The sequence below is a fragment of the Phyllostomus hastatus genome, unplaced genomic scaffold (assembly GCF_019186645.2).
Source record: "Phyllostomus hastatus isolate PE091 unplaced genomic scaffold, TTU_PhHast_1.1 phas_contig_210, whole genome shotgun sequence".
Classification (NCBI taxonomy): domain Eukaryota; kingdom Metazoa; phylum Chordata; class Mammalia; order Chiroptera; family Phyllostomidae; genus Phyllostomus; species Phyllostomus hastatus.
Window position 1 is genome coordinate 33293140 of NW_025333737.1, and position 142711 is coordinate 33435850.

At 48.4% G+C, this 142711-nt stretch overlaps 4 protein-coding genes, 1 long non-coding RNA gene and 1 other non-coding gene across 10 annotated transcripts in view; 3 read left to right on the top strand and 3 right to left on the bottom strand.

Moving 5' to 3' along the window:
* Positions 1 to 1910: 1910 nt before the first annotated feature.
* On the bottom strand, positions 1911 to 101269 carry AP2B1 (adaptor related protein complex 2 subunit beta 1). 4 transcript variants are annotated; one of them, XM_045836333.1, is made up of 22 exons: positions 101133 to 101269; positions 95706 to 95768; positions 89594 to 89699; positions 84904 to 85039; positions 83027 to 83272; positions 70259 to 70449; positions 68021 to 68242; positions 67400 to 67520; positions 67178 to 67273; positions 60642 to 60757; positions 57503 to 57668; positions 55165 to 55263; positions 50925 to 51184; positions 44843 to 45035; positions 34607 to 34648; positions 33648 to 33794; positions 32604 to 32749; positions 28707 to 28836; positions 13293 to 13377; positions 12321 to 12407; positions 7592 to 7746; positions 1911 to 2364 (listed from the first exon to the last, which is right to left on the bottom strand). In XM_045836333.1, the coding sequence occupies exons 2-22, from the start codon at positions 95740 to 95742 to the stop codon at positions 2290 to 2292; spliced, it is 2856 nt and encodes a 951-aa protein (XP_045692289.1). In that variant the 5' UTR covers positions 95743 to 95768; positions 101133 to 101269; the 3' UTR covers positions 1911 to 2289. The 4 variants fall into 4 exon arrangements, with proteins under 4 accessions (XP_045692289.1, XP_045692291.1, XP_045692290.1 ...); XM_045836335.1 differs by lacking the exon at positions 101133 to 101269 and adding an exon at positions 100870 to 100888; XM_045836334.1 differs by lacking the exon at positions 101133 to 101269 and adding an exon at positions 100544 to 100562.
* Positions 101270 to 104781: 3512 nt separating this feature from the next.
* Positions 104782 to 108363, top strand: PEX12 (peroxisomal biogenesis factor 12). The gene is made up of 3 exons (XM_045836650.1): positions 104782 to 105478; positions 105773 to 106326; positions 107134 to 108363. Exons 1-3 carry the CDS (start codon positions 105353 to 105355, stop codon positions 107531 to 107533), a joined length of 1080 nt encoding a protein of 359 aa, XP_045692606.1. The 5' UTR covers positions 104782 to 105352; the 3' UTR covers positions 107534 to 108363.
* Positions 108364 to 109221: 858 nt separating this feature from the next.
* On the bottom strand, positions 109222 to 111660 carry LOC123817466. 2 transcript variants are annotated; one of them, XR_006785428.1, is made up of 3 exons: positions 111258 to 111660; positions 109629 to 109721; positions 109222 to 109447 (listed from the first exon to the last, which is right to left on the bottom strand). It is a non-coding gene; the product is annotated as an uncharacterized LOC123817466 (long non-coding RNA). The 2 variants fall into 2 exon arrangements; XR_006785427.1 differs by lacking the exon at positions 109629 to 109721.
* LOC123817781 lies at positions 109566 to 109660 on the bottom strand. Its single transcript, XR_006785496.1, has one exon. It is a non-coding gene; the product is annotated as a Z30 small nucleolar RNA (small nucleolar RNA).
* A 7497-nt stretch (positions 111661 to 119157) lies between the features above and the next one.
* Positions 119158 to 127197, top strand: LOC123817425 (protein SLFN14-like). Its single transcript, XM_045837116.1, has 4 exons — positions 119158 to 120217; positions 121726 to 121854; positions 122779 to 123499; positions 125561 to 127197. Exons 1-4 carry the CDS (start codon positions 119158 to 119160, stop codon positions 126393 to 126395), a joined length of 2745 nt encoding a protein of 914 aa, XP_045693072.1. The 3' UTR covers positions 126396 to 127197.
* Positions 127198 to 132462: 5265 nt separating this feature from the next.
* LOC123817205 overlaps positions 132463 to 142711 on the top strand; it is a 42662-nt gene continuing 32413 nt past the window's right edge. Inside the window, exons 1-3 of the mRNA XM_045836756.1 lie at positions 132463 to 132527; positions 133633 to 133808; positions 140579 to 141639. Of these exons, the coding sequence (XP_045692712.1) occupies positions 140586 to 141639 (1054 nt within the window). The 5' untranslated portion in view covers positions 132463 to 132527; positions 133633 to 133808; positions 140579 to 140585. The remainder of the gene's footprint in view (positions 132528 to 133632; positions 133809 to 140578; positions 141640 to 142711) is intronic.

Consider the following 142711-nt stretch of genomic DNA (forward strand, 5'->3'; position numbering starts at 1 on the left):
GGGAGCAGAGGTTCGGCATCAGCTCCGCCTGGTCCGCTGAGAAAGGCAATTGTTACCATCGCTGCTGGGGGCCCTGAGAGAAGCTTCGCTCAGGGTGGAGGGACATCTCGTGACACGAAACTGCTTTCTGTCTGCGCCCCCTGACGCACACCCCTTCTGCCACTGGACTGTGCTTTAGGGTGAGACGTGTTTGTGGTGCGGCCCTCCACTGCGTGTACCCAACTGCCTCTCTGAGTCCCCAAGCAGGGACCTCACCAACCTGCTCTCCCACCCCCCACACAGTGCTGCACCACTTCCTGTTCCCCTGGGCCCTGCGGCGTGGGGACATAGTTTCGGGGTGTAGTTCCCTCCCCTCACCCTCCTAATCCCGCCCTCGGAGGTTCTCCAGGTTTAAGAAACTGCTTTGGAGGCCCTGGCCGGAGTCCTGCAGCAGCGCGAGGGGGCCCGCCCCGACACAGCAGGACCGGCGGCCCCGGCTCGTTTCTGCGTCTGCTCCTCCAGGACCCACTCTGGGTGCGGCCTGTGGACCCCAGGGGTCTATGGCTGGAGTGGGGGCGCTGAGAGGCAGTCCTGGTCGTGGGCCCGGGACCCCGGGCACCAGGCCACATGACGAGTGCCCGCAGATGGCCTGGCGAGCACTGCGCGGCGGGTCGCTGCTCCGGGCACGAGGTGCTCGCTGACAAATCACACCCGACCTGTTAAGCGAGGGGATTACACGTCTCCCCGTCTTTGGAGAAACGACTAGAATTTCTTCACCTTCTGGGATGGTCTCAGCTGCTCTGGAGCCTAAAGAACTCGCGTGAAGAGCAGACTGGTGAGCGGCAGCAACAGCGGGGGGGCTGGGACACCGCTGAGCCCCTCACCTCTGTGCCCGCCCCAGTGGCCTCGAAACTACGGCGCCAGGACCACAGGGGAGACCAGTAGCTGCTCCTTCATCTGGCGGCTGGGTGCACCTTCCAGGGATGGAAAAGACACTCTGCTGCCACCCGAGGCCGACGAGTGCAGGGCCGAAGCCCGTGGGAGCAGGAGGAGCAGCACGTAAAGGAGCGGCGCGGAGAGGGCGAGGGGAGGGCATCGAGGGAGAAGTCAACGAGACGCTGCTGCAGGGAGAACGCCGCTGGGCCTCCGCTGTGACAGCCTTCTGCCTTTCACCCGCTTCCTTTGTTAGGGAAACAGAGTTGGATACGCTACTACTTAAAGTCTGTTTCAACTGCAAAAGTATGTTTTTTAGGTCTGAATTGGACCAGACAATGAACTAAACACGGGGCAGAGAGGTGGGGGAAGGCATTTTGTTTCCCGTTCCCCAGCTCTACTCAGAATCCTTCCTAGGCCCTGGCTGGTGTGGCTCAATGGATTGAGCACTGGCCTGCGAACCAAAGGGTTTGCAGGTTCGATTCCCAGTCAGGGCACATGCCTGGGTTGCAGGCCAGGTCCCCGGTAGGGGGTGTTTAAGAGGCAACCACACATTGATGTTTCTCTCTCTCTCTCTCTCTCTCTCTATCTCTCTCTCTCTCCCTTCCCGTCTTAAAAACATAAAAAATATCTTAAAAAAAATCCTTCATAGTGTTATTAATAGGTCAGACGAGGGGAAAGGAACGTGGTAGGTCCTAATTTCTCTTGAGCCTTGGTCCTGGCCGGTCCTTTCCTGCGCTCAGAACTGCATTTGAGGAGGACCACCAGCCCGACTGCGGAGCCGTCAAATGCGGTGATAACACAGGGCAGGGGAATCACCAGAGAAAAATCTGGAGAGAGAAGAAAAAGCGAAAATCCAAACGGCCAGGGACAAGGCCGCCCCAGACAAACCCCACTGGGGCGGGCAGGCGGCCGGCAGCCACTGCTCCCACGCTCTCCGGCGACGGCCATGCCGTGCCCTCCGTTTCTCACAGGCACAAAGATACAGGACGATTGAGTGCAGTTTGTTTCAGCGACACTTATCCTTACTTTAATATTTTTTGTCTTTTTCTGCTTTTGAAACGAGCTCTCAATTACAAAATATCAAACTACACTCAAAAACGTTAGCCGCTACTGCGGCAGGGGGCCCCCGGGTCAGGGCAGGCGGCGGCAGGGGGCGAGGGGGGAGCGCCCGGAGCGGCGGCTAACCACCGCTCCCAGGGGGCGGACACTGCCCAACAGGGCGTGCCCTGACTTAGCACAGGTTACACTAGTCACTACCGTGGGGGGCGGCCCGGTGTGTCCGGGCTCAGACTCTACGCGACAACACACTTGCTTCCAGTTGAGAGTCCGCGGCCGGCGCCGGTCGCGGGCGGCCGGAGGGCGCCGGGCAGGCCGTCAGTTCTTCAGAATGCTGTCGTAGACCTGGTAGATGTACTGGGAGACCTCGGGAGCTCGGCACTTCAGCGACAGCTGTCGGGAGGAAAGGAGCAGCGAGGTGACCACGGGGACCGGCGTTAACTCGGACGGCAGCCCACCCTCAGCTCAGGGAAACCGCTTTCCGACGAGGGGGGAAGCTTCTCGCCGGAGCAGTCGAGAAGGGAGCCAAAGGAAGAGACCCCGCCGGCAGACACGGTGGGCCTAGCGCTGCCCTGTGCCCACCCCACCCCACCCCCACCCCACCCCGTGTGGGTCTGCGAGGCTGGGAAGCGCTCCCCACCTCCCCACCGGAAACACCGCAGTCCCCGGCTTCACCGAGCGGCCGAGGGATGGATCACTCCCGAGGAAAAGGCGGGGCCAGACCCTGTGCTCGCCGGTGGCCACTCCACCTGCCGCCCCGGTTCTCAGTCCAGCGACAGGGGTGCTGGCCTCGGTGCCGGCACAGGAGGACGCACGGTCACGCACAACAAACTGCGGGCCAGGCGGGCCCCAGGCGCTGGTTCTCCCCGTGTCGCAGCGTGGGGTGGGGGGGGGCGCGCGCTCAGTGACGGGATGGCAGCGCGTGCCCACAGCCTCGCCTTTTACGTGCCGCCCCTTTTAGAGGGCGAAGCAGGTACTCCGAGACCGCTCCCCTTCGCTACCACCTCCGCCTCTGGTTTAGTAACAACGATCCCATTAAAATCAAAGTATTAAAAAGATTTCAGTGCTGCACAGAGAGTCTTACTTCACTGGTCAACCAGCATAACACTGAAGCCCAGACGTGAACTCAGACGTGTCGGGTCAGGCAGAGCACCAATGACGCGACAGCGGGAGGATGCGGGCTGCACGTGGGGCCAGGAAGCGTCACCCCTGCTTCCCGTGCAGCTGACGCCACGGCTCCCACCTGTTCCGGCAGACCAAGCGAAGTTGTCTTCGATACTTACTTACAGCACCACGAGATTTTACATCATTTTGCTCCTTTATTTTGTTTTTAGAGACTCAGGATGAATGAACATAGTACAAAAGGTGAGAGTATTTTTTGGCAAAAATGCGGAGATGATACTGGTCAACCCTGAACTTACTGAGAAAGAAAAAACCAACCCCACACCCTGAAAACCTCAAGCGACATCCTGCCTGCACCGCCCATGGTGCTGCTGCTGCTGCTGCGGGACAGCGTGCCGTGCAGGGAGAGGGGCATGGCCGCAGCCGCCCTGCGGACAGTGCGATCGGGGGTGTGGCCAGTTTTGAGCAGTTTCATCAGGAGAGAATCCAAGTGAACGGAAAAGCCGGGAATCTCAGATGGAGGAGTTGTAACCATTGAAAGAAGCAAGAGCAAGATCACTGTCACTTTTTTCTCTTCCTTCAAATCGAAGAGAACGTTTACTCAGGAAGTCACAGAGGCAGGGGAGGGGAGCCCTCTGGGCTCCGTGGGCTCAGGACACAAGTTACGGGGGCGGAAGAGACGCGCCGGAAGGAAACAGGCGCCAAGACCCCTGCAGCCTCTGAGGTGCCCCTCCCCGAAAGGCACCAGAGACGTCTCACCAGAAAACGCCCGAAGAAGAACCTGCGTGACCGGCTGCGCACGGCTGCCAGCAGCAGCGAGAATCACAAACTGTGTTCCTTGCAGGTTGACCCGGATGAAGGAGAGGAGGAATATGAGGATTAAAACTTACCTGGCACATTTTGTATGAATTCTTGAATAAAATTTGGGAACGGACAAAAACATCTTAAAAGTGAAATTAAAAAAATGCAAAAGACGAAGAGAACATCGAAAGAGGCTCTACTCATCAACGGCTTTTCCGTGCGGTCTCTGAGGCATTTATCCCTAAAACCGTTCCCCAGGAAGACTCCTCTGATGAACACGACAGCAACAGCTCGTCTGAGACTGCAAACACGACGGGCAACAGCCCCCTGCCCTGCTGCGGTCCGAGTCGCAGCTCACGGGCAGCCTTGGCCTTTCGGACTCCCTCCCCGCGGACTCCCTCCCCGCGGGCGGTTCTGCTCCTCTTGCCCGACAACGCCCCCACCCCGGCTTCTCCCGGTCAGGCGGCCTTGGGAAGACTCTCCTGGGACAATGTGTGGGTGCAGAAGAGGAGCAGGAGAGGCAGCTAAGCCAAGTAAGAGCGGACTCAAGGAGCGAACTCCCAGACCGAAGAGGGGGCGGCTCGTCTCCCCCGAAACACTGCCCAGCGTTTGTCTGCACGTTTGTGACAGCACTGGAAGTCCGACCAGTCGGAGATGCGTTTGTTGGTTCGTGACTAGTAAGGAAATGCTGCCTGCTTCAACAAAAGCCCAAACCTGGGCCTTGAGAAAAAGATTTTCCTAAGCTTGGAAGTAAAAAAGAAACATACATATAAAGAACAAAGAAGCAAAATAATCTGACTTATAAAGTATCTAAGGAAAAACAGAGCTCACCAGGGTTTTAACATCTGAACTGTGACACATCTTTAAAAAAATTTTAAATTAATTTACGTATTTTGAGAGAGAGAGAGAGAACACTGATTTGTTGTTCCGAGTATTGATGCATTCATTGGTTGATTCTTGTATGTGCCCTGACCAGGAACTGATCTCACAACCGTGGCGTTATCGGGACAATGCTCTCATCAACTGCGCTACCCGGCCGGGGCACCAAACTGTGACACATCTTCAAAACCAACTGCTCCGGAATGCCACCGCCCAGACCCACCAAGAGAAGAGTCGCCTCTCCTGCCTGGGTGAGCCAGGAGCTCACACACCCGCTTCTGCTGTGCAGCCTGGGACACACATTTCTTCGCCTGGAACAAGTCACCTTTTCCAGGTGTGATGCAACTACTTCAAGAGAGATGGCATTATCTTTACAGCATAAACGTGCCTTCTATCATATACACATAAAAATATGCATATATTATTCACACATATGTATATATAATAGAAAGTATGTTTATCCTATGTGCTAGAATATATATTAAGTCCTCACCCAAGGATATGCTTATTAATTTTAAAGAGAGATGATGAGGGGGGTGATGAGAGAGAGAAACACTGATCAGTTGGATGAAATCAGCAACCAGATGTGTGTCCTACCGGGAACCGAATCTGAAGCCTTTTGGTGTACCGGACGCCACTGCAACCAACTGGGCCGCCTGGCCAGGGCTAAACACACCTCCTCAATGAAACACAGTAAAAGGACGGGGTTGGGGTAAGAAGAGACGAAGGGACCACCGGTCCCTGTGCACCCGCACTGGCCCAGATTTCCTTCTTCCGTCACGCCCAGCTGAGATCGGATCTACCACCACAACGGGGAGTCAGGGCGATGCAGGGAAGGAAACGGATCGGAACGATGCCGAAGTCTGAGCAGCATTCGGGGAATGGGCCGGGCCCATGTCCGACTGCAAGGGAAAATGCAGACGGTTTCAGGGGCAGTAAGAACCTAGTCACCAGATGGGGAGAAGACGGGACAGGGGCAAGGAAGCACAGGCAAACTCACCACACACGAGTTCAGAAGAGGAAGGGGTGGCCGTGGGCACAAACCACAGGACCCCACGGGAACGTCTCCCGCACCTCCACGTGGGCCGCTGACTGTCGCACAAAGGTGAACATTCTACAGCACTCGGGGGGGGGGGGGGGAGCGGGCTGATGAGCTGCTGTGTGCATGTGCACAAACACCATGCACAGCGCCGCACACTCAACCACCACGGAGGGATATGACGACCGGTGAGACCTAGTGAGGCCTACCTACAGTTCTGTTAGTGCCGTCGTATCAAGACCGACTTCCTGTGTGGAAACGCTCAGTGGGCAGGTAAGACGCTAGCCCCGGGGCAACGGGGCAAGAGGCACGTGGGAATGCTGCGCACCACTAAAGAAACGTTTTGCAAGTGAAATGATCTCAAATGAAGAAGTTACACCTTTTAAAAAAAAATTCTAACAAGCTATGTTTCGGACAGTGATGCCAAGAGATTCTTCTCAAAAGTGTCATCATCCTTGTAACGAACAGAAAGAACGAGGTGGGAAAGCGTCAAGAGACACCTGAACCCTGAGCACAGCCCACCTGCCGACGAAGCACACGGTCCTGAACAAGTTGCCGACCACCCTCAGCCCTGGGCCCCTCACCTGTGGACCCGGGTAACTGCGCTGCTGTGACCTGAGATGGAAGACCGGACCCAGAAAAAGGATGGCCCAGAACAAAACAAACACACAGGGACTGGTGGTGGTGGGGTGGGGGGGCTGTTCACTTTCTGGGGGGAGCGTGAGGCTCCCCAGCTCACAGATGCTCGGGCAGAAACACAGCTGGACGGGACCCAGCAGCTCACACACGCTCGCCTGGGCCCTTCAGGGCAGGGGCACACCAGGGGTTTGCAGCTCTGGGTGGTTCGATCACCCTGGTGTGTGCTCAGGAAAACGGACTTGGCTGCTAAAATGAAGGGATGGGGTCACCCTTGAATCAGCTGAATGACTAAAAAGCTTCCTTAATCTCCTGACTATTCAGCTTCTTCAGAATTATTCAGTATTGAATCTTGTATCTATCCCTTTCCTGTCTCCCCCTTCTGGACAGCCCACAAAAACTTCAGACGTAACAAAAGAGTTAGAATATCTCCCCTAGCCCAGGTGGTTTTTCTTTTCTTCACGAGACGCAGATGACAAGCCACCTCCTACTGGGAGATCACGTGTGACAAGAGCAGACAGATGCCAAGTGGCCAGGGTACACGTCTCTGTTGCTCGACAAGGCGATTTGCTCCTGTCTTAGAAACACTGCCAGAATGGAAGCCTCAGCCCACTGTGGCACTGAGGAAGTCCCCCAAACCCCAGCCCCCCGCAGGCTGCCGGCGGCTCGCTCCAAGTCTCCTGTCTCGGCTTTCACAACAGGCGTTCGGACGGGCGGCGCCGCAGAAGGGCCCCGGTGTTCACACCCCTGCTGCCGTGGGACACGAGGGCCGGGGGCAGGGAAGGGGCCGCCCAGGGCGAGCCGTGCAGACAGCCTGCGAGCAGCCGGCCGCGGTGCCCGGGCACAGAGGGGGAAAGTACGAAGCGACACTGAGGAGTCGCCGAGTTTTGAGAGCGACTGTGCATCCTGGCGGGAGTCTGAGGCGCCCCACACGGCCAGAGGCACCATGCCCGCTGGACGGGGCAGCAGCCACAGAGCGACCTCCCCCAGAGGCACGGCACCCGAGGACTGCGACACTGACCGCTTGCCCAGACCCCTGGGGTCCGAGGTGCACCCTCCAGGTCCTCCCAGGGCGCCCAGAACACACGAAGGGTCCTCACCCCCCTCCCCGAGCCCGTCTCGCCCGCTCTGAGAAGGCCTTACCGTGTAGTTGGGGTTTCCTGGCTGGATGCGCAGCTCAGCCAAGATCCAAATGCCGTTGGTGAGCTTCAGAGACTGGTACAGCATGTCCTGCCCCTCCACGTTCCGCTTGGCAATAGTGTAAACGTTGTTGTTTTGCAGCTTGCTGGAAACAGTGTCTAGAAACACAGATTCGAAATATCACACAGACGCTTCCTCCCTTCCGCCGGCCCAGGGGCCACGTGGGCTGCAACCCCGACACCACCGCTCCACGCACACACTGCAGGGAGCCCTGCTCCCCGGCGGCAAAGGGCAAGGAAGAGGCTCCCGAAGCGCCTGCCCGTCACACTCTGCCACAGAAAACAGAGGGAGGCGCAACCGGCGTGGGCACCGCCGCGATGCCCGAAGGAGCCGGCTGTCTCACGCCGGGAGCCGGACGGGCGGAGCACACTCTGCGGAGGGCAGAGGCAGAGCGGGTGCGCGGGGGAGCCGCAGGGACGCTCAGACGGACGGCCCACTCCACCGCACCGCTGCCGGGGTCGGAAAACGGCAGAGGTACAGAAATCCCGCAAGTCAAATTTATCCCCTTGGGCGTTTCAGATTTCTGCTTTTAAAGCAGGTAAATGATTACTAAAGCCCGCACCGAATACCGTGTCTTCAAATTAATCACGAAAGGCCGAAACGGCACAAAGATGGTCACTACGAGGCCCCGTAACCCCAGGGGCTGCTGCTGGTTACAGTGGAGACCCTCCTTGTGACCCCGGCGTCAGAGACACGACATTCTCGAGTTAAAGGTCACGTCTCTCCCCTGGCTGTCTCACTGCTACCGAGAGACGCTGAAGCACCGAGGAGAAACCTTCACGGGGCGATGAACACTGCTTCTTGGGTGACGGTGCATCATGTTCATTTCCAATGGGAACTCACACCTCTCGGGCCACCCTCAGGAACCAGACTCTCCCCACGGAGACGCCCGTCACAGTCCACTGTGCTCTCTGGGAACAGGGTGCCCGCCCGCCGGGACAGTAAGCTCTCCGGGCACGGGGACCCGGACATCTTCCACCGCTGGGCTCCCACGGTGCCTGGGACACCGTGGGCGCCGGCTAGCAGTACCTGTGGCCGAGCCTCTGACTGGGGTGTGGCAGACGCCGAGGTGGCGTAGGGCCACAGGCACTAAACACCGTCTACTTAGATTCTGGAGGGAGTTCTCGCCCTGACATCTTCTCCCAAGTTCACACCAGTGAACGCTCAGAGGCGGCGGCACTGAGGTCCACTCGTTCACCATCTGCGCTGCGCTCAGTCGCCACCTAACTCTCCGTCTTTTGATCCCGAAGGCCGGCACTGGTAATGAATCGGAGGCGCAGTTGTGACCCAAGAACCGGCTCTCTCCGGAGACAAAGGGGCATCTTACGGTGGGTACCAGTCACATGCGGCACGTGGGCTCGCAGGCCGGCACTCGAGGCAGTGGCCGCACCGGCCAGGGCAGGCCCGTGCAGAGCCGCAGGAGGGGGCCTCAGTGTGCTGTTCCTGTGCCTCCCGAGGAGCCGGGCAGCCCCAGCTGTCACCTTGGTTCTCAGAATGAAGCGCTTCTGCGGCCCAGACTGGGTTATCGGGCAACATCGCCAGCTGGAGTCTGGCTAATGCTGTTCCCCGCTTTTAAAATTGAATCCGTCAGGGTGACCCTGGCTAATGCAACCATACAGGTCTCGGGCGCACAGTTCTGTGACCCACCGCTGGGCACTGTGTTGCGTGCTCACCCCCCAAGCCCAGTCCCCTTCCTCCCCGGCCCCCACCTCTCGGCAGGGCCGTCCTCAGCACACGGGGCTGCTTCAAGCCGGAAAGCCACTCCCAACTGCCCAGGCTCTGCCCAATCGTGGACATGGGAGACCCGCAGCGGGAGCCTTTCCTGAAGAGCCCCCTTGTTGCGCAGGCACAAACGTGTCCTGGTCGCACCTATGCCAAGGCCCAGACTCCTAAAGACACCTCAGGCCTGAGCACCTGTGTCAGAGATGACCGGCACCACAAACGCCACTGCCGCGTGCACCTCTCTGGTGAGATCGGGTGAACCAGCGAGGCTTGGGAAGAGTTTCTTTTTAGAAGGAAGTGGAAGAGAAAAGTAAAAGCTCAGTTCTGGGCTGTTACGTCCTGCAAGCCTGTAACTCCCCACTGCCCTCAGAGTGTTGCTGCCATCTGTCAAACGTCTACTCCGGCACCGAAGAGCTATTTAAAGTGCTGGTGCCATTGTGATTAGGGCAGATCAGCAGGAAAGGGTGGTATTTTTAGCTCTCGGCTAGACACAGGGTGTTGAATCAGAAAGCACTAAACCTGGAAATGTTCGTGTTAACAGAGCCTTCGAGAACGGGAGGAAATGTAAAGGCCAGGGCACTCCACGTCTTGGGGTGAAGGTGGAAGAACAGGGTCAGCTGCGGGAAGCGGTCTTGCAAGGCTGGCCGTGAAAACGACGGCCGCGGGCTCCTGGGGAGCACGGAGCAGAGGTTCCTCCCGCTGCTCTACGGGCTGTGCGACCACAGGGCCGAGTCCCGTTGAAAAACCCAGGCCTCGGCACCGGGAGCACCCCCAGCAGGGAGAGACCGGCGTGACGCCCCAGCAGAACTGATCAAAACGGAATCTGCCCCGAAAAACCGTCCAGCCACCTCAGAGGACACGGCCCCACTGGGAGGCCGGCCAGACACCTTGGCAGGACGACAAACGCACAGCCAGGTGCAGCAGCAGGCTCGGAGCCCCGTCCGGATGCGGGGGGAGCTCTTCCTTTATTTTGGCAGGCCCTTCTGCAGACCTCAATTACCCACACTCCTTTAGATGAGAGAGAGAGAGAGAGAGAGAGAGAGAGAGAAGGAGGGAGGGAGGGAGAGAGAGAGAGAGAGAGAGAGAGAGAGAGAGAGAGAGAGAAGGAAAGCATGTCTCTTCCACGCAGGATGTCAGAAACCGAACCTTCTCTCCAATTAGTCTGGCCTTCCACGGTGTCTCTGTGGGCCAGCATTTCCCGGACTGTGTTCGAGGAACGCTCGTGCCCCGAAAGACGGCAACAACTAGCGCCCTGTACTTCTGGACCCCGGTCCTCGCTGGCCTGGGCAGGCCTCCTGGCCGCTGGCCGCCTCAGTTTTCCCCGTGCTAACATGCAACGGCAGCTTCGAGGAGAGGCACACCACGCTCCGTACTTTTCAACTTTAATTGACCACCGAACCCATTTTTTAAAAAAGAACAAGCTGTTCTCAGAAGCCTAATGTATGAAATGAAATGTTGCCACAGGACCAACTATCACAAGGGCAGCTGTCTCGAGGGGCCCGGTCTTCTCCAAGCTGGGGACGGAGGCTGCTCCTGTTAACAGGACCCGCGCTGGCCCCACCAGCGGCAGCCCCCGGGGACCTGCCCGCTCCCTGAAGAAGAGCTAGTTGCACCGCGGAAGCTATGACCCCCCGCACCCTCAGATGAGGCGTGTGCTCACCGACCAGTGCGCCGCAGACGGGGCGCAGGTAATGCTGTCATCTATCTACCTAGAGCACAGCACAAAAAGCAGTTCCATTTGAGCATGTTTGCTTTTTTTTTTTTTAAGGAAAAATAGCAAAGAAGTCCAGTTTTGTTTAGTAAACACATAACCAGGCATGGTGAGAAACCTGGAACAAGAATGTTAGAAAGAAGGCGTATGTGTAACATACGTGGTATGTGGTGATCCTGAGGGAGGTCAACTAATAGTTATCACACCAGAAACTACAGACGACTCCTCTTCCCGAACACCTCTCCTAGGGCTTGGGAGAAGGCCCGTAAGAAAAGACTCGTCGGAGCAGCGGGTGGCTACATCACGAGCCCCAGAGGACTAAAGGGAGGAGGAGTCACTCAGAGCGAGGACACGGTGGCCCCTCTCCCCCTGCGCACCCGCGCACCGCCTGTCTCTCCGCGCTGCGCTCCGGCCAGGATGGTGACGGCCCAGCCACACATGGACGGCATCGGGGGACCACTGACACACGGCGGGGGCAGTGACAGAGAAGTGGAGAGAGAGAGAGGGTGGACCGAGCACCAGTGCTCGCTTTCATGCCAGCTTGAAGCCTGCTAACAGCCCAGAGAGAAGAGGCACAGACAGACGGACAGACAGATGCAGACCGGCACAGAGGCCGACTCTGAACAGGGCAGGGCCCCTTCCCCTCCCGAGAAACAAACGTGCCCGAGAAACGCAGCCCTGGGGACGGACAGCTGCTGCTGCGTCTCCTCCTGCTGACCCCTCGGTGCCCGAGGGTAGCGACAGAGACAGCTGCCAGAGGGTCTGGGGCTTTTACCGGTGATGAGAAAGGTACCGTGCCCAGCACTGACAAGGAGGCGAGAAGGGAAAAGGTTACCAACCAGTCCTCAGTCAACGACGATGCATTCTTATCTCGTAACAGCACAAGGTTTTAAATAAAGACATCACAGTCACTTCTCCCAGATGCCGAAGGCAGATATAAAAGGAAAAACAGTCATATCCTTAAATGCCACTTCGATTAGCTGGCGCTCATTAGGGTGTTCGGGTGAAGTGACTCACGCGCGAGCAGCCTGGGAAGACCGGGCCGTGCGAGCTTGTTCCTTAAATCTGTTGGCTGAGAAGGAATCTGGTCCCCACGTCCAACACCCCCAGTTTTTAAAGAAAAATTTGCAAAATAACGTATCTACCGCAGATGCAAAGAGAAGAGGTAAATAAAGACAAAGATTCCAACGATCCCATCTGGTTGCTGAGTTAAAGAGGAAACGCAGAGTCGTTACTCACCGGCGTTTAGGTGACACTCCTTGATCTGAAACTGAAGCTCGTTCTCATTGGGGATGTCCTTCCACGTGGCGAGGAAGACCTGGCGCTCTGCGGGGGAAACGGGGGAGGAGGGGTGTGCGCAACCCGCCACGCTCCGGTTTCTGGCCCCGCGCCCCCTCTCCTTGGGGCACTGCTCTCACAAGAGCAGGACGGCCACGCCGAGGGGCCCCACTGCGGGCCAGGGAGTCCCCCAGCAGCAGCAGCAGCAGCACCGGGACACACGGAAAAGGGTTCAGACTGAGGGTTCAGTTCTAGCTCTGGTCCGGAGACTCTGGGTAAGCCCGTGACCTTTCTGACCCTTGATTCTACTGTGTACGATCACGTCCGTGCTGCTTGCCCGAGGAGCCGCAGTAAGAACCAAACCAGTTAGGTTTCCACACGGTTTAGTATGTACCACTATGCGTGAGTTTTGTTAGTCGGTGGTTTGTAAGTAAGGTAAGAGGAAAGTGTCAACACCAACCACACGGGGAGCCAGGTGGCTTATTACAAGTGACTCTAATGATAACGAAAAAGTGCGAGACAGTGAGAGTCACCAAACTGTGACGGGGACACCGGGAGCACACGTTGCCAGTGGAGCTGAGAGCCTCGCTCAGCGCCGGACGGCCGTGGACCTGCAGCCCGCGGGAGATGCGGCGGCATCCGCACAGGGCGACAGAGCAGGCGCGCCTGTGCCTTGTGAGCCGGCAGTGTGTGTGCTGGCGGGGGGCGGGGCTCCCCAGAAAACGGGCACTGGGACTCGGACACCAGCAGCACGATAAGACCACTGTGAGTCAGGAGCATAAACAATCAGTAAAACCGCCAGAGCTTCGGGATAACAGCCTTACCCACCCCATTCTCCAAAACCTCAAAATAACTCGGACTCCTAGCTACGTCCTGCCCGGCCTTCGGAGGAAGGGCACAGGTATGTTCGGCGGGATGGAAGGACGGACTTACCCATTTTGCCGTCTTCTACAAAAAGCACGTTGAGTGGGATGAGGCAGCTGAAGTAGAAGACATCGATGTTGTTTTTCACAGCCACCTGCCGGGAGAGAGCACGGGGACGTCAGAACACCGGAGGAGGCTAGGTGAGAGGAAAACAACAGCCGTGTGTCTGCAAATGTATCGCCCGGTGTCCGTCCTCCTCTGCAGAGCAGGACTCCCCAGCGGGGACACAGCAGCTCGGCATTCCGCTGCCGGAGTGCCGCGCCGGCCCGCCACCTCTCTCCAGGAGGAGCGAGTTCAAGACCCAGGCCCGCACCCAGAGTATTCTACTCAGTTATTTTTTGTTTCTGTGGTTATTAATAGCAGCTACTGCTACCCCTTACTAAGTCCCTGCTAATGACACGATTTCTAATCCTCATTATTACCCTCCCAAATGAGGTAGGCGGCACGGCCTCCCCGTTGACCGACAAGGAGCCGAGGTTCGGAGACACGCAGGGTCACGCTGCTGGCCACAGAAGCGCCAGAAGCAAATGCAATTTGACCCCAAAACCTGACTTTTCCCCTCTCCACAGTGGCTGATCATACTGCCCCTTATCTTTTTTCAGATGCTGGTTTTAAGTTGTTTCTTTAATAAAACCGAACTCCGTAAGTGCTGTGGCTGGCAACAGCCTGTGGGTCACGCACGCTGGCAAGTCTGGCGGCTGCGAGAAGGAAAGGCCTCGCGGCCGGCCGAGAACAAGCGTTCTTCTCACCACACGCGCTTCTGGTTTCGGGGGGCTGCGAGTCTACCACGGCCCACTCGATTCCGAGCATGCTGTGCGCAGGTGTAGAAACCCTCCAGTGTGCGTTTCTGCTCAGGGGCAACACCGACGGGCGTGCATGCTCAGCGACGGGCAGACTCCACGGAGGCAGCATCGAAGACCTGCGCGCTGTGGGAAGGGGGGGCGGGGGGACTGCTCGCCCACCGCCGCCCACGGGCTCCTGTCACCAGTGGCCCTCCTACCGATGCTTGCGGCGCGGCAGGAGGACACTTCTATGGGCAAGTCCTAGACGCAGCAACCGTGCCTCCTTCTCTTTCATTCGGTTTGGAGAACCCTTTTGGGGGGACAAATGCCCGCACTTCGACAGCATTACCTATCTCTTCATCAAAAACTTGGTTATCCAAGCACCCTCTTTCCGAAGAACTTGCAGTTCTTTTACATTCATTATCAACTCATCTTCCCTGCCTCACACAGTACCTGTGTTTCCTCCTCCACAGTCTGGCTGCGTCTACTTGACTGACAGTCTCTCTGTTCTCTCTGCCGGAGGAATCCATCAGATTGCTTTCCTTGAACTTGTGATTTTAACCTTTCAATTAGCAACCTCCCGGGAGTTTCTGACCTGCATCACATAAGCTGATGCCCACAATGCTGAGAAAGCAGGGTTCTCCAAAAGCTGGATAGCAGTGAATGCAAACAGAGAAACTAACCTCAGGAAAAGGGGCTTTGGACATTTCAGACGTGCTAGCCCACCGCTTCAGAAGAATTACACCCGCACGGGCTTCTGGGGAAGAGGCACCATCTGACCGGTGCGGTACTCAGCAGTGAGAGAGGGAGAACTCATTTCAAAGGAGGGCACCGGAGGACAGAGGAGTGCCAGGTCTGTGAAGGGCACTCAGAAGCGAAAGCCAGGGTGGAGTGGGTGAGACGGCGCGGTTACATCAAGGTCTTACGCGAAATGCAAGTTGATTGTCTACACTCGCTTGGAATATGAAGCTGCCATATTTCATCAAAATTAATGTTTATACTGTGTCCTAACCAGTGGAGATATAAAGAATACAGAAAATACGACCCTTGCCCCCAGGGATAAACTTGTATCTCCTGTTCTTCCGAGGGACTCCTCATTCCAGCTGGAGCTCCTCCACAGTGAACTGACTCCCAAAGCTCCTCTAGGTCAGTCACCCTTCTGCCTCGGGGACCTTTCTCACACACGGGCGAAGCCGTGGACCCTCGTTCCGGAAAACGCACGAGCAGCACTTTGGCACACAGTTTCAGGGCGTTCAGGACACGTGGGACACGGTCTCTGGACTGTGTGCCAGAGCAGTTCCAGGAGCTGGACACCCAGGGCAGCAGGACACAGCGGTCTGGAACATGGACTTGGGACCAGACCACACAATCTGACTTCAAGTCCCGACTCGGCCCCTGACTCAGCCGCGAGACCCTGGGCACGGAGTGGGCAGCCCAGTTCCCCGTCTGCGGAAGGGAGACGCAGCGGCACCGGACGCAGGGGTCGCTGCAGGACGACAGGGCTCATCTCCGCAGAGCTCTCAGAGGGACGATGCCTGGCGCGAAATGCGTGCTCCCTCTTCCTTCGCCACCTCCGGCTTTGCCCCCCCCCTTTCTCTGACCTTCTCATAATGAAGGGTAACCACGTGAGACTCACCTGAGGTCTGAACACACGCTCAAAGGTAGCGCCACTAACCACGCTACAAGATCAGGAAGAGACAGACAGGCTTCCTAGCCAACGGTGAGCCTGATGGTTCTTTTTGCTCCGAGCTTCCGGTGAGACACTCTCTCTGGACAGGCCGGCAGCACAGAGGCCACTCCTTGGGAGGAGGTGTTTCCCCTCTTTCTCAAGAGCTTCTCCGAGCCCGCACTGGGCAGCTCCCAGGCTCTCGCTCTTGACTGGGCTGCATTCGTTCCAAGAGTACACGGTCCTCTCCTCTCGGACCTGGCTCCTGCCTACCTCGCCAGCCCATGTCCTTACCTTCGACCACATCAAAATTACTTCTCGTTCCCCAAACACGGACACTCACAACTCTGCTTTCGTTCACCTGCTGTTCTACTTAGTACAGTCTTCTCCTGAAGCTTCAGCTGTCTGGAAAACATCTAAGGAACCTGAAGACTCCGTTCAAGCCCGAGAGTTCTCAGGACAGCGCTCAGCCTTCCGCCGAGCCCCCGGTGCACGCGCACCTACGACAGCTTATAAAGCGCCGGTCCGCGTCAGCCGCGCCCTCAACACAGCAGCCCCAGGGGCAGAGGCTCTCACCTTCCACCAGCACACCAGTGGCTCAGTGAGCACTTGTTGCGTGAAATTACGGGGAAGGTATCAAGCAAATGGAATGAAACATGGTTTCTCATCCTCTTTTCTACCTCTACATCATTCATACAGACAAGATAATCCCATTAGTACCATCTCTCATTGCATAAACTGATCCTCAGTGAGGCGGGGTGGGGGGAGGGGATGATATGTGGGCTCTTTCAGGTTCGCATCATTGAGCTAAAATAACATCTATACACAAAGGGAGAATAACACAGGTGTTGGATCACAGCCCAAAGAATACCAGGTTCTCCAAGGATATGCCATTACTCCTGGGGGCAGGGAGGCATAAAAGGACCAGGGGAAAAACACGGCACGAAGCCAGTTCAATTCCCACCCAGATGGCAGGTGCTTTTAAATAAAAGTGAGCCAACCCTGAGAACATGACACTGATTGCCTCAGAAGTAAGAGTGAGTCCCCCGCTTTTTGCAATTCACTATCTCAACAGGTGCAGAACAGGAAGACATAATCCAGACAAGCTGGAGAACTGTTTGCAAGTGATTTAACATCAGTATCTAGCCCGCCTATGGGAAATCAATGATCACAGAAGTAGACCAACTGTCTACGAAGTATCTGTACTCGGGTAACATCTCAAGTGAAAATGGCCAAAAATATCGGTTTCTGATCTCTCCTCCTCGTCCTTAAAAGAACCTAACGTCCTTCCAAACTCAGTAAAGAGGATGCTGCAAGGCCTTTTAATGGTCTCTCTGCCTCTGCCCTTGTCTCCCCACCCCCAGTGCCTAGCCTCTGCAGCCTGTTCTCGACACAGCAGCCAGAGCGAACGTGAAATGTAGGTCAGCTCAAATACCTCTCTGCTCAAACCTCCCATGACTTCCCACTTCACTCAGAATAAGGACCGGAGTTACAACTGCCTGTGGCCCGATGCCGATTACCTCGCCGGTGTCACGTGTCACGTGCTCCCGCTGTCCTGCTAGCTCCGCAGCAGCCAGCCACCAGCCGCAGGAGCCCGTGGCTGCACCCCCTGCGCGCACCAGCCGGCACACCAGCCCGATTCCTCTCCCGCAGCTCTTCTGCGCTTGCTGTTCCTCTGCCTGGAATTCTCTCCCTTCAGTAATAGGCACGGCTCGCCACCCCCAGCCTCTTCTGGGTCTTTGCTCTTATCACACGTTCTCTTTTCAGGCAGATCTCCACGACCCGCACACTCACACTCACTGGGGCCTCGGCTCCATTCTCCCCCACTGCCCTCCTCTGACACCCGGTGTCACTGGCCTGTGGGTTTACCGCCTTTCCCCAGGCCTCGGGCCCCAGCTCTCCCGTCCACACCGGCCTCGGTAGCCGGCACAGAGCTAAGTGCTCAGCAAGCCTGACGACTGAGAGATATGCTACTACACGTCCCTCACAACCGTTCAGGGTTAGAGAACACACAAACTTGGTGTGCAGTTTCCAGAAGAACGGCACTTCCCAAGTTGTTTCCAGTCCACTTCCCTCAACAGAAGGGGAAGCATGGACACACGTCCTGGGGTGAGGGCAGGAGGAAGGGGCAAGGTGAGGACTGTAAAACCAGCAGCCCACCCTAAGAACAATGTTTTCAAGCTGCAAGCGGTTCCGTAACACGTCTGTGTGTTTCGGTGTGAAGATGTGCCGCTCCCTGCACCGCTGAGTGAAACCGATGGCCCGGAAAAACCCGCCCCGTGTGCACGTCAGCGGCAAGCGCTCCCGCGGTGTGCGTGGCCCCGGACGGCCACGGCCGCACGGCGGCTCTTCCGGTTCAGGCAGCGGGCTGGAACCGGCATGAAAAATAGAGCAGAAAACGTCACAGCGCACCTCACGGAGGGGAAGTCATGTTTCCTAAAAGTGTTTCCATTTTATGTACGTGTTACATGTGTGCATACACTATGTAAAATGTATTTTCACTGTAAGCTGTAGTCAAAAAAGCATGAAAGCCGTAATGCCCAGACACTGAATTAAAGGCCAGCAGTGAGGGAACAGGCTCCGGGAGCCCAGGGACCGAACGCGAGGCTGCGCTGCTGCTGCCTCGGGGGCCTGGGCGGGTCACAGATGGCGCCGGGGAGCGGTTACCTAACCCTCTGTGCTGTCACAGGCAGCGTGTGGCCGCAACAATACCGGCCTGCCTCTTGGGGACATCACTAGGAGCCACAAATAGAAATGATTCCGAGGCACTTGGAAAACACAAAGGGAGGCTATAAATGTTTAATAATAATAATACTAATTTCTAAAAGTCACTTTCAGTGGCTGCTGGGGACAGAGCAGCCTGTCAGCTTCAGCCTGTAACCTGCAATTAGCTCCTTCCCCAGCACGGGAGCCTGCTGCAGCAGCTGCAGCCCGTGCGCGGTGGCGCAGCTGGGGGCGAGCAGCCACGCCAGTATTCCAGCCCCGTCCCGGGCGCCATAAAGACGTGCTCGATGGACTCGGTGTGCACTCTGGTGAATGAACGCAGCCTCCCGCCGCACCTCTCGCCACAGACGGCCGCGGGAGGGCCTGCCGCCGGAAAGCCAAGGCGAGCGGCACGCAGCCCCCCTCTGAGGATGTATCATCTGTTTTCCCATGACGTCACTTGTGACCTTTCCAAGCCTCTGAAGAGTATTTTTTGCTTTTATCCCTCCTCCCTGTTTAGCTTTTGGGAAAATTATTTGCGGGCTGGTCCAAGCTGAGACCGGGCAGTGACGCCGACCGTCTCCGTTTCTCTGAAATGATGATTCGGGTGCGTTTCGGGCACCGCGCCATCTAGTCCACGGATCCTGGAGCAGCGGCTCTGAGTGACAGGTCTTTAATGGCACTGACTCCAACTGTGTGACACGTGTCGTCTGAGCCTCAGCAGAAGTGGCTCTCCCCGCTGGCTGCTGGAGCTCATCTTCCTGTAGGCCTGTGTTTCCAGTCAGTGCCCAGAGGACCTGCCACCGGTAGGTCAGGCACACCCCCATCCCAAAGCCGTGCGAAGACCAGCGGGGACGCGGGGCGGCCCAGGCGGAGTGAGGGGTGGGGTGGCCAAAGTCCATGGGGCAAGGCAGGGCCAGATCCCACAGGGCTCTGCAGACTTCTGCTAGAACTCGGGTTTTTCTGCGCAGAAAAATACTAGTACGAGCTCTTCTGGACTGGTGATGTCAGCGGGAGTGTACCAGAGCGGCAGCACCACGAGAACGAGGCCGCGGTGTGCCTCACGAGGAGCCCGAGTCAAGGGAGAGGGACGCTAAGATGCACTGCACCTGTTCCTGCTCCGGGAGGCTTCCTCATCTTAGAAAGTTTTATGTGTTAGGTGAAATAAACCAGAAACTTACAGCAAATGTACAGGTGACCTCTTTCTGCCGGCAGAGAACCCACCTGCCATACGCACTACACAGACCACTCTTTCGGTCTGTAATTTTCACTACAGGTCCACCTGACTGGTTTTCCAGCCCCACGAGCCTTGTCTCAGACAGAAACTTGTCTGTAAAGCCCCAGAATCTATAGATAGACTTTAAAGACATTTTAGTCCAACGTAAATGAACTTCCTGCCAGTGTTAGGAATGTAAAACGAGCCACCCTTGGGTGTAAATCATTAGTGTTCATCACACAGACGCCGAGTCTCCCATCACTGCTCACACATGGTCGGCTGCAGCAGAAACAGGGTTTGAAACAAACACTGGGAGTCGCCTCTTCCGCCCGTGCGAGTTTACATTCTTTATGTCTGCACGATCATGGCTCACAGTTCAAGTTTCACTTTCGAGATGCATGGACCTCGGTTACACGAAGCCTGTGCATAACCCCTGCATAAACCTTCTCTGTAAAGCAAGTCCCCCCGCCCCCCCGCCCCCGAGCGGAACGCTGCAGCACAGCACAAGCGAGAACGGGCACGCAGGGAAGGGCACGGTGGGCTGGGCTGTGATCCGGCTCTGGAAGGCCCGGCGAGTTCCCTTAAACCCCGACTCCCATGTGCACTAAGGCTCGTCTCGTCCCCTACTACATAAAGACCACACGGTTAAACCCATTTTCCAATCATCTGTCAAACCAGAAACACAAAACTGATTCCATTTCCATCACGAACTCCTAGCTCACTATCATGATACAAAGTTGGCTGGGACTTTTACGGACGCGAACCACAAGCCACCTTCATTGCTGCTTTGGCACTACCGACTCCCAGCACCGGCTTCCGCCCTCACAGGCCCCCCTGATGCACCAGCTCCCAGGGCTGGGTGTTGTGAGAACGGGTGTCTGGGCTTCAGGAGCAACCTCCTCTTCTCACCGAGGCCGGGTTTATGCTCCCCCGACCACCTCTGCTCATGAGAACACAGGCCTCTGGTCTACTGCAGAGCCTACCATCTATGCGGCCATCCAAGCAAGGCCCTTGCTCACAGGCACAGTTGTAAAAGTGCCCCAGGAGCAAGGGGAGTGCTGGATATATTGAGATAGAAGATACTGCCCAGTAGAATCCTGTTACCTTGACAAAAAGGATAAGGATGGCCCCCAGAAAGACCCACCTAGTAAGAATGGGAAAATGTATGTAAGATGCTCTAGTTCTCAGACAAAGTTCAAGGACATGTTTAACGTCCTGATATGACACAACAAACATGTAAAACTTGTAGTAATCACAGAAAGTAATTTTCTCTTTTCTTTTCTTGGGCAGTAAAATGTTTTCACCTTTCAGAACCAAGACTCCACTGCCCACCGACTGCTAATGGAGTATTTCGGGCTCCGTCCTGTCCACAGGGGCACTTTTCAGCCCCGGGTCTACCCATCTGACCCACGGATCCCTCAGCTCCCGTGCGACCCACCACTTCGAGGACTCAACGTCTCTCCCGGCAGCACGTGGCCCTGTAAAAGCCACCAGAGTGCGCAGTCCTCACCCATGAACTCGAAAGGCCAGAGGCGGCTTTCCTACGAACCTGTCTGCCCTGCACGAGACTTGAGAAAAGCCAGCGAAGGCCAGGCCGGTTTGCCCCACTCGATGGAAGCTGCCGAAACAGCCTTCCGCTGGGAAGCCTTTTCTGGTTTTTCTGGCACGAGAGCTGGGGCTGAGGGCGTTCTGAGTGTGAACGGATGCTCGTGAGACTCGAAACAACAGGGGCAGGAGCCACCTGCACTGACTTCCGCACAGGCTGCGACCGCACTGCGGGAAGGACAGGGACAGGATTTTCTCAGGGCCGCACGCACACTGGAGGGGAAAAAAGACAAACGTTTTGGCTGACAAAAACCCTACAGATGAATAAATAGGATTGTTATAAGGCTGTGTCCTCTGCAGCTGGCATCGTCGACACTTTCTGACCTGGTCATCCAAAGATTAAATTGATAATACTGCTTTGTTTTAGAAGAGATGTGCAAAGAAAAAAACCAAGAGACATTATTTCTTTTCCCTAATTAACACTTATTCTCTTATTAAACAACACTTACGGGGAGCTTAAAGGCCACAGATGGGTAGATTGCCTTGGCCAATGGTTGGAGCACTGTCCCGTAACTGAGGGCTGTGGGTTCGATTCCCGGTCAGGATGTGTGCAAACCCTGGTCCCGGCCTGTGTGGGAGGCAACTGATCGATGCTTCTCTGTCGCATCAATACCTCCCCCCCGTCTCTAAAAAGCAATGTAAAAATCTCCTTGGGTGATGGGGGAAAAAATAAAGGTGATAGGTAGATAAGACAAAAACTATATATAGAAAAGGATCAATTTTTTTTTTAAATGTGCTGGTTTTGGGTGCACAGCACAGCGGTTAGACAACCATATATTTTGCGTAGCGTTCCCCTCCAGGTTTCCATGCCCTAGCTGGCACCACACGTGGTTATCACAGTACTACTGGTTGTATCCCCCACGCTTTATTTACAACCCGGGACTGCTCTGCAGCTACCAATCCCTACTTCTCAATCCCTTCGCCCCTTCGCCCCTCTCGCCCGGGGCCCACCCTCCCTGCCCCACCGGCAACCACCAGCTCTCTGTGTCTGTGAGGCTGCTTCCGCTTGTTTGTTTGTGTTGTTCTTCAGATTCCACGTGTAATCAGTTGTCTTCCTCCGACTGACTGATTTCACTGAGCATAACACCCTCTAGGTGAAAAGGACCAAGTCTCTACCCACAGATTCACCTCTATGCCTCCTAATTGTAAAGTAACACGGAGGGAAAGAAGGAATTTTTATGAAGGTGCTATCAGACTTTCAGGTAAAAACAGCACACTGAAAATCACATTTAATTTTTCTTTCTCCTGGAGGAAATTCTGCTGTAAGTGAAGAGAAAGATTTAAAGGTATACATTCATAAAAACAGAGAAGAAAAAATTATGACAGCAACAAAACGTTGCCTGCTGCGGAACAGATGGGTCAGCGATAACACCACCGAATTCTCAGAGGTTCGAGCCTGACGGCACCTCTGAAACTGCAGGAGGGAGAGGGCGCCATGGGAACCAGGGTTAAGATGCTGTTGCAGAACCAGATCCCTGCCACATTCTAAGCTACCTTAGTCCCTTGGTCCACATAAAACTGAAGACTCGTTCTTTTAGAGAAGATCAAGTAGATGGTGCTTTGAAGGGCACGCCGGATGCCGCTGCAGGGTGGCCGATTAAGTGAATTATGCACACTGAGTGCTAGACTCTTCAGCCCTTCTTCCCAACTTGGCTCCTAGGAGACTGGCAGGCAGAAAGCCTTTACTAGACAGGAGAGTGAAAGACAATTTTTGGAAGAATTAAGCAATTCAAAAAGGACATACTGACAGAGAATTCCAGCTGCTCTCAGTGACAGGCTAACTGGGACTCCTTCCTGTCCTGGGCCTCATGGATAAAAGAACTGACAGACCTGGCTGCTGTGGCTCAGTGGACTGAGTGCTGGCCTGTGAACCGAAGGGTCACCGGTTCAATTCCCAGTCACAGCACATGCCTGGGTTACAGGCCAGGTCCCTGGCAGGGGGCTCACAAGAGGCAAGCACATACTGATGTTTCTGTTTCTCCCTCTCTTCACCCCCTTCCTCTAAAAATAAATAGAAAAAAATCCAGAGCTGAAGAGAGCATCCAGGTAGAACACAGACTTTCCCGACAGACATCCACAACACCGTTTCCAGGGCCTGCTTGAGATAATGCTACTGGTTACATTTCCCAGTGTCGGCAAGGATACCGTTCGGCCCAAGGGCCCAAGAGCCGGCCAGAGGAGGAGGGCGGGCTGTAAAACAGGATTCTCCAGCTGCCCTCCTCCTAAGCAAACAGATGGGGAATTTTCGCAGAGAACCAAATGGAAATCCTAGAACTGAACAGTGCAATACCCGACATGGAAGCTATGCTGCACTGAGCAGAAGGCTGGAGTGTACAGAAGAACCAGTGGACTCGGGGACAGACCAACGGAAGCCGTCCGATCCGAAGGCCAGGAAGAGCGAGAAGAGCAGCCCCGGTGACCGGGCGAGCAGTACCCAACGGTGCAACACACTCCATAACTGGAGTTATGAAAGGCAAGAAGAGAGATAACTGGGCAGGAAAAAATTTAAAGAGATAACGGCAAAACTTTTCCAAATTTGGGGGAACTGTCACTTTACAGACCCAAGAAGCCCAATGAACCCTAAGCCAGATAAATACAAGCAAAACCCTCAGGTACACAGTAACCCAGCTACTGAAAACCAACAGTGAAGAGTGTTTGTAAAGGGGCTTACGAGCTATCAGCCCATCCTAACGCGCACGTGCCCTTTACCGATTCGAACCAACAGTAACAACGAACACACAGTTTAAGGTACCAAGATAAACTTTAACGCTGGATATTTGATGTTAAATATTCTTGTTAACTGTTTAATGTACAGTAGTTACTTTTTTGTAGGTTTGTTTTTTAAAAGACATATTTTAAAGACATATATTTAAAAATGAAATACATGTCAAGATCTGTTTCAAAATAATACAGAGTGGGGGTGCAGACGAAACAACGCTGACCACAGAGTGGTAATTACTGACACAGGGTGACGGGCACACAGAGACTCACTGCGTTGTTCTGTTTGTTTCTGTAATATGAAAAACTTCCCACAAAAAGCTTTTAGAAAGCAGGGCAAAAGGAGAAAGAGATGGAAAGAGGGGGGAAAAAAGGGTACAGGAGTGTGAACGCCCAACTAGCAAGACTCCCAGTGCACGAGAGAAATAAAGGGAGACCTACAAAGAGGTGTTGAAAGGATCCCCGGAACGGAAGGCCACCAGCTCCCACCCTGAAGGAGCCCACTGAGCACCCGGCGGAGCAAGTGACGAGACTCGCACGGAAGCACCCTGCCAGGAGGCCTCCGCACCCCTGGGCGACAACGGGAGGGCCGGCGGTACCAGCTTTCACTCAGGGAGAGCACCACACAGAAAAAATGGCTCAGACTAGAAGAAAAATAATTTCTAACTTAGAATATTACATGGAAACCATGAAATGAGTATGAAGATAAAGAAGACATTTTAGAACACGTGAAGTCTCAAAAACTTGATTACCTGCACACCTATTCTCAGGAAGCAACGGGAGGGTGTTTTTCGTCAAGACGAGGGAGTAAACCAAGGAGGAAAGACACAGCTGGAGACTGAGCCTGGAAGAGGTGCGGGGACGGACCCCCAGAGAGGTGGCGAAGGGAGAGCCCGGGACGACAGCTGCTCCAGGAAATCAGTGCAGACGGGAGCAGGTCAAGGGGCCACGGAGGAGGTGCCAAGAAAGGACAACTGACGGACACTTCAGAGGGTCTGACCGCAATGGAATCTGGACTTAATTATAGCTAAAAACACAGAAAATTAGGCAAAGAGAGGCAGGTATTAACTAGTAAATATTCAATTACTCACAAAAAGTTTCACAAAGGAAAATAATCATACTTCACTACGTACAGCTCAGCTCTTAAGAGTATATAGTCATAACAATATAACCATCGAACGCCGATTCAGGCGGATTCTAAGCAGCTGCATCAGGAAAGAGGGTAGGACACAGCCGTGCGAACGGTGGCCGTGAGCAGGGAGATGCAGAGGAACACCCAAGACGGCAAAACACAAGCACGGGATTTAGAGAGAGAGGTGGTATCAAACATACCAACCGAAGGCGGCGAGAGGCCGACCGTGTGGGGGGGAGAGAGGTGGGACTGGGTTTTCCTTAAGTATACAACCAGCCGACTCTTTACCTGTTCTCATAGCCCTGGTAAAACTAAAACTCGAGAGCCAGGGGCTATGAATGTCCTCCTGAGAGTTCACAGCCTGGGCAGGGGAGGCGAGGGATTAAGGAGCACCAGTGGGCCGTCAGGACACAGCCACGGAGAAGCGCTGTGCCACCCAGGGGACGCCATCAGTGACGCCGCAGCGACTGTGCACGCTGCCAGGTGGCACTCGACTCTTCAGGGGATCACCTCAAAAATTACGTCTGAGCGCCGTGCTGTCAGATGACACCCAACAGCAACTAACAGTAACACAGCCCGTGGGAAAGGAGGCGGACGGCTGCGCGAAGACCGGACGAACGCAGGCTGGCCGTCAGTCCACCGTCTCTCGTGTGGACACTGACTCGAAGGGGCAGCCACCCAACAGGCGGACGTGCACTTAGGAAAAGTTTCTAAGCAACTAGCACAGTTAGAATGAAAAAAGAAAAAAAATGAGAATATTGGAGTCAGAGGAAACTCTAAATTTAGAGATAATTCAAAAAAGGGTTCTGTTTCATTTACACAGAAGTAATCAATTCCCTCTTTTAAGAAATATAGCTGTATGATATAAAGTCAAAAGGAGCTCCCGATGGGGCAAGCTAAGCTTTACTTCGTGTAACATTTACGACTTGCATTCACAAAACCTGTTCTCACCACACGGGCATGGGAGCAGCGCCTTTCCACCCTGTCAGTGGCGTCTGCAACAGACCGGAAGCCAGGAAGCAGCCCAACGGGCACCCGAATGCAACGTGTCTGTTCCATTCCAGCTCCGACAGGGAGTCTGACGTCCTTGCCCTTACACACTGATGTGGAATTAGCCAAAACACACAGCGCATTCAGAATTTCATTTCCTCAACCCTGGATATTTTCCCTCCACGAGCTCTTACACATTATATCCAAATACAATGTCTAAATGCCAATCGATCTCGATCAGGCTTCATCTGGGTCTAACGTCTGATTCTTTTCGTTCACACAAGACAGCGGCCGAACGGGAGCCGAAGTCGGAAGTGACCCACCACCACCCTGTGCTCGACGCCGGCGTCAGCTTCCATCAGCCGACACGAGACAGGGCTGCTCACGGGAAAAAGGGCTCTCTGAGTTTTTGCTGATCTTCACCTCTGGGAAATGCCAGTTAAAGCCGTAATTACAACAACCCTTAAAGAAGGGAACCCGTGAGCCAGCAGTTGGCTACAGACGGAAAATTTTTCCTAGAGAAGCTGAGATGCTTTATTACATTTCACTTTGATGGCAAATGTTTAAGTTTGCTTTTTATAATGGCAGGTCTGTAAAAACAAAAACTTTTAAGGGAGGAATTTGGACCATAAGATTCAATGTCTATCATTAAGGTTTCTACTCGAGATGTTCGCTTCATTGAATATGAAATGGAAATACAAAAAGGAAATCAAAAGGATATTCATTTATTTACTGTTTCTTTTGTTTTTAAAGATTTTACTTATTTATTTTTAGAGAAAGGGGAAGGGAAGGAGAGAGGGAGAGAAACATCAATGTGTGGTTGCCTCTTGCGTGCCCCCTACTGGGGACCTGGCCTGCATCCCAGGCACATACCCTGACTGGGAATTGAACCAGCAATCCTTTGGTTTGCAGGCCAGCACTCAATCCACTGAGCCACACCAGCTACGGCCGTTTCTTTTATTAAGAGCAGAAAATTTGCCCTGGTTTCTGCGACCCGAATTCCCTTTCCCATTCCTGAAGTAAAGCGCTCCAGCACTCCTGCTGCCTGTCCTCAAATACTGGGACTGAGGCTCTCCGGCCACCAGGAGGCCCCACTCCAGTAAAAGGGAGCAGATGCAGATCTGGGTCAGTGACTTCCTTCTGGGTCCGGTGCTGGAAAAGCCCCTCAACGCCTTACTCCAGTCCTAGTGACGGCCAATTCCTGCTGCACGGCGACTGTATTCTTCTGGCCTGAACCACACGAGACTGCAACTCCGCATCTGCCCGCTAGACCACCGCAGCCTTCACTGAAAGGAGGCCGTCACCCCCCGCGGCAGCAAGGCACTCCACAGCCCGGCTGTCAAACCACCGCGAAACGCGGTTTTTAACCCCCAGCAACGTGACTGCGGGCGGCTCCCCACCAGCACTCGAACCTCACACTGCATTTCCGGGACAGTGAGCCACGGAACCCCACCTGTCTCCACGGGAAGGTGAAGGGTTGGTGCTTTTCTTTAGTCGTTTGAAAACGCACTTCATAGTCCCACTCAGACTGCCTTCCTGTGTCTGCAGACGGTCCCTCCCAGCGCCGCCGCTTTCAGCCGGCCCGAGAGACAGCGGGGCAGGATGGCAGCCACCACAGGCTCAGACAATTGATAAAAAATCCCAATATACAGCCTTAAAATAGAATGTGGACCTAAATACACAGAAGCACCCCCCCAAGGTTTGCAACAAAAATTAGTAGGGATGGAGTTAATGGTTCTGGTGGAGTGGGGGACCCGAGAGCCCCATCGGTGCTTGCGAGGCGGCAGAACTCAGAGCACCACAGCCACCCTGCAGGAGCTCCGGCGCCGGCCGACCGACATCTAACGAACCCGTGGGCCTCCCTCGGCCGCCGAAGGATGGCGTGGCAGCAATCAACCAAAAACAAGAACCACAGGCCCCGCCCCTCCCCCCACTGGATTTGAGCGGTCTTCCTTTTCCACAGTGGTAAACGTTCTAGATACACCTTGTAGACCGCAAAGTACTGCAAAGGAAGCGCCCAGAGACACTGTATCTCAAGATACTGTAAATGACACCGATGTCTCAGGTTTCCGTCCACCTGAAGTAAGTTGTGCCACCGCCACCCCTCCCACCCCCCCACCCCCCGACTTCCAGGGCTCCAGTCCGTGTTAACACCCTTCAGGAGCTCCCTGCTCTGTCCTCATTCTGAAAAATACAGAACTTTCACGGTTAAGAGGCTCTCGGGGACCTGACCAAGTTCTGAGCGCCTCGAAGATTCTGCCGCACGCACCACGGACACGCGCTAAGGGGGGCACTCGAACCCGGCCGTGCGTCCGCAGGCCAGCTCCACGTGGGCCTCTGCTGAGGCCTGTTTCCGCGTAAGTGACGTTCGAGTTACTATGTACGTTTTAGGGAGAAAAAGTCTGTAAGAAAGACTTAAGAAGTTTCTAGATGTCTGAGTAAAAGAACGAATAACTTTCTACGTCAGTGCATGACTTAAAGAAACACATAAAGCACTTCCCCACAGAATCATTGTAAATCCAAGTCCACGACCAAATCGAACACGTTTCATACGTAAACACCGTCACACCGGCGAGATGCCAGCTCGCCCCGGGAGCGGGCGGACGCTCACCTGCAGGTTGTTCAGAGGCTCCATCTTCATGACGGGGCCCAGGGTGTTGAGGGGCAGGGAGACGTCAATGCTCTGGTTCGGCATCAGGGGCGTGTGGATGGCCAGAGGGGTGCTGGGGATGACGCCGAAGCTGCAAGAGAGGACGGCCGGGTTCTGCAGGTTAATCAGGAGGCAGCGGGCTGCCCGCACGGAAGCACTGCGGGGCTCCGGCGGCTTTTACCCCACTCGAAGGAAACACAACTTTGTGCTAATATTAAACGAAGCAACAGAAGGACCTAAGGTGCTCCACTGTGATTACCTGTAACAGTGCTGACAACACAACTTCTGTTGTCCATTAAACAAATCTGAGGAAGGAGAAATAAGCACAGAATCACTTCGCTAGTGCTCTGATTCTAGAAGTTTCTTATGTTTATCACACCAGGAGGGACAGACAGGGTACGTATCTTAATACTCTCAGTACAGCCAAAAGTGACTGATCGGCTTCAACATTCCAAATGACCAGGACGGGCTGCAGGCCCCAGTCTGGTCCCTCGCTAGGCCTGGGGCAGACTGTGAGTACAGTGCCCATCAGTCTGACCGCTCAGCAAGGACCGTCTAACGACACAAGAATAGCGAGGGTTTCTGGTCAGGATGGCGGCACAGACAGACATGGCTCGCCTCTTCACACAACCACATCAAAGCCACAACTAGCCTTGGCCGATGAGGCTCAGTGGACTGGGTGTGGGTCTGCGAACCAGGGGGTTGCCGGTTCGATTCCTGGTCGGGGCACAGGCCTGAGTTGTGGACCAGGTTCCCAGTGGGGGTCTCACTTGAGAGGCAACCACACATGATGTTTCCGTCCCTCTCTTCCTCCCTAAAAATAAATAAATAACCCTAACCCTCTCTAAAAATAAATAAATAAAACCTTTAGAAAAAAATTATAACTGAAAAATAGAACCACCCTCACTCAGAACCATCAGAAACTGAGCTGAATGGAAGTCTGACGACTACAGAATTAAAGAAACCACATCCACCCAGACTGGTAGGAGGGGCAGAGACAGGGAATGGGCTAGTCTCTCACCATGTGTGGCAGGTAAAAATTCAGGAGGGATATCTCGGGAGCGAGGAGTCCCAGCCTCATACCAGCCCCCCAGCCCAGGGTTCCCATGCCAGGGAGATAAGCCCCTACAACCTCTGACTTCAAAAACCAGTGGGGATTGAGTGGGTGGAAGAAACTTCCGGAGCCTCAAGCGGTTCCTCTTAAAGAACCCACCTACTCAGCCATGCAGACTCCCCCCGTCGGGGCTCCAGCACTGGGGCACGGCTTGAAAGGCACCGGTGGTGCACAGGGAGAGGCTGCGGGGTCTGGCAGCAAGGCGGGCAGAGGCCACTGCCCCTGTGCTAAGCGCCCCCCAGGGCTGCAAGGTGATGCCATCAACCTGGCCGACACTGTTTGACCCCCCTAGGAGATGTAGTCATATCTTACATTACAGAAACTTAAGAATAAATTTCAGGGATGGAGCAGGAAGGAGAAGCAGATCTACAGGTGTAAAAAATACGCAAATGAATGCAAATTAAGAGTTTATATAGGTAGTATCTCTTTCAAGAGTCATAGACGGCAGAAGAAACATTCTCCTTTTCCTAGAAAAACTACACTTCAGGGCACCAAAGTGTAATGATGAAACAATCCCACAAACACACGTCGCTCGTTCTGACCCAACATCCGCAAGCGAGAACCATTCTGCTCTTCTGATCCTGCTCTTCTGATCCTGCTCTCCTGATCCTGCTCTCCTGGCCGACGAGCTCCAGCAGGAGTCACTGCTGGCACAGAGACTGGGCAGCGGCTTGGTGCCGAATCTTCCCATTGCTCCCCTTGGAAGGGATGCAAAGGAAACAAAGGAGGGAAAAGCTCCCTATAAATCAACAGCCCTCCTCCTGCACAACCACAAGTCAGAGAAAACCTGCAGGCTCCATGCGACACTGAGGTGCGGCTGCAGCCGCGGGACCAGCAGGGCGGCGAGAGGAGCTCTGCAGGTGCGGCTGGGGGCCCCAGGGTTCCTGGGGACACTGGGGGCGGCAGCCCAGAGACCGACAGTGAATCTCCACTCTCAGAAGGGAAGCCCATTCCTCATGCAAAGCGCTGTGAGCAGGACTGAGACGGGACAGGGGACAACACAGAGGTGATGCGAGGAAAGAAGGTGGAAAGTCCCTGGGGGGCCTGGAGGTGACAGCAGCTCAGAAAGCGCCACCTCCCAAAGGGGAAGCACACGCCCCGGAGGCAGGGCTGTGCCTCTCCCACAAGCACTCTCCGGGGGGCCCACAAGATCGTCAGCATCGGGGATGCCTCAGGAACTCTGGGCAGCCGGGCAACACAATCAAATCACTTCCATGGAGGGCAAGGATCGGGCTGGCAGCTGACTTTTCCACGAGAACATCCCATGACAAAAGAGGCTGGAGTACAAAGCGAGTGTGAGTGAGTCCAGGATTTTCACACAGAAAGGTACAGCTGTGGACCCGCGGGGATGCCAGGGTTACTGCCACCTGGCCCTGTGCGGGCCGGTCCTCAAACCCCTTCTGAGCACCTGGTAGAAGACACCCCTGTGATGACAGTGGGAAGGAACTACAAAAGGACTGGAAATAGGCAAAAAATGCAAGACAAATGAAAGGTTCAAGAACAAAATGTAGAAATGAAACAATTTACAACAAGGAGAGAAAGAGGGGGCAGGTGGGCCCCCTCCGCCGGTGATGGGACCCCCATCACCGGAGGTCAAAGACGACAAAGCAGGCACAGAAGTGAGAGCACACTCAGGAGCGCCATGAAGAGGTAAATGCAGAGACAGACGGTGCTGGTAACACTAGGTAACAGGGGAGAAGAGAAGATACACATTACATCGGGAAACCGACAGACTGTCTACTCAAAGCAGGGACTGTGAGAATTTCATGAAGGAAAAACTGTAACTGTCCGAACAAACAAACAATACAAACTTTTCCAAGTGCTAAAAACACAACAGAAAGCAAAGACTAACACACGGAGGTGTGAAGGGGGTCGCGCAGGCTGCCTTAACCACAAAGCGTCTCCCCGACGGCTCTGGCCTGTCACGTGGCAGCTCCCTTCAAAGTGGCTGGAAATTTCACTGGTGACAGAAGAAAACACAGATTTTCTAGATACTTCAGGGATTTCTAACGTGCCAAACTTTCAAATCCAGTTATTTTCAAATGATTACCGATAAATACGACAGTCACCAATGTAAGTTGTTACTGACAAACCTTTTTAAATCTGTTTCAGGGTCCCGTGACTACTTTGCTAGAACGAGTTGGAGTTAGCTCGTACCCACGAACAGAAGAACCTGCCGTCAAAGTCTACGAGTCAGAAGTCTCGATGAGTGACAGCCAGTGACGTCTCGGAACTACAGGACGCCAACGCCTCGCTTCCTCCAGGTCCCTCACTGAAGCAGAGAGCTCGCGGCCAAAAGCAGGCTGGCAGCCTCCACTCGCTCCCTCAGCCCGCCAGGTGCACTGGCCGGCTTCTATGCTCATGCCATCAACCAGAGGCTGTTCATTCTTCCCACCAAAACGAGAGCGCCGGACACACATTTGTTTTTGACTCGTCCAGTCTCGGTGCCTCAGAATGTCTGGCACACAGATGCTGAACAATTACTTGTTGAATGAGTAAACAGACTGCAATTTAAGAAAGTTTGAAATGAACCGTTTCAGTAAAAACACTCTGGCCCTAGGACCTTTTAAGAAGGCATCAAGTTAAGGTCTCCCCATTCCACCGGAGTGAGCCCCCCAGGCTGCAGCCGACAACGGACGGGGCGCGCGGGAGCTGGCACCCCCCCGCTGCTGACGGGACGCTCTCTGGTCGGGCACACGGCACACGGCGAGGTCTCGGACCTGGCCGGGGACCCAGCTTCTCACCTGTTCTTGTTGAACTGGATAGCGAAGTCGGTCATGTGCTGCAGCGCTTTGTTGGTGAAGCTCATCTCCATGTAGATGTGCCCCTGGCGGTGGGTGAACGTCCCGGAGATCTCCAGGCCTTTGGCCTTCACCGCGGGCAGCCACACCTGGAACGCAGCGCAGAGCCCGATGGAACCAGACAAGGCGCACCGCGATGCCCGTTGTTTGTGAATAAAGATGAAATTACAATTTCAGTTCCTTAAGGCAATTATGGTGATTCTGTTAGCAGCTTTGGTGAAAGGCTTAAAAGGGAAGAAACTGAATTTACTAATGAAAATGCAGGCCTGTAGTCTTTGAGGGCTTTTTTACCAATGTAAAACTATAGTCAATAATCTCCTCAAGGGCAAGGGCTATGTCTTAGGTATACTTTTAACTCTCCCTACCGTTTCCACGAAATGGTGAATAAGCAGCACTCGGTGTTGCTTAAATAGTCTCACTACCCACTTTGTCTACACAACTCACCCTTCACCCACCCGGCCCCGAAGCACAGCAAACCCGCTGCAGTTCGCCCCTCGGAACCCCTTGTGAGCACCACCGCCGGCAGGGCTGGGGCTGACACAGCGCCGGGCCCTGACCTGGACGCTGCGCCGCCTGGGGCGGGCACCCCCGAGTCCTCGTGCGGCACCCCCGGAAAGGGGCACGGAGGGAGCGAGAGTGAGAATGCCCCTTCTCTAGCCGCACCTCCTCTCGCTTCTGCACTGAGCGTCAGATTTACACTCGACCGACTTCAGCGCTGACAGACTGGACAGTGTTTCTCAACACGAGAACAAAATGCGAACCCTCGGTTCGGTACTGCCCGTCCTGAGTCTCACCGTAAAAACGGCTAACAGAGATGGCGCAGCGCTTCCTACCGCTGTGCTGGAGGACACCTTTGGTCTGCCTCGGAACCCTCCCCCCCCAACGAGGGGTCAGACCTCGAGTCTGTGATCGGTGAAAGCACCACACACGCACAAGAGGCTAAGTAATCTGGGTCCCGCCCGTGGAGAAAGAGCTGCCCCTACTCACAGCCTTCGGAGCCACGTGTCCACCGGGCGCCATGCCCATCCCCGTGGAGAGCTCGAACAGGTCGTTCAGGCCGCTGCTGACCACGGCGGGGGTGGGGGAGGGCGCGAAGGCCGCGGGCACCGAGGAGGGGATGAAGGACTGTCCCACCTGCGGGAAGAGTGGGGTGGGGGAGTCAGGGGGAAGAGATGAACAGTCCCCAGAATAGGTACACATATTTCAGAAATACTGATAAACCAATGAGAACACACCATAAGTACACTCCTGTAGGCACTGAATTAGTGTATTTGTCCTTTTAATCATCATTGACACTAAAATACCTACGCACTACGTCCAAGTTCTATCAAGAGAGTAATCAGTAGGATTAGGAACACAGTGATCCAAGGTGTTTAATTTGTTTCCAATTTTAGCTTCCATGATTCTGTGCAAAAGGCCTGCGAGCACCCGAGGACCGGAAGTGCGTGTCCACGGCCCGAGGAGAGGCCTCCCCAGCAGCAGCCCCTCCCCCCTCAGCCCAGGCCCTCTCCCGTCTGGGCGTGAACACCTCGCAGGAAACTCTCCTGGGGAGAGGGACAGCACCCCCCCACCCCGGACTCACTCACAAGGGGAGTCTCACTCTGGGTCCAGCCACTGGCTCTGCAAGTTTTCTAGGTGACGCCCGAGAACACAAGCGTCCTCCAGTCACGATGGGAGGTTCCCTTCAGCTCGTCAGTGTCAGGAAAACTAAGCTCGCTGTGCACACCCGAGCGCCAGTCCCTACAGATGCCCCTGCACCGCACGTGGTGCGGGACCCCGGAGGTTCCGAGCAGCCCCACGCTGCTCTCTACTCTCCATCACTGCTCTAGCCGTGTCTGGTGGGCAGCGCCGCAGGCGGCAGCGGCGGCTAGTCTGAGAGTGTGCGCACAGGAGAGGCATCAAACAGGGCGGCGCATCCCGTGGGGAAGAAAACGGATGGCACTTACTGCCGGACTTCCTCCAATGCCCCCGCCAAGGTCACTGCCAAGCTGAAAGAGAGAAAGGAGAGAGAGGAGAGAGAGATAGAGTTCATTTAACTAAGTACTGGGTGCCCACACAGAATCTGTAAATTGCTCTACCAAGTTGCTGGGAATGCATGCTATTCAACTTGTCTCCCAAAGCTGAAAGAAATCCTAGCCTGCAAAGAAACGTTTCCTACGGGAACCGAGTAGTGGCAGTGATGGTGTGTGGGCGTTTCGAGAGAACCTGGAGCGAAGGTGGAGCCGGGACACCTCAGGGATGCTTCAATCCGATCTTTCCACTGGGGTGCACAGGCACAAACCCAAACAGAATTTATAATTTTTCATATTCCAAGAAGCTCTACCTTCAAGCTGTTGTATGTTGCATATGTTTTATTTCTCTAAAAGAAAATGTAAGGGAGAAAAAAGAAAAGCAAAGAAAACTAAAATGCACTTTGACCTACAAAATCTGCTGTCCCACTGAGAAGGAGGGAACCAAACCAGCATTGAGTTACAATTTTAAGCTTCAAAAGTTACAGTAGAATGAGAGTGATTTTCAGAGTTTAGAACTCTCCTAAGAAAGCACACAGCTGGGACAGGAAGACATCCTACCTGGGGGGTTGGGGGAGGTGGGGGAAGGCGGGCGATGCTTTAAATCTCTTTCGCAGTCCACACTACCGAGGAGAAATACTGTGATTTGTTTGGAGCAGATCACTTTAAAGGACGCTAACTACTGGAGAACCGGCCTAGTCTAGGATGAGCCAGGTGACGGGAGAGGAGCTCTGCAGGCTGCGCCTTTGCTCCCCCTAGGGCTCTTCATGCGCCACGCGCCCTGAAGGTCAGTCTCCTGAAGTCAGTCTTCCCGGAGAAAAGCACCCCAGGAGAACTGGAGCTGAAACTAGCCGGCCGTGAGGAAGTGGGAAACACACACACACACACACACACACACACACACACAATTGATGGTGCTGTTTAAAAAGCAAAAAAACACCCCTTTTTGCTATAGTTTCAACTCTGCTTCCTCCTTAGTTCTCAACATGCATCTAAAATTCCTCTTCTAACCACCAAATTCTTGTATCTGCTGACAAAACAGCGTCCCCTCTGCTGTCTGTCCCTTAGCGGTGGACACTTGGACGTCTTTGTGCTGTGGTCATGCTGAAAACAAAACTGTGCTCTTCAGGGTTTGGGGAAGAGGGCTTATCTTCTCAGTGAACAGACACAGAAAACGAGGAGGCCAGAACCTAACAATAACCTACACTGAAAAATACTAAGACCTGACAAAATCCTGTTTCCACCACGACAGGAAACCACCCCAGGCAGGTGCTTCTAACTGGCATTAATAAGCGTGTTCTGCACTACGCCACAGAGTCCGCCAAACCTCTCCAGAAGCTGGCTCCTGGAGACTCCTTCACGGTTAGACCTGGGACAAAAATCACATGCATACACAAATAAAAGGGTCATCACAAATAACAATGTGAGTAACTGGAAGAGTGTAAAGGCAAAACAAGGAATCACACACCTGCTCTCTCCCTGGCTCTACGACCACGGCACACACCTACAACGCGCTGTCTCGAAAGCACGAACCACCCCCCCCCCCACACGAGCGCTGACACAGTGCTTCCCGGGGCACAGGGCACTACTGGAAACGCAATGAGGGGCGCACATGCATGAATAAAGCCCAGGCTCTGCCCACGGGCTGGAGAAACCAAACACAAATGCAAGGCCATGCAGAATATACTACAGCAAAGGAGGAGGGCTGCGAAGGGACGAGCCTCCGTCTGGCTCAAGGTAATGAACGGACGCTTCAAAAAGGCGGCAGCATGGGATTACAAAAAGCAAAAATGGGGTTATTTCTCAAGTAGCATGAACAAAGGCTAAAAAAAAAAAATTCCCACAAATAGCCCTGGCTGATGTAGCTCAGTGGAATGAGTGCTGGCCTGTGAATCAAAGGGTCACTGGTTCTGTTCCCAGTCAGGGCACATGCCTGGGTTGCGGGCCAGGTCTCCAGTTGGGGGCACATGAGAGGCAACCACACATTGATGTTTCTTTCCCTCTCTTTCTTTCTCCCTTCCCCTCTGTTTAAAAATAAATAAAATCTTAAAAAAAAAAAGAAAAAACAAAACAAGTAAAAGCACAATCAAGGAGGAGTGTAGTTCAATTAAACCGGAGCACAGGATTGCTGTGTGGAGGGGTGGGGGGAGGGAAAGTCGTAGCAAATGAGGTTGCAAAGGCAGGCTGGTTATGGGATGTCTTCAGTTTTTAATTTTTCCTTCACACAAACCCGGATGTGTCTTAGATTAAAATTCAAGCTTTCTAAGAGTACTAATACCTACTTCAGTTGTGTTTCACTAACTATGGTTTTCAACTTTATATACACAACACAACCAAACACCTGTGCTTTTTTCGGGAGTGGATGGGGGGGTAGTTAGGAATTAAAAAAACAGTGACACCCAAGTCTTGCCCCAGGGACAGTGGTTGTGCTGCTCTAGGTGCCACCTGGGCATCAAAACTCTGAAAAGCTCCCAGAGTCCTCCTCATGCACAGACAAGGCTGAAAACAGTACCTTAGAGAACAAGCTATTATTCCAACTCCAGATTCGTCTGTCCAGAAGTGACTCTGGAGCTGACTCTTAAATAAAAATGAAGGGAGGCCCTGGCGGGCGTGGCTCAGCGGAAGAAGTGCCAGCCTGCGAACTGAAAGGTCACCCATTTGGGGTGTGTGCGAGGCAGCCGATCAATGCATCTCCCACATATCAATGTTTCTCTCCCTCTCTTTCTCCCCTTCCTTTCTTTCTCTCTAGAAATAAAGAAATAAAACCTTTTTTAAAAAATGAAGTTAGAACTTGAGGAGGAAGAAAGACCCTTTCTAAGGAAGAGGAGGATGCAGAATGTCTCACTGATCTGGCTTCAGGGCTTCAGGGTGGGCTCACTCCTTCCGCATGCCCACGAGCACGGCCCTCCTTTTTGGCGGGGCTGGGCCCCCCACCCAGACTGGAGAGGGGCAGAGCTGTGATCACGGGCCTGGCTGGCACTCACTGGCAAGAAAGGAAAATCACGCTGGAAGTGAAAGAGCAGTTTCTCTCAAATATGTTAAATTCAATAAAAGATCTTGAGAAAAGGCCCTCACTGGTGGTGTTGAGGCCAAAAGAAATGAAGCCCAATTATAGCCCTTATTTTCTCAGTTATCACTCTTACTATCTGTGAGAATTATGTGAACATTCTCCTGGCGGGGGAAGGTCTGAATGCACTCTCCCCCGCTACATGCCGCTCGTCCATTTAATTTAAAGCCGAGGGAGAAACTAAAAAGAAATCCTGGTACTCATTATGTTCTGTACAGCAGCTACAACTCCGCTAGAATCAGGAGCTCTGACCTTGCAAGACACGCTGTGTCCAGAGAGCAAAGGGACAGGAACACTTCAGTGTTTTCTAACTAGCGGAACTGAAGGTTCTGCAGCACTGTTCCTCCTGACCGAGAAAGAGTCTGAGGAAGGTCGTTATCCTCCCCTCTGCAAACACGACAGAGACGGCATCACTCACGGTGATGGCATGGCTGGCTGACAGAGAGATGTCAGCTAGGATTGAGAGCCAATTACCCAGCGAGTGGCTTCTCCTAATCTCCCGTGACAAGCACAATGATGCAGATATTAATCAGGGGGAAAAAGGAAAAGAAAAACTAGAAAGCTGAACAAAACCCAGGAAAATTTCATGTGACCTGAACCAGCTATTATTAACCACTTCTGTTGGTCACTGGTACCACCTGGGGTCCAACGAGGCTAATCCATTTGGCGACACTCAGTGAGGCAGTGCACGACATCAGTCCCTCTGGGGTTTGTGAGCACGCAGTGCTGCTACCCAGCGAGCCGGTGCGAGATGGGTGCAGGGGTGGGTGGGCGGGGCACGGCTTCACGCCCAACCTCAGCATCTGGATACCGTGTTTAAGGGTCTTTCAAGGCTGTGCACTTCCCACGGCCCCCGCTGCCTTGCTCAGACTCCCACGTTCTCTATGAAGGAAATACATCAACTCCGGGCCGACTAAACTGGGATAGAAGATGATGGAAGGCAAAGTGCCAATTTCAGGAAAAGAATGTTTCATGTGCTGACAACCGAGTTTCCCTGAAGATCTGCAGCTGATAACCAAGCCCAAAGTTTCTGCCAGGAGAGCAGACTTCAGCTCCCAGTCTACACCACAGCAGCCGGGGTCATTATGTGGCGCTGAGATCAACATTCACATCTGGCTGCTTCACCATGTCCGAGCGAGTGCTGAACGGGGCCCCGCGCTGAGCTACACGGCAGGTGTCCTCGCAACAACACCGCTTTGGTGTCCTTGCACTATTTTCCACATGAACGACGTATGCTGGCCGCCCCCCGTATACCGTTTGTCAGCTGCCTCCCCCACTTAGAGCAAAAGCTGTGAGGACTCATCACAACTATATTCCCAGGACACAGAATAGAGCCTGACACAGAACATTTATTGAATAAATGACTGATCTCCTATCCATATAAATAGGTCTATTGGCAACACTACTCTTAGGTAGATAACTTTGAAATGAATTATTCTACCGGAGAAAACAGACAGAAGGCCGACAAAAGTGTTCCATCAACTGGTGTGGAGCGTCATATCTGCAACGACCTTTCCGACACAATGAATAGAACCAACGCAGGGGAAAGGACACCCCTCCCAGGTCAAAGCCCTTTCTGGGGAAGAAATGTATCATCTGAGTTGTTTCAACAGCCAGTTTTCAGCAGAGGAATGCCCTGCACATTATTTATTTGCCCTGAAAGTACTGGTGCTTTCTATCACAACTCATCACCACACAGGTAGGAAGATGTGATTTCGTGGCTCTACTCTAAAGAGGGTTAAGATGCTGCAAGACAGATAATATGAACTTGCCTAGTCCCTCTTTCTATGGATAAACACCCTTACACAGTCCTCCTCCAGCTTCCACGTGCCTCCTGGTGTCACGCTCACACCCAGGACACCTGGGAGGCAAGGCACAGTGGTCTAGGGCAAACCAACCTTGTGTTTTGTATTAAACACCCAGGCAATTTCATATTCTAAGCCTTAATACATCAGTGTTTAGTCTGTTTACACTACTCACCATCAAGTAAGACGGCACTGAGAGATAATGAGCCAAACTTATTCTGCAGCTTCAAACACACCCTGCCCCGCACTGTGTGCCCCAGAGACTGGGTAGCCCAGGGAGACTGGACTCTATTTCAGGAGATGACAGTAACAAATAAACTGGAGGAATCACAGCATAGTGGAAGGCGTATGGACTCTGAAGTTCTGAAAAAGTCCTGAATTCAAATTCTAACTCTCATGACTTAACTTGCTACGCAGTCTTGAGTTCTCTGTAAAATGAGGCCCAATACCAATTACTCTGCAGGGTCATTCTGAGGATCAGAAATTATAAAAGTTCTGCCCTGACCAGTGTGTATCAGTTGGTTGGAGCGTCAGCCCATAAACCATGGGGTCATGGGTTTGATTCCCAGTCAGGGCACGTGACTGGGTTGCAGATTCAGTGTTTCTCTCTCACATCAATGTATCTCCTCTCCCTTTGTCTCTAAAATCAATGAGCACACCCTTGGGTGAGAATTAAAAAAAAAAAAAAAAAGTGGTTAGAGAAGAAACCCTAAAGAATTTACCAGGCAGAAGTGGGCCAGTTTACAAAGGTAGTTCCACAACACCACCACTTAAGCTCTGAAATCACTGCAAGGCTGTTCTAGAGGAGAAATATAAAAATGCAAAATTAGCACATACAATAGATTTTTGGATGGGCTAAAAAAACCTAAAAACTATTCCTAAAATAGTGCATGACTTAAAATGTCTGAAAGGTAAGAGCCTGTAAGAAACAGAGGTTTTGAAAAGCACGCAGCGGAGCCCGGAAAAGGCAGCTTCTCCCCCACCGCACTCCACTGCAGCTAGGCACGGCGAGAGCACAGCCCTGCCCTTCGTCAGCGTGGAGGGCACCCTGGGTAACGCTGCCTTTACGTTTCCGATACAACACGTAATCGGGATGCAAGGATTGTTTCAGTGATCCTCACAGATGCCAGAGTCATCAGCACATGGTTATCTTTAGAACGTGCACGCGCAAGTTACGTACACAGGTATCATCGGGTCACCTCACACACTACGAACCAGAAGGATTTGCACCAGGAAAAGGTCACACTACCCAGAATGAGCAGTTTCTTAGATTCAGTATCAGAGGCATCAGAAGATACATGCACAGCCTTTAACACAAAGAACAAAAAAAATCCAAGTAATGCTTTTGCAAATCTACATGTGAATAGTACACCATCATGTTCTATATACAGAATGGATATAAATTCCATCACCTGAATTCATTCCACATCACGGCAACAGTTAAGTTTATACTAAAAGGAGGAGGAAATTTATCTATAGACTTCAAGCAAGAGGACACTGCAGTCCGCCCTCATCTGCAGGAGATGCGTTCCAAGATCCCCAGGGGATGCCTGAAACCACAGAGAGTCCTGAACCCTGTGTAGGATACACTACGTTTTTTCCTATGCATACAGCCTATGATGAAATTTAATTTATAAATTAGGCACAGTAAGACATTAACAACAATACAACAGAACAATGATAAGAATATACCGTCATCTCTTTGGTAATTGAGACGGCTACTCAGTGAGTGACTAACAGGTCAGGGTGGACACACAGGACAAGGGAGTTTAAGTCTTATCTGGGTGGGGGGGCAAGAGATGTCACCCCTCCCCCCCATGCATATGGTGCACGATGTGAAGCTTATGTATTGTTTATTTCTGAAATTTTCCAGTTAATACTTCTGGACTGCAGCTGACCACGGGAAATGAAAACACCAGGGACAGGGGAGGGGGACCCACTGCATTTCCTGAATGACGAATGTAGCAGCGGTCCCGGCTCACAAAACCTCAACGCCTCCCAAGTGCAGTAATGGAAGAGGGTAAACGAGATCCGACAGGACATGAAAAGTATGACAGGGAAACAGTAAAACCATCTTTAAGACAGAGGAATAGAAAACGGGCAGGCAATAAAAAAGACAGTTTCTAATTGTGGAAAGTGAGAAGGGGCTAAAAAGGACCCTGAAGTGGAGCGACTGACCCCGACCTGGTCAGATTCAACGTCCGACCACCTGCTGTCTCACCTAAAGCAGGTCAGGACGGAAGCATGTCGGGGGCCGAGCACAGGCGAGGTCCGAGAGGCCTGTTTCTGCGGGAGGTGCCGAAGAGGCTGATCGGAATGCGGTTCTCCTGTGGGAATCACTGTCTTGGCTTGGAGATCAATTTTCAGTACCTTTACCTAACTCCATCGGAAACTTCGTATGGCTCAATGTTCTCAACCTAAGCTGCGAAACTAAAATAACTTGGGTGTCTTCTTAAAAACGACAATGACCAGGCTCTCCCAGGACTTCTGTTCAATTGCCCCAGGATCGGGCCCAAACACTAGACAGTATTTTTAAAACATGGCACTAATTATGCGGTTGGAGTCGAGAACCACGAAGCTGGAGGTGCAAGGTCAGCGGCTGCCCCGCTTCATCAGCAGCGCGCCGCTGGCCTCCTCTCCGGGCGAGACTCTGCTAGAAACAGGGACGAGGCCGCAGCCACAGGCTGGAGGCCGTGCTGACGGCCCCTCTGCGTGCAGCACGGAGCTGCAACCCGGGGCCGGGCGACCACAACTCTCCTCCTGCCGTATTTCAAATGGGGGTCTGGGTCAAACTCTACCACTCCTACCAACACTGTTCTTCCTAGGGAATAAGAGAAAGATTTTTAACAAAATAAGAGTCTCTCGCCCTCCCTCAGTTAATTTGAGGCCCTGCAGGGGCCAGGAGTGTTCACCACTGCAGGCGAGACAGGAAGGCATCTGGGTCAACCAGCAGGAACGGTGCGAAGACCAAACCGACGAGGCTCACAGCAGCCACAGGCACTCTGACCTCGCCATGCACACTGCAGCCCGGGGGCCGGGAGCCCGTGAGAGACGCAGACTCGCAGGCCCGGCCCCAGACCAACGAGACGGGGGTCTGCCGTGTGCAGGGGCTCCAGGAGGTTCTCTGCACGTTCCAGTTTGAGAAGCGCTGATCTGAGGCAAGAGTTCACTCAAGAAACGGTACCACTTATGCAGACCAAGTGAACACCTCAAGGATTGCTTTCCTCTTTACACTGGGTCATTCCACAAGAACAATGAAACATTCTGAAAGTGGCCCAGTGCACCACCGCCTGAGAAACGCGCCTTCCGCACGGCCAGACCGAGACACCCCTCCCTCGTGGTGCTCTCTTAAGAGGGACCTGGTTCAAAGGGTTTTTACTCCTTTTCACCTTAACTTCTGGGATATATTTATACAGCAGAGTAAGTTAAAGAAAACTGCGTTACAGACTTTCTGGTGCTGTAACACCAAGTGTACCATTTTAAAATCAGAAAAAGCAAACATTTAGAGTTACACAGGAACACTGCTGGGCCTACATAGTCAAGGCTGTATATTTAGACATCCAGCCCCCCCCGCACCCCCAAAAGAACATCCGTTACAGAAAAGAAGAAGAAAAAAGGCTCGTGTGTGACGCAGGCTACTACAGTCTCAGGCAGTTCCAGCAGCCTTCTCTGCAACGCAGTACTTGTGAGAATCCTGACATGTGACTGAACAGCTATGTAGAAGAAGAAAACTAACTGGTTTTAGGGGCCAGCAAGAGCTACTACAAAGCCAAAAAGTAGTAACACCCCTCTTTCCTTCCATGCTAAAGTGAGTCAAGAGAGAAACAAGGGCACAGCATCCTGGGCCAGGCAACACCGAAGCACGGGGCCTCTCCCCCTCCCTCCTTCCAGCTGGACCTGTCAGTCTGAGGTACAAGCAGCCACCAGGGAAGTTAGTGAGTAGGACTGGAAACCACGGACTTGAGAAGCATGTACCATTTAACTTGTGGTTGATACATCAACAGAAGAGAAAAGTTACTTCAGTGTTTAGAAAGGATTTCTGGAAGTCGCCATGAGTATTTCAACATCCGTCTGTCAGTCTTCCGCGTCTCTAAGGAGGCTGCATAGCAATGCAAAAGGATCACATGAGGAAGCTGCTGTTCTTATATAATCAGCAAACTACATGCACCAAGGATACGCATAGGAAGAGCAAATGCTTATATTCCCAAGAAACACCAGAGGAGCACCAGAGGCGTGCGTGCCACTGTAAGCTGGCGTCCGGAGCCTGGTCAGCGCAGACTCTGAAAGCAGCGGCTGCCCACCAGCGGACGTGCCTGCAGGGGCCGTCACAGCTGCGAGACAGACGCCACTCACGAGGCCGGAGAGCAGGGCTGCGTGTGCGGGAGAACATAAGGCTGCTCTGTCCACGGGCCAGAGAACACACATTCTCGTATCTATGGCATCTGCCTTCTGGTTTCTGGTGTTAAGAAACAAATCACGTGTCGGGCATCTTTCTCGTCTTCAGGGGGACGAACATCTTATTCGCAAGTGCCCAGCTGAAAGAGCCCCTCCCCTCCCATCTTGGATGAGCACGGAGTCCACAGGCAGCTGCGGGCCGAGACCTGTCATCTCTCTGGCCGTCTCTCCAGTCAGAAGGTCACCTGCAGCCGTTCTCATTTACCTTGCACAGCAACAAAAACCAATACTGGTCCCCACTGGTGGCACACGTGCAGACACTCTGGACTGCGGAGCCTTTTAGTATGAGAATCCTGGAAGCTAATGAAATTGGAAGTGTGGTGGGGGCGGGGGAGTGGGGGTGAAGAACCAGTTCAGCAGTGCTTCCCAGTAAGGGTAATAAAGGTACATTTTAAACACAAATAGCTGCCTCAACTCAACCTCTTTTAGAGTTAGGCCACAAGCCAATAAAATATTAAAAAGGCAAAGGTCTGAAAGCCTCGAAAGAGGATGATCTCTGTGAGGTCACTTAAGTGCCACGCAGGTCACAAGGGGAACCACAGAGGCTACCCAGAGCCACGGAGCGGGAGCAACATCGCACTCCGGAAAGGATACCGACATTACGGCTGCTGAGTGGCTAGTTCCCATCTTCTGCTCAGGGGCAGGATGGCAGAATGACCCTGACACTCGCAGACACACCCCACACTGCCCGGGCAGGACCTTAATTCTCTGCAGGTAAGGTGTCCTGTCCCTTATCAAAGGACCATGCGCATCAAGGAAGGACCTAGTTCTAAAAAGCTGAGTCGTTTCAAGTTCTTTAGCGTATCGAGAATTAAAACCACCAGGAGAAAGAAGAAAGGTGCTTACCAGGCTATCTAGTCCTCCTCCCAGGAGGTCCACTGCTCCCACCTGCATGGAGGATACCTGTGGCACATTGACTGGGGGGCCGAGGTCAAGGTTTAAAAGGTCTCCCAGAAGGTCACCTTGAGAGGGAATAACCTGAGGCTGCTCCAGGTTGGTGGCAGTGGTGGTGCCAACAGGGCTGTCACCAGCATCAGTGCTGCAGTCACACACACAAAGAAGGCAAAAAGGTCAGTTTCACCTGGGGCATAATAACAGGGCAACACGTGAATGTCAGATACGTAAAACACAGGAAAAAAAACAACCTCTTAATTGATAATAATTTGCTCATGCACATGAGGAGATACTAGCTAGTCTCGTCTGTATCAAAATACAGTCACTGAAATGAAAATAAGCGTATGCTATGTAACATCATTAGGCGGCCCATTTTAATTGTTCTCAAGCAGCTGACACGGACGACAAAGCGTCAGCACTCGGGCATCACAAATGCCTGACAGGGATGTTCCCCGAGGAACAGCAGTGACAAGCACCTCACATGTCTGCGCACGACAGGACGGAGGGGAGGCCACACAAACAGAGCCAGGTGGGGCCGACTCTGAGGGCCCTGCGGACGGTGTAACGACCGGATTTTGAAGCAGAGCACAGCGCGAGAGACTGCCCGGGAAAGACTTCCGAAACGGGGGGACGATGAGTGCACAGGCACAGAAATGCACCCCGACGCTGGGTGGTGAAGAACTCTCTCGGCAGCAGCAGAGCCTGGGGGTGGTAGCGTCTGGGGGAGGAGACGAGGAAGATGTAACTTTGAAACGGGTCTGGAGGGTTAGTTTCTGCAGCAGATGATGCGGAATCACTTTGCTTTGGTTGAACAGAGAACTAAACATAACACGGGAGGAACGCTACTCTAGCAGCTGTGTGCACAGTGGACTGAAGCTGTGAGAATGGACAAGCAGACCAGCTAAGGGTCTCTGAACTGTTACTGTCACTACACTGTGAAAACAAAAGGGAAGTGGTGCGTCCCAAGAGATATTCAACCAACCAGACAGAGGAAAACGATCTTTTCAGTAAGCAGAGCTGAGTCGGCTGGACAGCTGTGTGGGAAAAACAAGGCTGGACTCTGACACCTCAGAACATGCACAGAAACTGAAGATAATCAGACGAATGTGAACGGAACATGTAGGAGAGTATCTTGATGACTCTGGACTAGATGAGTCTCTATAAAAAGCACTAACCATTAAAGAAAAAAATCGATGGACTGGACTTGTTAAAATTACAAATGTTTCTTCTTCAAATGACACCGCTAAGAGAAAGAAAGTAGAGAAGGTATTCTCCACAGATTGGGGGAAAATGTTTGTTAACACACTCATCTGACAAATGACTTACATCCGAATTATACAGTGAAATTCTATGAATCATTTACTCATTACACAAAGAATTCCCACAAAGCAAAAGACAATTCATTTAAAAAATACGGAGAACATCGGGCACGTCAGAGAAGAGGATGCACCAGCGGTGGATGAGCCTGGCTCACCCAGAACTCACGCCGTGTGCACACGCCGGAAGGAGTGCACTTCGGTGCAATCACTTGAGGACACCGGCAGTGCCTCCTGAGCTAAACATACACCTGTTCTGTGACCTAGCAACTCCACTCCTTGGTGCACACGCAGGAGAAGTGAGTATATAAATTCACCAGGAGACATACAAGATTATTTACAGCAGCTTTATCCATAGGAGCCCCAAACCGGAAAGAACCCAGAAGCACATAAACAACAGACACAAACAAAGTGTAGCACATCCGGGCAAGGGGACACTATGTATCAGTCAGTAGGAACACAGCAACACATAACTGACAACACACCACGGACCAGCCTCGCATAAATGATGATGTATGAAAGAAGCCAGACACAGAAAAATAAAGCCAGTGTGGACTCTACTTCTATGATTTTCAAGGATAGGCAAAACTCCCCTATGATGACAGAACCAAAGCACTGCTTATCTCTGGAGGGTGGGCGTTCACGGCAAAGGGGTGTGAGGAGTCTGCTGGGTGCTGGAAGGAGCCTTCGTCTGCTCAGGGTCGTGGGTGTGTAAGTGCATACAAACATGAAAATGTACTGAGCTATACACTCAAGATTTGTGCACTATTAATACTAACATTATTATAAATATAATGTAAAAAGTGGGGGAAAACACCCCATGAAGAAGATTTCAGGGTCAGATAGTTTGACTATGAATTCTTCCAAAGAGTTAAGGAAAAAAAACCCTAAAACTGATCTTAGATAAATTTAAAGAAGAACAGCAATAGCAAATAGCAATTGAGAAAATCTGAAAGTAGTTCAGACAGCTTACTGAATATGAAGCAACCAATGTTTCTCACATAGATGTTTCTTTCTCTCTGAAAGAAATGAAAAAAGTCCTCAGGTGAGGATTTAAAAAAAAGTATTTCTGGGTGAAATGACATGAGGTCGGGGATTTAAAATACTCCGTCTTCTCCCCCCTAATTGGGTGGGGATGATAAATGAATATAATTGACAAAATAGTGATAACTCCTGAAGTTGAGGGAGTTTGTCACACCAATCTATCCGGCATTTTTTCCTAAAGTTTATGTAATTAAAATAGAAAAAAAAGAGGAAAAAGCACTATAAAAATTCCACTAGTAAACAAATGTTTTCTTAAGAAAACCTAGGTAGGTTCTGACAATACCTGACAATAGAGGACTAAGAAAGATGAAGAATCGAACTCAGAAAATAAACAAAAGCTGAGAAGTAAAAGACTAGGGATACTCCTTATAATCATAGAGGATCTGAAGGGATGATGAGAAAAATAATGTTTTCAATTTCTTAAGTAAAAAAACCCCAAAACAAAACAGATAGACAGAAGTCCAACAGACAGCTGAAGACCAGGGACTGGCAGGCGGAACCGGAACCGCCAGCCTGGGAAGAAGCTCACACGCACGCTCAGGTGGGACCAGCGGAGGAACAATACAGGGTGCGTGTGGGGCTCAGAGCAGGGGTCTAGAATAAGGACGCAGAGTGAGTGCTGGCTTCACTCATCACTAGTGGCATGATCACAGGCAAACGGCAACGTCACCAAAACAAAGGGTTCTATTTTGGGGAGGATCAAATAAAAAACATGGAGTAAACCGTGAAGCCTTGTAACAGGCCAGCGTCGCTGTGCTGAGGAGGTGAGTTCCCTAGGGGCACGCTCGGAGAAGCACAGAAGAGAAGGTTCGGCATGAGCCTTGTGACCAAACCCAGATGAATGGTCAGAGAAGAGAAGGAACAGAGAACTGCAAACATTAAAGGGAGAAAAGCAACCTCAGAAAGATAACTTAAGAGGAAAAGTGTCAAAAAAGCCACGAGGGGAAGGTATCTAAATAGGGTGCGGTGGTGGTGGAGGGGCAGATACAGCCGGAGATGAATGAGAAAGTCAAAAGGGAAGCAATTCCACACAGTCCCAGCAAGAAATACACGCAATCGCCAGGAACGGTGTTTCTCGGCATGCGAAGCTCCGTCGTCTGAGCACGGAGCCACCTGGGAGCGGTGACGGAGCACACCTGCCAGCACCTCCGAAGGGAGGGCAGGGGACACCACCGCCCCCGTGTCCCTCCGCCGGAGCAGAGAGCGGAGCGGGCCGTGAGACGCCAGAGTTGGGTGAGAAGAGGCGCAAGGTTCTAAAGAGTCTAGAAGTTAAGCACACGGTAAATCATTAGTCTGCGCGCTTTCTAAGTGGAAAGTACAAGAAAATTAACATGAAAACGTTTCCCACTGTGAACTGCATAACTGTCATCAAAGCAGTATTTTCCAAAGGTGAGACTTTTCCAAGTTAGACAAGTACTTACCATCTCACCCCCCCGCCCCCAGAGCAGAGAGAGGTCAGAAATCAATACCCACCTGACAATCCCCGCCCCCCCGCACCCCCAGGAGATGTGAAGGGGCCCAGTGGAGCAAGCCCCGTGGAGCCTCTGGAGGAGGGGAACGGGGCTGCCGGGTGCCTGCGCGCCTGCAGCATCTCACGTGTCACCCTCACGCTGCGGGGGAGCGTGAGGTGGCGTCAGCACGGCTGCAGACTCGCAGCCTGCAGCAGTGTCTCCTCCCTACTGAGACAGAATTCATTCGTTTGTACATTTGTGTTTCCCTTAAAAACACAAAACAAGAACGAATGGACAGAAGGTGGTTACCCAAAAAAGGACTAAGAAACGGCGAAGGTTCTCCCCTCGTGTTCTAGAAAGGGCCGTTTGCGTTTCCTGGTTTGTTTCGCTCTCCCCCTTCCATCTGAGAGTCTCAAGGTATCAGGACGGCTCATCTGAACGGTGCGTAAACACTGTTGCGGAGGTGAATCACAGCAGAAACCCGTGTCTACTCCACTCTCGACTCTCGAAGCACAGACTGCAAGGTGCACTTAGGGGTCAACGGTCACACCCAGCGAGTGTAAAACACTACGCGGCCCAGTCCTTACGACGCCATGCTCCGCCAGGGAAAATCATAGCGCCTGCCCTAAAGCCAAAAAGTCGACTCAACTGAAGGCTAATGAAAGATTCACGATCATTTTCCTGGGCATTGCCCTTTCCTTGTTTACCTGTACCCACGGTCTGTTTAAATGGAACCCAGAATGCTGAGTACACTGACTCGTATAGCAGTTAGCAGCACCTTCTGGCCCATCGCGGACCACTTAAACAATAATGTACGACGAGGTCTGTCCAGAGAAAGTCCGGCATCGTTAATGTAAGAGAACAGTTTGTAGGACATCGATGTGAACTGGTCCCAAGGAGAGAGGACTGGAATGCGCATGTGTGAGCAACGACAATGTCAGTGGGGCGGCAGACGCCGTTGAGTGGGCATGTGTACTGTGTGGCCGTCGCATTCTAAACGAGTGAGCAGAGCAAAGAATCGGCATCATATTCTGCACTAAGCTTGAACACTCCCCCACAGAAACGATCTGGATGATCCAGAAGGCTGCAGCTGTGGGCCACTGGTGACTGGCAGCTTCATCATGACAATGTGCTGCTCATGCATCATGTCTTGTGCAGAGACTTTTTTGTGAAACATCAAGTCACCAGACTTGGCGCCCTGAGACTTCTGGCTTTTCCTGAAACTAAAATCACCTTCGAAAGGGAGATTTCAGACCATTGGTGATATTCAGAAAAATTCAACACGATAGTTAGCTGATGGCGATTAGGAGAACTGTGTGAGGTCCCAAGGTTCCTACTCTGAAGGGGACTAACACATCCTTGTCCTAGGTACAATGTTTCTTGTATTTTTATCAATAAAAGCCTCTATTTTTCATATTATGCGGCTGGATACCTTGTGGACAGACCTCGTGTATCAGACGAAGGCATGAGGCCCTCACTAACGGCAGTGCAACTGCTCTAAACACTCTGGGACCAAACTGCACTTAGATTTCAGGTTTTTTATGATTAATGAAGAGAGGAAACTCTGAAATGATTATAAGGTACCCATTATAAGAGCTTATTAGAGTACCGTCACTCCCAAATTAAAACTGTAACATAGCTAAAAAGCAAGCGTTCCATATCATCTGAGAGCACATTCATGACACTATTTCTTACTGAGACAATTTAGTGCAATCATGTATTTAAAAAGCCCGGGTAACTGAAAAACTGTGTCTGCATAGAATCTAGGCTGCTTTTATGAAACCACCCTGCAAATACTGTTTTAGTAACAGCTGTACTGCATAAAAGCAGCTGTATCTGCCACCACCATTGATAAGCTTAACGAAAGTCAGAGTGAAGGGTAAAGACAGATAAATGTACACATAGGTTTTTTTCCCAGTTTCCTACTCTGGGAAGACTTCTAGCCTCACCTTAGTGGAGACTTAAGCACCTTTCAAACTTCTTCGGTTTAGCAGATCCTCACCCCATTTTCTAAACCATAATATTATCAACTCCCAGATGAGAACAGAGGGCCATTCACTCCCTGCGGCCTGGTGTGGCTGCTGGTGCGGGGACGGAGCCCCCTGAGCAGGGTGGCAGGTTTGCCGCCCCCTCGGCAAACCGGCTAGGAATAGAAGCCTGAGGAGGGCCAGCTCCGTCTAAGCAAAGGATCACTTCTCACCCAAACCTAGGCCAGCGGCTCACCTCCCGTGGTGTATCGGCAGGTGTTTGCGGTGGATCCCGTGACTCCCTTCCACGAAGGCGTTGGGAGGCTTGTGGTACACGGAGGCCAAGGAGCCGATGTGGCAGATGAGCTCGTCCAGCAGCGTGGGCTCAATGAGGTCCGTCTCCTCCGAGATCAGCGGCTTCTCAGACAGGACCACTTCTTTGGCTGTGACAGGGTCCGTGGAGAGAAGCCGCCAATAAATATAGCCCCTATCTCGAAGGTCGGGATTATCAGAATCCTGATGAAAAGACAAAAGCAAGAAGATTTAAATAAAAAGGAAACTTTTCTCAATACTGAAACCCGAACTGCTGGGTTTATTATCAAGGCAATGGTGTAGCGATTCAGGCACAGCTGGCTGTCAAGACTCAACCTAAGACTCAGTATAGTTTTAACACAGTCGTAACTCTACAATCTCCATGCACCGAAGAACTCAAACATAAATCATGCTGGGTTATATATAACCTTAAAGTCAAATTCAGAGGGAAGTTGAGAAAAGGAAAATAAAGCTTAATCTAGTAAAAATTGTTGAGATTGCTTTGGGACATAAAAATTTTTTTTAACTCCTATAAAATATTAGCAGGATTATTCATGAAATATATCTTATATATGTATTTCACCCATGCCTTCTTTCATTCAAATATTTATTAAGCATCCCCTAGGGAACACGGGCTAGGCCCTGGAAATGAGCAACACCAACATCACCTGGCTTTAACGAGCTCACAGGGGTTAACGGTCACGATATAGTGTGCAAGATCACTAGTATCCAAATAACACAAAAATGGTTCCAGAGAGTACATAACTAAGTCCTTTCAAAAGGGGCCACACTTGAACTTAGTCGTCTTATTTTCCTGTGGTAGTTTTAAAATAACTTTCACATGCTCATTGTTAAAAATGATGTATCAATGCTGCATCACAATTTAGAAATATATAGGGCGTCTCCCCCAACCACCCAGCCCTTCCCCATTGTAACTCCCCACCCCTCAAATGGCCGAGCAAACTGTGTGTTCTTCACCTTTCCAGACGCTCCCGCACATACACCTTAATTTATGCAAAATCAGCTTCATATTATGAATACCGCCCTGCAAGTCACTTCCCACACTGGCACACACAGCCGCAGTCTTCACAGCCTGTGGAGCATCATCGTTTACTGGTGCCCGACTGAGGGACATTCAGATTGTTGCCTCTGTCCGTCTGTCTGCGTGTGTGATCAGCGCAAAGTGTCAGTCATTACCCTGGCATCTACCTCTCGGAGCGCGTCCACATGGTGGCCTCTATTCACGCCCATGCTATTCCAGTGGTGTCGTGTGACTGAAAGCTACAGTGAGTCCCCGTTTCAGTTTCTGTACTACAACACACACATGAAACTATCTTCCTTAAACCAGGCTTCCATGCAAGTTTGTGTGTAAAGAGATGAACTGCCTCCTGGTTCGGCCACTGAAGACACACACCACTCAGCTCAGCGCCAGCAATGACCTGGGTGGTTCTGACTGAGTGGTTTTTCTGAGTCATATTATTGTTTAATTTGCACTCATGAATGCGTTTCTAGTTCAAACAAACACAAACAGTGTGTTGAGATACAGCAAGTCAATCAAGTATAAACACACAGCTCGCGTTACTCTAACAGAAATGTGTGTGTGTGTACGCATGCATTATTTATCATACAGAAATGTTCACAGCACTTAAAAAGCCAGGGTTAAAAAAAGGAAAACAGTGACAACACCCAACTTAGACGGTTCTGTTGGTTTTTTTTTGGGGGGGGGGGGTAAACTGACCCCGAGGTAGTGTTTCTTTCTAAATGGCAGGCTGAAACCTCCTCACTTAGATTTTCATTTGGAAACAAAGTTTGAACATTATAAAACATAAACAAGTTTGTATTTTGAAAAGAGCAGAATATAATTTTCTCAAAATACCAGGTCAGGAAATCAAGGCCCACTCCAGTTTTTGTTGACGCGTAAGTTAGAAGTTTAATTTTAACCCATATGTGTCAGTCCCCAAAGCCAGTCTTTTAAAACCTGCAGACTAGCTCTGCTCTCTATGACATAATTCAAGTGAGCCCTGCGCGCCACTCACCGGGGAAAATCTGGTGTCTTTATAGATTAGCAATAGTGTTAAAGGTATTAGTATAACCTTTATATTATGGTTTAACCATACACTGATCAAAATAAAATTCTTTTTACTTCAAATTTTCTTATATATCATGCACCTATTTAACCAAATGTCCAGAAAACTTGGTGGGGATTACACACAATACAGAATCACACATATCTATGAAAAAACTGAGTCCCCCACCAATTCAAAACACTGCAATTGGGCCAACCGCTGGAGACAGCACCACTGAATCAAAGGGAATGCTCAGTGCAGATCTTAGCAGACACCAACTTTACAAAAGTACAGTTCTGTGAAACACAAGTGTAGATTTCCAAGACCGACAGTCAAGGCCAGGCAAAGCCCTCCGCTGTCCCACCCCAGCCACCCCGGGGGCTGACTCGGCAGGCCTCCTGTACGGGGCCTCCAGTGCCTGCCTGTCACATGGAGGAGGCCCGGTCAAGACTTGTCACGAGAAAACAGAGCCTTTGAAGGATTTTCCTATCCCACCACTGTACATCTGGCAACTCAGAAAACCTGGTTTTTGCATCTGCTGCGCTGCCAGACCCACAGGCCCGCCTTGGGATCTCAAGAAACTGTGTTTCTAAAAATCTGAGAGGTTCCAAAACTACTTCTTACCAGGCAAGCTCTAAATAAGTAATTCTTAATTCATGATGTGCATCAGCACTTTAACACACCAGAAAAGCCACTGAAAACGTGGATTTGAGCGCCAAATCACAGAGACTCTGATTCATTATGTCAGAGGTGGGGCCCAGGAATCCGTATTTGTAATGACCAACGACGGTGACTTTTGATGGTGGCAGTCTCCAGTGCAGACAGAAGAAACTAAGGTAAAGACTTCTCTTCCGTGCGCTACACAAAAGGTAGTACTCAAGGCTGGATATTTCTGTGTATGTTTTTGCTAATTCCTCCATAGCTATCAAAGCAAAAAAGACAAATCTTTGAAATGAAGTCACAATCTGAGGGTTGGTCTTCTTTTCTCCTAACTTAATAATATTTCTAACTATACCACCATTTAAAATTAGAAGCGCGAGGATTTCACACAGACTCCACTGGATTCCCGGCACAGGTAAAGAACAGCAGTAGTAACCCTACTGCAAAGACGGGGGAACAGCTGCATGAAAAAGAAATTTGCCAGGCTGTGCCCTGAACCAGCGGACGTGGCAGAAAGAGAAGCCACCACCCAATTAAAATTAATACCATCCAGCAGCTCACACCGCCCTCAATTTAAACTGGTACTTTCCAGTCAGAAATATTAGGATCTTATTTCACAAACTTGAAAAAAGAATTCCAACTTCCAATGGAAAAGACTCACATAAATGTGCTTCTTTTATGCTAACTACTCAGATCCCATCGATTGGACAGAAAAGGCAAGCTCGGAGAAACTGCTTAATAATTATTTATAGCCAAATGTGAAATAATCATCCACAATGATCTCAGATCTGTTACGTTCACTCACACACACTGACTGACACACAACGGAACTCCAGGCTGGGCAGGCGGGCCTGGCCTGGGCATTCCCACCCTTACCTTGCGGATGAGAGACGCAGCCCAGCCCAGCGGGTTGGGGCAGAGACTCTGGAACCAGACTGTCTGGACCTGAGTCCCAGCTCCGCCCCCTTCTACTGGGCCTGTCTCCGTTTCCTCATTTATTGTATAAAATAGAACAGCGGCAATACTGAGATTGAGTGAACATCAGGTTAGCATCTAGGTCAAGTGTTACCTAGAATGCCCAACACACAGCAAATAACTCACAGTTCCCAGTTGTGAGTATGCAAATCAGAGTTTACTTTTGTATCACTTATTAATTATTGTATCATTTATGTGTAGTACTTACAAACCTACTTTTGCCCACCTCTGTAGTATGTCCTTTACTAACACTTAAGAGCCTAAGTTCAATTTTCATGGATTATAACAACTGGAATCAGTCAATTCATTTAAAAGCCATACAACAAGCTAATTTAGTGGAATATATATAAGAAGGACTGTTTTAATATTTTAACAGGATCTAAAGACTGGTGAACCCTTCCAGGTGAAACCTCCCCAAATGAATCTTCTTGGGAGTCCCATAACTTGCTACAATTTAAAATCAACCCCATGCAGGTTTCTTACCTGTGTTGCCAAACTCAAGACCTGCTGCACCAGCTCCTGTGTTTCTGATGGCTTCTTCAGGAAAAGCTTCACTATGGCAGTAAGCAGAGTAAGCTGCACCTAAGCAGACACGATTTAATAAAGTGAAAGGCAGCCCTGGCTGGTGTGGTTTGGTGGATTGAGCTCCGGACTGTGAGCCAAAGGGTAGCTGGTTCGATACCCAGTCAGGGCACATGTCTGGGTTGTGGGCCAGGTCCCCAGTGTGGGGTGCTCGAGAGGCAACCACACATTGATGTTTCTCTTTGTCTCTTTCTCCCTCCCTTCACCTCTCTAAAAATAAATAAAATTTGCCCTGGCTGGCGTAGCTCAGTGGATTGAGCGTGGGCCGCGAACCAAAGTGTCGCAGGTTCGATTCCCAGTCAGGGTACATGCCTGGGTTGCAGGCCATGGCCCCCAGCAACCACACATTGATGTTTCTCTCTCTCTTTCTCTTTCCCTTCCCTCTCTAGAAATAAAGAAATAAAATCTTAAAAAAAAATAAAATTAAATTAAAAGAAAATACAGTGAAAGACATTTCATTATTCATACCATCATTTCCGAAACAGCATTGCCCCACCTAAGAACCACTGTGGGTCCTTTCTGATTGTGGTGACGAGACCAAGATGAGAACCGAGCCAATACCAACAGCAGCGGTCAAAGGGACCCATCCACTGAAATGAAAACTCACTAGCCACTGATTCCCAAACTGCATTTTTGGCATCAAAAATTGCTCCTCTGTTTCTGGCTAGATCATCACCTGTAACTTGTAGCTCTTCAAGTACATGCTAGCAACGTGATGACCACGACGCTGGCTCCTGACCCGGCCCACGACACTTACTTCCACCCCAACGGCAGCTTCAGGGGGACGGGTGGGTCAGCACTCACACTGGGGCAGAAGCGAGACAGAGGACTCATGCCACGTCACAGCCACCTCGGAGTGGGGTGACAAACACAAAGCTGCTGGCTCATGCGTGTCCCTTGTAAAAGCCTATAAACATACTAGGGCGGACTACATACATGAACTTCAGTTTGCAGTGAGTACAAGTGGTAGAGAAAGGGCTTAATCATTTACCTGCTCCTCTGGGCTTATGGCCCTAAGGTCAGGCCCCCTCAAGTTTGGTGGCGGAGAGATGAAGACAAGAAGGAGTCTACCCTCCAGAGAATCTTTCCAAACTGAACATGTCGGCCCTCACCCCAGTCCCAGGGGAAACCACCTCTCACAGTAAGCCACTAACCATTACTACCAGGCATGGGTAACCAAGCTGGGATAACAAAATGAGAAGGTGGGAACCACGGCTCTAAGCCGGGAGCTGTCAGGGTGTGGTCCTGGAGGAGCAGCAGCAGCAGCAGCACCACCCTGAACCTCATAAGGAATCAAAATGCTCGGCCCCCCTCAGAGCCACGGAGTCAGAAGCCGAGGGGGGGGGGGCAGCAGTCTGTACTGTAACGAGCTCTCCAAGTGTTTCTGACGCTCACTGAAGTTGAGAACCACTGGAAGGTTCACTCCACCAGAAATCTGCGCAACTGAAAAAGCTTGTCCCTTTTGGGAGAAAAATGAAACATGAGGCCTGTCCAAAAAAAATTCCAGCCATTGTTTATGTAACAAGAACGGTTTGCACAACATCCATGTAACCTGGCAGCCAAGGAGAGCGGACCGGAGTGCACATGCGTGAATAATTACAACTTCCCTGAACTAGTCAGTGGGGGCGGAGACACTGTTGAGTGAGCACATGCACTGTGTGGCTATCGCATTCTAAATGACTGAGCGAGCAGAGCAATGAAACTGCATCCAATTTTGCGTGAAGCTTGAACATTCCTCCACGGAAACTATCTGGATGAGTCAGAAGGCCGCAGCCGTGGGCAACGGGCAACTGGCAGCTTCATCATAACATGCCTCATGCATCACATCTTCTACAGAGTTCTTTGGTGAAACATCAAATCACCCAAGTGACTCAGCCCCCCACAGCCCTGACTTGGCGCCCTGCAACTTCTGGCTTTTCCCAAAACTAAAATCACCTTGGAAAAGGAAGAGATTTCAGAACATTGATGAAATTCAAAAAATATGACAGGGCAGCTGATGGCCATTGGGAGAACTGTGTGAGGTCCCAAGGTGCCTACTTTGAAGGGGACTGGGGCATCATTGTCCTGTGCGTAGTGTTTCTTGTATCTTCTTCAATAAAAGCCCCTCTTTTTCCTAGCACATGGCTGGATACTTTCTGGACAGACCTTGTCTATGTCAGTTGCATGAAAATGGCTGAATCCTGACTTTCCCTAAAATCTTCCCCAAAAGCTCTGACACAGGATACAGATGAAAACGCACCTGGGTGCTCTCATCGTGAAAACCCTCCAGGAAGCTCTCCAGTAGCTCATCCGCATTGTCGATCCGTTCGGCGTATTCCCCCACAATCCAAATCATAGCTGCTCGCGCATCCGGCTCATCCAGCGAGTCCAAGTTCTCACACAGAGTAGCAATGATACTCTCGTACCTGGTGGAACAAAACGGACCAGAGTTAGTGGGGGCCACTCTGAGAACTGTACTTGATCACAGAAGTCAAATAAAATCAGAGACAAGGGACCCTCAACCTGACCACCACAATACAGAGGCTTTTCAGTCCAGGGAATGTAAAGGCTTTAAGCCAGAAGACTGCAGTGTCTTAAATTTCCCTTCAATTGTGTTTACCAACTAGAACTTAAACACTTACACAAGCTCGCTGAGCATTCTTCTCACAAGGAAAAGCTAGCCCGTGGTGTGAGACGTCACCACCTGATATTGCGACGTCTCTCTGGCGCACGGTCAGAGCACGCCCGTCTCCGATCCGACTCGGCCTTCAAGGCGGAGAACAGATCCCACTTCCCTTTTAGGAAAACGGAGTTACACAACAGCGGCACCCAGACTAGAAACGGTAATTCTGTCCCTTAACCCACATCTCTGCTTTTCATAGGGATCTTGTTGTTCAAATTTATTTTAGAGAGAGGGGAAGAGAGGGAGAAAGAGAAGGAGAGAAACATCAACGTGCAGTTCCCTCTCGCACACCCGCCCCCACCGGGGACCTGGCCTGCAACCCAGGCATGCGCCCTGACTGGGAGCCGGTCCAGTGACCCGCTGGTTCATAAGACCGCAATCAATCCACCAAGCCACACCAGCCGGGGCTGCTTTTTATAGAGATCTTTATGTTTTTGCCTCCCAAGGCACTGCCCATACTAAAGATTTGTTTCTCCAAGGAAACAAGAAATTCAAATACTCATTTTTAATTTGACAGGTCTGTAGCTTTCTCACTTCACCCTGCTGAACCCATCTCCTTGGGGAATGCAGTTACAAACATCAAAATAACATTATAGATTAGAGGCAGACAAATAAATAATACGCTTAACTGTTTGCCCTATTTCCACAGATTAAACTGGGCTTTTGATAGTTCTTTCTTAAAATTAAGCTTTGAGAACCCCTTACAAGAACCAGAAATGGACACATTCTCACCCAATCACATGGTGACACACACCTCCACCCTTACCTGAGACATTTAGAAACCCAGTGCTCCTCTCTTCTGGGCGGGGGGTGGGGGCGGGTAGCACTGTATTTTGCTGTGTATACGGCACTCCCCTGTATGAGGCGCACCCATGTTTTTGGCCCAAACTTTCAGGGGAAAAAAATCTTTTGTTTTAATTTTTTAGCTTATGTCTTTATTTATTTATTTCTATTTAGAAACAAAACTGATGATCATATTCCAGGGTATTGTTTTGCATATGGACACCACTATTGCTTTCTACAGTTAAACTTTTAATGCCTAAGCATAAATAAAAGAATTAAAAAATTTATATATGCCCTGACTGGTGTGACTCAGTGAATTGAGCGCTGGCCTGTGAACCAAAAGGTCGCCAGTTTGATTCCCAGTCAGGGCGCGTGCCTGGGTTGCAGGCCAGGTTGGGACATGTGACAGACAACTGATGACTATAGCTCTCATGCACTGAGGTTTCTAACCTCTCTTTCTCCCTCCCCCCTCTCCAAAAGTAAGTAAATACAATCTTTAAAAAAAAGTTTATATAATCCTGGCTGACGTAGCTCAGTGGATTGAGTGCGGGCTGCAAACCAAAGTGTCACAGGTTTGATTCCCAGTCAGGGCATATGCCTGGGTTGCAGGCCACGGCCCCCAGCAACAGCACATTGATGTTTCTCTCCCTCTCTTTCTCCCTCCCTTCCCTCTCTAAAAGTAAATAAATAAAACCTTAAAAAAAAAAGTTTATATAGATACAGAATTAGTGCTACCCATGTATAATGTGCATCCTTATTTTTCCCCTCAAATAATTGGCAAAAATGTGCATATTATACATAGCAAAATACAACATATTGTTCTTTTTCTAAAATACTGTTTCTAAAATTTGAAGTGTGTTTGTGTATAATGCTTAATAAACCACTTCTTTGCTAAAATACTTCTTCTAATTTTGAATCCACCACTAAAGCTAACCTACTGCAAGTCACTTCATTTAACACTGTCATTAATAACCAACCAGAAGTTTCAGTACAAAATATTTCTACACCTTTAAGGCAAAATGTGATGTAGGATGCTTACACACCTACTCTTATGTTGCTACCCCAGATGCCTTAACTGCTTGCTTTCAACATCGAATCTAAGCATTTTTGCTTCACACACCAGGAGGCCTCCATGTGGAAACCGTGCAGCATGAAAACACAGACGTCATAGCGACACACATGGGGGCAGCTATGACGCACCAGAGAGGACCCGCGTGCGGCACTGGCGATTCACTGTCGCCTGCTCTGTGATTTTCTACAAAGCACTAGGTAACAAGCAAAGAGAACTGCACAGTTATCACCTTCCTGGTTTTTACCACAGGGAGGTCAGAAAGTGTATCATCCAACCTGAGGCATTTCTGAGAGTGAAAAGGGGCGCAGTCATTAACTGTGCCTGCTAACAGGTGTAGAACAGGATTACACCTGGACAACCTGGAATAGATGGGTCTCTTATTTACTAGTAACTGCACTAGCAAAGAATTTGGTTAACTTCAAAATACACTTATCCACGGTGCACACTCAGAGCTCCAATTTTCCTGAAAGTAGTAAAGTGACCCTGGCCCCGCGTGGCTCACCTGGTGGGCGCACCGTCCCACACATCGAAAGGCTGTGGGTTTGACCCCCAGTTGGGGTGCACATGGGAAGCAACTGATGGGTGGTTCTCTCCCCCACCCCCACACCTTGTCTTTCTCTAAAATCGATGAAACCCTCAGATGAGGATGGATAGACAGATAATAATTAAAATGAAGCGGGGTGAAAAATCAGGTTTTGGTCCCCGTGCTGACGATCTTGTATGGTTCTGATGTTTCATCAGGCATCCTCTCACGACTAGCTACATCACGCAGGATGACTCTCACCTAGCCAGCGTCAGAGCGCCTTACTCAGACATCCCCTACATGAGCTGAGGAAGGGCGGCAGGAGCACGGGCACGTACTTGTTGGGGTACTTGCGGAAGATGTCCCTGATGACAACGATCGCCTCTTGGACCACATAGTTCACTTTGGTCTGGATGAGGTCGAGCAGCGTGCTCACACAGCGCTCTGCAGATTGCTGGGAGGAGGAACACAACAAATGGGAAGTCAGGTGACCTGTCCAGTAACGCAAAACCTCAGGATAAAAAAGTCTGAAACACACAAGTGCATCCACTACACTAGACAGAAAGATGAGGCGCCTAATTTCACCAGGTTACACCAGAGGCTGGGCTACCTGCTGGAGATATACAGAAGTTCTGGATATGCCCCAGGCTTTACTCACTACAAACATGCTGACAGGTGAGTGTCCGTTCACATGAAAAGGATCATCTGGTAGAGCAGGGGAATAAAAATGGGAAGAATGAGGCAGGACAGGAGGCCTTTATCTAGGTCGTGGGTTTGGGGCACATATAGGAGACAACCAATCGAAATTTCTATCACGCATGGATGTTTCTCTCTCTTTCTCCCTTCCTACCTCTCTAAAATCAATAAACATATCCTCGACTGAGGATTAAAAAATAATAAAAATAACATAGAAATCAAGGACTGATTTGCCATACCTTGTAACGCACTATGATGGGTCGCTCCAGCGCCCATGTCTACTGGTAAGATGCCACAGAAAGTACACAGCCAACACCTAGGAGATATTCTTGCCAAAAACACTAAAATCGGCCGCTACCATGCCTCCAGATTTAATTACGTGAAAAGGATGGAGGACTGAGATAAAGAACACTAAAATACAACCTGCCGGGTCCAGATGCTGACCCAGTCCCTTCAAAAAGTGGCACCGAATTAACTAAGGAAAGACTTCAGGTCATTAACCAAAAGCAACAGGTGGACCTTGTTTAGATTTTGAATTGAATGAGCCGACTACAAAAAGATCTAGACAATTAGGGAAAACTGAACAAGGAAGGGGTATGAAACTAAGAATCACTGTTTGTTGGGGGTGTGGTAATGGTATTGTGACAGTATTTTTTTGTAAAGAACCTGATCTATTAGATATGCTCATTGGGCTACTCTAGTAAGATTCTATCTGGGATTTCCATTAAAGTACAATCGCACTCCATTCCCTTAAAATTTTTTTGATCCTCACTTGATAACATATTTATTTATTTTTTAAGAGAGTGTGGAAAGGACGAAGGGAGGAGGGAGAAAGGGAGAGAGAAACATCGATCGGTTGTCTCCCGAAAGTGCCTCGAATGGGGGTCAAACCACAACCTTCTGGTGCACGAGATGATGCTCTGGCCAACCGAGCTGCCCGGCCAGGGCCCACTCCCTTTCGGAGGGGGAGGGAGAAGGAGAAGGCAAAACTGGTACAACATGCGGGTGTTTGTTCGAGATAGATAACACGTTCATGAGAGTTCGCTAATCAATTTTACTTTAGTGAATGCCTCAAATTTTCTCCAATACAATCTTTTAAATGTACTATAGTATTTTAAACCATTCCAACCAATTTAATGAATACAAAATTCCACCATGAGGATATTTATATGATGTCATATATAATTCTGTTGCACCATAAAATAAATAAATCCCGCCATCTTTTGTGTATTTTTATGTTTTATTCATTTTCGGCTAGTTAATTCCTGTACTGCTACTAAAACACCAAAATAAGTAAGAATAATTAAATATGAGTTGTGATAGATTACAAAGTGTGCAGGTCCAGGCTGCCCTAAGACTGAAGTGTCATCGGGGTCATCACTTCTGGTCTGAAAAGGGCCCCATCAGGCACTGCGGCAGAGGGGCGGGGCCAACCCCAGGCACTGCGCACGCGGGAAGTCCGGGAGCGAAGGCACGCACACGGACACAAAGCCGAGTGCCTGACAAAGACGACGTTTCCTAGCAGTAAAGACCAAGTGTTTTTCTGGTGCTGGATCTCCACACTCGTATTTCACAAAAATTACTTCCAATTATTTTAATTACCGATTAAAAACACATTTAAAACAATGTACAAACAAAATCGCCCCCCCCAACAGCAAACCGAGGTGAAATTTATGTGACTCCGCGGGCACGACGCTGAAGACGCCGCCAGGAGGGAGACAGGCAGCGCCCGGAGCAGGGGAGCCGCTGCCACGCACCAGCGAGTGACGCGAGGCCGGAAGGAGGGCCAACTGGGAAAACAACGGCTAAAGGAATGAAGGGTTAAGGTCAGGATGGGCGGGGTAGGGCAAACATGGCGGCTGAACTACAACCCGGAAGAAACGGCTGACGTCAAACCAGGGCACTGACGTCAAACCAGGGCACGAGGAGAACCACCAATGATATGTTGCTGCTTTGTTCAAAGGGGACCAATCCCCAGCCCCCACGAGGAGGGCCAACCAAGGCAAAGCCCCCCTATATTCCTTGCTGGGGCAACTTCCCTGGCCCCACCATGCGGACGCTGAACCTTGCTCGGGTGCGCAAACCCCAATAAAGCTCTATACTGCCTAACTTTGTGGCTGATTGGCATTTATTCCTCAGCGGAGCCTAAGAAAACCTTTCATTAATATCTTTAATGATAAAGGACTGAACATGATTTGGAAAAAGAGCAAAGACAACTTTAAGGTCCTATAGTGAGGGAAACAGGTTAAATAAATTATGAGACACTGAAACATTATGTCTACAAACCACTAAAAATGATGAAAAACGTTATCAGTAACATGGGAAAATATCCATGCGTGGTAAGTGGGGAAAAAAAAAAAAGCAGATTACAAAAGTAAACAGCACTCACACAAGGATCCCACTTTGTAAAACATACACCTGTGCACAGAGGCCTGCTAACCACAGATCTGAAGTCGCGCTCACGTCATCTAGGGGGGCAGAGCGGGCGCAGGAGGAAGCAGGGTGTTCTGTGTTCAATGACCGTGTCCTACTTTATGAGTTTATGTAGTAAACGCATACAGCTTTCCTGAGAGGAAAAATGTATTTTTGTTTGTTTTTAAATTAAGGGATGAGACCCAAATCTGTATCTCATTTTTTTTTTTAAAGATTTGTTTATTTGTGGAGAGAGGGACGGAAACATCGATGTGGGAGAGGAGCATCGACTGGCTGCCAAGAAGGAACCCGAGCACGTGCCCTGGCACCCTGACCGGGCAGCGGGCTGGCGACCTTTCACCCTGCAGGGCGAGGTCCCACCCACTGAGCCACACTGGTCAGGACTGTGTCTTACCTTGATCCCTAAAAACCTGAAATACTAAACATCATAGAACAGAAAACTAGGAAGTGAAGAATTCCTGGTACCAACTTATTGCCTTAATCTCTCTCAAACAAATAACATCACTTGGTTTTACTTAGAAGACTAAAAAAGGCCAGGGCTTGTTCATCTCCTCCTTAAAGAAGCAGGTATATACTATAAGTGTATACAGTTTTATTGTTTTATGAATTTTTCAAAAAGATTTTGTTTATTTTTAGAGAGAGAGGAAGGGAGAGAGAGAGGGAGAGAAACATCCATGTGTGGTTGGCTCTCGCACGCCCCCTACTGGGGACCTGGCCCACGACCCAGGCATGTGCCCTGACTGAGAATGGAACCAGCGACCCTATGATTCACAGGCCTGAGCCACACTAGCCAGGGCTAAGTGTATACAATTTTAATTTGTCGATCATGCCTCAATAAAGGAAGGGGAAAAGTAAAATCTATTAAAAAAAAAACAAGTAGAAACAGGCAAAATTTCCTGAAAACAAGTACAATGGGATTGCTTTTCAGTGCTATTTACTGACACTACAGCTTACTGCTTAATCTTTAACCTAACCAACTCAATACAACAAAATTATATATCCTTTTCACCTAAGGATTCTTACAGCAACACAGAAACATAAATATTTACAGTCATGATAAAAATACAACTGCAACTCTTAAAGACACCTTGAACTTTCAAATAGGCCTTGTTCTCTTAGCTAAGAATTAAACCAAAATTAATTTTTTGTCATTTGCCATAACTCTCAAACGGGCCACACATTTAGAAAGGGGGAGATGCCCTGAAAGAAAGCGGCAGCTCCGTCTCCAGCCGCACAGAAAGTCTCTACCACGCCCTCGCTGGTCCTGCCCCGTCCCGGACGCGTGGGCTCAGAACAGGCGACCATCGCCTCCCCCTCCTCCTGCTTGGGCCGGGCCACTCTTTCCGACCTAGAACTTTCATGATTGAAAGAGTCCTAGGAAAAGTTCTGAGGCCAATCCAAAGCAACCTGAGATAAGGAAGCGCTAGACGGAAGGCAGGATTCTTGAAGGCTGATCTTAAGCCTCCCGAGAAAGTTCATTCCTCACTTGTTCCCCTGGCGGCTCCCTGTGAGTCGAAGACATGAAAGCTGTCAGAAGCTCATCTTTCCCAGACTACGGACGACTCTCCAGTTAGTCCCAACAGACGGCACTAACCGTCTCTGGAACGTAGGTGCTTTGAGAACCCTTTCCAGTTAGTTGGGGGACAGGGTATCTTTTCCAGCTTTGGAATGGGGTAAAATTGTATATGACTCTGCAAAGCTCTGTCAGAGAGGTCAGTATGGCAATGACAGTCTGGCAGTGACAAGCTCAAAATGACTCATGCTACCAAAATCTCTCTGGAAATTGTCTGCCTTAATGATAAGTAGTTGGCTATACCTCAACAACAAAAAGAAAAAAGAAAAGGTATGTAGATGAAGTTTGGTGATTGAAACATATGTAATGTACCAAGATCCAACAAACAGACTTCCCCATTTCTCAAACAGGGCGACGGAACAGTACCAAATATCTGAAGCAGCCGAGCTAGCAGAGCCTGGATTAGAAACCAGGATTAATTTACTTCTGACCGCAACCGCTAATCTACTAAATGCACTATCGGTGTTAACGTCATGAAGCAGCACTGCCTTGAACAAAAACCAGGAAGGCCAGTCAGGAACTTGGCTTTCGTAAGTGCTTCTCTGACAGCGTCTGTCTCCTTCTGTTCCCGGGAAGTACTAAGTACTGGTCATACTGTACAAATTATTTTAGCATCCTTCAGAAGTCATAGGATGCTTCTCTGCCCTCTGCCACTAAGTGGGACTGCAAAGAGTCAAGTAGCAAGAACAAAGAGGGAGCTCTGAAGCCAAAACAAAGTGAACAGACGCCACCGTTAATTTCAACAAATCTCCGGAGCAGGAGAAACAAGTGGAGGACCGGTGCCTGATGAAGCAGGGCATGTAAATCATGGCCCAGAACCCCTATTAGAAAGCTATGACCAAGCGAGAGACAAATGTGCCCTCTAACGCCAGAGAGCACGTCGAGAAGACTTTGAAGCAAAGGCCAACTTATTGTCCTGCAGCAGAAACCTGCCGGCCGACAGCTCTGCCTGTGTGCACAGAAGCCCTGATGACTTATCTCTGCTAAACATAAACAGACCGCACTGAATTATATGCATGTCGTACACCTCAATGAAAAACTGTGTATAGAGCCCTGGCCAGTGTAGCTCTTGGTTGGGTGTCATACTGCAAAAGCGAAAGGTTACTAGTTCGATTCCTGGTCAGGGCACATGCCTGGATGACGGGTTTGGTCCCAGGTTGGCATGCGTCTGAGAAGCAGCCGACCAATGTTTCTCTCACACACTGATGTTCCTCCCCCTCTCTTCCCCCTTCTCTAAAAATAAATAAATAGAATCTTAAAAAACAATACAAAACTGTGCATAATAGACATGTTACTATCGCCACAATTCTCCTGATAATTAAATTCAAACTGCAGAAACTAAATAAGAAAACTGTAATTCATATCCTCAGGGACTCAAGAAGCTACTAGCACCACAGAGAAAGGCACGCTGTGAAAAGGCAGCAATAACAGGAACGGACAATGAAGAGAGGCTGGATGAAATGACGGCTGTGCGGAGGCCACGGAAGCACCAGTCAGACGGGAGCAAGCCAGAGCACAGAGGACTGGGGGGGAGGGCCCAGGGCAAGGAGAGGTGTACACACTCGGTATTACGCTCGAAAAGCTGAGACGACTGGGGTGCAGTGAGGACACACAATGCAAGAAAGAAAGGAAGGCCATTATGGAAATTCCAGGAAGAACAGGTCTCAATGAGAAAATATATAATCATTTGCTTCGAATGGGCCCTACACATTTAGTCACAATGTGCACAGTAAGTTTTGTAAGCCTGCCGTTGACAGAGCAAGAAAGACACGTGTATCATCTCAGTTCACAAAGAGAGTCAGCACAGGGGCAAAAAGGCTTGTGACGTCACCACACCGGGGAACAGGAGAAGCACGAAGCAGGAGAGGAGGGGCATGTAAGCTGAGCTGCGCGTCTCACGGCAGGAAGTCAGCGCATTTACAATCGGTAAGTCAATGAATAACAGCACAAGCCTATCTTTCAGAGAGATATGGGAATATCTGAAGAGCAACAAAAACCAGAAACATGATTTAAATGATTCCCTCGGAGAAGAGAAGAACCAGGATGGCTGCCTTCTGTTAAAAATTCTCGAGCATTTTAACTATGAGCTTTATTGCTGTGATGACCTTTAAAAATTATTTTAAAGAAAGGAGCGAAGGGAGCACCCCGACCCCGCTGCCGCCGGACACTTGCCTCCACCTTGATGGCGCACCGCCCGATGGCCCGCACGGCCTTGCGGACGAAGTCGACGTCCACCTCCGTGGCGTACTCCTTCAGCTCGGCCAGCACCTGTGAGAGATGCGCGGGGAGCAAGCATTACGGACCCTCAAACAGCAGCTTGACGGCCTGGCTTCTTCTGATCGCCAGACCTTAAGACTGAGGGCACTGTACACTGGGGTCCATGCGGAGTCCGACCTGAGCGATGTTGGCCTGGGATGCCAGGCGGATCATGATGTCCAGCTTCTCCAGCTTCACGTAGATGGGGTCGTTGTACTTCACGAAGAAGACTTTGATTTCCTGCTTCAAGATTTCAGGCCTGCGACACACACAGAAACACAAGACGGGGGGTGAGGCGGCGACTGGCCTCTCCTTCCGAGCCTCTGTGCACACCTACTCCAGGCCGCTTCATGCTCCTCCCACCCCAGCCCGCACAGGAACGGGCGGGCGCACCAGCTGCCCCAACACGCCTCTCTTTGAATCTGTCCCACAGGCAGACGAGCCTGGCCCTGACGCGTGGGGCACGCACGGTCAAGAGCTGTCGCGAGAACCGCAGCCCAGCCCCACACAGAAGCCTGAACCTCGCCGACCAGGCACCAGCTGGACTGCCACTGGGAGACCCCCGGAGAGCAGACCGCACTGCACGGCCGGAGGAGCGGCTGGCACCGGTGCAGGGGTGCTCCCAAATTGACCAAGTGGTCCGGCCGCATGACATCCTCCTTTTCGTGCATTAGAAAGAGTTTAATGCTGGCCCCTTTAGTACTCGTATTATTAAGCGTAAATCTCCAAACACTACACTCTGCAATCCATTTCCCCAACCTTTTCTGAACGATCAGGTTGATGTTCCGCAGGGCGACGTACTGCACCTCCGGCTCCCCGGACAGCAGGGTGACGAGTGGAGGGGCCAGCTTCTTCAGCAGCATGCTGTAGTAGTCGGAGTCCTTGGGCAGCAGCTCCAGGAACTTCATCAGGACCTTCACGGCCGAGAGCACCACGGCCGAGTTGGCGTGGGACAGCCGGGGTGTCACCCGTTCACAGATGCTGCGGAACAGAGAAGGGGGACCGGGGCCTGCGGTGTGAGTTCTCCGCTCGGCCCCGTCTGCAGACAGCGGGTCGGACTCCCGGGGCCCAGGTGTGAGTTAGAGAAGCCGTTAGAAAGGTCAGAGCTCCGTGCGTAAGTAAAAGTGGGGACCCAGCGCTGCAGAAGCCTCGCTCCCAGCAAACCACGGGCAGAGCAGGGGCCTCGGGAGCCTCCAGGAAACCGGCAATAAGGGACGTTCGGACCGGAAGGAAACCAGCCAACACCCAAAACACGTGAAGTGCACACCATGTACCTTCCGGTTTTAGAGTCCTCTCTGTCTCCCCACATCATGGAGGGCTCCCTGCCTCACAGCCCACCTCTCCTCAACCCACAGGAAGTCAGGTTGCGCGTTCTGAGAGTTACTTGTACTGAGAGATGCCGACCAACTGCACGGAAGGTTTCACTGGTAAGATGCAGGAGGAGCGGGGCTGACAGGGACCACGGCCCAACCCTTCACCCTCAGGATAGTGGGGGAAGCCCCGAAAGGGTGTTTGTTTTTTAACAATGGAACACCACTGCAATATTCTCCCAACCTCTCTCGCTTCTCCCAGACCTGTCACCTGCACTAAAATGCCTCATGAAACCTTGAATATTCAGTTATCTGCGGAGGGGCCTTCAGAATTAACCTAACTTTGATCGCTCCCGGGCAATGGAGGTGGTTACGGACTGCGTTCAGTGAAAGCTACAAGAGAAGCAGGCTGTGTCTCTCTCCTTCCCTCCTGCGTCTGCTCGGCTGACGCCCCAACCTCCTCCAGGACTTCACGCAGGCGCTGCCTTCTCCGCGGGGCCCTCCCCGACCGCCCTCCAACAAAACACAACCCGAACGTCCAGCATATCTTAGATCTCTCCCGACTTTCTCCTTCTCATCCACACTCACCACCTGACATGTTCTACACCACACAACCGTGTATCACACACGTTACGGATCTGTACTTCTGCCCCAGCCCTCAGAACGGGGTTCGGCGAGGGCTGTGGTCTGTCTGCCCACCACCGCATCCCCAGGGCCTGGACGGTGCCCCGACACACAACACGGGCTCGATAAGCACTTCCCGGGATGACAGCGACCAACAGGAAATAAATCCCACGTAAAGTTCCTTCCAGGAGACATCTGTCCTTTCAGTGCTGGAGAGACGCTACCAGTGTGAACCTGAGCTAAGTCCGGAGGGAACAGCGCCCCGGGCAAGCGAGGAGCACTCCCGTTCTCGCAGCCTGAGCCTCCGCCGGGCAGGGAAGGCTCCGACCTGCCACACCAAAGCGCCCCTGCACTGACGAGCTGACGTTCCTTCAGAGGCACCTGGCCCGGCGCACACCTCTACACAGAGGCTTCTCCGTAAAGCTGGCGGCGACGTCAACTCTATAAACTAACGTGTATGCACATGGAAATGGAATTTAATAGCCAATTTCTGATAGTCAAAGAAAATCTGCAACACGACAATGGTAAAGGGCTGAGCAGAACTGTCCAGGTGTGCCTCCCAACATCTCCCAATTCAGACTGACGTGACTGCTGTAGCTAATGGAAGACACCGTGTATTTTGCTGGCTCCAACACTTTCTGTGGCACTGAATTATGGGTATAGCTCAAGTCATAGTTAGTATTAAGCCAATTACTGTGTATCTAATAAAATGACAAGTTTGTTACTACAGTGAGAGACGCTCAAAAACCTTTCTTTGTCACAAGGCCAAGAGCTGCTGGACGGGAGATGAGACTGTGGTGAGGAAGATTTCAGTGCAGCACAACTATGCTGTTCAGACAGGAAAGGAAAAAAAAGACATCTCTTAGGAAAGAGCTGTTTCTGTAGGGTTACTCCACTACCTAAAATGTTTCTAAATCCAGTAAGCAAATACCATGGGGACAGAAACATCTACCCCACAAACCACTGATCTTCCGCAACACGACAGACTTTTATCCTAATACAGACACCAGAACTTGCTGAACCACCGAGACCCCCAAGGCACCACCCAGGAAACCGCACTCACCTCTGAGCCTCCCGGTCGTCTTTCGGGTTGTAATTGGACAGGCAGTCCAGGATGAAAATCTGGCCCCACTCAGTGCACTCGTTCAGGGCTGTCAGCAGCTTGTTGATGTTCTGTGGGTTCAGGTCGAGTAAGTTGCTGTTTGGGTGAGATTCACTGATTTCAGACAACGCTGCTACAGCATTAGCCACCACCTGGGAGAGAAGCAGACGTGACCTGCATTTACCGGGCCGGCACAACTGCAGACAAACACTGAACCCTCTCTGGACCACAGATCTCGACTCGCAACTATTCCTGCGTATCTTACCCGGTCAACTGGAAACACACAAACTGCTTCCAAAACACACTCGTGTATTAAACCGCCAGTGACGGCACACGCAGCTCCCTGGTGGTCAGACAACCCAGCGTTCAAACAATTCACATGCAGCAACAAGTCCCACACAGCTCACTATTGAAACATTCACCAGTTTAGTAGTGCTCAAAACTATCAATAGAATCAAGACACATGAACAGCTAAAAAATGCAGTGATGTTTCAATATGAAACACGTGATACCGTAAGCCATAGCACAGGTCTGAAGAGTAAGAAAGTTTGAGCTGGAAACACTGGATCCCTCCTATCTGATGTTGGGAGAGCTCATAACCTGTGGAATTTAGTTCCTCATCTGAAAACCAAGGATAATTTAATATACCTCACAGATTAGCTTCAGTTTAAGGGTAAAATCAGATGACATATGTACAAATTCTTGCTATAAAACCTTATGCAAAATAGCCCTGGCAGGTGTGGCTCAGCTAGTTGGAGCATCAGCCCCATAACTGAAGGGTTGCAGGTTCGATCCCCAGTCTGGGCACGTATGATCCCTGGACTGGGAGCCTATGGGAGGCAGCCGATGTTTCTCTCTCCCTTCCTCTCTCTCTAAAAGCAATGAAAAAATGTCCTTGGGTGAGGGAGGAAAAAACTTATACAAAATAAAGATGGTAAAATTCGTTAGTTGTAGTTTTTCACATTAACATCTCTGAAACTGGGATGCATTTTATTATCTATGGCACACCGTTTTAATATAAACTGTTCTTCTTTCCAGGTAATACATAAAATAATAAAGCATCTTAACCCTGGCCTGATAGCTCAGTTGGTTGGAGCCACACCAAGGTTACAAGTTCAATCCCCAGTCAGGGCACATACATGAAGTCAACCAGTGAATGCGTAAATAAGTGGAACAACAAAGAGATGTGTATGTGCCTCTCTCTCTCCTTCTCTCCCTCCCTCCCTCCCTTTCTCTCTAAAATCAATTACAAAATTTTTAAATCTTAAAAAAAGGGTTTTTAAAAAAAGCATCTTAGAATCAAAGGCATTTTATAATCAATGAATACAGTATCTCAAACTTATCCTTCCAGGCAATAGGATAAATAAAAAATTACTACCGAATAAAGTATCCTCACTTACAGATCTGGGAATTCATATTAGTTGCAAGAAAAAAGGTAAACACTGTACCAAAATTACACACTATTTTTAACATAACAAATCTACAACCATGAATGTTTATAAAGTACTTTAAGACTTGCAAATACACCCACCAAAATAAAGAAAAACGACACGATGGCCCTGTTCAGGTAAACTTAAAAGCCACACTTTGCAGGGAGGCTCCCAGTTGTTACTAAAATTAGCAGGCCAGCTCCCTACAAACGCTCTGTGAGTACACAGGAGGTGCGACAGGTGACGGCAGCGTCAGGAATCACACGTACTGAAAAGATTCTCAAAAATGCCAGGTCACTGTTAGTTCTTACTGAAGTCCCTGGCTACAAGTTTGACTACGCTCCTTCCGCTTGCAAGAGAAGAAACATAATGCACATGACTTAGCTACTGATATTAATATCCACGTTATCTGGGTCGTCTGTAGATTATGCCAGCATGTGATTTTATGTAGAAGATAAAAATCTGGAGAATATGACTTAATCAAATAATACACCTGCGACAATTATCCTTTATTATGTTACGGATAATGATGCCACAAATGGAATCATCTTCATCTAAAATTTAGTGATTAAAACAAAAATTCCAAGATGGAAAATCAAAGACTCAGGCGGCACATATGATTACGGATACAACCTCTTACCATCAGTGAAACAAGCCGGGAAGAGTCACCTGGTGCACCTGCTGCACCTGCTGAACGGCGGCAGGTACGAGGCTCTTTTCTCGCTTAATTTTTGGTTGCTGCCGCCACCGTCCAGCACGGGATTCAGTGGAGAGTAAAAGGCCTAACGAGTGAAATAATATCCCCTCCATCATCTCAGCGCTTTACACAGAGGGAAGAGGTATTTATTTCCCGTGGAGAACACACTCGACAGACCCAATGGCAGCAGAAAGGATCAAAATGCCACGGGCGAGCAGGGGCCCGTTTCCGTCCACTGTGGCCGACAGATGCCCAGCACTGGTCCAGGGCCCGAAACCAGCAGCCTGCCGCAGCTCACCGTTTCTGCCAGCGAGATCCTTTCGATATTAAAAGTGAAGTTAAATATAAGATGTGTTCATAGGAAACGTAGGAAAAAGGCAAGCACTGGGGGAACTAAAAACCTTGGGGAGAAAAGAGACAGAAGAATGCTGAACGGAATGAACAATTAGAATTCTTCCGTTACTGTCATAGGCAATTAGAAATGAAACCAAGTGTATAACACAGCTAATGAAGTATATGCGCTCGTGGTAAAATAGGCAATTTCCACTTATTATCACATTAAAATAAAAAAGGAAATAGGGAAAAGTCAGTCTAATTAAAAGATCCAGCGAGATCAGATAATAAGATTGTTCAGAAAGACTCGCGCTAAGAAAAGATGTCACTGGTCACCAAGCCAGTGACCGGCCGACCAGAGGAGAGAGACCCCCCAGGACAAAACTGTACCATTCTTCTAAACTTCCCCGGAGCTCCTCCTATCCCGCCTTTCCACTGACATCGCCTGACGGTCACGCTCCGAGCGCCACGTTTTCGGAACTGCACTGAGGGGGACCCGCCCACAAGCACTACTGCTCCGAGTTCTCCGGGCCAGGAAGCCGACCTGGTGTAGCGGACACTGAACATGAGCTAGACATGCTGACTCTAAAGCAGATCAACAAAAAGACTGGATTTATTTCATCTTCCCAGAGAGCCTTCTCCAAACAATAATTCAGTATCACAAAAGAACAAATGTGACCCCGCAGTAGCCCCCTCCATTTACTGGTCTATCAGACAAAGGCTGTATCGCCTTCATTTGAAATACCACATAAACATTTTTCATGAATTTGAACTGATACATGTAACATATTTCCCTCTAGAAAATAGGCGTTTCTCTTAGGAAACAGTACCACAAAGAGAACAATGGCCTTTTAACTATAATCTCAGAAAAATTGTAGTTCCCAAGAAAGACAGGTTTTTCAAGGAAGTTTTGTTTTAAAAAATGGATTTATATATATGGTTTCTTGTGTTTTCTCAGTACATTAGCTGGCTTATGAAAAGTTGGAATCTAAAAAAAAAAACAAAAGGAAAAAAGTTGACATCTAGGCTACAATACATCCATATCATCAAAAAATATTTTAAAAATTCATCTTGCTTGCCAATTGTGGTAAGTTTTATTCTTTGGGGACCGCGCCTAAACAGCCCTCCCCCCTTCCCATTGCACCCAGCCCTACTGCAATACGTCTGCTTTGCAGTGCAGATGTTACAGACGCACATGCGCACGCACATGGAGAGATACATGTAAAATCATAGTCAATGCTAGACAAATCTTTCTCTGCCTGAAATACAGACTTCTACTCAGTGTGCTAGTTCCATACAGACCCTTGGAATCTGCTGCTGTTTTTTAAGGTAAGCAATTTGTTTTTGGCTCACCCGATACTACACCTAGTAGACTGAGTCACACAAAGAGATAAAAGACAGCAACAGGTAAAATCCACTCAACACATACTGTGTCCCATCAGTCCTCACAGCAATTCTGAGTTGGCTGCTAGCAAAATCCACCTGTTACAGATAAGCAGCAGGCTTTTTAAAGAAGTTTATAAATACGGGGTTAGAGAAATTCAGTGACTTGCTCAGTCAACACAGCCAGAAAGAGACAGGGCGTGAGCACGAACTCAAGGTTTGGATCTGATCCCAGCGCCTGAGTACGAGTCTTTCTGCATGCAGCACTCAGAGAAGTGCCGAGAGCCGTGTACTTCAAGTGCAGGACGGGAAACAAAACTCAGAGTGGGGGGAGGACACCACAGCCCAAACCTCATTTCCGGGCGAAGGCGACATGCGGCTCCACTCAAGGAGGAAAACGCACTCTTCCCCTCCCTGCCGCTCAGAGACCACCGCATCATGGCAGCACTGAAAGGGCCAACATTTACTATCTAGCTATAAGATCTGATTTAGAAGCCACCCCTCCTTACACGGGAAATTCTGGCACGTCAGTTTGGCCTCCCTTTTTCAAACAAAGAGCAAGCTGCAGTGGAAGCTGTGATCAGAATGGAAATGGCCCTGCCCGAGCGCTCCTCCGGAGGAAACCTAGACACACAATGGGAACACCGCGCCCCAGACAGAAGCTCCTTCATGAGAAACCCCTCACATACCCCGCCCCCGCACCCCCCGCGCCCCCGCCCCGCCTCTCTGGATGATTTCCCTTCTGCATTCTGTTTCACTGATTTTCACAGCCTCAGAGCCCAAGAAAGATAGCGCTTTCCAACAGAGTGACTCCCCCTATTAACTAAATTACTGCTTAGAGGACTTCCATTTCCAGCAATGACTTTCAAGGTCGCACACGCTGATGAGATTAATGCCTCGGTTTTCCCATTCAATTTGCAATTCTTTTGCCTGGTGCCCTTGAGGACTCAAATACAGTGGAAGCAGCAGAACTGCCCCAAACTATTAGTATGAAATACATATAGGTGGTTTACATGATGCCATCCTCCTAAAAACCAGCACTACGGAAGCTCGCGTTCTCCTTCAGGGAGTTGCCTCAAGTCACACGTTAAAGGACAGGGCAAGACATTCCTTGTTCAAAGCACGTTTCCATCATTATCACCTCCTTAAGGACACGGTGACCGTATGATACCAGGTAATTTCCCCTCAAGCAAAACCAGAGCTCACGCTACAATGTCCAGAATCACAACGGATACCAGGCCACCTGTACTGCATTCTAGTACGTTCTGTGTCCCCCATCTTCTTCCCCAGAATGAGGAAGTTGAGTTGACGCTTATCATTATGGCAAGGAAGTTTAAATTCATTGTAACAATTAAGACTTATAAAAGTCTCAATAAAATTCATTACTTAAAAGTGGCTTAAAATGTGACCTGACAAAATGCAAATATTTCCAAAGCCAAAACACTACAAATAAATATCAAGAAACAGATAAAAAGGCAGTCCTAAGGATCACAGTTACTTGGCCCACAAATTCTAAAATTACACTACAGCATGCTGCAACATGAATAAAACCAACAAATTATCCCACCACTGACCTCCCTTCTGGAAGTCACCCCCTGCAAATTAAAGCCTCGAGACCACCTTAAAGGGGACACTAAGGAATGAACAAGCCCTGGCTGGGGTGGCTCAGCGGGCTGAGCGCCGGCCTGCGAGCCTTGGAAGTCGCCAGTTTGATTCCTGGTCAGGGCACATGCCTGGGTTGCAGGCCGGGGACCCTTGAGAACAACCGATTGATGTATCTTTTTCTCCCTCTCTCTAAAAAATAAAAATTTTTTAAAGATTTTATTTATTTATTTTTTTAGAGAGAGGGGGAGAAAGGGAGGAGGGAGAGAGAGAGAGAGAGAGAGAAACATCAATGTGCGGTTGCTGGGGGCCGTGGCCTGCAACCCAGGCATGTGCCCTGACTGGGAATCGAACCTGCGACACTTAAAAAATAAAATTTTAAAAAAGAAGAAAGAAAGAAATGAACGAGCCAGGAGCTTTTATGTCCACTGCCGAAGTACCATGCACGACAGATCCGGCTTTCAGGATGCTGCCGATGAAAACCGCTTTGAAGGCATATTCCTAACAACCACTCTGCGCACTAAGCCCGCAGTGATGTGAGAACAACACTGTGAACAGGCTCAGGGGCCTTGGTCGCCAAGCTGCCCTCAGGTTACATAATAAACGCCTGGCCTTGTATAAGGTACAGAAAATAAAAATTTTTAAAAAATAAACTTGCCATGGGAAGACAGAGCCCCCTAAACTCCTGACGGCCCAGCGGCACAGTCAGCATACAGCACAGCACACACACCTTTCCTGTTAACAGGGGACTCCAGACCTGGAAAATTTTAGCTTAAGGTACACAGTTCTGAGTCTAGCAAGTAATGTGTACGTTAAAGCTTTTATTTCAGAAACTACAGATAAGGCCCATCCTGGCTCCTGGGGAAAACAGCCGACCTCCTGGGGCACTGACAGATTACCGCCTAGGGACATCCAAACCTTTGTTCCAGGGAGAGCGGACGACCACCCCTCCCCCTTGGGATCAGCTAACTGCCCAGGACAGGAATGTTGCAACTTCTGAATCTCAAAGCCCTAACGGCACCTTGTTTGTCCTCCCCCACCCCCTTATAAAAGATCTGGCCAGGAAAGAGAAGGGAAGATGGTTTGTTAAGGTATGAACCCGCCATCTTCTCGGATCGCCGGCCATCTGAATAAAGCGCCCATAAAAGATTCAATTGCTGTGATTGTTTATTGGATTTGGTAGTGACAGGAGCCGGAACGCTGGTGTCTTTTTCCAATTACATTGTTACTAAGGACGCATGCTACACCAGGCGCATGTTAAGTGCTCTGCAAGTCTCTGCCCTCCCTGTGCCAGGAGCTCTGTCCATACCTCCGTGTTCCAGATGAGGACACCGAGAAGGCCAGGGAGACCACACAGTAAGAAATGGCAGAACCAGGGAGCAAACCTGCGTCTACCTGGTTCCAGAGCCCAAGTTTTAACCACTGCGCTGTGTATAGTTCCAGGGGCAGGGGACACATTTCACAGTCACAAAGTTCTTTTCTGCAGATAAGATGCTTTAAAACAGACCGAGGAAGCTCTTTGTAAAAGGAAGTAATTAAATGCAATTTGTTATCCTGGATTAAATCCTGGAATAGCAAAAAAAAGGACATGTGTTGAAACTCGTGAAATTCAAATAAAGTCTACACCCCAGTTAACAGTAATGTACCAATGCTAAAGTCTCGCTTCAACGAATGTGCCGACAAATGCACCACGGTTATGTCGGAAACTAACATTCAATGAAACTGAGGGAAAAGGATATGGGAATTTCCTGTACTGTCTTGGCAACTTTTCCATAAACCTAAAATTATTCTCTTCCAAAATGAGCTTATTTAAAAAAAAAATGAGTTGGTGATAATCTATAAAATAAAAACACACAATGCATTAAAAAATGAGGATACATAGAAAAAGATTTCCACAAAATTTATTACAAAAGAGGAACAAAACCCATTTGTTTCCTCTGTAAACAGAGACAAACAGAGAAGCATTCAGACCCACCCGTGGGAAGTCCAAGGCCACGGGCCGTTCCCAGAGCCGCCTCAGGGACGGCAGGGGCTCCCACCCCAATCCTGCAGCAATCGGCGGCAGCTCCTCCTCAGTCCCAACACAGCCGAGTGGGCCGGGGAGCCCAGAGGCAGCCGGAGCGCACTGTCTCTCACAACACTCTCACCAAGCACCTACCACGCACACACCAACACTTGCACACACGCGCCAAACTCAGCTGCTGCAGCCCTCCCTTTACAGACCTTCGGCGTGGACAGCGCTGTGTGTTCTTCATGAACTAACCACAAAAAAGGGAGTATTCTAACGTCTAAATAAAAATTACAAGTATCAGAAAGCACGTCACATTAGGTCTGTTCCTCAAGAAAGGCCAGTTATGTGTCAGGCACCAAAAACTGTTAACATTTCATGTTTAACATAATCCAGTACAGGCAACACTACCTCTATTTTACAGATAGGAAAGCTGAAGCTCTTTTTATTATTTTTAAAAATCTTCACTCGAGGACATTTACTGATTTGAGAGAGAGAGAGAGAGGGAGGAGGGGGCAGGGAGGGAGAAAGCCACACAGAAACATCCATGTGAGAAATATTGACTGGCTGCCTCCTGCACGTGCCCCAACCAGGGATCGAACCTGCAACCTAGCTAGGTATGTGCCCTGACCGGGGGTCGAACTGCATGCAAACTTTCACCCGGTCAGGGCTGAAGCTCACTTTAATCGACTTGCTCCAGGCCACGTTTCTAGTGAGCAGCCGACCTAGGACTCGGAATAGCAGCCACTCTGGCCCTAAGGGCTACACGCTATTTCCATAACCAGGACTGCCACAACCTCAGCACTGCTGACATTCCGGAACAAATGACTCCTTGCTGCAAGGGGCTGTCCTGGGCACTGCAGGATGTTGAAAGCACCCCTGGATTCTGCCTACTAGATGCTAGTAGCACCCCACTCATCAATGTCCACAAGCAAAAGTATGTCCAGATGTTGCCAAATATTCCCTGGGAAGCAAAACTGCCCCCAGCTGAGAACTGCTGCCATAACCCCATGCCGTCTCTGCATGCTATTGCACAGTGAAAACGCACGCTTTTGGGGGAAGAAAAATGCTTTTCATAAAACAGCTCTGCAGAGTAAGTTCAAATGAAAAGAGGCTAGCAGTTTAACTGGTACCTTTGCTCAAGGCTACACTGGTGCAAGCTGGCGCTACTTGTAAGAGCATGCTGCTTGTGCAGAAGAGCCCTCAACAAATGGGAAGACCTGTTTTTCACGAACTCGGGAGTCTGTGCTTTGACAGAGAGAACCGGGCGATGGAAGAGAAGCGTCCCGCAGGCAGCTCTCAGAGATGGAAGCAGAACCGAGGAGGGTCAGCACACAGAAGGGCGAGGTCCCTCGGCCGTGGGGACGTGGGAGAACGAGACCCACACACAGCAGGCCCAGCACATGCGCTGGGCTGTCGGAAGAGTCCAGGCTGGCAGTTCTGGTGTCAGATGTTAACTTATGTTGGACCACCTCAGAACGCCCTCAGACAGAAATGAAAACCCATAAATAACAAATAGAGAAAATCCAAATGCTCAGGCAAAAACTACAGAATAGTCAACACTCGAAAGCACATGTTTCTTGCAGATATAAATTTGGAGGGAATCTTTTCAATTCTGACATCATGGGAGTTCTTTTTCTACAGCTCCAGAGTGTCTCCTCACTCTAAATTCAGTGTTCCTTTCAAAATAATGAACCAAGAGAATCTGCATCTGGAAATAGGTTGACGTCTGACTCCCTCAGAAGACATTTTACTCTGAGTTTGTGGCGACAGTGAACTTTCACATCAAAACTATGGTCGTCACAGCAACCACTGCCAAGGGCAGGCAGCCAAAGCAGGCCCTTTGCCCGGGGCTTGCATGCGGCAGCTCAGGCAGCCTCACGGACTCTCCGCGGAGTCCGGCGCCCCTCACCGCACAGGGGACAGGGAAGGAGGCTCCGGGGGGTGGAGCCAGGACTTCACACAGTGAGAATTTGTACTTCAAAGTTTATCTTTTCTCTTTTAAATAGTATCTCACTGAAAACCAGCCCTAAAGTATGTATCATTCATACTTTATCATTAAACAACTGCAGGAAAATGAAGTGTGTAATCACCCAAAACAGAGAATGGAAATATAATTTCACTACTTGTAGCAAGGTACACTACCCCCAGGAACCGGCCTGGAGGTCAGCATAACCGCAAGGGTATTCAGACCTTATCACCATTTTACCCTGAGATTTCAAAGTCATTTCTGCAGAAGTTCTGATGCTTTGACATCTAGGACGCCCTTCTGCAGGGAGCTACACAAAAACTACGGAGACAGAATCCCTGGAAGCATTAGCTTCTCTTGCACATTCAAGTGTCTGCTGGTGCAGTGCTGCCCCCGTGTGGAGCAACTGCTGAAAAAAGTGGAATAAAATTTCCTCCTAGGAGCAGAAACAAGGGACTCCTACCCATCGTCAGAATTAAGAGGATTTTAAGATTTCCATATTAAAACAGTTCTCAGGTAAAGGCTTTTATATATTCAAATTTTTGAGAAGATGGAGACAGTTCTAAATGTTTCCGTGAGCGTGCACGTGTTTAAACTGTACTGTGTGTATACACCCACGAGGACCGTGACAAGCAATGGGTGCGGGGACGCAGAACCGGTCAGATCCTGGCCACGTCACCGCTGACTTACACTCTGGGATGATTCTCTCCATCCGAGGACAAGGCCCCGCCTGGCCCCGCCTTTCCCTAACCTGAGTCCTGTTTTCTTAATCTCCCGTCGCCCCCACTCAGGGACCTCCACCCCTCGCTGGTCTCGGCAGGCATGGAATAATAATCATTTAAATCATTTTACTTATTTTGTTGCTCTAACTCTGAGAGGACTTGAGAATTCCCACGATAAAAAGCACACATAAATAAACGGCATGCATGCACTTACTACTCGAGTGCACGGACTGGATGAGGCCAGCTCTTCCTGTACAGTGAAAACTCTGAATAAATCAGACCAATTAGGTTCATCCCAGAATCACTCCATCCTCTCGACTGATCTGTGTCAAGATCTCCGAGTGCTACTGGGGGGGGGGGGAACGAAAACAAAAACCCAAGACGGCTTCAGTGAGCCCCCGGGTAGGCCCTACCCCCGACCGTGGAAGTCTCTAGGTTCTGCTCTGAAGACTTTACATTAGTACAGAGACGCCTTTTCCTCCCTCCCCGCGCTGGAACTGCCTGGGCTGGCACTCGTGTTCACTGTTCTCAGCCCCGCAGGACGGGCAGCAGGTTTCTGCAGGGAGCGTGCTACCTGCTCCTTGGGGTGCCCGAAACGTGGTGTGCGGGGCCCGCTGCTTGCCATCTCCCCACTTGTCAAGTAGAAAATTTCAATGAATTAAACCAAGGAAAACCAGCCTGGGCCTACCAGTTATAGCAACAGACATGTATTGTCTTACCAATAAAAACATAACTAAAGATTTTAAATCCTTGTACAGTTAACCATTTTTTAGCCTATCATTATCTTCTGGTTCATAATTTTTCAACTAGTAAATGAATATCCTTCCCACTTGCACATAATTAGCATTAAAAAAAAGAAAATTTCAAAAACTGTTGCTCAGAATAACAAGATGAATCAAAAGCAGAGCCAAAACCACAACTTGGTGCCAGCTAAACATTCTATAAAACAGGTATTTCTTCATGGAATTTTTAAAAAGTGCCACATGGTACTGCTTGAAGGAGAAAAGGCAGGGTGGAACCAATATTCTTTCTTCTTTTTTAAGATTTTATTCATTTATTTTTGGAGAGGGGGGAGGGAGAAAGAGAGAGAGAAACATTGACTGGGTGCCTCCCACACGCACCCTGAACCCACAACCTACGCATGTGCCCTGACTGGGAATCAAACCAGTGACCTTTCACTCTTTGGCTCTGCAGAACGAGCCCCAACCTGCAGAGCCCCACCAGTCCGGGCGGATTCAGAATTCTAATTCTGAGAGGTGCTACCTGTTAGGGGTCACAGGTTAAGCACACAGGCACCCACAGCCACTTCTGTGCCTAGGAGGTGGTAGAAAGATTCCTGATGGTAGCTCGTACCACGGTACCTTAAAAAAGGTGGCTTGCTTCATCCTTGAACCCTGATACTAAACCTAAAGGACAATGAACAGGAGTGAAGCCTATTCAAACAATAGTGTGAACCAAACGAAATGTCAAAGCAAAGGTCGGAGCAGGGAATTTGCAAGTGAGAGACAATGGCTACTATTTCATGGCAAATCCCAACTCTCTATCTCAGAAAGTTCAAAACAAAATACTCTGAGGTCACATACCCACTCATTAACTCACAGCATCATTCACCTCCTAGAAAAGGCTGCATCGGGAGGACGGGCAGAGAAAGCGGCCCTGCCCCTCCGCCCCCGCGAGACGGCACTCAGAGCTCTCGGCGCAGTGAGCGCCAGGGCCGCCAGGGCCCGGCAGAGCCAACACACTGCCCAGGCTCGGCTCGCCTCTCATTACACGGGCAAAGGTTAAAACGTCAAGAGAAAGAAAAGGTCCCAAAACTGTGAGGTGTTAAGTTACGTTCTGGCTGCCAAACATTTAAAACAGAATCCAGTTCGCTGAAAAGAATCTTGTCCTGGAATTCTCCAAGAGAAGAATGCATTACGTTACTTAGGCAATAAGGAGAATTGATTCAGTTTCTATTCCCGCATCACCAGAAAATACCACAAACCTCTATCTGAAGAAAGAAGCTTGAAAAGTCTAACATAAACTTAAGGTAAAAACCTCCTTAAGGAAATGAAAGGACCCCTTTTCAAAGCCAGCCATTTCCTACCATTTCCACTTCATGGCACACACAAACGAATTACTAAAATTCTGCAGCACACCAAAAATGCCTTTTGCTGATCTGACAAAAAAAAAAAAATAGGTGTAATTTTTATTTATTCACACTGGACAGCTATTGTTGTGTTGGCTGCGTCATTTTAAAAAAAGCTGGCAGTCTAAGGCAAGAGAGGTCAGTGCTCCTGATTACACATCAGGTACCTCGAGCTTTAAAAATTCTGGTGGCACGCCCACCAGTTGAAAACCGCTTTCTCAGCCGACACGGGGTAAATGCGACACGCAGGTTCACTCGACACCCTCGTGTGTCAGCCCTCGGCTTCACCTCAGACACACCTGGGCGCGAGACCCACAAGCTGCGGGGCACGGGGAAGTCTCGCTTCCCGCAGCTAACCTATGGTTCAATGCCCCAAAGGCAAGAATCATTTTAAACACGGTTTTTAGAGTAAGCCATTTTAAATACTGTTCTCGTCATAAAAGCAAAAGTGTATTACCATTGGATTTGAATCCGCTATGAGGTCCCGCAGAGAATCCAGAAATCCCTGGTCTTCCACCATCTGGGCATTGATGTCGTGGAGCTTGGCCACGCAGACTGCCGCTGTTTTCCGAACGTAGGGGTCTTCGTCCTTCAAGCACTTGCGGAGGGGCTCACAGAGATACTCTGTGATCTTGTCCACCCGGATGCACCCCATGGTTCTGACCGCCAGGGCCCGAATCAGAGGGTTGGGATCTTCACAGTCCTACAAAAAACAGCCCTTGACAACTACAGGCGGACACGGTGATGGAAAGGAGACAGTCAGGATTGCATAAGCCATGGGAGAACAGTTTATTAATGCAGGGCTCCGGTTACAGTCTCTGCCAGAACCCAAACCCCCCACGCTGTTCCGTTCCTGATACAGACCTCAGTGGCCACGAGAGCCCAGGCTGCGATTCATTCACCTGCCTTATATACGCAGTGAAGGAACGGGTTAGCCCCCAGACTGAGCAAAAGCCTAGTGAGCTGGAGTTACCACCCCCATGGCCATTAGTACACCCGCCCTAAAAACACAAAAGACCCGTGGGCTTGTATTCCGGTGCAGGAAAAATGAGGAATCGGAAAGATGAGCCCCAAACAGCAAGCAGGGGAGAAAAAGGGCTTGGCCTACAGAGAAGAAAGCAAAAGGGAACACGGAGGCCGGTGTGGGCCTGACAGAAGCAAGTCCCTCCTTCACTGGCAAGTGCTCTTCCGAGTCCCACACAAAAGACTTAGTAAGAAGGAACACTCCTTGAACTGCCCCACTCTGAAAAATGTTTTTACATATTATAAACCCGTATGGGTGCAGTTAGTCTATGAGGCAGGCTGTCTATCAACCGGTGGAGAGAAAAAATGAAATGTTCTTTGATACTGTACAATGTAGCTGGACAGGAAAAGAACAAAATTCCCTAAGAAGAAAGTATAATGGTTACTTTTCGAAAACAGTTTAATGGAAGCAAACTTTAGAAATGCTGTGTCTTTTTTTTAAAAAGTGCAAATGAAATTTCAGGTAGAAAAAAATTAGTAAAAAAACATTACTAGGAACACCCTTATTTTTATGTTTCTCAAATCTAATAAACAAAAATTTGACTAGACATTCAGTAATATTAAGAAATTTGTTTTAATGGTCAAATTTTTAAGACGTGAAAATGGCACTGTGGTTATCTTTTAGAAGGAAACCTTATTCTGACAAATACAAGAATGAAATGATTTTTCGGCCTTATGATGTTTGGGATTTGCTTTAAAATTACCCACTAGGAGAAGGGAGAAGGGTCAGGAAGCATGTACAGGGAGTGTGAATCAAACTAGCCTGAGCATGAGTTGCTAACTACTGGAACTGCAAGATGGGTATTTTGAGTATTCCTCCTACTTGAATACGTTTCAAATTTTCCATAATAAAAAAATTAATCAAATGTAGGCTCTATTAAGTAATAGAAAATAGAAGCAGTACCCCCGTAGCAGTTTCCACTACTTCTGACCTGTGAGTGTAATTTCTACAAAGATAAAACAGGCTACTGGCACTACAATAACACGCCCACGCTATGTCAGCCTCGGAAGTCTCTGTGAGCCTCTCTGCCGGCTCACGAGACAGTGAGGTTTCACCTGGCCTCCCTCTCCCACCTGGGAGACGCACAGAGCCCGGCTAACGGAGGGCTCGCCACGTGGTCTGAGCTGGGTGACCAGCGCTGGCGCACAGGACGCCTGAAACACGAGTACTCCCAGTCACTGTCAGTGCTCCTCTCCAGGGCCCTCCCTCGGGGCAGGGGTGCTCATCTGCCATGCACACACGACTGCATGGAGGCACTCCTGAGAAGGTGACTGGAGTGGGAGAGACCAGTGCGGGGTCTCGGAGGTTACCTTCACGAAGCTGTTGACAGCCATGATGGCCATGTCCGGCTGACTCTTGGCATAGTTCATCAGATAGAGATACACAAGCTTCTTCAGCTCCAGGTTGTCGGTCTGCATGCAGTTCACGACGTCTGGGAAGAGGGAGCTGGGGACAGAGGGGGAGAGAGAAAGGAGACGTGAACAGACGCTGGTGCCACCTGGTAGACGAAACACAAAATACCCTTATTCACAAAGTGATCCGATGCAAGGACAGATGTCCCCACAGTGGTATTATGACAGAAACGAATCACTAAAGGATTCGCAGTGCTGATCCCAAGAAGGCCGCTAACACTAAACTTTTTAAAATGTTACTGTGAGAGTTTTCAAACAAAAGGAGAGAAAGCAATACAACGACCCCCCCGCATCTACAGCCGCCGCAAACACACCCCAACACGGCCCCGCCTCCTTTCAGACCCCCCCCCCCCCCCGTCCCTGCCCCAAGAGCTGCTCTGCAGCTCTTCCAAACGAACCCTAGACACCGTATCACTGGGTTCATGCACAATCTTTCAGGGGCTTTTAAAAATTGCTATTGTTATCATTCAAAACATTAACAGCAATTCTTCATGTCAACTCATCAGGGCTTCGCAGCACTGCAGCTGCTACGCTCTCCACTGCCCATCCCTCGTCCACCACCCCCGACCGCGGGAACCTGTGCGGCTGGCCCGGACCCCGTGCGGCTGGCCCTCTACTTCCCACAGCCCCGGCCTGCGGGCAGGGCGAAACGCCCCGTTCAGGCTCATCCTGTGAGTCTCTGGTCCCACAGCCGGACTCCCCTCATTCCTCTGGGACATCATGAGACCTCTCTAGCGGAATTTGTTTACACGTTCAGACAAGTGAAATTCCGGTGCACACAAATATAAAAGGAGTTTATATTCTTCCCAAGTTCATTTCACAATTTACTGTTCTCCTATGAGCCCAACAAAAAGAAATTGTGTTTTCATTCACAAAGTAGCACCATTAGCTTGAAAGGGTTGAGCCTGTCAGATTTAAAGTGTAAGTTGCATTTAAAAAAATACAGGTTAATTGTAATTTTATGGGAAGTTACCAATTAGGGAACTTACCTTAGGGAAGTTAACCTTTCCCTAAGCCGTTCTCAAAGTACCTTACAAGTTAAATACTTCCAAATATCTTACTACCAGTACAGAAAAGGCAAATGTCAGTGTTATTTCTACGGAAAATTAAGAGACATAATTGGTCACTTGGTATAGCTCCCACAAAACATATAAAAACAACATACAAAAATAGAAATTGCTTACAAAAGGAAGATGGACTGCAAAGCCAAAGAATCCATCCTATCGCCAGTAAACCAATGACCTTCATCCCGGAAGGGAAACTGCTTGACTGACTGGCACGTGTGTCCCCCGTGCAGCTTCGTGTACACGCAATTAATAAACCCAGTAACATTCCCCCAAAATGAGGGCTCTTCCCATTTCCTAGGGGAACAGCTCACGTGAAAAACAACCACAAAACAAGTACATAAACCTGAGACACTAACCACAGGAAATTCAAGATCCTAAATAATTTAATTCCAAATACCCTCACAAGATCAAGAAGATCTTGATCGAGAACAGTCTGAGTTCTAGCGGTCAAGTCTACTAAGAACCAAAGCATAAAGCTAGAAACCTGAGCTTTCCCAGAGAGAAGCCACTAGTCACCGATGGCGTGCGATGCGGCCAGTCCCCACTGAGGTGTGAGGCACACCTGAAACACTCGGAATGAAAAATATACTGTCAAGTATCTCAGTAATAATTTTATGTTGATTTTATGGTGAAATATTACTATTCTGGGTTTACTGGGTATAATAAAAGATATTATTAAAATTAATTTCATCCATTTTTTACTTTATTTTTTAAGGTGGCTACCAGGAAGTTTAAAATTGCATGTGTGGCTCGCACGTGCCATTTCTACTGGACGGCGCTTGGCTTGCGGTCACGCGCAGTGGACACTGCAGTACAACCTGCGAGCGGCTAACCTCATTCTCTGGGTTTTTTGAGCCATCTTTCTGGGCAGCACAAATCCCACCTCCCACAAGAAGGATTCGTCACCTACTTCTATTTACATGGCCTGCTCTTTTGGAGAACTCTTACTGCCTTTAACATATACATTCTAACACCTACTTACCTAACTGTATTTTATTATTAAGGCTAAAAGACACCTGCAATCCTTTTGTCTGAATTATGGTATCTGGCATAGTGCTAGGCAAAAATAAATCAATTAATAAATTAACAAATAGCATTTACCAAGCATAAAAAAGGGAAACCCCCCAAAAAGAGTTGTACGTTTCCTGTAGAACACAGAAACAAACACAAAAGCCCAAAGAATGCTGACTGTAAGAGTCCGTCTGCCCCGATGCGCTCAACCAGACGCATCTAATCCTCGGCGAAAACCGCCCTCCGGTGGCTGGTCCTGGGTCAGCCAACCACAGCCTGCGGGCCAGACGGGGCCCAGCACCCAGTTCTGCCTGAGCAGTGAGCTAACAGTGGTTTTTACATGTGAGCATTTTACAGCTCATTTGACAACAGAAAGAACACTTACTCTGAACCCCAATTCAACAAATTGTAACCCCCCCAAAAGAACCCCAACTTTTTCGTAGACATGCAGTACCAAAAAACCTATACTTAATTATATGCTGAATTTTGTCAACAAAATATTTGTGGAAATTTTTTTCTCTCGTTATGTCATTACCTACATAATAACCTCATTAATGTTTTGCCTCTTGGCCTGCTAAGCCTAAGCTATTCGCTAGCTTGCCCTTCAAGAAAAGTCTGCTGCCCTCGGAGACGGAGGTCACGTCACAGCGTGTGAAGACCCAGCCGTGCTCATTCGCTGACAAACGAAACCACCACCACCACCACCTGCCCGGCCCGGCCCGCCTGCAGCACAGGAAGACCCTGAGTCACTTCCTCCCGCCTCCGTCTCCACGCGAGCTCCCGACAGCCTGGGGAAGCTGCTCTCACCCTGCGGGTCTCACGACCCCCGAGAAAGTCCTGAGCTCCCCAGAGCGGTTCTGTTCATGTGTGTTATATAACTACCGATACTCTCCAAAATCAGGAATTAAAATGGAGAAATTTTAGAAATATTAACCCATTTAGAATAACAATACATTTCACAGTAACAGATACCATTCTAAAGTAAACATCTACTATTTTTTTTAAAAGAGATGACATTATTTTACAATTTCGAGAATCTCTCTGATGTCTAGTTTAAACAAAGATAGCTGGATTCTCGTATGCTCTGGCACTCAACCCGTTGCAGAACGTTATTTTGGTTGAAATGTAAGAAGAAAAAAAATCCAGCTTCACACACGTACATAAATTGGAAAAGGAAGAAGTATTTTAGTAGTTTTTCATATAACTGTGGATCCTCCTTATTTTTTAGTCCACAGATGGAAGTTTCTTAACAGTTGGCTACAGCATGCAGGTTGCATTAAAATCTTCTCGCTTGTCATTTATTTCGAGTGGGCCTTTTACCCACACCTAACTTGGTGCCATGAGCACTGGCCACCTGCAAACACGGTGCCACAAGCCGTGCAGGCCCCCGAGGTCGTTACAGAGGAGCAAACACTCGCCCCCCCAACTTCGCCACCTGTCTCCCCGGAGCCGCTGTGGGCGCTGGGAGGCTGTCAAGCTCGTGACAGGAGATATAAGTTTTCCAACACTCTAATTTTCACTCTGAAGCTTAAATTTACCTAATGTCATTTTTCCCCCTCAAAGTAACGGGTTCACTTTGTTCATCTTTGATAAACTGTCTCCCAAACACTGAAGTGTGGTTAACGGTAATTTGTCTGTCAATCATGCTTTCATATGGAATCGGTGTTCCCAATTCAACACTCATGCGTGGGTTTTTTTTTCCCCCCCAATTCAACCATCACTCTTTGCTATGCAGCAGAAGTATGTTATGCATAATTCCTACCCTACAGAATATTAAAAAGGATCAAGTGTTTAAAATAAAGTACACTTGAACGCTTCGTGACCAACAGCCCTAAGCGAAACCGCCCTGCTCGTCCCCCGCACATACGTGGGGTGAAGGCGACGACGGCTGGTCTCCCAGCGTGGCCCCACCGCCCGGACTCGCACCGCCACGTTGGCGGTGAGAACGTCAACGTACCGAAACAGGCAACAATGATAACGCCTCAGCACTATCGCAGGAACAGCCTTCACCTCACGGACCCCCGAGGGGATGCAGGGGGTCCTCAGGGGCCTGCAGACAATCCTTGTTTGTTTCCAAATGGTACTGCTAAATTACAGAATTACAGAATTTTTTTTTTTTTTAAACAAGGACTTTGTTAACACTGAGGGCACTGGCTTACGCCAGTTGGAGAACATACGAGCCCCTGCTTCTCGGTGTATTTTTACCGTCTTCCAACACCACCTCAGCAACACATCTGAAGCTGTGCCCGCTCTCGGGAGCTTCTGCCCTAGATCTGTCTGCAAAAAATCGAACTGGTTTCACTCTTAACAAACAAACAAACCAACCAACAAACAAGCTGAAGTCACAGAATTCATGTCAAAGCAACCACCCTTTCTGGTGCTGCTCTCAGGGGCAAACCGGCTCTCACGGGCTCTCTACTTTTAACCATCCGAAACGGGAAGCAGTAAAAGCTGCCCGAGCGGGCAGGGCTGCGGCAGGCAGCGGGCAGCGGTGGCGTGACTGCCCTCACCTCACGTCCTTCCCCACGGTCATAGCAGCGATCACTTTCTTCACCGCCTCCTTCCTCTTTTCCTTCTTTTCATTGTTGAGTTCGGCCTTTAATTCAAAGATTTCTCCTGTAAGAGAAGAAAACAAAACGGTTGGGTCCCCAGGACCAAGGAGCCAAAGCAGAATACTGTGTTATGTCATACGTGACACCATGAAAGTTTACTAGAGCCACAACAGCAACCAAAGCAGGGTTATTTAAGTTATAGGGTAAGTACAATTCAAACCCCTCAGTAATGACCGACACTCATAGGGACAGCATCTTTCAGGTGACGGCCAGAGAGGGAGATACAATCCAGATCGGAGGAGGCACAGGAGGGGGAAAAGCCAATCTCATCGTATCTTACAACGGGGAGAGAAGGGCATCTGAGGACTGATCTCCCCCATCAGAATTTCAAGGTCCTGGGTTAAAAATAATGTAGACAAAGAAAAGGTTCAGGAATCAGTGTTTTCAAGCCCAAGAAGACTCTAGATATCATCTTATTCATCCACTTATTATTATTATTAATCAATCAGCCCTGGCTGGTGTGGCTCGGTGGACTGAGTGCCGGCCCGCAGCCTGCGAGCCCCAAGGTCGCTGCTTCGATTGTAGTCAAGGCACACGCCTGGGCTGCAGGCCAGGTCCCTGGTTGGGGGCGAGAGACAGGCAACCAGTCAATGCATCTCTCCCTCTCTTTCTCCCTCCCTCCCCCTCTCTCTAAAAAATTAAATGAAGTCTTTAAAAAAACAAGCATTTAAAACTACTTATTCTTTTAGAGAGAGAGGAGGGGAGGGGGAAGAGAGGGAAACACAGATGATGGGTTGCCTCTTATAAGTGCCCCCCCCAGGGGGGTGGGGGGCGGGGCAAGGGGCAAGGGGCTGAACCTGCAACCTGGGCACATGCCCAGGCTGGGAATGGAACTGAACCTTCGCTTCATGGGACAACACCCAACCAACTGAGCCACACTGGTCAGGTCTCATTCACCACTCTTAATAAGGTCACAGATAAAGAACCAGGGCTCAAAGATCTCAGAGTGACTTGGTGACAGAGTGTCTCCTGAATCCAGAGGTTCTCAACCTTGGCCACACACTATTTCCTGGGGAGCATTTAAAAATAACAATGCTCAGGCTCTACTCTGGACCAAATAAATCAGAATGTCAAGGAGCAGAACTCTTACATTCATCGCAAGTTCCCCCAAGGGACTCTAATGCACAACCACAGTTGACAATCAGTGCTCTACTCTAGTGAGTGCTTTAAGAAGTTCATGGGGGGTGGGGTGGGGGCGTGGTTAACGGGCTTTAAGGCCCCATCCTAGTCAATCAGTCTAACAACACAAGCAATAATCTTGAAGCCTCACGAACTGTACAAACCAGAGCCATTTCTAAAGAAACAATCTCAGATAACGGACCGCTGGGGCTCTGGACTGTGACACGGCACAGCTGTCACCGCTACACTAAGGCCCAGGCTCACCTATCTACGGAACGCTGGAGGGGAAATAAGAAAGCGTATAACCCTCAACTGGTTTTAAAAGAAAACAGAAAACACACCAGCTCGCCCATGAAGACGTGACTCCCCGTCAGCTCCCCACCCCTCCACATGCGCCACACCCCCCCGCCCCGCTGCCCCGCTGCCCTCCCCCAGCACGGGCACGGCGGTCCCTGATGCTCCCTTTCCGCGGACCTCATTCGTCAGGACAGACACAGTGGGGACGGAAAACTCTGTGAGCTGCTGAAACCCCTAAATGTGAAGGATGAGACCAAGAAACACAGCTGCTGAACACCAGAAAAAAAAAAAAAAGGCCTGTTACATCAATATCCACTGCCAACAAGGCAAACCAATCCATGTCACAAAAACTGCTTTCACTTAATCGACGGCTGCAAGGAGAGCACAGCCCGAACAGCTGGGCCCTGTAAGAGTCACTCTCCTCTTCCCCGAGTCCTCCGCTGCCAGACCAGCTCTCAGGGGTCCTCCCCGCCGCGCACTCCTGGAACAGTGAACCAAGCCCAGCCGAAGGCTCTGGGAAGTCCGCACGGTGAAGAGCAGCAGGAGGGGGAGAATCCAAACGGGCTGTGACTGAAACTATTCCAACCCAACAGCAGAAACCTCAAGGATCTGCTCCCGCGGCAATTCTGGTGGGCGCTGCAGGAAGTACACGGAACACGGTCTCTCCACTTTTAAATACCAGCCGTGATTCATCTCCGAGTCTTAAAGCTGCACGAATCCCCAGATGAGAAAACGTTACCAGGACCCGTCACAAGAGAAGGTTTGAAGAGTTACTCGAGTTTTTAAGTAAATTCTTATGTCATTATAGACAATACCTTGGTCGTCAAAGCCCAAAAAACGTTAACAGAAGAAATACACACATTTCAGAATGAGAAAATCAGAAAAAAGGGCAAAAATGTATAGCAGGGGCTAGAGGCCTTTGTGAGGTGCAAGCAAAAAAAACCAAGAGGGAAGCCGGGAGGAGCCCAGGAGGGGTAGTGGGTGAAGCACTCACACACACAACTTGACCAAATCTAACCTTTTCTCCCTCGTCCTCCCCTTAATCGGATCTACCAAGCATTGCTGGCAGCTAGCAATTCTCAATCTTATCTACAGATCAGAAAAATCAGGGAAGCTTTTAAACGTGTGTGTGTGCGCCCCCCACCAAACAGCCATATCCCAGACGGATGAAATCCGGTCATCTGCGGGTGTGGGGCCGGGACGTCAGCATCGTTTTCAATTTCCCTAGGTAACGCCGGTGTGTAGATGAGGTGGAAAGCCACCGACTAGCAGGGAGCTGATACAACTAACTAACTCACTCACTCACCAATTGTGGAGCCTTGTGTACTGTCACAGGAGAGCTTGTCTGCCCTTACATAACTGCAAATGACAGGACAGCACACACACGCCTGAGCTTTCTAGAAAATATGCCGGTGGGCCTTGCTCACGCTAGGCCACTCCAGTGTGCCCTCCTACCTTTTTTTTTTTTTTTTTGTAAAGTGCTGCAATCTCATTAAGATTCCCCAATTGTCAACATTATGCCATATTTACTTTATCATACTTTCCATATGTTTACAAGTTTTTTCCTGAATCATTTTAACAGTAAGCTGTAGACACCATATCCCATTAGCTCTGAATACTTCAGTGTATAATCTCTAAGAACAAGGAATTATCTTACGTAACAGTGACACAATAATCAAAATCAGGAAATTTAACAAGGATACATTATCATAAGACCTTACTCAAAGGTCTTGAAAATGTCCTTTGCAGCAATTTTACACCCACCCCTCCCTGGGCCAAGTCCCAACTCAGGCTCCCGCATCACATTGACCGCCACGCCTGTCTGATCTAAGACCACTCCTCAGCCTCTGTCTTTCACGATGGAGCTTTTCCAGCTCGCTCTCAGTCTGGGCTTCTCACGGGTGTCCCCCGTGACCTCACTGACAGTACGCGTTCTGGCAGGCACGCTTCATAACGATGCTACGTTCTACTCGGCGCAGCACATCAGGAGGAAAAGGATGTTCATTTATTCCATCACTGGAGATGTTAACAGCGAATACTTGGTTGTTAGGAACCGCCCTGCCTGGTTTCAGAAGCTGTAACCTCCAGGGCTGAGGCTGAGTGAGCGACCTTGGGACCCTAAGCCACTGAGGAGACAAAGTTTATCTCCCTGGCAGGGGCCCAGCCTCTGTCCCCTTTTACTTCACCCTGCTTGGCCCCGGGCAGATGACGGGTTAGCCAATGATGGGTAAGATTCCTCAAGGGAGGGATGACCTAAGATAGGCACAGTCACAAAGGGGCCCTCAGGGAAGGCCTTGGGGCTATAAAAAAAGGGGGTGATGGACCCTCACCCTGTGGCTTTGACATAGCCTGAGTCCTCATTCGGTCTGCATGAAGTCTCCTAATCTCTTGGCTGCCTTACTTCCCCTGCCTGACTTAAGCCTGAAACAATGTCAGAGGGCGGTGCAGCCCAGTGCTGGAAAGGGCGGTTCCCCAGGAAGATCAGGCCTAAACAAGAATGCATAAAATCCTGAAAATCCTGCTTTGCTAAGAATACCCTCAATTTAAATGATAAGGGTCCAAGCATGAAATAAGTTTATTTTCCCCAAAGTTTTATGGCCCCTTAGCGATCTGACTTTGACTCAAAATAAGCCCTCATAGTTCTTTGAATGTTATCGTTTGATCATTACTGCCTGACGATGATTGAAGAGCTTTACCTGTATTCCTGTGTAAATTAAAGCCAATAAAAGCCCACTGAGGAACAGGCTCCTGGCCCTTCTCCTCTCAGAGATCAGCCACCTTTCCTCCCCAAGCAGAACTTGTCTCGGTAGACTTACTCTCATCCGTGGCAAACAGGGGATGGGGGGGGGAGGGTTTACAGAGCCCCCCCACACTTGGTTAAGGTGGTAATTGCCAAGTTTTGACATAGTAAAGTTAGTATTTTTTCCCCTTGTGATTAGTAAGTGATTTTTTAAAGGATACTTTTGAAACTATATAAACATCCTATTCTTCAACAAACTTTCACCTGCCAGTTATTTTAGGGTGCACTGATGGCTCTTGCCTGGATCAACTACCACCACGACTTATGAGTACTGATGTATTGACTATTCAATGGGCTACAGTCCAACACTTTGATCACTTCTTAAATTATCAATTTCGAATCTGGCCAGCAGAAGCCCCTTTGAACTACTCTGCTCCTGGCCCTGGGCCAACGTTTCTAAGCACTTCCTCTCTTTTGCTTTCTGGGGTAAGATGTTCACGTTCCTCTCGTGCTGTCTCTGGACCCAGCCTTGGAGTCAGGCATTTCTCCAAGGAGTCCTGGCTCTGTTCCTGGGAAACAACATTCATAAATCAAGATCTGGGTATCAGGTATCCTGTATCTACTCTGACTTGGAGGAAATTAGGATATTTAGTAAGAACTGCACCAGTGTTAGGGTACAGAATATGACTCACACGTAGTAGGCACTCAGTAGATATTTACTAGATAAATGAATGAATCAAAGTAGGACACTGCAGTGTTCTTCAAGACCAATCTTAGTAAAATCTGAAGATAGTCAGGAGGTTAAGGCCAGTACACAGCACTGAGGGAAACCAGGAAGATACATTCTGGGGCAGAGAAGTGGCCTTATTTTAGCCCTGGAGGAGAGGGTAAAGGCACGCTTGAGAAGGCCAGTTGTCAGGGAGTAAGAGGCAAGGGTCCTGCCCAGCACACCCCAGCACACCCCAGCAGACGCGCCGGTCCCCGGAGTCAGGTCCCCGGAGTCAGTGTGGCCCAGCTGTGGGGCCCGGCCCAGCTGTGGGGCCCGACAGGCCGAGAGGGCTGAGCCAGCCCACCTCTGGCGGGGGTGCCGCCTGCAGCACCGGGAGAGCGCTATGGTGGTTAGGGAGGATTTCACAGAAGACAAGGAAGCCGGACTTTCCCAAGAATCCTTAGTTCCCAGAATAACAACACTCACTATAAAAACCAGTATTATATTTTGGAGTACAAAGACGGTGAGTTACTAACTTCAAAGCTATTCCAGTAATCTATGACCTCAAAATCGTAATACTGACTTCAGAGGTTCCTGTTTTAAGTACAAAGAATGTTACCTAGACAAAGCTTAGCCAAAGAAGGAGAGAGATCTACGTGGAGGGATATGAGTTTATCAAGTTTCCTGCGCTTTTCTTTATGACCCCATTTTCTTCAAAGATACATTTTTTAAAATTATATGTACGTATATGCATAGAAAATACTGAGGCTACACACGAGATCCCCTGAGGAAGAGGAAAGCAAAGAACTTTCATTTTTACTTCATACATATCTATATGTAGTAGTATTTCTTGTTACAAAATGTGTATTTCCAAGAAAAAAGTTGAAAGAGAATCAACGTGCTCAGATCTATCAATCTTCAATGGATCAATGTCGGATCCCTTCCTCCGACCACGACAGATCCTTCGAATCAAATTTAAAACCTGTACTTTAATTTCCTCGACACACTTTTCGGCAGGAGCGCCAGACCCCCAGCGAGACCGCCCACGGCACGCGCGTCCGCAGAGGCCGGAACACTCTGCTCGGACCGTCTCTCAGCCTGACTCCGGGAGCCCCTCAGAGCGCTGCCCAGGGTCTCGGACTCACCTTTCTTATTGGTCGTGAAGTACTTGGAGTCAGTCATGGTGTCGGTGGCTCTTCAGTGTGTACCTGCAGCAAGAAGAGAGTTCCTTTAGCCAAGTTGTTTATGTCCCGCAAGTTACACATTAGTTTTAAGAACATTTACATATTAGAATTTCTTTATTCAAAACTGAGTGTCTTCTGCCCTGGCTGGCTGGCTTGGGTGGAGCACTGTCCAGTACACCGAAAGGCTGCAGGTTCGATCCCCACTCAGGGTGCCCACAGAAGGCAACTGATGGATGTTTCTCTCACATGGATGTTTCTCTCTCTCTCTCCCTAAAATAATTAAACAGCCCCGGCTGGAGTGGCTCAGTAGATTGATCATTGGCCTGTGACCCGAAGGGTCGAGGTTCGATTCCTCGTCAGGGCACATGCCTGGGTTGTGGGCCAGGTCCCCAGGAGGGGGCATGCAGGAGGCAACCGATAGATGTTTCTCTCACACACTGATGTTTCTCTCCTCCTTTATCCCTCCCTTCCCCTCTCTAAAAATAACTAAAATCTCTTAAAAAATAAAAATAAACAAATAAAATAAAATAAAATAATTGAACATATCCTCAGGGGAGGGTTAAAAAAAATCAGCATCTTCTTCCTTACCACCATCACTGGTGGCTGGAGGGATGCAAAGACAACCAAGACAGCAGCTCTGGCCTTAAGGAGCGAATTGGGGCAAAAGCAGAATAAATGGGTGGAGCGATAATCTGGACCTACCGTGGCTTTGTGATTTGAGTCACAATTATCTCCTAAAAGGCTCCAAGACCTAAAAACTAGACCTTTTGTAAACACATCTTCAGTTCGTCACTCAAGTTTGCTCAGAGAGATCCCCACTACCTTCCAGTCAGGGAAATTGGATTTACCTCCCTGCCTGTGAGAAGAAATCGCTTCGAAACATGTATTCTGGAGCAGCACGAGGTCAAAGGAGAAAACAACTCTGCCAGTCTATTCCGCCAATCTGGCGGTGCTGACCAAAGCTGCACCGTTACATGCAACTCCCAATAAAAGAATCATAAATAAATAAATAAATAAATAAATAAATAAATCCCAACTCAGTAGAATACTCTGACGACAAACATCTAGAAAGGCAAACAGCTTCACCCACAGATTTTTGTTAGACTATGATTTTCATCATTTCCAACACTTAGCCCAACAGCATACCCAAAGAATATCAGTTTACATCTAAAAACAAGGCAAAAAACCCTGCAAACAAACAATCTGAGATATGAGAACCAGCACTAAAACTCGAAAGAACACAGATCCCAGCCTCAAGGTGATCTCTTCTGTTCCGACTCCCAGAACTGACCAGCTGACACGTGGCTCTACCCTCAAACAAAAGCAGCATGGACTGGCCACATGTCTCCCACATAAGAAGAATAAGTTGTCTGATTTCAGAAACCTGCAGTAAGACTTCCGTCTAACATACTCAACTATTTTTTTAATGCATTAAAATTTTATTTTAATAATATCCCTTCTGGCCCTGGCCAGGTAGCTCAGTTGATTGAGTGTTGTCCCAATTTACTAACACTGTGGGTTCGATCCCCAGTCAGGCCACATACAAGAATCCACCAATGAATGCATATGTAAGTGGGACAACAAATTGATGTCTCTGTCTCTCCAAAGCCAGCCTACTTCTGCACCGAAAAACTGAGGATCTTCTTCCTTACTGCCATCACTAACGATACTAATCACCAGATTTAGGGCAGATGCCCTGGTAGCTGCTCGTTCCTGTCAGGTCAAAACAACACAAATGATGATATATTTGGCAAACTTGAGTGACAGCACATTGGGCAAGCAACAGTAAATATGGATCTGAGGAAAAGACCTGAGCACTAAACAAGTCAATGTAATTATGGAAGAGAAAAAAAAGGCCAGAAAATGTAAAAAAAGAAAAAAAATAGAAAAAGAAAAAGAAAAAAGCTCGGCTCAAATCATCTCTAAAACATGCTGCTTGGACAACCTTAGAGAAATGAGACTCATCCGCCATCTTTCCAAGCAGCTGTCTCACCGTTTCCAGTCCTGATCCTCATACAACAGCACTTCAAGGTTTACCAGAACTTGACTCAATCACCTTGTGAAAGGCGAGCCAGAACTCACCAATACCACTATAGAATGCAGAAATGTTTTGATTGCATTCATTATAGTAAAAAATTAACCTGTAAGGCTTGCCTTACACAATATTTTCACAATGCCTTTCTAGCAAAAATTCAAAAACAATGTATAATGATTTAATCCATTCACAATGTAAACGAATGGGAAGCAGGCAAGCGGAAGACAGGGGTTTCACACAGGAAGACCTGGAGAACTTGCATCCACACGGAGAAAAGCCAGTGTACGGAAATGGTTACTGGAGCCTGACACAAGGGCCGAGGCCCAAGGCCATTACAATCTATCCAGGGTGTTACTATGCAGTTTTAAGTCTCCTACGATCATCAAAACTTAACATTTAAAAACAAAATCTGCTGGGAATTTTTCACCCAGTTTCTTTGAAAAAATGGCACAAAAATCAGTCTCCTTAAAGCTTTCATACACACACAGTAAATTCATATTAGTTTTCATACAATCTGTTAAACACTAAATTAACCTAGTCTCAGAGCCACCTTTATTAATGACCCACACGCTTCATTACTTCTAACAAATTTCATGGTCAAGGATTTGTATCTCTGTCCTATTCACTGTAAGCCTTACGTGTTTTTAACTACAGATTAATGTACCCACCCACAAAATTCCAGGGAAGAGGAGTGACTTCAAAGTGATCTTAGACTCTAAATTAAGAATTCCTGCTCTTAAAAAGAACGGAAAAACGTATTCTCTTGGCTCACACTGTTGTTAACGCCAGTAATGAAGTGTCCCTCCCCCCATACTGGCAGGGAAACATTGTATTAAGTCAGTTCCTGCCTTAAACCAACAGAAACTCCAAGAAAAATGAAAATAGTCTAAATAAAAACAAATAAGAGGTGGTGGTTGTGCAACAGTGAACATATGAAATGCCACTGAACAGCTCACTTCTGAATGGTTAATTTTATGTTACGCGAATGTCATCTCAAAAAATTACATTTGTATGCACATTTCAAAATGAGATACATTTCATCACATGCCAGAGATGGCCATAACCACATTCTGGAAAACATGGGATGGGGAACACTGCTGTCTACATTAGAAGCCAAACAAGAAGCCCAGACAGAGCTCAGAAAAACATTATGTATTTGCTGAAGAGTCTCAAAAATTAAGCTCCTGGGGGGGGTGGGGGAATAAAATACACTGTCCCTTCAGGAGAGCCCCAGGAAAAAGCAGAGCCATCTGGGAGTCTGAGCTCACACTACCTTCCTACCACATCACACTGGACAAGTCCTGGCCGCTCTGAGGACCTGCCACAGGGCCCAGGGGCACTGTGAAACTGCGAGGCTGCCACAGACAAAGCACACCATCCCGCCTGCTTTTCCCAGCCCAGGGTGTACGTCACTGCTTTTCACAGGCCTGCCGGTGCAGAATTATACAGCTAGGTTTAACATAACCTAGTTTCCACTAAATATAGATTGTCAAAGTCCCTTCTCTCCTTTCCTCCCTCCTTCCGGTCCCCCTAAAGATAATAAGGCCAGGAAAAAAAACAAATTAACAGGGTCTTAATTTCAAATGGCTCTCTGGGAAATGGCATCTAAATTGAGAGTTGATGAAGCCACTAAATCCCATCTTTTCACTTCAAGTTGGTCTTTACACAGTCTGGTGCTTATGCTAATAAGATGGCCAAAGAAGTAACCAAATTATAAAGCAGAAAGGTCATTCCAACAGTCTTTTATTACAAGGGTTAGAGGCGCTGATCAGGTATTTCAATAATAATGCAAAGACAATAGCATCTTCAGGTATCATTTAGCTCGCAGGAAATTATAAAAGACACCTAATTACAACAGACACACCTGGGACTGTAGTTACGTATGACAGACTACAAGGCAATTTGTTAATATTATACAGTAAGAAAGAAGCTCCAAGTTTTACATCCAATTTTTAACTGAAATAACAAAAAACTCTGGAAAACTTAAATCTAGAATGAAAGGAGGAAAGAGCATAGTCTATCTTACTCATTCCTTCTTCAGCTTGGTTCAAACCTCAACCTAAAATGTATTTTAAAATATGGATCTGTTTTTAAAAAAAAAGATGCAAGAACTGGACTTTGAGCCTCTTAATTTTGTTAGCTTTATGTTCATTTTGCCACCCAACTCTCAGTCAGGCTGTCTGCAGAGCGCACTATCTTCTTGCTTCCTGGGGCGTTTGAGATACCTGCAAACAGTTCTCACCTTACCACTAGCTTAGTCATCACTGGAATGTGTTGCACTTCTCCTGCACGGCGGCTGCATCTCCTTCCTCCAGTGCTTTCTATTATTACTGGTAAGTGTTCCCTGAGGCTAAGCAAGAGCAGTATTCCAGGAAGATTACTAATAACTTGAACTGCTCCTCATGGAGACCACCTTCCTTTGTCATTCTGCCTTTTCTAAACTTAACTGCAGTTTCTTTATTTTAAAAAATTCCATTGACTATAGTAACTGGCACTTAAAAAAAACACTTCTTTTTAAAAGCAGTGTTCTTTCTTTATTCTGTTATTCACACTGCTTCATAATGAAACAGCCAAGTGTGTTCCGTAAGAGGCCCAAATAGAAGACTACTCTGAAAAGAGCGTGAATAAATTCTTCGGATTCAAAGGATCTGGAGGTAACAGGAAGTTCCAGTTTCTTTGCCTCCGGCTTAATCAAGCCTTTATCAAAGCAGATTTGCTAAATCCAAAATGAAAACATTCCAGGCTAAAGTTTACCCCCACTTACTTCCCCCTCTCTCACGTCGGGACAGTTCTGGAGGTTTTCTTCCCTGAAGTGTCAGGAATTCCTGTTCCTTCCCCAGATGGTCAGCATTTGTACGGGTTTGTCCCTCCATGAGGGGGTTAGGGAGAGGTGACTCTCAACCTCAAACTAAGGGAGCCGGGCAAACCACTGGGGACACCCCTTTTCCCTTCTGCGGGCGGGCTGGACGTCCCAGGGTCTCAATGAACCACCCCAAGCGGGGAAGGTTGGTTCTCCCCCGGCCTCCAGCGTCGACCCGCCACACCCCTGGCCTTTGGCTATCCTAACCACGCAACTCCGCGCAGACCTACCCGCCGACGCTCCCCAGCTCGCTCCCCAGCTCCCAGCCGCCACACCCGAGGATTCCCTCCCCCGCCACAGCGGCGGAGTCCCTTTCTCCAGCCCTCCTCCTCCTCACAACGGTCACACCCGACGGCTCACTCCATCCTCAACGGTCACGCTCCTAGGATTTCCTCTCATCCGCCCGTCTCCATCCCAACCTGGGGTGCCCCCCCACCGCCGCTCCAGAGCATCAGTGAGGGACACACCCCAAAGTTAGGTGGCTTGAACTCACCGGAGGCGAGGGCGGGGGTGGCGGCGGCAGCCAGAGAGCACGGCCCGGGTGGTGTTGTAATGGTTTCCTGCACGTCACGACTCCTTTTCCAGGGCTAAGCCACTGCGCAAAACCCACTTTGCCAGGGACAAAGATGGTGGACAGGAAACGCCAACGTCAGAGAGCCTCGCCGCGTGACGTGTGACGTCGTCTCCGCGCGCCGGAGAAACACAAGGCGGTGATCGCGGTCGCCTTGGAGAATCGAAGATGTTTGCGTGGCCGGGTAGAGACCCGCCACCGGCGTCTCAAATGATGTTTAGTGTCTATCCCAAGAGATGTATTAAACAAGCTGGTGTTGTCTGGATTTGTTTGCTTGCACAGAAGCTCAAAAAACTTAACTGAAATATTCTGCCCCTTTCTCCAAGAAAAAAACAACTCGGCTAATTTCCCCAGCCAGTTCAGGAGTGTGGAAAAGGGTGATCCAGCCCACGTCTCTACACTGGCAGTGGGACAACAGAGTGGGGCAAGAAAAAAAGGCTGAGATGGCATCAGACCCGAGTTCAAATCCCTGCCTTGAATGTGACTAGTCAAGTTGCCTAAGGTCTCCTCAACCTCAGTCCTCTTATCCGAGAAATGAAGTCTCAAATGATGGACAGTACGTGTATCTCTCTTCTGTTTGTGAGGCCTCAGCGGGATAAAGTACGTTAAGCACCTAGCATGGAACAGGTGTGCTTACACAAAAGTACGTTCCTTTTGTAAACCACAACCCAGAAACCTCTGTACCCTCCCCTCAGGTTTACTGTGAACCTCAAACAACTGCTTTAAAACAGTCTTTTTGAAAATGTGGAGACAGAGGGCACACCTGGGGCAGAAGTGGAGGAGAACAAAATTTGAAAGGGACCAAGAAGGACTAATCAGAGAGGTAAAAGGAAAAGCAGGAATTATATCCATCTGGTCACTCTTCTACTTCTGAGGTCTAGCCCCCCCTCCCTTGCAAAATGTGTTGAATTAATAAATGTATAAGTGAGTAATCAATAATATCAACTGCCATAGAGATAAAGAGGAAAAGCTGGAAAGTGTCCAAGGATTTAGCAACACAATGGTCTTGGATGGCATTGCCAATGTCAAAAGCCACAACGCATAAGTTTGAGGATGAATTGAGGAAAGAATTAGTATATGTAAAGCACTTAAAACTATACCTTCACATAGTATAGACTATGTATTGGGTTGGCCAAAAAGGCCATTTAGTTTTTTCCATAAAAGGCACATTTTTCATTTAACCAATAATGTCATGAAATTCGGATATTTTGAGTATGTCAGCTATCTCCCACTATTGGATTCTAGTGGGTAGAGGGCAGGGATGCTGCTAAACATCTTCCAGTGCATAAGAAACCCCACAGCAAAGAAGTATTTGGCCAAAATGTCACTAGTACCAAGATACTTTGCAAACCACTTTTGACACATTGGATCAGTCACGGCACCTTCTCCTTATACTGCACAAATCGTTCTTTGCATTGCAGTTGTGTTTTTACCTTTCTTGAAACAATAAAGCATAATATACCAAAAAATGTGATTTTCTTCCATCATCAATATTAAAATGGCTGCACTAAAATTCACCAATTTGGTTAAGTTTTTCTTAAATGCACGTTGATATGACAGCTGTCACAATGCAATCTAACGAAATTGTTTCAAATGAAGTTAAAGACAACTAAGCACTACTAGAACCATTGTGTGGGAAAAACTAAAAGAATTTTTTTTTTGGCCAACCCGATACAGTAATTAATAATACATGAATAAAATGTTTTGCATATTCACAACTGTAAACCTACTTTTGTCCCATCCTGTATGAGGTTAGAAATATTGTTACCTTTGGTTAGATAGGATTTCTGTTTAGGCTAGTGTGAACTGCTGGTAGTTATCTCTTCCACTCAACTCATACCATATTTACCTGTCTAATGGCTCTTACTACATTTTAGTATAAGAGCAATCACTTTTTATGTCTTACCTATTAAAATAAAAACCTGAAGTGGGTTTTGTGATAAGGTGTTTATTAATGATTGACTACCTTTCCTTTTTCCTTCTGTAATAACTTGTTTACTTTTGGCTTATCCTTAAAGGATTATCAATCGAGATGTTTTGCTTTGTTCTGTCTGGGTGAGACTGGAGAGGAACTCCGAAGGTAAGTCAATAGGAATTTGAATAAATACAGTGACAGAAATCTGTTGAAGCTCATTCATTCCAACAATGTTGCCTGAGTGAGACTTGGCTAATTCTTGCTAGAGACATCTGATAGGATTGTGTAGTTTCTGTTCCTTCAGCGCTGGATTTCCTCCTTTTGCTAGCTACTCCATATACTTCTAACAAATTTCTCTAAATTAGCCTGTTTCTCTTGCTTTCAACCAAAGAACCACAATTGGTCCAAATATTTTAACTAATTTTCCACTTATTGTAGTTGATGTTACTTCTCAACTTCTTTTTGCTGTTCACTTAAGAAAAGCCTGTATAGAGCAGCTACCGTTGATGGAGCACCTAACATGTACCAGGTACTTGACAGAAACATGATGTCTAGTCCTTAAACTCTGAAAGGTAAAAAACCTTTATCAGGGGTCTTTCTCTAGCGGGCATTTTGGTAAAAAAAAAAAATCACCTTTTAGAACTGTAAGTAAGGTTAACTCGCAAGATATTTCTTTCCTATTCATATAACTAAACCCAAACCTTGTTTTCGAGGGTTTTCGTTATAGAAACCAATGATCTGTCTTCATACCGTAAGGCCCTCTGAGCAGTGAACAATACCTTCTATTTCTAGCTATTTAGCCCAGGGGTGAGGCAGGAGTTCTGGAGAAAGAAGACAGGTTGAACTTGCACTCTAATCCAAGTTCGATAAACCTGTACAATTCAAATGAGGCAAAGCTGCAGGTGATGTAAAAGCACTTAATAAACCGTAAGGTAAATTACACTAACTTTGATATACAATGTAAAGTAGTGCCTTGTCTCAAGCCTCCCCAGTTCACGCTACGTGCAATTCACCAGATTCTCTCACCTTAGCACTGGATTCATAAAGCTAATGGGACACACTCTCCCGTGTACAAAGATAGGAACCGCTTACATCTACTGTAGCAAGTGCCTAGAGTAGTGCTTGAATGCAACCAAACGTAGAAGGCGGGTAAGCTACCAGCTTGGACGAAATGCAGTCGTCCCAAGTTTTGAGGAACCGCAGGAAGCTTTCTCATTCTAATCCTCTTTATTTATCACTGGCAGAATACAGCTAAGGCCTCTATCTCCAGCCACGTCGCTTCAGATCTTTCTCGGGGATCACAAAATTTAAGTTCACCTCCACCCTGCCGCGCGTAGACCGAGCACGAGCTTTCCACCCCCTCATTCCCTTTCTCCCTCCGCCCCTAACTCAATCGCTCCCGGGACCGAGTTCTGGCGCCTGATGTCTGCGCTCCAAACATCTTCTCAAAAAGATCTCTGCAGGGACTCAGAACTCTGGTTTCCCCACCGAGACAGTGATGCATAAACTACTAGGTAAAGCAAACGAGCGGAAAAATCCCTCTCCAAGAGAACCCCCGAGGAGCCCGCTTTTCAGCGGAGGCGGAAGCGGAAGTGCTACTGGGGTCATAGAGTTTCCTAGTTCCGGTTTCTGGACGGCTTTTGGAGCTAGAACGCCTCTCGTCTGCTGTGGTTCCCCAGCACCGGCGGCTTCTCTTTCCGGGTGCAGCGTCTGTCATAAAGCTGAGACCTCCCTTCAAACGTGGCGTCGTGGGTCCTTCGCGCCTCGCCGGGGGTCAGCGTGCAAGGACGGGCGCACGCAGGATACTTAACACTCAACAGGCGCAGCCAGTCCGCGTACCGGGCCCGCACTGGCGCCCCCGAGCCCTCACGATTGGAAGTCCCTGATTCGCAGCCTCCGGGACTGCATTTGGAGAGGACAGCACTCCCTGGCCCGTACCTGTACCCCATAGTCACGCTCTGCCCTGTGAGGTGCAGCATTTCCCAAGTCCCCCTGTACCGCTTCCACCCACGTCTGCGTTAAACTTTGTCCTTAACCTCCTTGAGACTCCGTCCCCTCTACCTCCAGAAGTGGTCTTTTCCCCCAGTTCCCGTAAACATTGGGAGTTAAGTTTTGGATGTCCTGCAAAGATTACTTCTAAGACTGAGCATCCATTCGGTCGCCCGAACAAGTTCATGCTTGCTAGAGAGCTTGTGGGCAAAGGGAAACCCAGTGCACACGGAAAACGATGGCTGAGCACGGGGCGCACATCACCGCTGCTTCCGTGCAGGACGACCAGCCATCCATCTTTGAGGTGGTAGCGCAGGACAGTTTAATGACGGCAGTGAGACCCGCTCTTCAGCATGTGGTCAAGGTAAGGTATTATTTATTTAAACGGTTTTAGGGACGACTGGCTAAAAACCAAACCAATAATTTATTTGGTAGCCTTGTAAGTGACCAATTAGCATATATTCTGTGATTGAAGGGTTATTGAGTCCATGTTATGTGTAGAGTCCGGTAATGAATACCCAGCATTTCAGGAAGGACAGGGCTGACCCCAGAAGAATCTCAAAGTGTAGACTTTAGAGGGGAAAAAAGCAAGTGTAAATATAAGGCATAGTAGCTGTGAAATGGAACGAATTTCGTTTATTAATTTACTTTAATTTAGGTTCTTGCAGAATCAAACCCTGCCCGCTATGGCTTCTTCTGGAGGTGGTTTGACGAAACCTTTGCCCTGCTGGATCTTCTGCTCCAGCAGCATTATTTGTCTAAAACCAGTGCCTCATTTTCTGAAAACTTTTATGGCTTAAAGCGGATTGTTACGGGGGACACAGACAAGCTTCAGAGACTGGCCAGCGCTGGGCTCCCCAAGAAGCAGCTTTGGAAGTCAGTCATGTTCCTGGTCCTCCTTCCGTATCTGAAAGTGAAGCTGGAGAAGCTGGTTGCTAGCCTGAGAGAAGAGGATGAATATTCCATCCATCCCCCTTCTTCCCGCTGGAAACGATTTTACAGAGCCTTCCTGGCAGCCTATCCGTTTGTTAACATGGCCTGGGAAGGCTGGTTCCTTGTACAGCAACTCCGATACATCCTGGGGAAAGCTCAGCATCACTCCCCGCTGCTAAGTCTGGCTGGAGTCCGGCTAGGTCGACTCACGATTCAGGACATACAAGCTCTGGAGCACAGGCCAGCTGAAGCCAGCATGATGCACCAGCCAGCCAGGAGGTAAGGCCTTAACACTTCCCCCCAATATTTCGCAAATTCTAAAATCTCACTTTATAGTTTTATGAAATCACCTCCCTCAGTCCACTTTCAGCTATTTCATAAACCGTAGAAATAATCTGTGTTCATAAAACAAGCATTAGTATCCTGGTAACTCACCTCCTCACTAGTACATTTTTGTGTATGCTTGCTATGGCCAGGCCCTGAGCTAGGTGTTTGCTTTACATACATTATCTCAATCTGCATCACAACTCAATGAAATAAACTCGTTAGCCCCATTTAACAGTCAAGGAAACTAAGCCCTAAAAGCTAAATACCTTGCCAAGGCCACAGCTAGAAGGTGGCAGAGCTGAGATTCAAGCCAGATTCAACACAATTCTCAAGACTGCTCTCAACGACAGTGCTACTACTTCTACTTAGTGTTCATGTTCTCCTACAAGTTCAAATATATATTCATTCCTCAATACTGTGCTAAGTTAATTTGTGGTAAGTGAGTTGTTTCTTTTTCTGGATACACACACACAGGAAGGTCTATATAATCAGTGTCTCACTAATTTCTCAAAACACATAAAAAAAACCCCTAGTCATTAAAAACAAAACTTAGGCTCTATACTCTTAAATACCTAAGTCAGAAAGAGAGGATCATTTAGAATACAACCTTAAGGAGATAAGCCGATCTAGCAACTGTTAAATCCCCAAACTGAACTGGGGATTCTGATGAAAGTGTAAGAATTACATTTGCGTCAGTCACTCTATGATTATACCTAAATAAAGCTTCTCCTTCTGCCTCCCTGTTCTGCTCTCCAACAGTGTTGCTGAGAAGATAAAGTGGGCCGTGAAAAAAGCTGTGGGGGGTGCCGCCGTATCCCTCTCCTCGGGCCTTTCCGTGGGCGTGTTCTTCCTGCAGTTCCTCGAGTGGTGGTACTCGTCTGAAAACCAGGAAACCATCAAATCCCTGACGGCGCTGCCTACGCCCCCGCCGCCTGTCCACCTGGACTACAACCCTGACTCCCCGCTGTTACCCAAACTGAAGACTGTGTGCCCGCTGTGTCGCAAAACCCGGGTGAACGACACTGTCCTTGCCACCTCTGGCTACGTGTTTTGTTACCGCTGCGTGTTGATTTATGTGAGGAGCCACCAAGCCTGCCCCGTCACGGGTTACCCGACACAAGTGCAGCATCTGATTAAACTGTACTCCCCCGACAACTGAAAGGGTTGGCACGGTAAGGCCGCGGGGCCGGAGTCTTCAGCATGGTCCACGGCACTGTTTGATACTCCTTAGGCTCAATTCATAATTATATGAATTTTAAACAACGACATGGATTTCTTTAAAAGAATATACACCCATTGATGTTAACCTTCTAGCCTGCTGTCTGGGCCTCAACTTAGAGCTGACCGAGCTGGTTAGAGTGAGAGAGTGGGGATTGCAGGGGACAGTGTAGGAGAAGTGGGTAAAAGAGGATAATCAGCACAGAAGCTTTTCCTTAAAGAACAAAGAGGCACAGAAGCTCTTGGGGAAAAAAAAAACAAGTTAGACCTCAGAAAGTGGGTGGCGAAGGGGAAGCAGGCCTTTTCTTTAGAAAAGAGTGTTGATCTGCCTAGGAGGAGGAGGCTGGCTGTATCCCTTGGCAAACAATGTGAAGCGTGGGCTTGTTCTTTATGTTAAGCACTTCTGGAAAACAGGAATAGCTCCTTCTACATACTGTGACCATTGGTTAAGTAACATCTGCTGTAGTTTATCAACTTTTAAAGATTACTTCATTACCCATACATGTCTTTCCTGGGAAACTGGTTAAAGGAAAAGAGGGGTTGAGGGTATGTATAGAGCAACATTAGGGTTTCGGTGCGACACCCAAGTGCTGATGGGCAATGAAAAGATGGAGTAAAATACCGATCCAACTGTGTAAAGGAAGGATCTGTTCATAAGCTCTTTCTGCTTGCTGTTAACAGTTTGCTACACTGGCATGAATTATTCTGGCTATTTACTAAAGTTTCTGTGAAACACTTAAATAAATTTTAAGAATAAATGATTTTGGCAAAGTGCTGTCCCATGTTGTCATAATTATGTGGAAACTTAAAAGATTACTTGAGCCCTGGCTGGCGTAGCTCAGTGGATTGAGCGCAGGCTGTGAACCAAAGTGTCGCAGGTTCGATTCCCAGTCAGGGCACGTGCCTGGGTTGCAGGCCATGACCCCCAGCAACTGCACATTGATGTTTCTCTTTCTCTCCCTCTCTCTCTCTCTCCCTTCCCTCTCTAAAAATAAGTAAGTAAATTTAAAAAAAAAGATTACTTGCCCTGGCTGGTGTAGCTCAGTGGATTGAGCGCGGGCTGGGAACCAAAGTGTCCCAGGTTCGATTCCCAGCCAGGGTACATGCCTGGGTTGCAGGCCATAAACCCCAGCAACCGCACATTAATGTTTCTCTTTCTCTCCCTCTCTCTCTCTCTCCCTTCCCTCTCTAAAAATAAATAAATAAAATCTTAAAAAAAAAAAGATTACTCGAGGTGTTTCACGTAAATTTCTCATTCAGACCACCTTGACTTTGGGGGCATTTTTGAATTGGCATTTTGGGTTTTTTTGCTATTCCAAATACTGGTGGGGGGACCCTCTACTCCAGCAGCAAGAATTCAGCCTTGTTTGACCCATCTTGTATGAGAAATACTACAAAAACCAACCTCCCTACGTAGGAAAATTCATGCCTGGATTGGCAGGTGGGTGAAGAAACACGGGTTTGGAAATAAAAGTCACCATGACTGGGAGAGGAGGGACCAACGACACCTGTAAGCTCCTCTGCTGAGACAGGCGTTTCCAATACCTCAGTGCATGTTAGCAGCTCAAAGTACGCACATTCCCTCCCAGCACGAGGGTGATAAACCACATTCCAAAATGGAACATCCTCTGGATTTTAAAACATTAACGCTTTTATGTATCATAAGAAGAGTATATTGGATACTTGCAAAAGTTCTTCATATGAAAATAGCAAGGTTTTACCAAAGCAAAAACATAGTTAACTAAAAAAAAAACAAAAACATTTTGAATAAGTCAATAAGGGAACTGAACCAGACTCAGGACTGAAGTAACGCAGCACTCCGTGAAGGTATCGAAGCCAGATTGGTCACCTCCACCTAAGAAAAAAAAGCATGAACGTTATCAGTAAGATTCAAAAGCATATCAAAGAAACACATACGTAATAAAATCAGCATCCAGGCAGGCGAGAGCACGCCAGCGTGGGAACACCAGAATCAGCTCAGAGAGAAGATTGAGTGATCACGCCCTGGTCAAAGCCGACAGGAAGGACGGCCATACCAGGTCAGGCGATACTTCGCTCATCATCGCATCACTGCGTTTCACCTCGTGTTGTCTAAGAGTCTTTTCCCTTCCAGAAACACTTAGGTTTACCTATGAAAAAAAAGTAAAGCTTTCTTTTTAGGTGAGTTTAGCTTGCAACCATGGGCTTCCAATAAATATCTTCTATCTTCTACCATCCTTCGGTTTAACTCTGCTGAGCAAGTTTTGGGGGAGTTTTTTTTGTTTTTGAAATACAGAAGCAAAAATGGGTAAGCATTTACAGTTTTAAAACTTACAACATGCATTAAGAAAATCTCAGGGATGCCTGTGAAGGGATTTATGGTCTAGTTCTAAAGCAAAATTTTAGAAAAGCTTTTCAACTAAATTCCTTTATAAACTCCAGTTATATATATATATATATTGTAAATTTTATATATATATATAAAATTTACAATTCTGCACACAAAAATAAAAGGTAGGCCAATTTTTTAACACCATAATCTTCTATCTTAAGAGTCCAAGACCCAGAGAGGCTATGATTTGCCAAAGGTCCATAGCAAATTAACAGCAGAGCTAGAAAGAGAACTAAGGTCTGATGACTAGATTTACATTTTTCCACAATCAGCTAAATGTAATTTCATTTTTCTCCAAGGCATGCGCTAAAAGAAGCAATGTACCCTGGCTGGTGTAGCTCAGTGGATTGAGCACGAGCTGTGAACCAAAGTGTCACAGGTTCGATTCCCAGTCAGGGTACATGCCTGGGTTGCAGGCCATGACCCCCAGCAACCGCACATTGATGTTTCTTTCTCTCTCTCTCTCTCTATCTCCCTCCCTTCTCTCTCTCTTAAAAAAAAAAAAAAGAAGAAGAAGAAGAAGCAGCAGCAGCAATGTAAAGCCTGGGTAATTCACAACCTGAATAATTAACTTTTGAATGAAAATGCCGATTACATTGCATTTCTTTTAAAAGACACCTGACATGGAAAAGTACTAGGATCACAGGTCACCCTTTCCAGCTTTTCAGCATGGTATTGCGGGTCTCTACATAACAATTTTGGAAACACCACATGCTTCCTTCAGCCACTTCTAGATGCCAGTAGGTTGATACTCCGTGAAACTGACAACTGTTGGTCTGCGTTTGCCATTTAGCAGCTAAATTCCATGGGAGGGGGCGGGGCGGGCGGGGAAGTATAACAAAGTGCCTGTTCTACAGGTGCTATGCCTGAGCCTTAATCTCATCACCCTCTACACAATCACACTTTCCTAACTTTCTTCTTTAATACACTTCGCTCCATCTGGAATGCTTTCCCCACCCCTTTCAATCTGGAGAACGCCTAATAGCAGTTGTAAAACCTTACCCAAACGTCACCTTCTCTGTTAAGTGGTTCCAAACTCTATCAGTCACTCCCTCCCCGGACTCCCACAGCACGCACCACACGCCAGTTATTCAGGTCCCCCCACCTCCCCGTCTGCCCCAGCAGAGTCCCTGAAGAACCAGGGCTGTGTCTTACTGGCCTCTGCATCCATTATACTCAGAACGGCGTATAGGAGGAGGCCCACTAAGTGAGCGTTTAACTCAGTCAGCGCACGACCCTCCCTACGAAATCCTAAATTATAAAAGCATCAGCACAATTTATAAAGACCACTTACCTCCAACGCTTTACGTAGATAAGGCCCATACCTCAAGCATCTCTAAACCCTCGTTCCTTCCCCCAGCTTCTCCCTTATGGCGCTCTGCACGGCGCCCTGCGCAGGACAACCAATGCTTACACACAGTGGACCATCGAAAATAAAATAATAAGGTCCAAACCCTACCAACTTCAAGAATGGCTGAGAAAAGCCGTCCTCGCGGGGAAACACGAGTAAGGCTGGAGCCAGGGCTCACACCAGAGACGCAGGCAGGAGTCCTAAACCCTCTTCAGGAACTCCTAAAACTCCTGCTACCTAGACTTTTAAAAGGCTGGCCCGGGCCTGCGAAGAATGATGGAGCGGACGCCCAGGTTTCTGTTCCTCCGCTGTACCGGTCTCCCCACCGGCAAGGGGGCCCGCTGGCTTCCCACCACCCAGTGCGGCCTTCGCCGGACAACCAATCCCGCGGCGGCCAGCGAGTCACGTGGGACATCGCAAGCAGTGGGCTGGCACAGGAAACAGCCAATCAGAGGGCGAGACGAACGTCAGGGGCGGAGCGGGCGGGAGGACGGAAAGGCCTATTCCGCGGCTGCTTTGCGCGCTAGCTCCATCTTCAGGTTTAGGGTAGTCACCTTGCAGCCTCTGAGCAGTTCCTTCCCGCTCTGGGACCTCAGGATGACTGTCATCCCGGGTGGTTTTGCCTGTGCCTTGTTCACAGCTGGGAAGGGGTGTCTGAGGCGGTTGTGCCCTGGGTTTCTGGGAAGAACTATTGATTGAGTGATCCAACATTGTTTATTGCCAATTGTGCGGGTTCCCGCGTGACGGCCAGGGGTTGGGGTGGACTTAGACGAACGTGACCGTCTTCGTCCAGGGGGAATTTACTGGCTGGTCGGGCTCTCGGACGCTTCCTAAATAAGCAAGAGGTGCCGCAAGAAAAGTGCAGCTAAATATCAAAGAAGTGTGAGGGAGAGCAGGAGAGACTTCCTGGAAGAGGTGGCACTTGATCTGGGCCTTGAGGGATGGATGGGGTTTCAGAATGAGATTCTGGAAGAAGGAATGATTTCATTCCTGAATTAAATGAGAAAGCATTAGGGAGCTGACCAAATTTAGGTAAAGTTGAAACGTGTAGTGTTTCTCAAAAATTGATGAGTGAAACCCCTGTCTGGCGTAGCTTGGTGGATTGAGTGCGTGTCTGCGAACCAAAGCATCGCAGGTTCGATTCCCAGTCAGGGCTCATGCCTGGGTTGCAGGCCATGGCCCCCAGCAACCACACGTTGATGTTTCTCTCTCTCTCTCTTTCTCCCTCCCTTCCCTCTCTAAAAATAAATAAATAAAATCTTTAAAAAAAATGATGAGTTAGAAACACCGGCATCAAAAACAAACCACACACACGAAATACCTGGGGGAGAAAAAAAGACAGACTTACCGAATCAGATATTCTGGGGTTGGAGCAAGGGCATGCATATTTTTAATATTAGTCCTATGGGTGATCCTAAGTCACACCAAAGTGTGAGGGCCAGGGATGGTGTTAAAGAAAGGGGATAGTAGGAGATTCAAAAGACAGGTCAGCACTTGGTCAAGAACGGTGCTTGCTGGCAGCGTAGTTCAGACTACTCTGGAGAAAGTGAGAGACAGATTTAAAAATTCAGAGCCCAAGATGATAGATCAGAGATGTGCTTTAGAAAAATTCAACATGCAACTGTGTTTCTAAATAGCTTGAAGGAAGGCAGAGGGGAGCTATGGTAAGGAATTACAATGGTCCAGGGGAGAGCTAATAAGAGCCTAAATTAGGACTGTGGCAGAGGAAATGGAGAAGTAGCATAGGACAAAAAGCGTGAGGACTGTGATGAATGTCAGGGATGGATAGCAGGACATGAAAAAAATTAAAAGGAAGCATGGAGAAAAATGGAGGGTCTCTTTTTCCAGACCCACGAGGACATCCACTATGCTTTGACAACAGGGGGTCAGACAGTGAAGAGACTGTGTCTCTGCCTGTGCTGTCGCCTCTGCGTTTCCATGTCCCTTCCTCAGCCCGGCACGGTCTTACCTGCAGATTCCAGTTCAGAGACCATCTCACTTACGAAATCTTATTCTCACGAGCATAGTTATCGACACTCCTCAAAACACCCCGGGTGCACTGCTCATACATTTCTAATTCTCCAGAGTGGCACTCAAGTGCAGTGGTCATGCATATGGACGATATTTGCAAGCACCCCACATAGAAAAAAGTGAATAATAGTAACAGCACCTTCTTCACAGAGCTGCTAGATGAATGAGAACAATGCCTAGTACATAGAATGTATGTGTTACATTACAGTGAGTTGTTAATACATGTTTTCCCTCTCTAGATTGTGAATAGGACATGTATCATTCTCCTGGCTAACAGAAAGGATGCATGATGGAATGATAGTAAATGGGTTTTGGAATCGGATAGACAGGGGTTCAAATCCAAGCTCTGATACTTACTAGGTGTGTAACCTTGATCTTTCCTCCCCTGAACTCAGTTTATTTATAAGACAGTGAAAATAATACATGTCTTACAACTTGTTATAAGGACAGTTTGAGATAATCAAAGTTGCATATCCAGTACAACCAAGAGTGCTCTACCCAGCAAAGCTGTCAGTTAGAATCAAAGGACAGATGAATAGCTTCCCAGACAAGGAAAGCTAAAGGAGTTCATCATCACCAAAACAGCATTGCAAGAAATGTTCAAGGGTCTTTAAGATGAACAAGAAGTCCTGGGTGGCGTGGCTCAGTGGATAGAGTGCTGGCCTGCAAACCAAGTATGTTGCTGGCTTGATTTCCGGTCAGAGCACATTGCCTGGCTTGTGGGCAAGGTGTTTGCGGGCTGGGGCTGGGTCCCAGCTGGGGGTGCGCAAGAGGCAACCAACCGGTGTTTCTCTCACACATCAGTGTCTCTCTCCTTCTTGGTCTCCCTAAAAATAAATAAATAAAATATTTCAAAGAAAAAGGATTAAAAAATATGAACAATAAACAGCCATAAAAAAGAATGGAATCTTACCATTTGTAACAGTGTGGGTGGACCTAGAGAGTATTATACTAGGACTCAGGGGGTATTGTGCTAAGTGAATTAAGTTGGTCAGAGAAAGACAAATACCATATGATTTCACTAATATGTGGAATCTAAAGAACAACAGAAATGAACAAACAAAACCGTAACAGACTCATAGATACAGGGAACAGACCGATGACTGGCAGAGGGAAGGAGGATCGGACACTGGGTGAATACATTGAAGGGGCTGAGAAGTCCAAATTGGCAGTCACAGAATAGTCACGGGAATATAAAGAACAGCATAGAAAACACAGCCAATAATAATAGCATGATAACAGCATGGTGCCAGATGGGGGGGGGGGATCGCTTTTTAAAGTATATGATTGTCTAACCACGATGCTGTACACCTGAAACTAATACAAAATCATATTGAATGTAAACTGTGAAAAAAGAATTTTTTTATATAAAAAAAAGCAAGTTCCATGAAATAGGCAAGCTGCAGGCCTCTGTGTGGACATTCAGAAATGACCTAAGATTAGGTTTTTGAAAGTTGCTTCTCTTCCCACTTGCAAATCTGGTGTGAAGTTTACGAAGAGCTAAGGGAGCCCCTAGTAACATGTTGCCGATTATCACCATGGCTGCTGCTTTTTTTTTTATCTTATGGAATACCACTATTTGTTTACTCATTCTTACGTTGATGGACATGTGGGTTGTTTCTTCCTTCCTTCTTTCCTTCCTTTTTTTTTTTTTTCCATTCTAAATAAAGTTTTTGTTTTGACGTGTGTGTGGCCCCAGATTGTGGCACGTGTTTGGAACGCAGTAAGTGCTTAGTAACGGAGGAGTGAGTGAAAAGCGGACATTATATACCAGGCACCATCCTAAGCTCTTCACCGTACATCATCTCAATTTATTCCACAAGAACTGTATGGAGAAGTCACTATTAGCATCTCCAGCGGACACAGAAGGAATCTGAGGCTTAGATTAGTTTATCCAAAGCCTCAACCCTAGGAAGTGCCAGAGCCAAGATTTCAGCAGCCCAGGTGCCCCAGTGAACCAATGAGTGAAAGGTAGCAGACGCGCCCAGAGTCAGGCGGCGCGGCGAGGCAGAGCTGGCTCTGGCGACCTCGGTCGCTATGTTCTCCGGGAGTGAAGTGAGGGAGAGATGGAGGTTAGAGGTTTATGTCTAGTGTGCGCCCAGGCTGGATGAAGCGTAAGTATGTTTGCTGATAGATTGAAATTCTTAGTGAATAAATATATCTTACGTACATTGGGGGCTCCGGCTCTTTCTTAGCCAATTGCCAACAGAGTGGCCAGACTGCATTCCCAAGACTTAGGAAAAGGCACTGTCTAAGCTAGTGATTTCGAATTGCTTTGTATCACAGGCAATGGTCTTGAGGTCTCAGAACCAGACGTGAGATCCGCCCTGGTGTGATAACCCAACTATTCACAGCCACGTGAGTCCGGGCAGGTGTGGCCCCGTGTCATGGGGCCAATCTTCTCCAAGCTCTCACGCAGGCACTGTAACTCGGGGACCTGCCCCCCAGTTGTATCTTGGGAGGAGTTGTGGCCACAGCACCCCAGTCTCTCTCTGCGGGTCACACGCTGCCTCCCCCTCTTGTGTGTGTATCAAATCTCTCTCTGCCTCTCTCTTGGGAGAACAGTTATAATTGGATTCAGGGCCCACCCAGATAATCCAGGATAATCTCCCCATCCCAAGATTCTTACTTAATCACTTCACAAAAACCGCTTTTTCTTATAAGGTAATATTTGCAGGTTAATAATAATAGTAATAGTAGTAATAATTAATAATAGTAATAATTTTAATTATTAACATAATTAAAATAATAATAATTATTATATGGGCTACTTCAAGAAGCTTTATTCAGTTTAACCAACATTTCCAGATGAGATAACTCATCTGTTTATTTATGTATTTTTCAATTATAGAACCATTTATGTTCATTGTAGACCATTTAGAATATACAGAAAAGTTTGTTGTTGTTTTTTTAAGGAAAAGAAATTAAATGAAAACCATCTGTAATCCTCTCATCCAGAGACAGCCAGCTTCATTAGTGAGCATTTTTTTAGGCTGGGTCTTGTGCCTAAAGAAAAAAAGGAAAAAGAGAATAAAAGTAAATAGAACAGAAAAAGAAACTTGGAAGGTAATGGCATAGATTAATATTGCTCACAATGGATATATGCTGAGCAGCTTAATTCAAAATAAACGTAGGGCTTTGAAAGAAAATTAGCCAGGACAGGAGGTGCCGTATGATGTATGGAAACAACGCCAGCCCCTTAGAAGTGGGAAGTTTCGCTTTAGCACCTCACTCGAGAATGTCTGAATCTCCCCATTACTCCCTAATTCACTCCCACATGTCAGAACCCGGCCGCTAATCTGCCTGGTCATGGGCTCCTCCGGGGCCCTTATCAGCCTTCCTCAGTGGGTCCGCGTCGCGAGCACTGGGGCAGCCCGCAGAGTTCCTGCTCCTCCCAGGCTGATATCAAAGGGCCGCAGGGATGCGCACAGAAAACAAACACTCAGACCCCAGTCGGATGTGGAGCTGAAACAGCAAGCGGAGACGCAAGAGCATCAGGTAAAAAATAAAAATTGTTTTTAACCTTTTTTAAAATTTTTATTTTTAGAGAGGGAAGGGAGGGAGAAAGAGAGAGAGACAGAAACATCGATGTGCGGTTGCTGGGGGCCGTGGCCTGCAACCCAGGCATGTGCCCTGACTGGGAATCGAACCTGCGACACTTTGGTTCGCAGCCCGTGCTCAATCCACTGAGCTACACCAGCCAGGACTGTTTTTAACTTTTTAACAACCTCGTCTGTCTCATCTTAGATGCAGTTTGTGTCTGAGGGCACAGAGGGCCTGGTAGAATAGTTGCTGAGGAGAAACTTGGAGAGGGAAATGAGTGAGAACTTTTGGGAAAAGTGGAAGGGGTGTTCATTCATATGGAGGAAGAGTCTCAACTGTCTTTGTCACAGTTGCCTTCACAGTTGTTAGAGTACGGTTCTACCATTTCAAAAGCGGTTCGATTTGTCCTGTGGCTCTCAGCAGGTGGAAATTTTAGGGAGCCAAATTGTACTTGAAAATGAGAAAGCCATTTCTAACAGAGCTGTCAGAAAGTGGAAGGGACTAACTTGATAGGTAATGAGTTGCTCATCGCTGGAGGTGTTCAAGCCTTTTCTGGAAAGCAGTTTGTTGGGAGCTGGGAATATTACACAGAGGATTTAAGAATCAATCAGATGGTTGGTTGGACCCGAAAATCTTTGAAGTTCCTTCCAACACTTCTGTGAGTCTATGATATGAATGGAAACTTATCAGAAACTTCTCTAAAGAGCCAGACATTTACATTTACCTACAGGAGATACTCACATACGAAAAAAAATCAATCCTATCGATTCCGGTTTTCTTGGTAGGCGTGAGAAGGCAACCAAGAGCAAACTACGGCAGAGGAGGGTCCTGTTGGATGTCTGTTTGGTTTTTTCCTCTCAGTGGGTATCAACAACCCCCACGTGACCTCTACTTTGCAAAGATTACACAGAAGAAATGAATTCTTCTAGAGGAAGAGTTTTGAGTTGGGCTAGTACACATTTTATTTTTGCAGTTAACAGAAGCTAAGGGGGGTGTGTCTGAGTTATTTGCTCCAGAGCCCTAGTTTCACTTTAGGTGCCTATCCTCTGCTCTTGAAGCACAGGGAGCTCGGCCACAGTTTAATAACTGTGTCCCAGGCCCATGTTCCTTTCCCGGTCTCAGAGGGCCTCGCAGTGTAGGGCGGGAAAACGCTTGCCCCTGCACCACACTGCGTGGGGAGAAATGTACTTTTAGAAGAATGAAGAGATAAAAAGAATTCTGCATTTGGTATCCATGGACAGTCTTTCAGGAGTAGAATAAAACTTTGATTTTAAAGATTTTATTTATTTATTTTTAGAGAGGGAAAGGAGGGGGAGAGAGAGAGAGAGAAACATCAATGTGCGGTTGCTGGGGGTCGTGGCCTGCAACCCAAGCATGTGCCCTGACTGGGAATCGAACCTGCGACACTTTGGTTCGCAGCCCGTGCTCAATCCACTGAGCAATGCCAGCCAGGTGAATAAAAATTTTAGAAATGTACAAAATAACACACAAAGAATACCACATTTTACACTTGTTTTTATAGTAAGATATCTACATCACACAGACGATCAAACTGAACCCGCTTAGTTCCCTATCACCCCCTTTCCTTCCCCTTTGAATGACAAATAGGAGTCTTCTTGACTTCGATTTCTATTTCTACATATTCTCTAATAACTTACCTTGACTTCTGTTCCAACCCATGACTCTTCTTTTCAAATTTTGACTTTTATAAGATCTGGGATCACTAATGGCACTTCCTGATTTTAAACTTTTAAAAAATGGCTAAAAATTTCTGCACTCTGTGTTTTCCATTATGGCAAAATATGAAGCGTTTACTTTTAACGATGCGCATTCATGCTGCAAAGGCTAAGGATCTTGACGGAGTGGTTAGAAAACAGTGATATCAAGATTATTTCCATGTTAAAATCAATGGATATCCAATGATTTATATATTTTTAAGATTTTATTTATTTATTTTTAGAGAGAGGGGGAGGGAGGGAGAAAGAGAGAGAGAAACATCAATGTGTGGTTGCCTCTCATGTGGCCCCCACTGGGGACCTGGCCCGCAACCCAGGCACGTGCCCTGACTGGGAATCGAACTGGTGACCCTTTGGTTCGCAGCCCACACTCAATCCACTGAGCTAGACCAGCCAGGGCAATGATAATGTATAGTTTTGAAGAAAGCATTGCAATCTCTGGAATTCTTGTTAACGTAGAAACAACATGTCTGTCCTGCTTATTTACTGGAACCCCTTTCTGTTATTGTTCCGAGCACAGACTGGCTGCTGAGATGGAAAGTCTGGAGCCCAGGATGGACATGTCCTATCCTGAGATCGTTGTAGAAGTGGGCACAGTGACTTTTGGAGAAGAGAACAGGAAGAAGATGACCAATACCTATTTGAAAAGAACCGAGAACTCCAAGATCATCCAAGCCACATGTGCCCTGTTGAATTCCGGAGGGGGCGTGATCAAAGCGAAGATTGACGATAAAAACTACAGTTACCGATGCCATGGGCTGGGGCAGGACCTGGAAACCTCTTTCCAGAAGCTTCTTCCTTCTGGTTCACAGAAATACCTTGACTGCATGCAACAAGGGCACAATCTCCTGATTTTTGTGAAGTCGTGGAGTCCGGATGTCTTCAGCTCCCCCTTGAGGATTTGCAGCTTGCGCTCCAATTTATACCAGAGAGATGTGACCTCCGCCATAAACCTGAGCGCCAGCGCCGCCCTGGCGCTGCTCAGACACAAGCAGTCTCAAGCCCAGAGAGGGAGACCGAGGGTGAAGGCACTGCATCCCCAGAGAGCTCTCGACCCGAACGTCCAGGAAGAGGAAGACATGAGGACTTCTGCCTCGAGATTTCTTCAAAAGGACAAACTCCTCTATAAAGAGAAACTCGACTTTACTGAGTCAGCGCATGTGGAGTTTAAAAGGTTCACCACCAAAAAGATCATCCCTAGGATTAAAGAAATGCTTGCTCATTACGTTTCTGCGTTTGCCAACACCCAGGGGGGCTACCTCATCATCGGGGTGGATGATAAGAGCAAAGAAGTGTTTGGGTGCAAGAGAGAAAAAGTGAACCCGGACTCGTTAAAAAAAGAAATAGAAAACTGCATTAAAAAATTGCCCGTGTTCCACTTCTGCTGTGAAAAGCCGGAGGTGAATTTCACTACCAAAATCCTGGACGTGTACCAGAAAGATGTCCCGTATGGCTATGTCTGTGTGGTTCAGGTACAGCCCTTCTGCTGCGTGGTGTTCACGGAAGCCCCGGACTCCTGGATCATAAAGGACAATTTGGTCACCAGGCTGACGGTGGAGACCTGGGTGGCCATGATGCTGGATATTCAGCCAGGTAAAGCAGAACAGGGGTCATTATTCAGTTCGTAGGGAGGAACACCCTTCTCTGCCTTCCCAGGCTGTTGGGTCAGATATTTTACTTAGAGAACAGAAAGATGTTTTGCTTAAAAATTCCCCCATTACATGGTTCGTTTTCTAATATTTTTAATTCCAGAGAGAGAGAGAGACAATATGAAATGAACTCTCTGTGGTCAAGAGATGCTTGGATTTTAGGAAATTTCTACTTTGGGAAAATAATAGTATGCCATCAGCCACGAATTAGTGACTGTAACTTTTTGTGCTGTGTAAAGACCTGTTGAAAACTTTTGCAGGCTGATCTTCCTAATCAGAAACATAGTTCAGCAGTCTTACCCTAAAGATATTTGGGAGAAACATTGTTTAAGATTGACTCTCCACTAATTCACTCAAGGGGAGCTTGTTGACCATTTTGAATTGTTTCCCTTAACACCAAGAGCTAATGCCTTCAATCTCTGGGCTTGGGGCACCACCTAGTGGGCAAAGGCTGATACAAAAAAAGTCAGGGCGGGGGTGGGGGATGGGGCGTGGAGGAGGAGTCCAGGTGTTTTCACTTCCTTACAGTTTTGCTCAGAATCAGCTCTGGTGATTTCTAAGCAATTAGTAGAGGACTTATAGCCTGAATGAAACTTAATCAGTTTACCTCCACGGTTAATGGGCTCCAAAGCTGACAAAAGAAGCTTTTTTACTTTTGTCAGTAACAACAAATTTTAAAAATAATTTTTATCCTGGCTGGCGTAGCTCAGTGAATTGAGCTCGGGCTGCGAACCGATTGCAGTGTTGCAGGTTCGATTCCCAGTCAGGGCACATGCCTGGGTTGCAGGCCATGGCCCTCAGCAACCGCACATTGATGTTTCTCTCTCTCTTTCTCCCTCCCTTCCCTCTCTAGGAATAAATAAATAAAATCTTAAAAAAAAACTTTGGGAAACAAAGTCATTTTTTAAAAAATATTTTTTTTTTAAAAAGAAGCTTGGATCAAGACTTGAGTGATTTTATTAGATTATTCTTTCTCTTCTAAATTTGTTTTAGCCTACACACACAGAGAGACACCCCAGACTAAGAGATCCTGCCACCTTCTGTTCCATCTGAACCTTGGATTGGGACTTAAAACAACCATAACAATATAAAAAATATATATATATGCTGTGCTTACCTTTTTCTGACTCCGCCCCTTCTAGAAGCCTCTTCCTCGTAGAAATGACCTGGAATCAGCATATTAAGAGCTGGAAGGCATCAGGGATTACCTCACCCTGGCGTGAGACAGAGAGAAGTGAAACAGACTTGCCCCACAGGAGCCACACGGTGGCTTAGGGGACCAGAGCCCCGCAGGGGTGCCCAGGCCTTGTTTCCTGGCAGATGCAAGCTGTTTGAGTCATAGAAAGTGTGCGGGCAGCTCTGCCCCATGCAAACGGCATCGTGGGAGGAACAACTAAAACAGTTCGTTTTCTTTTTTGCCTGAAACAACTCTCCATGTATGTATTTGTTTAGCTCCTGGCAGCTCGACCACAGACTACAGCCTGCCCCTGGTCTTGCCAGCTTCGCCTGCACTGGGAGGCCCCCGCCCTCCCACCAAAGTCCTGGAATTTAAGGGTGCTCTCCAGCAACGTCTGTTTCCAGGTATTTCCTTCCTCATTTCAGCTAAGGGAACTGCTTAGTTCTAAAATTGCACTGGGAGGAACTGATAGCAATTCGTCCGAACTGTTCTCCTTAGAGAGAAGGTCAAACACAGGATTTACCAGACACGGTGGTCCCAAAATAATACGTATGGCTAACGCCTGTTTCCCAGCCATCAGACTCACGCAATATCTCTGTGTGCTTTGGGGCTTCTGGTCGCCCGTGGCTTTTCTTTCCTAAATCTGCGAGGATTTAGGAATTGTCCTAAATCCCTTAGGTCTGTACCACGAGAGAAACGCACCCCAGCTTTCCAATGGCGAGGCAGTGAGCCTTGGGGTTCTAGTACAGTTTCTCAACCTTGGCCCTAAAGGTCTTTTTTGTTGCGCGGGGGTGGGGCTGCCCTGTGAATTGTACCACATTTTAGCACCATTTGTGGCCTCTGTCCTCTAGATTTCAGCAGCACCGCTCCAGCTGTGACAATCAAAAATTTCTAGATGTTACTAAATGCCCCCCTGGGGGGGGGTGTCGACATTGCCACATGTTAAGAATCATTGTTTTGTAGGAAGTTTTTAGTTCCCCCAAAGCATCAGGTTCACACACAAGTAACAGGAAGCGCTGACTTCCTAGCAATGGTGGACCATTTGCCGTTGAGCAGACGGTGCAGGAGGCTGTTCTGTGCAGTGTCCTGTCTGGCTGCCCCCCACCCCCACCCCCGCTGTGTGCCAGCTACTAGCTGCCAGCACTGGGGGCTTGGCGGCTCTGGCCTGTGGAGCCAGAGCAGCGCTTTCTTTGCAGAGGGCGGTGCTTTCTTTGCAGACAGGGAAACCGAGAGTTCCACACCTCGACTCACTTCTTGCTAGGATGTGGCAGGAATACTCACAACAGGCTTTCTTCCATTTGAGTAACTTCCATTCCTTGAATTCTCAGTGACCCAGGAGGAGATACGCTTTAAACCCGAATCCCTCTGTGAGAAGCTCTTCTCAGGCCATCCAGAACTGGAGGAATTCATGAAGACGCAGATACGTCCTTACTCTCGGGGGATTGTGCTGTTTTCCAGGAGCTGGGCTGGTGACCTCGGCCTCAGGAAGGAGCAGAACGTGCTGTGCGATGCGCTCCTGATAGCAGCGGACAGCCCCCTGGTGCTCTACACCGTCTTAGTGCGCCCCAGTGGGACCAACAACGGGCCTGAGTATGCCCGAAGCACTGCCCGGCAGCTAAAGCAGAAACTGGGAACGGTGGGCGGCTACGCGGGGAAAGTGTGTGTCATCCCGAGGCTGGTGCACCTGCCCGGCGCGCTGCGGCCCAGGCCTGGCGACTTCCCCGTGCGCTACCCCCAGTCCTACCAGCTGGCCGATAAGGAGGACGTGGAAGACTTGTTACAGGCCCTCGTGGTGCTCTTGCTGGGCTCGAGCTCTCTCCTGAGTGACCGGCTGGGCGGCGAGTTTTCCAAATTGCTCGTAGCGGAGCAGTGCGAGCTGCTTTCGGAGAGCCTGCAGGAGACGCGGGAGCTGTTCGTCCACTGCCTGCCGGGAACGAGGAGGACGGCCCTGGCCATCAAGATCATGGAGAAAGTGAAGGGCCTGTTCCAGTGCAAACCCAAGGAGATCCTCTATGTCTGTGAACACGACTCCCTAAGGGATTACGTGGCGTAAGTGTGTCCCTGACTAAACACAATAAATGTATGTGAGTCAGTTTTTTCAACAGTATCGGAAAAGAGAATTTGGGTTATTTAAGGTTTTGCACCCTGGCTGGGGTGGGTCAGTGGATGGAGGGCTGGCTTGTGAATTGAAAGATCACAGGTTCGATTCCCAGTCAGGGCACATGCCTGGGTTGCAGGCCAGGTGCCCAGTTGGGGGTGTGTGAGAGACACATTGATGTTTCTCTCCCTCTCCCTCTTCCCCCTTCCCCTCTATCTAAAAAGTATATAAATAGGGGGGTGGGCAGGGCAGGGGAGAGCAGTGGGGGAGAAGTGGGACAACTGTAATTGAACAAAAATAAAAAGTTAAAAGAAAAGTAAAGCACACTCTCTTTTTAAAAAGATTGTATTTATGTCTGTTTAGAGAGGGGGAAGAGAAGGAGAAAGAGAGGGAGAGAAACATGGATGTGTGGTTGGCTCTTGCACGCCCCCTAGTGGGAACCTGGCCCACAACCCAGGCATGTGCCCTCACTAGGAATTGAACTGGCGACCCTCTGGTTCGAAGCCTGAGCTCAATCCACTGAGCTACACCAGCCAGGGCCATATGTATTTTTAAAATAAATATAATAAAAAAAGATTTTGCAATGCCTTAACTATGTAAATGCAAGAGCCCAAACATTTCTAAGTGATCAGGTGGTTGAGCTATAAATGAGTACTTTGCAATTTTCAGGCTTCAACATCTCCTCATAAATTAGCCAAGTGTGTACAACTTTTAAATTTATATAACCAGAAACCCTGTTCACAATCATCTGTGACCTTAAATTTAAGAAAAGTAGAAATGAACCTATTTTGCTTTAAATAAACACTTTGTTTGTTACTTAACACTTTATAGTCTTAGGGTATTTCAGTTAATTAGACATTCTGCCTAATAGAAACTTGAATTTAAATGCCATTTGATTTTGTTTATAAAATATTTTCATTTGTATGACTTGTTCTGAATCAGTAATTTTAGAAAACACGCAGATTTGCTTCTGATATAAATTTTTAGCTTTGAATTTAGTAAAAGAGACTGGTTGCTTTTTAATCCAGCAAATGAGAGCAAACTCATTTTAAATTTTTGTTTGGTTTACTTATTTTACTCAACAAATCTTTTTGAGCACTGTGTATATGCTAGGTACTGCGTACATTTAGTGTTAGTGGGGAAAAAATACCGAACACCGGGACGTAAAGCCCAGTAAGGGGGACAAAAAATTAAAATAAGTGATGTGGATATTGTATAATTAGTATGATTAATGAAGAAATTAATATCTTCTTAATGAATGAAGATATGCTTATCTAAACTTGGGCTGAAGGTTGGTCAGCACATACAAGGCTCTTGGGCCGCTCTTACGAAGTCAGTAGGGAGAGTAAATAAAATGAGGGCTTTTCTCCAAAGGGCACAGCAGGTGCAAAGACGTGGAGACACGTGAGAATCAGAAGGGCAAGTCTCACTGGAGCGGTGGGGGAGGGGAGTGGGAACGTAGTAGGTGATGAAGTTGGAAAGGAGGCAGGTGCCATGTCATGAGGGGTGTTGTAAACTGTGCTGTGGGTTAAGTTTTTCTTCAATCCTCACCCGAGGACATGCTTATTAATTTTAGAGAGAAGGGAAGGGAGGGAGGCAGGGAGAGAAACATCCATGCGAGAGAGAAATATCGATCAGTTGCCTTCTAGCACATGCCCTGACTGGGGATTGAACCTGCAACCCAGATATGTGCCCTGACCAGGAATCGAACCTGCCACATTTTGGTCTATGGGATGATACTCCAACCAACTGAGCCACACCAGCCAGTGCTACTTGGGTTTATTTCAAAACTTTCACATGCACGTTTAGCTAGATAATCTTGGAGAGCTGGGTTTGCAGTTTCATATTCTCTCTGTCCGGTGACTTGTAGTTGAGTAGCTTGGTAGCATTCAGCACACGACTGAACCAATGAACCACCCTCCAGGCGAGCACTAGCCTCTGATGGCAATCCGGCGAGTAATGAGTGCATGGCGTTTCCTCAGACTCTGTTTATCTCTGTTCCACCCGTACAGCCAACACACCACCTGCCAGGCCGTGACCCGGAAAACCTTCATGGGAGGGGAGTTCCTAAAGGTGAAACACATAGTGATGGACGAGACGGAGAATTTCTGCAGCAAGTACGGGGATTGGTACATGAAGGCTAAGAGTATCACCCACCCAAAGGCGAGGGGAGCTCGAAGTGAAAACCCTCACCACGGGGTCCTCTGGATCTTTCTGGACCCTTTCCAGGTCCACCGCGCCGATGTCAGTGGCCTTCCCCCTCCGTCTGCCCGGTTTCCTCGCAAAGCCATCACCGACGGGATCCACTGTTCACTGGAAATAGCGAGGGTCATGAAGCAGGAGATGAAGAAGGTCCAAGAAAATCCTCTCTCCACCGTGTGTCCAGACACAGTGGCGTTGTTCAGAGAAGCCGCCTACGAGGACGCGGTGCGAGCTCAGGCCCTTCCTGGGGTGTGTGAGACGGAGACCAGCCTGACCGTGGAACAAATCGCAACGTACGTGGCAGACAGATGCCACAGCCTGCTCCAGTGTGGCTACCTGCCCAAGGACATAGCGATCCTGTGCCGGAGAGAGGAGGACAGAGGACGCTATGAGCTTGCGCTGCTCAAAGCAATGGCGTTAACTGAGACCCACGGAGCCACGGAAGCTGTGTTCAGCCAGGCCGCTGGCGCTAGGGGCGATCGCATCATTTTAGACGGCGTTCAGCAGTTTTCAGGCCTGGAGAGGAACATCGTGTTTGGGCTTTGTCCAGAGTACACCCTGTCGGAGGAAGCTCACAGGCTCTGCTTCGCCTCGAGAGCCATCAAACACCTCTACCTGCTTTACGAAAAGAGGGCCGCTTTCTGAAAAGTATTTCAGACGATACAGGAAGCCCGAAGGAGCAGAGTCCCTTTTCCCGGGCGGGTGGCAGTTACTGCTTTTCACGTATTACCAACGAGGAGCTCGAGGCACAGTCAGGATGGCAGAGGGCCACAGAAATGTCTCTCACTGTCCTCTTCCCGGTCCACCCCACCTCCTCCATGGACAGTTACAACAGACGTCTGATTGGTCCCCTGCCTCTGGTTCCATCATGTCAACCAGAGAAGTTCTCCTCAGAGAGGGAACTGATGTTATGGCATTCCCTGCTCGTGCATCCTCAGTGAGTCCCTGCAGTGTTTAATCCAAACCAGTTTTCAAGGCTTTTTGCATGAGACACCCTGACTCACGCTCCTAACGCAGCCTTTGTTACACCTCCGTCTCCCAGTGCTTCTAACGCAGCCAGGCTTGCGGGCCTATCTGGGGCTGGGAGGTAATGTGCCTTCAGGGCTACTTACTTTGACTGGGTGTCCCAGGGCAGCACCTGGGCTGGCACGTCGTCCTGGCTATGGGTCTCAAGCTTTGTGGGCTCGGAACTTGATTTCCTCTACAAGTGGGAATGTGCTAGCCGTTGTGACGCGTGCAAGAGGCTCTACACATTTCAGCATTAGGGCTGCTCTCCTGGGCTTCTGCTACTGCCATGTGAAGAGTGTGCCTTGGGCAGCCCGCCGGTCACGGACGCATGAGAGATGGGAAGCAGTTTTGGACTCCACTCGTGACCTGGAGCCAGGTGTGATCGATCCTAACTAGATTAGCCCAAACCCAGCTGGTTTGCAATGCATACGAGAGAAATAAACGCTCATTGTTGTATCACTGAGATTTCAGGAGTGTTTGTTCCGCAGCAGTAGCTGACTAATGCAGGCATTTCCTCGTGTTGTAGCACAGTCTTCAAATGATTGTTTTGTTGTTGTTGTTGTTGTTGTTGTTGTTTTTTAAGATTTTTAAAATTTATTTTTAGAGAGGGAAGGGAGGGAGAAAAAGAGAGAGAGAGAAACATCAATGTGCGGTTGCTGGGGGCTGTGGCCTGCAACCCAGGTATGTGGCCTGACTGGGAATCGAACCAGCTACATTTTGGTTCGCAGCCTGTGCTCAATCCACTGAGCTACGCCAGCCAGGTAAATGAGCGTTTTTAATGGTTGCACAATGTCCCAGCTAGATTATACAAAATTGTAATAATCACCCACTATTCATTTGCATCACTAGCGATTGGACACTATGGAAATTAAACCCTGTCCATACTCAGGCATACAAACTTTTCTTTCTCTACTATATTTATAAATCTCCAGAAATGAGATTACTGGATTGAAGGGTAGCCAAACCAAAGATTCACCCTAATCACATTGGTTCTGATGGGAAGTACATAGAAAAACCCTAATCACGGTACCTGAAAACATATAGATTTGTTGCCTTAAATAAGAAAGTAAAATGCTGACATCAGGTTCTGATGGCGAAAAAAAAGGCATTGGCATCTCAGAAACAGGCGGCTTAGAACACGCTGTCTCTGCATGGAGGGCGGAACCGAGGCCCATCACCCTACCCCAGGGCGTCAGAAGAAGAGCTTGACTTGGAAAATTACAGATGGAGGCATGAATTATGTAACCTTAGTGTTATGTAGGGGAAAAAAAATGCTGGTTACTTGAAACTGATACAGGGTGCTATCTCAGAACAAAGACAGGATGCCTCAGGACTTTTTTTTTTTTATTTGAGAGACAGACAGACATCGATTTGTTGTTCCGCTTATTTTTGCATTCATTGGTTGTTTCTTATCTGTGCCCTGGTTGGGGATTGAACCCACAACCACTCCAACCAGTTGAGCTACCTGGCTAGGCCTTTTTAAGAAAAACTGTGGCATGGAGAAACCCACTTAAGAAAAGAGAAGGGAAGGGGGAAATTGGGACAGCTGTAATAGCATAATCAATAAAATACACTTAAAAAAAAAGAAAAGAGGAGGGAGTATAGAGATAAACTAGATTTTCTATGAAGCTGAGCTGCCCCAGTTTCCCCAAGGTTTTGGAAAGGCCACACATGAAATTATTTTCAAGAGGCTTCAACTTGAAAGAGGTACAAAACTTATAATAACCCTGTGTTACTATTAATTGAGATATTACTTTTTTAAACAAATTTATTTTTAGAGAGGGAAGGGAGGGAGAAAGAGAGAGAGAGAGAAACATCAATGTGCAGTTGCTGGCGGCCGTGGCCTGCAACCCAGGCATGTGCCCTGACTGGGAATCGAACCTGCGATGCTTTGGTTCACAGCCCGCACTCAATCCACTGAGCTATGCCAGCCAGGGGAGATATTACTATTTGCTAATGCTTTGCATGTGTTCTCCCAACTCCGTGAGGTCTATACACATTATCTCAGTTTTATAGGTGAGAAAACTGAGGTACAGAGACATTAACTTTCTGAAAGGCACGGGTCCACTGAGCGCCCGAGCTGAGCAAGTACATACAGCATGTACACGGAATCCTCGACGTGGCGATCTCAACTCTGAGAATGCGTGAATGCTCTGAAAATGCTCTGCAGAGGCGAGAATGCCCGTGCTCGCTCTCAGGGCCCTCTGTCAAGGTCTCTGTCAAGGTCTCACCCCTAGAAAGCAGTGGCCTTCATGGCGAGTGAAGACAGCGGCTATCCTGTTCCCTGCACTTAACCTCTGCGAGTTCTCCCTGCCCCTCCTGGCTACTCTAGAAGAATCTGAATTTCTCCTTCTGCGAAGCTCAGAATCAGACTCGGGTCACATTCCTGGCCCTTCCAAGGTCAGGCCCTTCTGCCAGACCCCATCCAAGGCTGCTGCTGCTTGGTTCGATAGCTTCCGCTGACAGAGGCAACGTGATTTTGAAACAAATGGGATCAGTTTTCCATGTTGTTTCTTCTTTCATTTTCAGCCTAAAATGGAAGTCGAAAAGGAAGGAATTAGGACATGGCTACTGTGTACTTTCTCTCCTTATTGTGTACTGACTGCTTCAGAATGATCTCAGGTCCTTTGCAGTTAAAGCCCACCTTCACCCCTGCTTCAATGAGGAAGGGCTGTCTTCTCTGCCCAGTTACACAGCTTGGAAGAGACATGTGTTGGAGGCGGGCAGGGCGGCAAGCAGGGGGTCCCTTGGAAGACAGCCAGATATAACCCACCAGTCAATGGCTCACCCACCAAAGTTCCTCCACAGCTCCAATCCTGTACCCTCTGACACACAGGATGAGGTTAGAGCTAACAGACAGCAAATGCTTGCTATGGCCAGGCACCGTGTGAAATGTTTTAAATGCATTATAACTTTTATCTTCCCAGCAACCTTTGGGTTATATTTCCCGGCCCCAGGGAAGTTAGGATAAGGTTGTGTTAAGAACGTGGGTCCTAGGGTCAAACCCTCCCTGGTTTTGAATTTGAACTCTATTCCTGATTAGCTGAATGACCTCAGGTAAGTTAACTCTCCCCTTTAAAACTCAGGTTTCTCAGCTGTCAAACAGAGATAAAATTCATACCTAAGCCTTAAGATAAAAATGAGGGTTCAAAATAAACAGTCCATTTAAATAAAGCCTGACACGTAGAAGCATACATTTCGGCCCTGATTAGCTTTAATTTGTACTCGAGGAAGTTGAGGCGTCAAGGTAAATGCCTGGCCAAGGATCAGAGAACAAGAAAGTTCTGAACCCAAGAGCTGAACCCAAGATGCGAACCCATGTCTTCCTGACGCCGAAGTCCGTTTTAGCCTCTCTGCTCTCCTGCCTGCCTGGATGGCAGCGGCAGCGGCAGGAGTTCCCACGATCTGCACGTCGCTGTTGAGACCCAGATTGAGTATACTTAGAACATTTGATATTAAGCAACACAGTTATTCTTGGTTTCTAAAATCTTCTTCCAAAGCCAATATGACAACGAAGATGCCTTACATAACAGAAATGTAGAGAAAAGCATTTTCTACACTAAGAAACTTAAAAAATATATACCTTTCATGTCTAGGTCTGTACAGGGTGGGGCAAAAGGCGGTTTACAGCTATCGGTATGAGGAATACTACAACCATTCATAAATCATAATGCAAGAATAAAATCTGTGTTTCACCTACTCCCACCTGGACACCTCCCTTTGCCCCCACCCCGCACACTGACGTCACAGAGAGACCAGAGAACAGGACAGAAGCCCTTCCTCCCCATCATTCCCACCACCTCTCACCGCCGTCCTTCCTGCTCACTCGTTCCCAGCGCCGGTCCTGGGGCAGGTGTACCTGAGCAGAGCTGCAATCATGGGGTACAGTCCACATTGTATCCTGCTTGGGGTGGCTCTTCTGGAAGCCATTCCCACTCTTCAGGCTGCTACACAGCACGTGAGACATTTCTCACGCTGCAGCCTGGGGCGGGGGGCAACCCCCATTGTAAATGGCCTCTCAGATTCCATGTGGTTTCTTGGGCCAGTCCGCCTGAATTTGCACCCACAGAGAGGAAGACGGTGACGGGCAAGCAAAGGACACTAAAGCTCTGCACCAAACCCCATGAGATGCGGGGATGGGGGCGGGGAACGAAGTTTTAGGGAACGCAGCAACAGAGGGTCACACTTAGGACAGAAGATGCTTCTCCCCTGGCCTTGCGGCTGTGCCCGCCCCGAGGAGTGGCCGTCGCCAGGGGCCCAGCTCAGGTGGTCTGTGGGGCAAACCTTTGCTTGTGCAAAGCTACCTCAGTGGACTTTTCTGTATTTGCCCGATAGGAATCATGTGGCGTGATGGTTAAAATTCCAGATCCCTGTACCTTTCTCAACTCTAAGACACGTGCCTGCAACTAATTTGGAGATGGTGTGGGAGATACCGCACTGAACGTTGAAAGGGGTGGAACCCATAACTGGGCTACAGGAAGAACACCCACCACCACTTAGGGTGCTCCCCGGGAACCACAAGCTCCCTGAGCCTTGGGGCACCCCTGTACTCGTGTGGGTTTCGAGTCAGATGCGACAAGCTCCAGATACGGGCTCAAGCACCCAGTGTGACTTGGGCAAGTCAACTGATCTTATGTAAAATGGAAAAAAACTCTCTCCGTCAGGTGGTGGTTGTCCAGATTAAGAGCTTTATTTCGTGTGCTTGGCACAAACCAGTGTCCACAAGCAGTAGTTACTAACCCAGGATCTCGGTGTCTGGCATGTACATGGTCCCAGACTCAGTTTGGGAGAAGTCACTTTGACATCATCATCATCATCACTTAACCTTTCTGAAGCGTGGTTTCTGCCTCGAGGTAACCGCGGCACCAGGAACGGCTCAGCTCCGGGCTTGTGCTGGCACAACGCTGAGTCCCGTGCGGACGTCGTTATCCACAGCGGGGACCACAGATGCCCTGTGGTCCCCGCTGGGTTTGTCTCCCTGGACACTTTTCAAGTGTGCTTAAAAAGAAATGCTGTGTCTCTTGGGGGTAATTTGTAGGTTGCCATACTTTTTGCAATTGGATAATTACCCGCTCTGTTCGACACATGTGGGCAACCTCTTGAAGGGACATCGCTGGCCAGATGGGAAACAGAGTTGGCAGAAATCGGATGTGGGCGGCAGTCCGTAATGCTAGTAATTTCTGTGACAGTCCACCGTGAAGAGCGAGCCTAGAGGCTGTGAGGAGGGGACACAGGAAATGGGTGTTCAGGGTTCCCCAGCCTGGCTGAGCACAGAACCGCCTGGGGTCTTCAAAAGATACATTCATGGTTTGATCCTGCACACCTGGGGAGGAGCCCTAGCATCTGCATGTTTTTAAGGTGTGCTAAACGATTGGGAAGCTGGTTGCTGTCTGCTCTCCTTTTGCAAGGCGAATGACTCAAAGCCAATGACTTCTGCTTTGATTGCCAGGCAGCCACTGCACAGATGGCTATCTTGAATAAACAGATTGCCAGCCAACTCGCCCTGCTGAGACTTCTTTGTTTTATAGATCTCGGCTGATTCTGTAACTGACCACTGTTTTGGGCCACTGTTTAAAAATATTTTTCTTTCCTGTGCTCTAAATGCCCGCTCTTATCTTTTAAACTCACCAATCAAGATGAAGCCCAGGAAACCCTAAGGCTCCACCCTCAGCCCCAAGCAGAGCCAAACCTCAGGCCAGTGCACTTTCTTTCTCTCTCTACCTGCAACCTCAGCAAACCCCAGAGTGTGCTGTCCAGCTTCCGGGTCCTGTAAGTAACAAGTCTGTATGCTTTTCAACTACCTGATGATTGTCGCTGAAGGGCGTCTTGCAGTCATGATAAGTACCACAAGGGCAGGCCCAACCATAACATTGGTTATGGACAGGATGAAATGCTGGTTCGTGGCATCTGAAGCTAAATTCCCTCCAGTGCACATCTGTCCTCAGAGTTAAGAATAGTTGCTAAAGCCTTACTGCAATAATTCTCGAGGTCTATAAGGATGGGCACGTGGAAGAAACCACACAGGAGCTCAAGGGACTGTGGCTGGTGTGGGTTCTGAAGGGAAGCTGCAGTTACAGAACAAACTTAGAACAATAGCAACAACATTAGCCACCAAGTCAACCACAGAGGACCCCGTAGAAATTTCAACTGTAACCGTCGGGATTACAGAGGCTACTAGAAAAATTAAGGAAGTCAATGAGCTGTACAGCTTAATTCTCTATCTGGCTCTAGCAATCCCTCCCCCCCTCTCACTGCATTACATATTTCTTGAGTAATTCAGGCTTACGGTGCAAAATAACAGTTCTTTCCTCCCTGTCTACCTCCTTCCTTTCCAATTCCACTCCCCAGAAAGTGATCCTTCATAATACTTTGGTGCTTACCCAGATAGGCTTTTCTTTTTTATTTTTTTCCTTCACTTTTTAATTTTACTGTTGTTCAAAGTACAGTTGTCTGCCTTTGCCCTCCACCTGTCCCCCCAAGCCCAGCCACCCCCACCTCCCTCCCGTGATTCCACCCCCCTCGGTTTCGTCCATGTGTCCTTTACAGTTGTTCTTGAAAACCCGTCAGCCCCCCTCCCATTACCCAGAGAGGCTTTTCTGTAGCCTTGTTCTCCAAGGAGCTGAAAGTACCCCCTGGGAGATACAGTTCCTTTAGAGTCAAGCCACAACGAACTAGCCTTTCCCCTACTTACTAAAATGCCCAGTTTTTCTTGAGAGACAGGAAACCGTTCTTTTTCTTCTTCTCGAGGCCAGAAGGGCAGACATTAAGAGGCGAGAGCACTCTAATCTAGTCTCTTGGGAAATCAGACAGAAGCTTATCTCACTTTTCAGAGACACCAACTTTAAAAAGTGAACAGTGTGGTTTTGCTTTTCAGGAAACTGAGAGCTGGCACTCACCCCGGCTGGCATTTCTCCAGGGGGCTCAGATTTCAGAGCCGGTTCTTCCTTCGGAAGGTCACCACAGCCCCCAGTCAAAGCTGCTGACTCCGGGACAGAACACGACTCCAGGACTTTTAACATCCCAACCCTGAAAAATCTTCTAACGCCCAAGGTGAGTAATGGCTGTCCAGAAAGACGCCAAGCCTTGCCTGTTCAACAGAAGATGGTCTGAAAAAAGAGATGAAAAAAACAACAAGAAAAAAACCTCTAAGATGAAAATCCACCCTGTGACCCTTGCAGATATATCTTGTCTATATGTTTGGCAGGAGGCGGAGGTGGATGCAAATGGCCACCTGTTTCTTAAGTGAAAGAGACCGAACTGTTCTGTGGATGGGAACCACCTTCCCGCTCAGGCCAGCCACGCGAGACTCCAGCCCAGAGGACCTGGCCGAGTTCTGAGACAGATATGGTGTGCCGGGGTTGCAGGGGAGACTTATCAAAGCTCTGGGGAATAAATTTTCAAATGGGACAGGGAGGAGCTAGGGCTTTGGCGGGAAGAGATGACTGTTCGAACATTCCGTCGATTTTGTTGGTCTGCTTTTCATATTTCACTTTCATAAATATTTATTTCATAAATAATTTCGCTTTCAGGAGAAATTTAAGATATATTGATTGGGAAGCTCTGTTCTAATTGGATTTTCCAGGTTATTTTTGTGTCTTAAGTACATGTGGTTATTTTGTTTAGCAACATTAATTAAAAGCACTGCAAAGTGCTTTTAAACAAATTGCTTCTTCATATCCTTTTGGCAACAGGGCACCGATGAATAGATAACTATGAATAATACTTCTGCAGGTGCACAGTTGGGAAATACCTGCCATTCTAGACCAGGAAATCAATCCTATGTAACAACCAATATTTAGTTCACTAGACACAGGCAGCACCTACATGCATCCGGGATATTTTCCATAGACATCAAGCGGTGTACTCACGATTACAACATGAATGTATTACTTCAGCCATAAATGTAAGATGATTATTTAGCCCCAAATTAAATAAAATATTTCCATATATGTGTGAGGAATGACCTATTACAGGCCATAATTACAGCACTGAGGTGGGGGGGGCAGGGAAGAAACAAATCAGAGGGGGTCATCTAGCCCCAATTGTAATTCTGAGGGCGCCATAACTTCTCTTCATCTGTGTGCAATACAGGACAGCATAATGCGTGGGGCAGGCGGAGCCAGGTTCAAGGATGTGTCTGTTGTTTCTTTGTGGATTGTAACTCTCTCAGAGCCCTGGGGGATCATAACCCCATCTCCCTAGTCCATCCCTTCCCTTGGGCCCACACGCAGAGGCTCTGCTCCCCACGCCCCGGACCACTGCGCGCCCCATCCCCAAAGCTTTGCACGCTCCCCTACAGACACAGACCCACACAGGCTCTGGCCCTGGGAGCCCACGCCAGTCCCGGGGCTCCGATGCTGTCCTGCGGGAGCCTTGCTGGCCAGGGCTCTGCGAGGGTGTTGCGGACGTTGGACGCGGTGGCGGAAGCTACTCGGGTGGCGGTGGGGAAGCCCCCATGCTGGGGTGGAGGTGGGGGGCCGCAGCAAGCCGCCAGACGTCGCTGAGCTGCAGTACCGGGAGGAGCCGCAGGGCACAGGCACAGGGCAGACAGGGCCGCAGGGCAGTGTGCAGCCGAGTGTGAAGGGCGAGGGGAGGAGGCGGAAGGGAGTGGGGGGGGTGTGTTGAAACTGGTGTTGCTGTCAGGCTTTCTCAAGCTAAAACATCTTCCTGTTTAAAAAAAATATTTTATTTATTTTTAGAGAGAGGGGAAGGGAGGGAGAGAAACATGAATGTGTGGTTGTCTCTTGCCGCCCCCTTCTGGGGACCTGGCCTGCAACCCAGCCATGTGCCCTGACGGGGAATGGAACCTGCGACCCTTTGCTTTGCGGCTGGCGCTGGATCCACTGAGCCACACCAGCCAGGGCCCTGTTACTATTTTTAAATGATGCTTCTCTAGAATAATTTGTAAATATTATCAAGAAAAAATTGAATTTGTTGAGATAATTTGACTCTGTTACTAGCTCATGTCATATTTTATATTATTAGTCATGGTATTGCTTGTATGCACAATCTTTTATTCTGGGATAAACCCAATTTGGGTTTGTAGTGTGTGTGTGTGTGTGTGTGTGTGTGTGTGTGTGTGTGTGTGTTTTCTTCTTTAAAAAAATAATTTTTTTTTATAGAGAGGGGAAGGGAAGGAGAGAGGGAGAGAAACATCAATGTGTGATTGTGTCTCACACACCCCCTACTGGGGACCTAGCCCACGACCCAGGCATGTGCCCTCACTGGGAATCGAACCAGCAACCTTTTGGTTGCAAGCCTGAGCTCAACCACTGAGCTACACCAGGGCTGTGTGTGTGTTTTATAGCATCAATAAGAACTGTAAGTACAAAGATAATAGAACAAACACTTTCTTTTCGTTACACTGAATTTTTGTTACCCCATTACCTCAAATTCACAGCTGTTGGCATTTCATCATAGTTACTGAAAGCCTTTTTAAAGTTCAGTAAATAACATAGTGTAGAGAAATTTGAAGTTCTCTTTGCCTTCCACCTCCAATTGCATTTCTTTCTCTCCTTTTCTCACACACACCCAAAATTCTCAGTTTATTGTGTATCTTTACAGTATTCTTAGCACACGCAGTTTTCAGTACACTTCCCCAGGAATAATGTGCACCTTGGGTGTGGGTGCACACTTAGCTTATTTAAATAGTATAAATCTGTATGTGCACTTGCACATCTTCACTTTTTAATGCTACGTTTTGCTTCTGATCTGTCACTGTGTGTGCTTATTCTCTTACATTGCTTTATAACATTCCTTTTAATAAATGTTACATTTTATTTAAAAACTTATGCAGAAGTGTTTAATTTTAATGAAGTCCAACATACCAATTTTTTCCATGAATCATGCATCTAAAATGTCATTAGCAAACACAAGTTCACCCAGATCATCTCTTGTGTTATATTCTAGGAATTTTATGGTTTTGCATTTTAGATTGGGTTCATTATTAATTTTGAATTAATTTTTGTGAAAGATATATGTGTTTCTAGGTTCATATTTGTACATGTGGATGTCCAGCTTTTTCAGCACCATTTGTTGAAAAAAATTATCCTTGCCCTGGCTGGGGTAGCTCAGTGGATTGAGCACGGGCTGCTAACCAAAGTGTCGCAGGTTCGATTCCCAGTCAGGATACATGCATGGGTTGCAGGCCATGACCCATGGTGTTTCCCTCTCTCTGTCTCTCTCTTTCTCCCTCCCTTCCATCTCTAAAGATAAATAAATAAAATCTTAAAAAAATACTCCTAGGAGTAAATTAAAAAAAAAAAAGACTACCCTTCACTTGTTGAACTCCCTTTGCTGCTTTGTCAAAGATCAATTGACTATATTTCTGTCGGTCTATTTCTGGATTCTTATCTGTTCCACTGACCTATTTGTCTATTTTTCACCAACATCACACTGTCTTGTTTTTTTTTAATATTTCATTTTATTTTTTTTCGACCGAGGGGAAGGGAGGGAGAGAGGGAGAGAAACCTCAATGTGTGATTGTCTCTTGAGCACCCCCTACTGGGGACCTGGTCCGCAACCCACCCATATGCCCTGACTGGGAATCAAACCTGTGACCCTTTGATTCACAGCTGGAATTCAATCCACTGAGCCACACCAGCCAGGCTGATAAGCAACTTTATACTTTAGAACTGGATCTCACTGACTGCAAAGCATCATCCATGTGATCCTAAGCATGTTCACCAGCCTCAGTTTGCTCCTTGGTAACATGAAGATAATCGTGTTTGTTGTGGGGAGGTAGTGAGATAATGTATGTACACTTTTTGGTACAGTGCTTAGCTCAGTAATGTAAGTTATTTCAGCCCCTAAGGAAAGGCACAAACACATCCTTCCTACCATCCTCCCTGCTTTTACCTGGACTTGCCTTATCTAGCCTTCTTGTTTCAAAACTTTTGACCCCAGATCTTGATAGGGATTTCTGCCTGTGCCCACACATGCTTTGGCATATATATATACTGGTTCTCTCCCCACAGTTAGGTCTTATTTCTCTCTTTTACGTTTGGCTTATCTATCTTGTTTTTAAAAACACTATTTTTTAACAGAAGTTTTAGGCTCACAGCAAAATTGAGAGGAAGGTACAGAGATCTGTTCTTGCCTCTCCTGTGACCAACATCCCCAGCCAGAGGGGCGCATTTGTTACAATTCATGAACCTGCATTGACACGTTGTGATCATCCGAAGCCCTCAGTTTGCATGTGGTTCAGTCCTGGTGTTGCACATTCGATGGGTTTGGGCAAGTGTATAATGACGTGTATCCATGATGATACAATGGGCCCTAAAAATCTTCTGTACTCCGCCTATTAACCCCTCCCTGCCCCAGGCCTTGACAACCACTGATTTTTTTATACTGTCTCCATAGTTTTATCTTCTCCAAATGTCATACAGTTGCAATCGTACAGTATGTAGCTTTATTAGATTGGCTCCTTTACTTAGCCATGTGCCTTTAAGTTTTCTCCAGGGAGCCCAGCAGAGCCATGTACTTTGTAAAATTTCCTCTGATAACTGTCTTAGATGTTTTACTTTGTAATTGATTTATCTGAGTTCTCAATGTCTTAATTAAACCAGTTTGCTTTTTTGCCTGTATTTTAAGAACAATTCATCTATGTTTTTAAAATTCTTAACATATATTTTGGTGGAACAAAATCTTCTTATTTAGTATTTTAGAGGAAAAAGTCTACCAGACTTTCCCAGTTATTGATTATCTTTCAAATCTTAAAAGAAGAGATTGGGAACTCTCAGATTTGTTTCTATGCCAAACAAAATAACCCAGATTTAAAAAAAAATTTTTTATTGAGTGATTTTAGAGAGAAAGAAACATCATCTTGTTGTCCATCCACCCATACATTCATTGGTTGCTCCTTGCACATGCCCTGACCAGGGATCAAACCTGCAACTTTGGCGTGTCAGGATGAAGCTCTAACCAGTTGAGCTACCTGGCCAGGGCCAAGATAAATCAGGCTTAATAGATATAGAAAGGAGTTGCCAATATGAAAATATTTATCCAAGGAAATGAACGAACATGTAGCACTTGAGAGCAAATGTCCGAATGAATAAACATTAAAACTGAAGTTTGGATGTGTCTCAATCTGACAAGGAGACTTCAAATGTGATAAAATGTAGAACACGATAGTTCTAACTGTAAATTTTATCACAAGGAGCATATCAGACAAATGAGTAAGATTGTGAATGACCTGGCCTTCCCAATAGTTCACTGCTCAGAATTCTGTTCCCTTGACACACCTGCATCAACCACCCTTTTATTTGTTCAAAGCTCCTTTTAAATAATAAAGACACTAGTGTCTTGTCTAAAAGTAAACACCAAACAGGCACAAACAAAAATAAAACTCTTAGTCTTGTTAATTAATCAAATAATTGTTTCTTAATTTTCTGACTTCCTTCTGCCCTTACATTTTTTATTCCTGTTATTCTGTCCCTTGGTGAGCTAGTTCTTTCTTAAGTTCCTTAACTTTTGAAGAAAACCACTATTTTGATTTTTCTCTCTTACCAATGTGGGAATTTAGTGCTATGGGTTTTTCTCCATGTGCTGTTTACACCTCATCACGACCTGAACCAAAAATCTCCAACCAGCAGACCCTTTGCGTCTCTCATAGTACTTAGTGTGCTCATGAAGGACACTCCTTGAGCATTTTTTGTGTTAATGAATTAAAGAATAGCCCTGGCTGGCATAGCTCAGTGAATTGAGCTCGGGCTGGGAACCAAAGCATTGCAGGTTCGATTCCCAGTCAGGGCACATGCCTGGGTTGCAGGTCACGGCCCCCAGCAACCGCACATTGATGTTTCTCTCTCTCTCTCTCCCTCCTTCCCTTCCCTCTCTAAAAATAAATAAATAAAATCTTTTTAAAAATTTTAAAAAATAAATAAATTGAAGAATAAAATGTTTTGATCGCATTCTTTAACCTATACTCAAGCAAAGGAGAAAAGTGACTGCAGGTGGCAACACAACTGTAAGCACCTTCACGGCCTCTCCTCACCGTGGTTCTGTTGAGTTTTATTGATTTGCTGAACCACTTCCAAACGCAAGTTCTCTGAGAAGACCTAGAACGCACTGATCCTTCTTATTCCCACTTATCAGCTCCACCCCCTGCCCTATCCATCTTCAGTTCCCATCCCGTCCTAGGAATGTGTATAGTCCAGAGTTCAACCACTGTCTTACCAATGCTCTAAGTTTATATCTCCTACTGTCCTTTTAAATTTTTGGAGGTAAAGATTTTTGTTTTTATGTTATAAATGTCATAACACAAAATTAAGTTATAATTTCAAAGGTACAAAAAACAAGCTCCAAAGAAAAAAATAATGAACACAAATGTGTCCACCACCCAAATTTAATAGAAGATGCCAATTAAAAAAACTTTTTATGATGCCAGTAAGCGGTATCACTATCTACCCAGTTGCTTATGCCCAAACCCAGTTACTAAATTTTAATCCTTCCTCCTCATTTCTCTCTGGTCAATGCAGGTCATGTTACATAATTTTACTTCCCAAATGCCTCTCACATGTGCCCAGATCCTCTTCACCCCCACCGCCACTGCTGAGGCCCAGGGCTCCATCCTCTCTCACAGGGCGTGTTGCAGAACCCTTCCTACCACAACTGCTTTGTCCAACCATGCTTCCCCTCAGACAGGAGGCTCTGAGAGGCAGGGCTGTGCTGATCCTTGATCTGCCACTTAACCTCCAGCCCCAGCACTTCGCAGGAACTCAGTAAATGTTTTCAAATGAATTAATGAATGCCATTTTACATGCTACATAATTTACTTCTTCGTCAACATGATAGATGTGGTTTAATGGTTTCTGTTGCAGAGTGAACATGGAGAAACATAATTCATCTTTGGTGGTGGAATCATCTTATGCAGATCTGGTCATCAACGCAGGAAAAGTAACTTTTGGTGAAGGGAACAGAAAGAAGCTGCAGAAATCTCAGAGAGACCAGGAGAAGGAGAAAGTGTCACAGGCTGCCTGTGCTTTATTAAATTCGGGAGGAGGAGTGGTTCTGATGGAAATGGCGAACAGCGATGAGCATCCTGTGGAGCTGGGGCTGGATTTAGAAGAGTCTTTGAGAACACTTATTCAGTCTTCAGATTTGCAGGCTTTCTTTGAGACCAAGCAAGAAGGGAGGCGCTTTTACCTTTTTGTTAAATCTTGGAGACCTGGCTCTTCCTCTGAAGACGACTCCATCAAGCCCCGCATTTGCAGCCTGGCTACTTCGTTATACTGTAGATCGGGCACCTCTGTGCTTTCCATGGAACCAGGACAGGCGTTTAATTTCCTCAGGAACAAGAAAAATGCAAAACCTTCGAGGGATGAACCTTCTAACAAAATTCCCAGGGGGTCAAAGCAAAACTTCCATAACTTGAATCCCGCTGAACAAACCTTTAAAAGAGACCAGCTTCAACGTGGTGAAATCCTGCCTTTTCCCGAGTCTCACTATGTAGAGGTCAAACAGTTCTCTACAGACCACATCCAACGATACGTTAAAAACATAATTCCAGAGTACATCCCTGCATTTGCAAACACTGGAGGTGGCTATCTTTTTATTGGAGTGGATGATAAGAGCAAGAAAGTTCTGGGATGTGCTAAAGAAAATTTTGACTGTAACTCTTTGAGAATGATAATAGAGGATGCAATAAGCAAATTACCTTGTGTCCATTTTTGCCAATCCGAATGCCAGATAACTTTCACACACAAATTCTTGCGTGTGTTAGAGGACGAACAGTTATATGGCTATGTTTGTGCCATCAGAGTGCAGCCGTCCTGTTGTGCAGTGTTCTCGGAAGCTCCCAAATCATGGACAGTGAAAGGCGGGCAAGTCTGCAGACTGACCACTGAGGAATGGGTAGACATGATGATGGACACAGACCCAGGTAAGAGGGGAAAGCAACTCCCTCCTGTCCTTTTCCTACCTCTAGTACCTTCAAACCAGACAGGTCTTTCTTTTTTTCCTGTGACTTTGAACTTCTCATACCCACTAAATTCTGTGTTTTTTGAATCCCCAAGAATCCTGCTTTCCATACACAATAAACATTTGTTGGGTAATTAGAAGCCCAAATCAATGTCTTATAGGTAATCTTTTTTTTCACATCAGAAGACGAAAAGAAAAATTTGGGGGAATGCTTGCCTTGTAGTAGCTCTTACTGCTTCGGGAGTCATTTATTAAAATTTCACCCTAGCTGAGGAGCTCAATTGGTTAGAGTGGTGTTCCAGCACACCAAGGTTGCAGGTTCAATCCCTGCTTACGGTACATACAAGAATGAACCAATGAATGCATAAATAAGTGAAACAACAAATCTCTAAGCATCAATACATAAAATTTTAAAATAAAATTTCAGAAATTTTATGAGCCAGTTGTTAAACATGGTCCTTATCAAAAATTGTTATATAAACTTACAATTATATTAAAAACAAGTGTAATAAATACAAACTCGCTACTGCCTCATTATTTACTACATTTTAATACTCTTTGCTTGTGAGGTTATTTGCATCTGTTTTATCTGCCTGGGGAAATACTATAAAATGTGTGCTACTGTGCGTTTCTTCCCAACTCCGCACTTAGCAATATCACACTGGTAGCTTGAAATTGTCCATGGCGGGAATATTTGCACCACAGAAATAAACTACATGTACATACATGTCTACTAAAAAGAATGTGCTACATACCAAAACAAGAAGTAGAAACAAAATGCTATCTAGACATAGAGAGTGAAGAATTATATTGAACGAGAAGCACATTCAAACTTCTAAATAATGTCTCTTCATTGTTGGGTTTTGGCAACCCCCATCTGCAGTAAAAGCACTTGTCTCCACAAGGTGAATGGGGCGTTGCCTTGCCATCATCTCTCAAGTCACACCACCCGGACAGTCAGAGAATACACCTCCTGCTGAGGTCTTTCAGTCGTGAAAAGATGAACTAACATGTCAGGATAACATGTTTTCTCT

Bases quoted from the DNA above. Each gene is read 5' to 3' on its own strand.
- AP2B1 (XM_045836333.1), bottom strand. From the start codon at position 95,742: ATGACTGACTCCAAGTACTTCACGACCAATAAGAAAG. The intron at 70,450-83,026 runs GTAATACACTTT...CTTCTCTCCCAG, and splicing joins TAGCGGATTCAAATCCAATG to GTGGTGGCTAATGCTGTAGC. The intron at 55,264-57,502 runs GTGCGTTTTCAT...GTGTCTGCTTAG, and splicing joins TTCACGATGAGAGCACCCAG to GTGCAGCTTACTCTGCTTAC.
- PEX12 (XM_045836650.1), top strand. From the start codon at position 105,353: ATGGCTGAGCACGGGGCGCACATCACCGCTGCTTCCGTGCAGGACGAC. The intron at 105,479-105,772 runs GTAAGGTATTAT...ACTTTAATTTAG, and splicing joins CTCTTCAGCATGTGGTCAAG to GTTCTTGCAGAATCAAACCC. The intron at 106,327-107,133 runs GTAAGGCCTTAA...GCTCTCCAACAG, and splicing joins ATGCACCAGCCAGCCAGGAG to TGTTGCTGAGAAGATAAAGT.
- LOC123817425 (XM_045837116.1), top strand. From the start codon at position 119,158: ATGGAAAGTCTGGAGCCCAGGATGGACATGTCCTATCCTGAGATCGTT. The intron at 120,218-121,725 runs GTAAAGCAGAAC...GTATTTGTTTAG, and splicing joins GATGCTGGATATTCAGCCAG to CTCCTGGCAGCTCGACCACA. The intron at 123,500-125,560 runs GTAAGTGTGTCC...CCACCCGTACAG, and splicing joins TCCCTAAGGGATTACGTGGC to CCAACACACCACCTGCCAGG.